At 42.4% G+C, this 121,896-nt stretch overlaps 1 protein-coding gene, 1 long non-coding RNA gene and 1 pseudogene across 8 annotated transcripts; 1 reads left to right on the forward strand and 2 right to left on the reverse strand.

The window, feature by feature from the left end:
- Positions 1-18,524: 18,524 nt before the first annotated feature.
- On the reverse strand, positions 18,525-20,078 carry LOC148041277 (uncharacterized). Of its 4 annotated transcripts, none has more exons than XR_015690984.1 (5): positions 19,949-20,078; positions 19,298-19,698; positions 19,116-19,179; positions 18,909-19,010; positions 18,525-18,798 (listed from the first exon to the last, which is right to left on the reverse strand). It is a non-coding gene; the product is annotated as an uncharacterized LOC148041277 (long non-coding RNA). The 4 variants fall into 4 exon arrangements; XR_015690983.1 differs by having other exon boundaries at positions 18,527-19,010; positions 19,298-19,365; positions 19,482-19,698; XR_015690982.1 differs by having other exon boundaries at positions 18,527-19,010; positions 19,298-19,368; positions 19,482-19,698.
- A 417-nt stretch (positions 20,079-20,495) lies between these two features.
- Positions 20,496-117,272, forward strand: LOC148041278 (acyl-acyl carrier protein thioesterase TE3, chloroplastic-like). Of its 4 annotated transcripts, none has more exons than XM_087678816.1 (5): positions 20,496-20,869; positions 52,514-52,614; positions 52,763-52,872; positions 58,850-59,054; positions 68,436-68,531. In XM_087678816.1, exons 1-5 carry the CDS (start codon positions 20,667-20,669, stop codon positions 68,441-68,443), a joined length of 627 nt encoding a protein of 208 aa, XP_087534942.1. In that variant the 5' UTR covers positions 20,496-20,666; the 3' UTR covers positions 68,444-68,531. The 4 variants fall into 4 exon arrangements, with proteins under 4 accessions (XP_087534942.1, XP_087534947.1, XP_087534946.1 ...); XM_087678821.1 differs by lacking the exon at positions 58,850-59,054 and adding an exon at positions 117,238-117,272 and having other exon boundaries at positions 20,505-20,869; XM_087678820.1 differs by lacking the exon at positions 58,850-59,054 and adding an exon at positions 98,266-98,638 and having other exon boundaries at positions 20,505-20,869.
- On the reverse strand, positions 53,205-53,917 carry LOC148041279 (uncharacterized; annotated as a pseudogene).
- Positions 117,273-121,896: the final 4,624 nt, after the last annotated feature.

Here is a 121,896-nt window from a genome sequence, read left to right on the forward strand (position 1 = left end):
TCATTTGTTCAGAAGGAGGACACTGGTTCACTAGCATAGCACGATGCCCGCTCTAGCTATATGTAGTAAATTTTAGATATATGCACACTTGAGAGAGCACCTTCATTGAGCATGCGTTGTTTCTTGCATGCACAGCAATTGGGATATTTATCATTGAGTTAGGAACCTTTGGATGAGTGTGAAAGGTGGTTGGGTGAGTTTGAGGGTTGTGAAGGACGCCCGAGAGTGTTGTGAGATAGATTTTGGGTGGGAGGAGCAAAGTACAATAATTATCTTACTGAGTGATGAGAGGTAAAGTTAAGGATTGTAATCAAGGAATTGTGTTTGTATTTTGCACGATGCACGGGCGCCTATGCCTAGTGGACTAGATCAATCCACAAAGGGGAATAAGCCCAAAGCTTTGTAGAGGGCTTCAAACTTCTCATGATGGCAAAGCCTTTGTGAAAAAATCTATAAGGTCATCTCATGTTGGCACAGAGTCTCTCCGTTAATAATCATAGTGCATCTTAATGTAGCTTAGTATATGCATGGGATGTTGGATTCCATGGTATAGCTAATGCACTGCGATTGCTAGTAAGGATGGTAGTGGCAAATGATTGTCTGACACCCAAATCATCCAAGAGGTGTCTGAGCCAAATACACTCAATCTTAGCTATGAAATATGCTCTTTGCTTAGCTTCACAAGTAGAAGTGGCCATAGTGGACCTCTTCTCGCTGAATCATGATATGCATGAGAGCTACCAAGCATAAAGCAAAAACCACTTATGGATGCATGAGTACCGTAACAATGGCCCAGTTAGAATCTTAAAAAGCATGTAAATTTGGTGATATAGACCCCCCACCCCCTTAAAATACCCAAGGTTTAAAGTATCACTTAAGTAGCAAAAGATCTACTTTCCTACTTGCAAATGCTTAGCCTTAAACTCAACAATGTCAGTCTCATTAGCACCAATGAAAGGAGCATGTCATCGACATAAACCACAATGATCAAAGGCATATCACCCTCATGTCTCACATATAAGGTACTTTTAGTTTGATAATCTTGAAAATCATGTCCAGCCAAGTATGCACGTATCTTCTCATACTAAGCCTAATAGGTGCTTGCTTCAGACCATATAAAGTCTTTTTCAATTTGCACACTTTGTTTTCTTGCCCCTTCTACACAAAACCACGAGGCTAAAAAGCATACGCTTCCTTATGAAAATCACAATTTAGAAATGCAACTTTAATGTCCAACTAATGTACATTCCAACCATTATGAGCTACTAATGTACATATAATACAAAGAGCTATCATACAATAAGTGGAAGCAAAGGTTTCATCAAAATTAATGCTCTTCCACTAAGCATAAGCCCTTGCAACAAATCTAGCTTTGTAGCAATCAACACTACCGTGTGGCTTGCTTGCTAGGAGGCAAACCACATAAGGACCAAGTACCATTTTAACAATAGCATCATACTCAAATTGCATAGTAGCCATCCATTTTTCTAAATTTATCTCTTCAAAAGATATCGTCCTCTTCACATTGACTAGAAACAACTAATGAATAATAATCTAATGCATAGGAGGCACAATAAGAGCCCAAACAAGTACAACTAGCCAATGTGCATCGAACTTATTGTCATGCAATGTTTACACCAACAATTTTGGTACGAGACCACTCAATCTCTAGTCTCTCATTAAGAAGTACATAATTCAAATGTGCATTAGAAATAGAATGATTTGCATTATCATGAGAAATTTATATAGGATGAGAAATTGCCTCATTTAGCATTGCACGTGATTACACATCATTGAAAAGAGGCAATGAAGTATCACAGATATCCTATGAGTATATATCTATCTCTTTTATACATGAAAGTAAAGGCTAAACATCATCTTTCACAAATAAAATATCATGGTGGCTAACTAAGATACATTTACTTTGTGGATGGTATAAGTTATAACATTTTCTTTCATTACTATATCCAACAAAAATGCATTTTAAAGCCTTTCCATCTAGCTTATTGTATTGTTGCACTAGTAGCAAAGCATAAACCAAGCAATCAAAAACATGCAAGTGAGTAACAAATGGCTTTTAACCATGCCAAGTCTCATACACAGAGTGGTGGATTGCAAGGCCTTAGGACACCTATGAAGTACATATGCTACATATAAAATACCCTTAAGCTAAAAACTATGTGACAAAGATTGACTCTTAATTATGCATTGTGCCATCTCCATGAGGGATCTATTTTTTCTTTCAGCTATACCATTTTGCTATGGCGTATACAACTTTATACATTGGTGTTTTATCCTACATTTGGCTAGATATGCATTAAATGCTCCAAACATATATGCTCCAAACATATACTTCCTTGCTCAATTTGAATGAAGAGTGTCCACTTTATGTTTTGATAACTTTTCAGCCATGCTAGCAAATTGCTTGAAGCACAAAAATACTTTAGACTTAGCTTTTAAGCCATATAACCATGCATGCTTGGAGTAATCATCAATGAAAGTCACAAAGTATAGGTAGTTTTACCAAAAGAAGATGTTTGCATTGGACCATAAACATTGCTATGTACAAGTTGTAGTTTGTGAACAACTCTCATTGACCTATCTTTTAGAGATGAAGTGCACTACATTTTACCCAATATGTAACATTCACAAATGTGTTTTCCAAATGCTTCAATAGTAGGTAATAAAGACACAATATTAGATTTCTAAAGGTGCAACAAACTAGCAAAGTTTAGAGTGACCAAACCATGTATGCCAAAGTTTTGCATATGCAGTTGCCTATAAATCTGTATCTGCACATGCCATGTCTTCCACACATTTTTAAAAGTTATTGAGCTTACATAGCCCATGGCATAGTGAGCTATATTCAATAATCACATCACCACATGAGAGATAATGAATTGTACATTTGTGGTAAAAAAAATCTCAGAATCAAGCTAATCTTAGTAAGTGTTAAAACTGAGAGCAAATTATTTTTTACCTTTGGTATATATGAAGCATTCATAAGTGTGAAAGTGCTGCCATTAATAGCAACAATTAGCATAAAAATTTCAACTCCTTTGACATGATAAGAGGAGTTAGCATTGCATGCCATGGTATTGTTCTTAAGAGCATATTTATGAGACACGAACAAATTGGGTAGAGAAGGAATATGCTTCATGGCACCATTGTCAAAGTACCATACATCTGACATGCAAGAATCATGAAAAGAAGGGTTAACTATATTGTACACTAAATGCCCATTTCTTTATTTTGCTCAATATTTGTAGGTTATGACTTAGAAGGAGAGGTATCTGCAAAGTCTCTTTCTTCTTAGCCTCTTTCATAACCAATTTAGGACAATCCTTAATGACATGATCTTTTGCCTTACAATACTTACAAAACATCTGACTATATTTTTTTCCTCATCCTTATTAGTCTTCTTTGTTTGAGCAACATTTGTGATTTTTTATTTGTTAGCAAAAAATGAAGCTTTTCCTTTATCTTTTTGTCTAGCCACAAAAGCTTGGCATGCAACACACATAATGAACCTATTTTGAAAAAATATAGCCGATCTACTATTTCATGACCATCACCTAGGTTTGCATCCAACTAAACATGGCAAGCCCCCCATACATCACCCTTTTTTCCCCTTGATCATTGAGCAATCAATTTCTTAAAAGGTTGCATTTAAAATGCAATGGAAGGTAGAGATGAAGTTTACATAGGGTTTCACGGTCCACTTCCAATGATCTCCCTTTGTATAGTAAAGACCATCCATCTTCCTTATAATAACTACCACTAGTCATTTTGTGCCTAGATTCTCTTAGTGCTTCGAGCCAGTGTTCTCTCAGTGCTTCATATTGGGATTTGAAGGCATGTTAGATGTGGCAAGAGGGTTCATGGGAGGTTGATAGAAGGAGCATAATCCAAACTTCAAAAGCATTTGCAACTTAGACTAATACAATGTTGAATGCACAAAAATGTAATAAATAATGATGTGGCACTCACTAATATATAGGGAGTGGAAGACCAACATTAACATGATCAAGGCTAAGCTATACCTTGAAAGAACCCTTATGAACATTTCTCAAAGTTTCTCATGGTGATTTCTATTCATATTGGACCTATCATAGTATGTATATTATCCTCACACATTGAGCATACAATATTACATAAATTTACCAACCCATACACTATATTGAGAATTACTTTTTCTTCTTCCTCTCTCTAATATATATCCAAATTATTAGATCATTATATATATTAATTATCATACGTATATTGAAGTGCATTAAAGTATTAACGATTGTAATGTTTATATTACATTTATCATTAATACAAATGATACATAAGGGATAAATATACATTATATATATATATATATATATATATATATATATATATATATATATATATATATATATATATATATATATATATCAACATATAAATTTTTATTAAAAATTAATTTATATATTAATAATTAGTGGTTCAAAAGTAAACAATTATGTTAATGTACTAATAACTATAATCAATATGTATATTAATGAAATAATATACATTTATATCATATGTAATGTTATTTTTATTTATTATAATACATATTAAAGATAGTAATAATATATATAATTATAATTATATAAGTTAATTATTATATACTTAAATTTATATATTATATATTATATATTATTATAAATAATAATTATATATATGATCAAACAAATTATTAATTAATTAATTAATACAATAATATATAAATATCAACTATAAATATACATATTTTTTATATAGGAAGTGGCATCTTATAGCCATAAAAGGTCTCAAAAGGAAAAATATCAATGTTGAAATGGACAAAAATATTATAGGTAAACTCAACAAAGTGGAGCCATGAGTCCCACACAAAATGCATGTCATGATAGAGATATCTAAGATACTTGTTTTGAGCAGCTTATTAACTCTTTTTGTCTAGCCATTAGTTTGAAGTTGGTATGCTATAGATGGTGGCTCCCATTGAGTTAAAAATCTCGTATCAAAATTTGCTCATAAATTTGGTGTCCCTGTTATGAACAATGACATGTGATAATCTACACAATTTAAATATGTGCTCCACAAATTGATTGGAAACTTGTGATGCAATAAACTAAGTCTTGGTGGGAATGAAATAGACTCCCTTAATGAGTCTATCCACCACCATATATATACTCTATCCCTTCTTGATTGTAGGTAAGCCAATAACGAGATCCATAGTTATGTGCCTCGATTTGCCTTCAAGGATAGGTAATGGATGCAACAGATTATATGGCTTATGAGTGTTGTCCTTATTCTATTGACATGGCACATATCTAGAAATGCAATCCTTTACATCCTTTCATAATCCCTTTTGGTGAAAGCTCTTGGAAATCTTGTCATAGGTCTTGAAAACACCTAAGTATCTAGTTATAGATGAAGAGTGCATCTCCTTCATAATCTTTTGCTTGAAATAGGAGATATAAGGAATAAAAATCCTATCATTTAACCAAATGAGACGATCTCTAAAGTGAAAATGAGGGTTTTTCTCCACGATTACTTGCTGCAATTTTTGACATGGTTGAGTTCTTCATCCAATAGATAGGCTTCTTGCAGCTCTTCAGTTCAGTCATCATGAAGCTCAATAATGGTTGAAACTTTGCATGTACACATTCTAGAGAAACAATTAACCACAATATTATCTTTATCCCACATATGAGTAGTATCAAAATCATAGTTTTCTAGTGTAGCCGTCTATCTACGTTGCTTAGAAGTAAGATTTGACCGGAGAGGAAGTGCTTTGAGTACCTTGTGATCACTTTTAAATCTAAATTGGTTTCTATACAAATAGTAGTGCCATTTCTTTATTGCATGGAGAATAGACAACATTTCTAGATCATAAACATTCATTGCCATCTCCTTTTTTGTAAGCTTGTGACTTTTAAATGCAATAATTCCATGCTTCTGTAACAATACTGTACCAATGCCCCATCCATTAACATCACATTGAATGGTAAACTCCTTAGAGAAGTCTAGACAAACCAAAGTAAGAGAAAAAATAAGCAAGTTCTTCAACTGATTGAAGCGTTAACCAACAGTGATATCCCAAAAGAAAGGTTCTTTTTTAAGTCTATTAGCTAAAGGCACTGGTTGTATGATGCTGAATGAATCTAAGATAGAATGAAAATAAACCTATAAATCTAGGAAGGAAAGTAGAATTTGTAGGGTTGGCCAATCTCTCATACATCGCACCTTTTTAGGATTAGCCTTAATTCCCTTCTTACTAATAACATGTCCCAAGTATTCTACCTCTGTCTACATGAATGAATATTTGGTCTCCTTAGCAAAGAGCCTATGATACCTCAATTCCTCAGATATAAGAGATGTTTCTCTAATGTTTTTCTATAAATTACGATGACATTGAAGAATACCAAGGCAAGCTTGAAAAGGAATGGCTGCAATATCTTATCCATGAGGCTATTAAAATTGACTAGGGTGTTAGTTAGCTCAAATGGCATAATCAATAAATATTAGAGCCATCGGTCAATCTTGAATCTATCTTTATTTCATCACCCTCTCTCGTAAAAATCTAGTGATAGCTTGATCTCAAATGTATTTGAAAGGTGAGAAGGATCGAAGCTTGCTTGGAAGTGAGCTATGGCGGAGAGCAAGAGCAAGAAGAGAGAGAGACATATGGGAACTCCAACAATCACAATGTGTGACCGGACCTTCCTTTATTCAAACTGTCACTAAAAGAATAAAGAGTAAAGTGATGGTGACGGGCACCCGCCATATGCAGTGTGCAATGGCGGGTACTATCAGTGTAGTAATACACATGCGACTAGGCGGAGGCGCCTTTACACCCAACAACCTCCCACTTAAAGGTGAATCTGCCCCAGTGAGGAGTGAAAAGAAAAAGAAAAGACAGTACAATGTACACATGTACAACAAGATGAGGAAAAAACGTCATCTCATTCAACGCTCATCAATCTCTTGAAGAAGGCAAAGCCCTCAGTAGTGAGGCTTTTCGTGAGTAGATCTACAAGATTTTCATCAGTGGAGATCTTGATAAGGTCAACAGACTTGTCCTCCATGACCCCACGTATAAAGTGATACCTCACCTCAATGTGTTTCGTCTTCGTATGGAAGATCGGATTCTTGGCTAGCTGAATAGCACTCATAGAATCCGAATGTAGTGTAGGTATACTATCAATCCCAAGGTCATGAACCAAACGGCCCAACCATATGGTCTCCTTGCAAGCCTTAGTGGCCGCAACATACTCGGCCTCAGTGGTAGGGAGAGCCGTACACTCCTGAACCTTGGACATCCAAGAAACAACACCTCTAGCATAGGTAAAGACATAGCCGAAAGTGGACTTTCTATTATCTGCATGTCCTACATAATCAGAGTCTATGTAGCCCACAACTCTTATCCTGGCTGCCATAGCAAATACACATATCTGCTGTGCCCTTCAAGTATCTCGTGATACCCTTTACGACATCCCAATGCTTTTTACCAAGTGTATCCATATAGCATGCCACAACACCACAACTGCAAAGGAAATATCTGGACGAGTGGCGATCATGGCATACATCAAACTACCCATGGCTGATGCATAAGGGATCTTGGTCATCTCGGCCCTCTGCTCATTTGTCTGTGGACAATCGACCTGTGAAACCTTCACATAAGAAGGTAATGGACAGTCAATAGGCTTTACAACCTACATGCGGAAACACTCAAGGACTTTATGAATGTACTCCCTCTGTGAGAGGTAGAGGTGTCCATGATGCCTGTCGCGCTTAATGTGCATACCAAGAATGTGAGAGGCATGCCCCAAATCCTTCATCTCAAAGCTCTTCTTTAGCTGAGATTTAAGAGCATCCATCTCATCATGAGCTTTCCTTGCTATCAGTATATCATCCACATAAAGTACCAAAATAAGCAAGGAGCCATCACGGGCTTTCTTCGTGGAAAGACACGGATCCATAGCACTGCTGTTGTAGCCCTGTGACTGCATAAAGGCATCAAACTTATGATACCACTCCCTAGGTGTCTGCTTCAAGCCATAAAGACTTTTCTTCAACTTGTACACTAGGTGCTCCCTGCCAAGTTTTACAAAGCCCTTAGGCTGCTCCATGTATATCTCATCATGCAAATTCCCATGCAAGAATGCAGTCTTGACATCCATTTGGTACAAGTCCAAGTCAAGCTACGCGACTAAGACCAAAACCAAGCATAGGGTGGTCATCTTGACCATAGAAGAAAAGAATTCATCAAAGTCAATTCCATGCTCCTGTTTAAAATCCTTAGCAACAAGTCTTGTGTTATAAGCCGGCTTGGGGTACTTTTCAGCTTGTACATCCATTTGCATGGCAAAGCCTTCTTGCCTTGGGGTAGTGCAACCAAATCCCAAGTCATATTCTTGTACAGGGAGTCTATCTCAGACTGTATAGCCCTCTCCCAAGAGTGATTGCCACCCCTGTGCATAGCCTCATCATATGTGAGAGGCTCTCCTGCATCTGTAACCAAGACATAATGCATCGATGGCTCAAATCTATCAGGTGGACGTCTATCTCTAGTAGACCATCTCATGGCAGGCTCTGGCCAGTCCAACACCTTAGCCATGTGTACCAATTGCTGCTCCAGGCTGTCCAACTGGATGTGCAGGAGCACGTGGCTCTTCGTGGAATATAACCCTGCGTATCTCTACCACCTTCTCAGGCTGCCTATGCATATTGTCTTCATGGAAGACTATATCATGGCTGCGGATGACTTTCCGTGCTTGCGGATCCTAGAGGTAGTAACCCATCTTGCATACATCCCCAAAGCCAAGGAAAATGCATTTGACACTCTTAGGATCCAACTTAGTATACTTGTCTTTGGGCACATGGCAGAATGCCTCACATCTAAAGACACGTAGATGCGCATAAGATGGAGGTTTACCAGTCCATACCTCCTCTACAACTTGGAAATCCAAACCACTAGAAGGTGATTTATTTATGGCATGCACAACTATACTAACTGCCTCAACCCAAAAGCTCTATGGTAAGCCTGCATGGCTAAGCATACTACGTACACACTCTTGGATGGTTCTATTCATCCGCTCAGCCAAACCATTTTGGGGTGGGATATAGCGGCAGTCAATCGACACTTAATACCCCTCTCGTCACATAGTTGCTCAAAAGCACGTGATACATATTCTCCCTCATTGTTAGTTCTAAGGCATTTTAGCATATGCTCAGTTTGGTTTTCAACAAATGCAAGCCATCTCTGAAATACAGCCAAGACATCGGGCTTAAGGTTAATGGAGTAAGCCTAGACTTTACGTGAAAAATCATCAATGAACATCACAAAATACTTTGCACCACCCATAGACTGCATGGACCCACAGACATCCGAATGTAATAATGTTAGGGGCTCACTCATGCATGTCCTACCAGGCTTCTTATGTGTACTCTTAGTATGTCTGCCATAAAGACAATGCTCACATGAATCAAAACATGCGTAGTCAAGGGGCGGTAAGTACTGCAAGCCAGAAAGCATTTTCATTCCCTTCAAGGACATATGGCCTAAACGGGCATGCCAAAGAGATACATGTGAGATGGAACCCACTAATAAAACATGGTCAATAGAGGACCCATCAACTACAAGAGGATAGAGGCTACCAGCTTTGACACCTCTAGCAAGCACAAGTCTGCCATGGGTGATCTTGACAAAATCCCCAAATTAAACATGAAACCTAGCATCATCAAGCTTCCCTGTAGACATAAGACTGCGTGTAAGCACATGTACATGACATACATCCTATAACAAAAAAGTACTGCCAGTAGAGAACTGCGGCCGTACATCCCCAATGCCAACAATAGCAAGTGACTTGTCATCACCCAAGCGGACTAAACTAGAGACAATGCAGTAGGAGTGGAACCACTTATGGTATGGTGTAACATGAAATGAAGCACCAAAATCCAAAAGCCAGCATTGCACATACATAGAGTGAATATCGGTCAACGACGTAGCATCACAAGAACTAGCTGCAAGTATGTACTCCTCATTGGAGCCATCAGTCTGCATAACATTTATCTCCTCAATTTTCACACTGGATTTTGAAGGCTTAATGTTGCGATTAGAGGACTTTTCCTGTACTTTTTCTTTTCCCTTCTCTTTGCGCTTCTCACTGCACAACTCATGACATTGTGGGTGTATATGACCCTTTTTGCCGCAATGATGACATGTCACATTAGCATTTCTCCCACAAGACTTGCTGTGCGACTTACCATGCGATTTAGACCTAGACTTCTGTGAGTCGTGCCACGACCATTCCCACGGTCATTCTTGCCATTACCATCTCTACCTCTAACAGTCAAAGCATGCAACACACGAGAGGCATCCAAGTTCTTACGGTTAATCTCTTCCTGTAGAAGAGCACTCTCTACATCAGACAAGTTCAAAATAGTAGCAGGAGCACATAAGGCAGTGCGGAATACATCCCATGACTCACTTAGAGTCCTAAGCAAAAACAATGGAGTAACCTCATCATTAAAGGTAATACCCTGCGAAGTCAAGTTCTTGAGAATAGCATGGAACTGGCTCAAATGAGCAGACATTGTCATATTCTCCTTCATGCGTAGGTCCATAAGCTGCTTTAGCCAATACATTTGACTTGCTGGACTTTTCTTGTCATAGAGGTTCTTAATTTTATCCCAAAGCTGCCAAGCACTCTGTGCTTCCTCAACCACATTGTAATGCACCTGTTCAGTGAGAGACAAGATGAGGGTGGACTTGCATAACTCATCAATCTCATCCCATTCGTCATCAGTCATAGTTTCAGGCTGCTTGTTATGCATCCTTAGTGGCTTTATTTGCGATTTCTGCACCAATGCTTGCCAAACTTGGCTCTTCCAATAGGCATAATTCGTACCATCAAGCTTAGTGATGTTGAAGATAGCACTGTCAGTGGAAGAAGAACCCATAATGCAGTCCAAAACAGTCTAGACAGTTTAAAATTGCTTGCTTTTTTTTGTTGTAAATAGCAAAAAATACCACCAAAACCAAGGCAAAATGACCACGAACTGATAGCTAATGATGCTGCCCACCAAGTACCATCAAAAGTACATAAAATCAGAATGATTCAACATGAAAAACATCAGTCCATACATAACTACTTGTTGTAATAAATTACAACCACGTACAATGAGAGCAAACTGTAGGCAAAATCAATACACCAAGTCAACCACTGACTGTCAAAGCATAACTAGCATAAAGCGGGCATAAATCAGCATATGACAATCATACGGACATTAAGCAAACACCCAAGCATGTCAAACGAATCCGTCAGTAAGTCGGCACACCCCCTGTGTAATAGGGCAAAGTGTACACAACACTGGCAAGACAACCTGACACAAAGAGGTGTATACTTAGGGAGTGTGAAGCCTAAATTAGCCCAAGTACATGTATGCGGACCACGGCATATCAACCATGCAACATCCAAGTGAAGAAGATTCCAGTCTCAGAAGACTCAAAGCTCAATAGCATAAACCACCTGCTCAATGTCTGTTAAATATCCAACAATGCTCCCACTAGCACAAAAGCCATATGGATCAAGCCAAGAAGCTCAAGAAGGGCATATGAGAGCACCAATGATGAAAGATCCAAGACCAGACATCAATAAGACATCATGAGCATATAGGCTTTGTAGCCTCCAATTAGAGCATCCATAGACATCAATTGTATCCCAAATACAACTCTGGCAAGCCAAGAAATATCCCAAGTAAGTTCCTGGAAGCTAGATGCAAGCCAAGACAAGGCACTAGTAGCAATCGGCTCTAAACAATGTAAGTAGTATGTAGTAGTGGTATAGGCCAAGCATGTCAAGATTGGTCAGACATAGGTAACATACATGCCATATGTACATCTAAGACGGAGCATCAAATGCATTCCAAAGTTGAGCTCAAGCTCAAATGAAGATCCGGAACCAAAGACAAGCTCGATGTCGTATCCCGAAGGTCAATACTTAATTGCATATCCCAAAGGCATAGTCACTGGTTTTAAGTGAGGCCCCAAGTTGAGAGGGCGATCAATTTCTCTCTTATGCGAAGGGCTATAGGCACCTAGAATAGGTCTTTGTACTCCTCTAGAAGAGCTTTTTATTGATTCCTTGGATTGATCTATGACCTCTTTATTTAGATGCAAAACAAAGATTTGTACCTTAGCAAGACAAACTCCATATAAAGCTATGAAAAATCCATAGCAATTATTTTCAAGTGCACCATCCAATCACAACCCAATACCATATCTATAGGGCCCATTTCCAAAGCAATCAAGTTCAACTACGTACCATAGTCTCTACTACTATCTACCAAAATAAAGACATTTCTCCCATGGATGTTAACCTGAATTTGAAGTGTGTTTAGGCTCCTAGAACTTATGCATGTATCCATAGAGATAGAACAAAGTGAAGCAGCATCATATGACTTAATCCCACCTAGATCAGAAGGTGTATGCCCACACGGTTCAAAAGAAAAGCCATCCATAGGATCACGAAATTGTTCTTGATCATAATCATCATCATAATTCTCATTTTCAACATGCATCATATTATTTGGACCTTCAGCCTCATCTTATAAATTGTCAAGAAAAATCATGTTGTAATTATTTGCATTTGCATTCCTTTAGACACATTTTAAAGCATGATTAAGTAAATATTTTCCCTACATTTAAAGCATAACTCTTTTTCCTTATGCTCTTCAAAGAAGTCTATGGGGATAACTTTTTGTGCATCTTGGATTGAAGTGTTGTTTGATTTGTTTTCAACTTGTTTAGTTTTCACTTTAGAGCTACTTTCTGTCTAGAAATTGCCTTCTTATCTTAATGCATTGAATGATGGGTAAGTGGGCACTCTAAGGCTGCTATTTGATACATTACTGTCACCATAAGTCCCTCCGAATTGCCCTTGCCTCATGATAACTTGGCTATCCAAAAGATGGCTGAATTTATGGCCCTCTCCAATACTTCCTAAAATACCTCTCGGATAGCTCAATAGCCTTGAATAGGTTTTAAAGAGATTGCACCATTACATTAGTGGACAAGTTTGGATCTAACCCATACATGTATAACTTGGCATCATCACTAATACTCGCCATATACATGGTAAGGTTAAGAAATTAGTGAGTGTACTCCCTTACAGTAAATCCATGTTCCTCTAAGATGTACCATCTTGGAGAAAGCCTTTCTTTTTCAATCGAGGAGACAAAAACTTGTGCAAAGAGTTCCTTAAACTCATCCCAAGTGTTTACAAGCTGATTTTTCTTTTATAAAACACCACCAAGTATGTGCAAACCCTTTCGAGTGTAGAGTAGAAAATTGTATCTTTTGATCATTTGTCCTCAAGACAATGTCAAAGTAAGCCTTTGCTTTGGAAATCCATTCTTCAAGTTCACATGGGAATGAAGATTGACCATTGTATTTTAGCAACACTATCTTGTCTATTAGTTCATGTTTATTGTAGGTAGGTTGTCCATATAGATATGATCAATATGAGTTTCCATAGGGCCACTATTACTTGAATAATTTCTGACATAATAGGGCTAAGGTCTTATTGTGGGAACTAATGGCCTTGGAGTATGAAAGTTTACCAAAATGGCATTACCAATATGGTCCTCATTCCTATGAGAATAATCTCTCACCTCATAGGTGCTATTAGAAATCCATGTTTTTCCATGAATGCTCATGAATTAACATTCATTGATTGAAATAGCACTCTTTTCGTATGTGATTGTGATTTTTCTTTTATTTTCCTTTTTCTTCATTTGATTTTTTTTTCTTCATTTGGAATTGTATCCATTTTTCAATTTGCTTCACAAGTCTATCAACATAAATACCTTGACGAGTGTTGCGTTTCATACTCACATAAGTTAGCATCATGAAGTGCATACTTTTGTTTACCCTTATGCACTATCATCATGGTGCAATCTTGCAACACCTATTGTCACTAAATATGCTATAACTAAAAAAAAAAACCTTTAATTGACAAAATTATTGATTCAAATCAAAGATTACTATTTTTGCTCAAAGAAAGCACTTAACCTTGCACTTCGAGTTGCTAAAAATTGGTTAATGGATTGTATCTTGGACTTGTCCTGATTTGAATAGACATGTAGTTGATCTATATGCTTATTTGTGGATGTTTTAGAGTATATACACATTGCATACGCATGTTCAACAATTAAAATATCATATCATTTCATATGTGTAATTAAAAAAGAAATCCATATCTTTTTCTATATGAGAGAGAGAGAGAGAGAGAGAGAGAGAGAGAGAGAGAGAGAGAGTGTGTGTGTGTGTCTCCAATTAAAAGAGAGTATGTGTATGCACCTAGGTTCGGAGAGAGAGAGAGAGAGAGCACATTTTTTCTTTAATTTTGTAGAATAAACTCTTCTTTATTGAAAAGTAAGATATCACACATTTCAAGGCTAAATAGACCACTTAGCTGAAGTTAATTCTAGGTAAATTTTTTGGGGCCTATACCACCTTGTCATCGCACACTTGTGCAAGCATATGTCCTAAAGGGAAATGCTAATAAGTTTAACCCTACTCATCCTTTAGGAAAAAACCCATTTTATTTCTTGAATACCAAACTTCTCCTTATGCTATACATGCTTGGGACTTGGGAGCCTTGTGGTTAGTTATGGATCCCTAAGGGGAAGTTGTAAATAATATATAGAATAGACTTAATGACCTTGGTTTAAGAAAAGACATATCCGTGTGTTATACAAATATCATATCTCCTTTTCCCAACCATCGATCCTGAGTTCCACGAAAAGCATCGACATCCTCTCTCTTACCCAGCTACGACCTGGAACAAATATCACCAAGATCCCACCTTTACTGCAATTATTCATAACTTCGCACCTTCTCTAATTTGAATTCAAAAATTTGAGCTTTTGACGCCATATGGAAACAGAGCTGCCCAATTCCCCTCCTTTCCCATATATATGTTAGCCATTCGTATCATTCCCTGTTGTCCTACAAGTACTTCCTACTACTTTGCACACGTACTTGTACTGCATACAAACCTGCTGCTGCTTTTCTCTCTCAGTGTGTACTTGTAGACAAACCTCCTAACCTACTAATGCAACTCATTATCCACATCTACTTTTTTGTTTATCTACATTAGTTGCTTCTGTGTTTGTCCACATCGCTCTACTATTGCAAATCAATTGCATGCATCTATTTGAAGGTTTTCCCTCTTGTGTGTGTTAATGCCACTTGCAAAGTGTGCTTCCCAATCAATATTGTCCTGCCATGTCAACTATATGTGAGTGTAAGGCATGTCTTGCTGCTAGACATCCATTTGTCTCCCATATCTTGTGCTCAAATTTGCTATTGAACAAGCAAGGGGGTAGAATCTATCAGTGTGGAGGAATCCACATAACATCTCCTACCTTTTGCCTTGTTAAGAAGCAATTGGTACCTGCAATTCATCCCCCAAACAATCATCAATTCCCAAACTACAAATTGCCCTTCCACCACCCAAAACTAGGCTCCCCAAGCTACCAAAAGCAAAAAGTGTTGAAGTTCCAAAACCTCAAGTCAAGGAACAACCAAAGAAGAAAGTTCGTTGTCTTGATTATGTATTTTTGCTTGATTGAGGTATTCAATATATAATGTACTCTTTAGTACATTTATTCACATCATTGATTCAACTTCTAATATTGTGTTTTTTTGCGAAAGTTAGTTGTCATGATTATGTATTTTTGCTTGATTGAGGTATTCAATATATAATGTACTCTTGAGAACATTTATTCACATCATTGATTCAACTTCTAATATTGTGTTTTTTGCATGTTTATTACAATTTGTAGTAACTCTCCTTTGATTGCTTTCCTAAAAAGAGCTCTACACAATTGTAAACCTCTCATTTGTGTTTGTTAACACAATTTGCATTTTACTCCTCCCACGATGCCTAGCAAGAGGACAAACGCACGAAGGCAATCAGGAAAGGTTGTAAACACACCTCAAAATTGGTCAATTGTTCTCCCTTCCAAAACTACTCGTTTGCACTACTAGAGGGCCCGTCCTATTAGACCCACTAATAAGCATGCTCATATTCAACCTCAACCTTGTGAATGACCTCTTTTGCCTCAACCAACCCAATCAAGTGCGGGACCTTCTTTGCCTCTACCCAATCCTTTGCCTCATCCAACTGAGCCTTGATCTCAGCATAGTGCCAAGAAGGGACACTAGCCAATATGGACCGAAGAAGCTTTGATGAAGGCAAAAGTTGCCCATGAAGAAGGCATGCCCATTAGAGAATGTAGTAGGTAGTTTGGAATGAGCTCAACATCATTGACAAACTGGATTGATGGTAGAACAAAGAAAAGGATGAAGGGCCCGCCTATTGTGCTAAATGTTGAAGAAGAGAAGGCCCTTGTTGAATGGACCTTTAGCATGCAAACAGTTGGTTGTGGGGTTTCTATAAATTGCTTAAAGTTGAATGCAACAAAGATAGTTCAATCGCACGCCAACCCTTTCACTAATGGGATCTTGGGGAAGAGTGGTGGGATGGATTCCGTATACCAAGAGCTCACATTTTGTGTGTGTGTGTGTGTGTGTGTGTGTGTGTGTGTGTGTGTGTGTGTGTGTTGATAGGTCTTGAGCTATTAGTGTACGATCGGAGGTGGTGAAGACCTTCCATGATAACTTGGCCACATTGTACAATTTGCATAATTACCCTTCTCAACATATTTGGAATAATGTAGGTGATACTAGAGTGCAAGGAAGCAAGGATAGGGGTATGCATGTCTTGGCTAGGAAAGGGTCCAAAAATGTATATGACATGATGACCGATGTAGGGAGTGGTTGACTATCCTATGTTATGTCAATGCTACTGGATATGCTTTGCTAGGGTACTACATCTTCAAAGGCACGAAAGCCATGCAAAATTATTTCTTGGAGTGTGAAGAAGGGGATGCAATGTCTATAAAAAACAAAGCATGGATGACAGGGCAGCTGTTTGAAGCGTGGTAGGAGCATTTCCAGTAAGCTGTCCTAACCCTGCCATCTCCCTCATCTCATCATTTGTTCATTGTGGATGGAGATGGCAGCCATACAAAGCTTAAAGTTGTTCAAAAGGCAAAAGGTGTTGGCATAGATATTGTCACTCTTCCGGCTCACACGTATCACAAGCTTCAATCTTTAGACGTTTTAGTTTTCAAACCCTTCAAATTCTATTTCACCAAAGAGAGAAATTTGTGGCAGTTGCGAACGTACTCCACTCAAGCGTCAAAAGGGAGAGCTTGCTGGTGTTGTGTCAAGGGCACTCACAATTGCATGCACGAAGTCCAACATAAAAGTTGGATTTCATGCTATTGGATATATGGCCTTTAAATCATGACATATTGCAATATGAGGAAATGTCATGCAACATGATCGATGTGCATGAGATGGTTGTAGATTTGGAGACACAAGATGCTGGGGAGAATATAACAACCCAAAATCCTCTTGATTGTAGTCAAGTGCCTGGCACACCTATGCTTGAGGATTTGGATGGAGGTGCAGCTGAGCTACTTTCAAGCATGGTTGCAACCAACCATGATCTATTAAATATTGCTCCATTGCCATCAAATACAATGCAAAATCTTGCCACAACTACAACAGCCAATTTACTCGAGCTTCTATGAGTGCCAAGGGAGGATGTCACTATCAATCAGATCAACGGGGATGCTTTTGTGGACTACTCCCGCTCACTTTATACTCACATCCGACCAATACATTGAATCCATGAAGGCCAAAAATGCCAAAAAGCTAGAACTGGAGAGGCAAAAGGAGGAAAGACCAATTGAATGGCAATTAAAAAAGCAAGCAAAGATGGCTGTTGCTGAAGCTAGGAGCAGGCAACAAGAAAATGAAAGGCAAGCAAAGGAAGAGAGGAATTGATGGGAAGCACAGCACATCAAATCGAAGAGGCACTTGAGGGCAGTCCTTTGGGAGGGGTTGACTGAGGACACTGGATCCTTGCTAGCCCTACATGTTCCTACTGAGGAATCGTGGCTGAGGAGGGCAGCATGGCTCCATGGAATGAGACAAAAGAGGCAAAGTGCAGCAATGTAAAAGAATGCCTACAAATTTTGTTTTGTAGAAGGGTTAGACTACTCCTTAGGCAGCACAGTTTTGCATACATGTTTTTGCTGACATAGTGGAATAGTAGTTTGGTTGGATGCTATTGATGCAAGCCTGGTTAAATGGTATCCTAGCTCCCTTGTAATTTTCCCCCTTCCAATGTACTGCCTCGAGTGTAAGGTGGCTACTAGCCACCTAGTAGCCACCTACTCAGACAAGGATGTGTACAATGATTATCGTATAATACATTTTGATTGTTGTTCCAGTTCTACTAGCAACAGCTCAACATCTACCGTCTAAATCTGTTCAAGCAGAGATGAAATGGTTTCTAATCATACAAGTTCATGTTGAGATTTCAACATCACAAGCGCATAGCTAGGAGCCTCAAGAATTTGAAACATAAATATGTAGTATGCTGACAGATTAGACCCTGCAGTTTTGCTCAATCTAACAAGATCACATCCTCATTCTCTGCAGTCCTCAGAATTGCATCATATTTCATAGTTTAGTCATTTTAGATAACACGCTCAAACTATATTGGATAATTACAAAAGAGAGATCTTAGTTTACATATCTAATGCAGTTAGTTGTTCACTGAAAGAGCAGTGAGCTTGCTACTCTAAATCATGGCCATCATCATGAAAAGACTTGCCTGCTAATTGGCCATGGCTGTTGCTTGAAGTCAAGCCTTTCTGTCAAAATATGATTAGTCATTTAGGCTTCAGTTCAATAAAGAGTCTTACCATGCGACATCATGAGAGCTTCAAAAGAGAGTGTAAGCATCAGTTTGGAACTCTTCGACCTCATGATAAATGCCATGTCCTGTCTTCTCATAAAATGGTCATCTCTAGATAAGTCGATGTGTGTAATGACACCAATGCTCCAAATATCATAATGGACTTTCCTGTGCGTTGGAAGAGAGAATGCATTTAAAGCCAAAGATTCACCATAAATAGTCATTTATGCCACATCCAGGCTTACATGCATCAGACGTAATTTGGTACTTTACCTGGACTTATGAAATCTGACAATCGAAAATCAATAATTTTCAATACAGAATCTTCATGCTCAAACTGAAACAAGAAGGTTTGGTACATATGCATAAACACACATATCCAAAATAGTTAGGCATCAATATGCAAAACATTGTTACACAATGAATAGATCACTTGATGAAAAATTATAACCTACTTGATGCTTTAGATCACGATGGACACAGTATGTTAAAGGATTGCAGGCCAGTGATGCATAGGTTGGGACTGCTGCATGCACATGTACATTTGCATTATCAATCGGTTTGCTAGATCAAGTATGGAAAAGAAGATGTTTGAATTAATGGCTTATCTCTGCAGGAAATGTAAGGTCTAGTAAGCACCAATTCATGTCAGGGCACGGCGGATAGAATCTTATTGTTCTCGTGCATTTGCGAACTACCTTTTGCAGTCAATGCCATGCTGAATGCACCCATCATTGTACCCATACTGAAGGTATCCTGAAACACCCACGAATCTAACAAGCTGCCAGGAATCGAACCAGCAATACCAGAAACCACACACAGGAAGCAACAAACTGCTGTCGACACTTCCCTTCAGCTGTGAAGACAATTGTAATAATACACATGCTACGTGATACACTGATGCAGACATGTTTTGCATTAAAACCCTCAAAGACCAGTCGATAAACAAACATTCTCACTCTAATTCAATTGGACCAATGTATAATGTCGAATATGTCAACAACATAATTAATGACCTTGATACCACAATGTCACAGCCATGAACAACAAAGACTGCACCCAATGAAGGGTGAAATTGCATAGAAACAAGTCAACGAGGAACAGACCCCAGCCCATGCACCAGGGCATAAGCGAAGCACAGTTGATGCAGTGATGCTGAAGACAAAGAAAAGACCTCGCATGCCCGTTTATCAATTAACTTTCGCATGTTCGAACCCCTGGAGGTATCTATCAAAGCCTTCATGTCATCCTGCAGGAATGACTCCGATTGGTCGATTCATCTTGTGCAGTACCTCCGTCGTCTTGTCCACGAAGAATGCATACGGCCATGGACGCTGGGGAGAGAGGCGACATGAGAGACGCAGAGTAGAGGGGTGACAGAGGAGGGGACGAGGACGACGATCGCCCGGTCTGGTGCATGCAATGCTTCCCCTTTGGACTACCACTCAACTTGGCATTGGTCCACTCGGCCTCCCATGCCCCACAGCAAACTAGACGATGCCACGCGGTCTCTCCACATGGGCCTCTTTCTATGCAAATTGTATTTTTAAATATTAATCATATCCCATCTTTTTTCTCCACACGGCCCAAGTGTGTGCCCACCCCCTTGGCCCCTTGACCCTCGATAAAAGGTGGAAATGACAGTATGGATTGGAACTTAGCCGATACGATTTCAAAAATACAGAAAAAAACCTGCATGCATACTCACTGCACAAAGCGAGCCGGTACGACCGAGGGAGCTCATCCTCGAACTTCCTCTGCTGCCTCACCCTGAATTCCAGCCATAGATCGCACAAGATCTCTTGAAAACCCTAACTTTACCGCATGGCAACTGTCAAGCTCGTTCTCGCCAATCCACATCTCGCCCGTGGCGGTGTGGACGCTCAATTATCCCTTGGATCGTCCATGCGGGGGGCCTATCCGCGCGCCTTGCAGCCAGTGCCTTCAATTCGGTCTGCTGGAAAGCGTCTTTGTGTGGCCCCAGCCTTGGCTTGCAACCAGACTATGAGCTTCTTCGATGTTGACAGGTGCCATGTGCTTCGTTTAACATCAGTAAAGGCACAATGGCAGCAGACATATATGTCAGAGTTTGGAATTTCGCTCATGTTAGATAATTCTAGTCCCAGTTTATTGTGCATATCTTTAAAGTCTGTCACCTAGAATTCATGTTTGAAGACAAGTTATCCCCTCAATGTGTACCTAGAAAGTGTGTAGGACTACGCTAATCCTGCTATGTTTGCAAACAGAATAGAATATTAGAACATCGAAGTTCAAATTGGAAAGTAGTTTTACATGTGGGGACAAGACAATTGCATGTGAAGCATCATGCCTTGTGGGGCCTCCTCCTCCAAGATCACAGGGACCATTCTTCCCATGTCATGGTGTCCCCCTTACATTGTGGTAAGAAGGCTAATGTAGAAGACATCGTACTTGGGTGAGGGGAGATGTGACAAAAGGGTCACAACCACATCCTACGATGAAACAATCTTCCTAACATACACCAATTCATCATGTATCTCCTGCATCTTGTTGATGTAATCCTTCAATGTAATCCTTCATGGTAGGGGAATCCTAGAGAGAGTTGTCTCCACTGCATCTCTAGGCATCTCTAGGCTCATTTGGTAGGTGAGGGTTTGCACTTGATAAAGCTTTGATAACTGGATCCAAATCTCAAATGCATTTTGGATGTGTTGTATTCCATACGAGAAGAAAACACAAACAAAAATAGAGAACTCTAAAGCGAATGAGTCAATGCTGTAAATGAATGAGAAAATGTATAGAATGCTTAAGTTGTCCAATAGCTGGTGGCTCTCGTGGGATTGGGCTGAGAGAGGTGTTTGTTGAGCTAAAATATGCATTACTTACCGATTAGCCTCTTAAATAGCCCAAAAACACAACTAAAAATGCTCTTTTAGAGTAAAACCCTAAAATGGGGAGCAGTTCGAGAGAGTTTAGTGGAAACCCTAATTTTTGGGGTGCCCTTCTAAATCTATAAATAGACAAGCTGCCCCCATTCAGCCAATCATCCTTATTTGTAGGTTACACCAGCCCACACACCCTCTGCTGCTGTTGGCGCCTAGTTTCCAACCTGCAGCCCGTCTCCATCTGCTGTCCAACCATCATCGACTGCAGCCACATTATCTTCAACCTGTCCATTGCTGTAGGCGATAGCTCTCAGCTGCTGGTGACTGCCCTAGACTGTCCCAGACTGTTGTTCAGCCTGCTGTCCATCATCTCCAAGGTCAGCCAGCTTGCGTTTTCAGCATTGCAGGCCCTGACACTCTTAGACACTGTTTCAGTCTGCTGTTTACAGCAGACTATGCACAGTTTCCAGCCTTCGATCGGTGGTACACTGCTGCGTTTACTAGTTTCCAGCCTCCAGACTGTTGTGTTTTGGTGACCAACCTGTTGCCATTCACTATTCAGCACTCCTACACTTCGACTGGTGGTCACAGACTTGGGATCCGTCTTCGGTGGATGTCACACTCCGACATTGCTCTGCCCTTGAGCACACTGTATACTCTTACATTCATTTACATCATTCATTCACTTCAGAGTTGTGTTTTCTCTCTCCCTTCTTGTGTTTGTGTTTGAGTTTTGAGTTTTGCGTTTAGGGTTTGAGTTTTTGAGTTTTGCGTTTAGGGTTTGAGTTTTGCCCTTTGTGTCTGTGTGTGTCTCTTTGTGTTTTTGTCGTGGTTGTACACTGTGTGTTCTCAATGCAAACCCTAGCAGTTTCCTTCACAGTGTTGATGTATGTTGTCTATTGGAGATGGATCCCGAGTGTAGTAACTACTAGTTGGAGAAGAGGCTGATGAAGAAAAGTGCTGAATACATAAAAATGATTTCTATAGATGTAAATGCAAATCAAGCCGATGAGAAAATGATGGCAGTTGATCATCGGCAATAGTAGTGGGAGGTTGGGTGATAGCTATGGACCATATAGTAGCAATGGGCTGGATAGCTAGTGGAAGAGGGTTGATGGCTGAAACTTGTAGGACAAGGATGGATTGAATAGTGGGTAGCTTGTTTATTTATAGATGTAGAAGGATCCTCCCAAATTAGGGTTTGCTTATGGGATATAGAAAGCCTCTATGACAGTGTACTGTTTAATGAAACTTTTGGTGATTTACATGTTTTGGGGTTGTTTTAAAGAGCTAATTAGTTTTTAATGCATTTTTAGCTCAATATCCTCTCTTCAGTCCGATATTGGAGCCAAGAAGGCATTGGAAGAAAAGCTTAAGTCCAATTTTACCCCAAGTTGTCCCGCCCCAAAGCATTCAAGGCATCGGACAAAGGGTGCACATTAATTGCCCAATAGACTACCAAGTCTATAGAGGCGATGCTTATCTTACCAAGGGAGCCCAAGTGATATCCCAAAGAGGCTAAGGTATCAGACAAAGGATGCTTGTCGGCTGCCTAGTAGCCTATCAAGACTTGCAAAGGTGGATAGAACCACATTGAACTTTCTTCCCCTTTTTTTTTGGATGGTTTGTTGGGGAAGAAGATATGGTTTGTGGCCTGTCAAGTAACTATGGCTGGGGGGAAGAATGAAAAGGAGTGGTTAGATCCAACACATCATAAAACAGACAAGATATCTCGACTACTTGAGAGTGTCGATGATGAGGAAAAATTGAGAAGAAGTATGTAGGTTTGGTGGTAAGGTGGTGAAAGAACCGTCGGTGGAAATAGCTTAGGATGGTGCTTTGCACAATGAGATACATAGACTAATGCTACATGATGAGAATGCATATGCTATAGGTGCCACTTGGACAATGTCTCTCATAGGGAAATTATTCACTTGTTGAAGCACCCTTTTACAAAGATGATAATGATTATACAGTGCAAAGGGAATGTACAACAGGGAAGGGAGGCTGATGTGGAAGATAAATACCGAAACTTGTAGATATCAGAAGGGTAGGAACCCCCTCTCAACCATTGATGTCAATGTTAAAGGAGGAAGAGGAACCTAATGTTGGTCTTTTTGTGGTGCCGAGAACCATGAAAAATTTGATGATGAAGGTAGAATTGATACCTCTTAGCTAGAATAGCCAAAGGAGAATTAGCCATATGGATATGCAGAACATGCCCATACTCGATTTGGGAGAGGGCTCCAATGCTAATCAAGTGGTGTAGGCCACTCCGAATCTCAATTTTGGAATAGAGCTCCATGCTAGTCAAGCAGTACCATAATAGTTGTCCACCATGCAAATGGATCTAATGGATGAAGGAGGAAGACATGACTCTCTTCAATTGGAAGAGTGGGGAAAAGTCAGCCACCAAGGTAGTTAGGATGGGTTTGATGCTAGCCAAGAGTACAAAGGTATAACCACCAAAGTAGTAGTCTATCTATCATGAAAAGTAAACTAAAACTGTAGATAGTGATGGTTAAATGATAAAAACACCTCAATTTGAAAGGAAAGAAAAACGGATGCCAAGAGAAGAAGGATGCCAAATAGCCCAAGTAGGATTTGCAATCTTAGTACTAATTGAAATACAAAACCTAGTATGAAAAGATCTAGAAAAAAACTTACATACTAGATGTTTCTATTGAAATGCTTTAATTATTGTGAGAGTGAGATGCAACGGAAGTGAATGAAAGAAGGAAGTGTGTAGTGGAAGACTTGAAGAAATATGGCCAAGCCTAAAGGAAACTAGCCTAAGGTTTCTAAAAATAACCTAGGACTCTTAAGGGACTAGCTAGGGAAGGTAAGGACCAAACTAGTTAGAGATATTGCAAGACACTGACTGAGGGGAAGATTCAGGATCCACTGTACTAGTGTCGAGCTACCCATTGATGAACACAAATACTAGGAAGACCCCCTCTCAACCCCCTTGGAGTAGCACTATCATTACAAGAAAGGGTTGAGGTTGGTTGAGGAATGGGGATTGGATTTAACTTTGGTATGGGTAAAAGACCCTTAGCTGGGGATGAGGTGGTTTTGGGTGTGGGTCTAAGACTCTTGGCCTTCGAGCGACAATTGTCATTTGCATAGCCTCGTTTTTGACAAAATGTACAAAGCCTATTCTTTTTAGGCAAGAAGTGCCAAGAGGGTCTTTCTGAGGGTATGAGTGTATTACTCTCTTTTTTCTTCAAAGGAGACTGGCCATTGGTGTTGGAATGTGGTTTGTGTTTAGGGTCAATTGGGGAAGGTGAAATTGGGCCTAAATGTGGAGGTGATTTCTTTCCACTCCTTGTTTCCTTCAAAGGAGACAATTCATTAGCACAAGATAGGGATTCATGTGTTTGAGCAATCAATAAGGGCAGTACAATGTGCATGAGGGGGATTCTCCACAAAACAGGACCAAAGGACAAAGAGTAACATACTTATGGGTGTGTGTAAGGCACAGTGTTAAAGGGTGGCATTCTTGCTAACAATATACTAGGATGTAGAGTGGTATACTTCTAAGGGTCTAGGGATGGCCTAAAACCTTAATGTGCATCAAAGACAATGTGTGCTAAGACTGGATAATCTTGTGAGAGTGCGCAACGGAAGAGGAAATACGAACACGGAGGGAGAGAGAGAGAGAAAGCAGAAAATAAGGAAGAGAAATCTGCACTGACTGAAATGAATGCTGAATACACTGAAATGGACTGATCAGTCCCTGCACGCAGCCCACAGCGTCAGTGAGGGCACCAGATCAGGCTGATGATGATGGCAGCACCACCACGGGGGAGAAGGAGTGTCGGAATCTGCAAGAAGACAACTGACCAAGTGGGGAGGGGGGCTGCCAATAAATAGGCAATGGACAAACCCTAACCCTAACCCTAAAATGGGCGCAAACCCTAAAATGGGCGCAAACCCTAAAAGTGCCCTAAAATGGGCGCCCCACAACAATGACCAAAAAAGTGGCCGGGCAGCCAGTGGCTGCCCACTAAAAGCGGCCAAAAAGAAATACACAACCTAAGACAGCCAATCAAGAGTGACTAGCCTCCCCCATCATAACACATGACAGACATGTCAGAGCTCCTAATGTCCTCGTCTGACTCAGACTGAGGCTCACAGGCAGGAGATGACAAGGCATGACAAACATGATTGCTAACAAATCTATGGTTAGTCTAAAGTAAGGGTCTAGATTGAAAGAAGAGGAATCTAAATGTGAAGCTAATGTGGGAGGGAAGGGCGGAAAATGTGAAGGTGAACGGGAAGCACCAAACTCATACTCAAGTGAAATAGAGGATGAATGATTACCTTGTGGAACATCTCTAAACATAGAGTTTTCTTCAAAATCCTACTGATACCAATGTGGGTCTTTATGGTGACTTGCAATCAGTTCCTATATAATAATTGGAGTAGTATAGTCAAAATCAAACTCACACAAGAATCGATTGTATGAATCTGCCACTGAGCTTGATTGTGAAGAGTTTGAACTTCTGGCTGTGTCTTGAGTGGATAGTCTTTCCTCAAGTGAAAGGTGATTAGTCTTGTCAATAGAGTGCTCCAATTGAGATGCACCTTGTGAAGGAGTATGAGAGGAAGAAGAGTTGAGCCTCGGTGAGTGATCCCTATAAGAAAGGTTAATAGGAGTGTTGTCCTCCAAATCAAGACCATAATGTCTCCTTAGGATCTCCATTGAAGTAGTTGGAGAAAGCCTCAAAGGACTTGAAGAAGGAGTCATTTGAGCCATCGTGAATTAGTTACGCAACGTTCGTATATCTTGCACAAAATCAAGCTCTCCATGATAACCACATGATACTCTTTAAAAGAGCACTGACTTTGATACCATGTGAAGATTTGATAGAGTTTATGTAGAGAAAACATAGAATATATGAACACTGTTGAAACACAATAACTCATATAATAACGCAATAAATGCAAACCCTAAATGCAAAACGCAAAAACCATAAGTATAAATAGAAAAGAAAGAGAACTCTAAAGTGAATGAATCAATGCTGTAAATGAATAAGAGAATGTACAGAATGCTTGAGCTGTCCAACAGTTGGTGGCTGTTGTGGGAGCAGTTTGAGGGAGATATCGATGTGTCATCCATCGAAGATGGATTCTGATAATGTACGAATACCGTTGAAACACAATAATTTATATAATAACGCAACAAATTCAACCCTAAACGCAAAACACAAAAACCACAAATATAAACGGAGAAGAAAGGGAACTCTAAAGTGAATGAATCAATGCTGTAAATGAATGAGAGAATGTACAGAATGCTTAATGGTAGATTTGTCCAATAGTTGGTCGCTCTTGTGGGAGCAGGTTGAGGGAGATATCGATGTGTATCATCCATCAGAGATGGATTCTGAGTGCAGTAACCACTAGTTCGAGCAGAGGCTAATGAAGAAAAGTGTTGAAAATATAAAAACGACTTGCTGTAGATGCAAATGCAAATCAGGCCGATGTTGGAAATGGAAGAGCAACAGGCTTGAAGCTAGAATGCAACAATCTCTACGGCTGGATGGTGGTAGTTGATCACCGGTAGTAGTGGGAGACTTGGTGATAGTTGTAGACCATGTAGTAGCAGTCGTTGGGGGTTATAGCTAGTGGAAGAGGGTTGATGGCAGAAAGGTGTAAGACAAGGATGGATTGAATGGTGGGCAGCTTGTCTATTTATAGATGAAAAGGATTATTCTAAATTAGGGATTTGCTTATGTGACATAGATCTCTTGAGTCATATGGTGTGTGAAGGTATGATATTCCAACAGAGTCTACATTTTCATTGCAGAGTAGATTCTGCGAATATACGCAAGGATTGATTCTTGGCAACTCATAAAGAGAAAGGAACAAGCTTGAGAATTGAGCCTATCCTAAAGGGTTGTGTGATCAATAGTTGATCCAATATGAGAGTCCACCACTAGATGATGGATGGGGGTGGTGACAAATTCCCATAGGTCAAATACATCCAAGGTGTACTCTACTTTGCAGGACCAAAGGGAGTAGTTGGAATCATCAAAATGCTCTTTTTCAAGGAGTGTAGGAAGCACGGGCATATGCACATAGGGTGCTATGATTGCCAAATGAGGTCCCTCAGGAGGGGCTCTTGTAGAAATGGAGGGAGATGATGGAACATGCTATGATCTTCGATATGTGTTAGATCTCAAATCTCTGTTTGATTGATGGTTGGATGTACAATCTCTGTCATCTTCATGATGATCATCCTTGACTTTCTTGTTGGTCTTCTTGATCATGATTTAGGCTTCATTAGTCCTCATGGTTGATTAAAAGTGTCTTGTAATTGTACTGGTTTGCCATTTGTCCTTTAGAAATATTTGTAAAAGATGCAAGCATACGTAAGAAGATGTTGCATTTTGATGTCTAGTTGCTCCGAATGGTAAAGGTGTCAGTTGCAAGGTTGGATTTTGCAATCGATGGCCTATAGATGCTCTGTCTACACTGAAACAATTGAAGTTTATGTGTGAAAAATTGTGTTTTGTGGTCGCCCAGTTGTTGCTAGCTATAGGAGCTGAGAAGGCAATGTTGCCGCACAAGAACATAATAAGAAAGGTATGGTCTCCTCTTTCGGGTGACTGTGAGCTCTCTCGTTTGGCAATGATTGCTGGGGTGTTAAAGGTTGCCTGTGACTAGCTGCCTATATTTACCTTATACTCAGTGCCCACATACCTGTATACTGTAGGTGGCGGCTGCCCATCATTGTCATATTTATTCTTTATTCTTAAATATGATAGAAGAATAAAGGGAAGGCAGGTTACACATTGTGACTGTTGGAGTTTTCACATACCGGTGTCATACCGCTACGCGCACACCGTGTGAAAAACTCTAGAGTGCAGCTTTCTTATTGATCTAGAGAGCCAATGCCATTTAGACATTAGTGTTAGTGTCCGTAGTATGGATGGTTAAAAGATATTAGATTTTTGGATAAGTTTAGTCAATTATTGATATTTTAGATATTATCTCTTGTAAAAATCCATAAAACTGTAGATAACTTCTAGATTAGGATGACATGAAAAAGAAAGTAGGTAGCTTTCAGCCATTTTGAGAGGATTTTATGTAAAAAGAAAGATTGGCGAAATGGCGCAAAGCGCGGTCGCTGTTTTCACGCAGTGAACAGCCCTTCAAAGTGGGAGATAAAAGACGTCAGCTTAAAGAAACTGAAACGGATTGTTTCGTAACTCCATTATCGCATAGTACGATGCAGGACGTGCGCGGCAAGTACGAAGTCATATGGTCTTGTGATTGAATCACAAGAAGAAAGGCTAAATTCTTGCAACAAGGATGGCAGATCCTTACGCAAGCTATCTTGCAAGAGGATGTATACTTTGATATTGGCCTTCTGATAAAGTTAGTAAAAAATTACTTTAGTGTTATTTACATGGTGTATAAGTATTCATATGAGAATTGGCTCCATCTCTTCTCAAAGGGACACATGGCCAAGTCTCCATTCATACCACGATGCTTGCAAGCAAGCTCATTTATCTCCTTGGTAGAATTCTGGTCAAGTGTCTTGGTATTTTACCCCCCTTTCGGAGCCAATGGAGGCATCAGATTGGCAATCTGAGCAGCATAGAGGAAGGTATTATTTTATGTACGTTTTTGTCTACGAGAGATTTGTCTTCTCATAATGCAGAAATAAATTGACTGCTTTAACTCTGTGAGTATTCTTCTATGTCTCTGCATCTCAAGAGAAGAAACAAGAATGGAAGAAAAGGGACAAGCAGCCCGGTTACATGTTACAATCGGATCTTGAGACTGCCACAAACCTTAAAAAAGTCTTGGAAGATCGTATACTTGGTAGTAGAGTGGACTTCACACTTGGCGAAGTTCTTGGAATCGCAAAGCGTGAATTTCATGATGCAATCATCGATATGCTGAAACGAAAAAGACAGTTTGATGGTGAAGTTTTACAAGCATTGATGTAGGTTGACAAAGATATAGAGAAACATCTTCAGAGGATATATAATGATGCATGTCATGATATTTTGGAATAGGCTGATGCTGAAAATGGGCTCAATGGGAGTATAGATAGCAAGCTTGTAGCTGAAAATGGTATTATGGCCAGCATTAAGCATAGAGAGGAGGCTATGTATAATGGAAATGTTCATCAACAAGCACATGAAGAAGAAGATGCTCATTTTATTCCTAGCAGTCATTATTCATGAACGCATTGGGCTGGTGCTACAACAAAGACAATTGTTAAAGTGGGAGAAAGAGAGACACCTTGCACAACTCTTTCGGATTATGGTTCTGATATCAATGTTATGGCACACAGCTTGTATGAGAATGGAGATTGGCCGATTGATGTAGATCCGGGATGGCGTATGCGAGTAGCAAACAATTCATCAGGGGATCTTTATGTGGCTTGTCCGAATGTACCCGTGACTATTGGAGATATTAGGGATGAATATCATTTTTTTGTACATGATTCATGTAGTTATCCGGTGATTTTGGAGCAGCCTTATATTTCGGAATCAAGGCTGGAAACAAAAGCCTTGGATGGTTCTTCATATGCTCGGGTTCAGAGTAAAGACAATACAACGGCGATACAGTTTCTCATTGTTTATGTGAATCATCCCCGCAATCGGGATAATCCTATGCCACCTAATGCACTAGAGTTTAAGGGTTTTTAGATAGCACTGTTGTAAGTGGAGGCTATGGTAGCGCCTCTAGGAAGATAATTATGCCTCCAAGAAAGGGGAAAACTGTGTTTGTGTCTAGATTGTAGGAATGGACATCATGTAATCTTGGCAGTTTAAAGAATATTTCAGCCATGTGTAGGGCTGAAAAGAAATATGTAGGATGGGTTGAAAAAGAGCTGAAGACATATGGTTTAATGGCTGCAAATGAAGGTATTTCAGGGCTGGTTGATGTTGATATAGTGGCTAAAATTTCTGCAACAATTAGTGCTGAAAACAGGGTAGGAAAAGAGGTTATTTATGTCGACACTTTAGAGATATATGAAGTCATTCAAGAGTTTGCCGAGCATGAATGTTATGGGCTGCAAAATAGGGCTAAAGCAAGAGTGGATACAAAGTACAAAACAGTTGTAAAGAAGGTTAAGCTTGTGGCTTTTCCTTTACCACCTGAAAGTGATGGGTTGGCTGAAAAAGTGACTCAACAGCCTAGTTTATGGGATCCACATGGAGTAGGACATAAATTTATACCTGAAACTTTACAAAATCTGAAAATCGGTGATACAAGCTTTCTTTTGCTTACAAAAAGAGCTTGTTTCTTGCAGATGTTGGCATAGCATGGGAAAGCCTTTGCGTTTCAGCCAGATGAAATTGGATGTATTGATTTGACCATAGTTGCACCTATGGTGATCTTTACAGTACCTCATGTGCCATGGAATTTAAAGCCTATTCCAGTACCTCGAGCATATTTTCCTAAGCTACTAGAGCGTTTGAACGAGAAGATTAGAATGCGGATTTTGGAGTCCTCTTTAGCTCCATATTCGAATCGGTGGTTCACTGTCCCAAAGAAGAATGGTTCTTTGAGGTTTATAAAGGATTTGCAACTAGTTAATAAAGTCACCATAAGGAATGTTGGATCAAGCCTGATAGTGGATGAATTTGCAGAAGCATTTGCAAGCAAGGCAATTTACTCTATGGGTGATTTATATTCAGGATATGATCAGTTTCAGTTTGCATTGGAAAGCCAAGATATCACTACCATGAAGACACCGCTTGGATTGGTTAGGATGTGTACGCTTTAAAGGAGCAACCAATTCAATGGTGCATATGATGAATGCTATGCATAAAGTTTTGAGGGAGTATATTCCTCTACCCTTTCTTGATGATGTGCCGATAAAAGGATGTGGTATCCATGAGAAAAATGAAGAGCTGAATAAGCAGGGATGTAGAAGATTTGTGGCTGATCATATTGTTGATTGTGACAGGATTTTGAGCCGTCTTGAAGAAGTGCATTTGACTTTGTCAGGAGAAAAGTCGGTTTTTGGAGTGGAGGAAGTATTAGTTGCTGGGCACATGTGTGGACCATATGGGAGAAAGCCCTCACCAAGAAAGATTGATGCCATAAGCAGGATGTGGAGACATGTTCAAATGTATTCGAGATGAGAAGATTTTTGGGTGCATGTGTCTTTTACTTGATATGGATTCCGCATTTTGCTCATGTGGCTGAAAGTTTATATTAGCTCTTGAGAAAAGGGCAAAAGTTTTGGTGGGGAAAACAACATACGAAGGCAATTCAAAAGCTAAAGATCTTATTGATTTCAGCCCTAACACTAAAGAGAGCAAATTATGAGAATGGGCAGCCTATTATTCTCACTGTGAATACAAGCCCAATTGGTATCCATTGAGGCATTGGGTCAAGATGATGCTGATGGAAATAGGTATGCCATTCGGTTTGGAGCAAAGGTCCTCAATGAACGGCAACGACAGTATTCTCAAGTCAAAAGAGAGCTTTAGGGTGTAGTGATAGCCCTTAAGTGTGATAATGAGTATGTTATGGGAGCTCATGTAGTGGTAGAGACTGATTATCTACCTCTATTGAGCGTGATAGTGAATTGCTCAACTCCTAATATTGCCATGTTATGGTGGATTGCATATATAAAGTCACTTAACCGTGATTTTCAGTATATTGTAGGTAGAGAAAACCCTTTGGTTGACATACTCTCACGAGCAAGGTTTGAAGATGAAGAGGAGATGATGGAAGATGAAGATGATGATGTGATAGGTGCTAAAAATGACTTTATGACAGTAGGGAATGAGTATGCAGCTATTGTGAGTGTAGGTACAATTGTTGTAACAGGGATTTCAGCAATAAGAAAAGAGCTTACAGCCATGGAGAAGAGATGGGCAGTAGAGAGAAAGCATCATCAGTGTTATGCTTTAGTGAGAACACAAATTTTGGAAGAGTTGTATGAGGATGATTAGCTGAAAATAGGCCAATATCTCAGTCTCATGACAAAGAAGACTGAGTGGTTTGAAGCTGAATTCAAAAGGATTAAAAGAAAAGCTTATGGGTTTTTCTTGAAAGATGGATATTTATGGAAGCATGCAAAGAAAAAGAGAGGAGCTCCGGTACGTGTATTGGGAAATAGAGCTTCTCAACTTGGTGATGCAGGAGTTTCATGAAAGCTTATGGACTGGACATAGAGGAGTTTGGGACACATTTGCCAAGATCAAAGAGAAGTATTGGTGGAAAAACATGTATAAAGATGTGGAGCATTATGTGGAACTATGTAGCGTTTTTCAGATGTATTCCATGGTAAAGCATAGAGATGGGTTGCAACTGACCTATCCATTGTCTATGCATTACAAATGGGTAGTTGATATGGTTACCATGCCTACATGTTTATGGAATATGAGATATCTTGTGCTTGCATGAGAAGACTTGACAAATTAAGTGGAAGGTTGAGCTCTTAGTACAAAGACTACTCAAGCAATTTGTAGGTTCTTATTAGAAGAAGTTTTTTATAGGTATGGTTGTGTTGGTAAAGTGGTTGCTGATAGAGGAGAATTGGATGTGGATGAGGCTCGTGACTTCTTTTCACCAAGCTGGCTTTAACTTCAACCTATAATCCTTAAGCAAATGGCAAAAGTGAAAGAGGTCATCAGTCTATCATTAAGGCATTAGCAAAGTCATGCAAAGGTAGGATGAAAGAGTGGCCAAAAATGTTACCCTTTGCTTTGTGGACTGATAGACCACTCATAGTGCAGTTACAGGGTATATGTATGCTGAATTAATGTATGGAAAACATCTAATCATGCCTATTGAGGAAACTATTGCTACTTGGAGTATTCTACCATTCGGAAGATGGCAAAATGGTGGTTTAGTCCATATGTGGTAAGGTTTGTTTTTGATAATGCTATCTATGCATTAAATGAGATGGATGGGACAGCTCTAAGGATTCCAGTGGCTGGAAAACGTATCAAGCCGTTTAAACGTAGGGAGTCTTCAGCATATGAGTTGAAGGAGTTGGATACTGAGCATGAACATGAGAATATAGAAGAAGAAGAGGTAGAAGATGAAGGCATTGACATGGCAGAAGATACTTCTTCTGATACTACAAATTCGTAAGACTTTGGCACATGCCAGAGGATGTGCACGTTAGGAGGGGGTGGATGTCGTGCTACTATACGCACACCGTGTGAAAAACTCTAGAGTGCGGCTTTTTTATCAATCTAGAGAGCCAATGCCATTTTAGACTTTTAGTGTCCATAGTGTGGATGGTTCAAAAATGTTAGATTATTGGACAAGTTTAGTCAATTTTTGATATTTTAGATATTATCTCTTGTAAAAATTCATAAAACTGTAGACAACTTCTAGATTAGGATGACATGTAAAAGAAAGTAGGTAGCTTTTAGCCATTTTGAGAGGATTTTATGTAAAAAGAAAGATTAGTGAAATCGTATGACGTGCGACTGCTGTTTTCAGGCAGTAAACAACACTTTGAAGTAGGAGATGGAGTGATCTGGCAGAATTCTGGCCAACTGTCCTGGTATTTTATCCCCCTTTTGGAGCCAATGGAGGCATCAGATTGGCGATCTGAGTAGCATAGAGGAAGGTATTATTTTATGTACGTTTTTGTCTACAGGAGATTTGTCTTCTCATAATGCAGAAATAAACTGACAGGCTTCAACTCTGAGTATTCTTCTATGTCTCCTATTTCTTATAATCCCTTCTCTTCTGTCTACTCCTCTCTCCGAATCTCCCTTCACCTTGCTGTCTCTTACCCCTGCGGTAGACTTTCGACCCCAAACGCTCCAACACCGGCTGTGCTCTCTTGAGTTCAAACCTCCATAGCCATAGCTCTTGCTTCCACTTATGCTCTTTTCTCTCTCACTCTTGCTCATCCTTTCAACTAGTATTAGCGTGGACATTCAAGCAGCTTCAACCATTCCACTTCAACTTAGAAAAGAGAGCTTCAACCCTAGCAGCCATGTCTTTATCCATTTGAGTTAACAATGAGCTCCCCCACGTTTTTGGCTTTTTTCTCAGCTTCCAAGAGACCTTTGCTTAGCTAGACTACCCAAAAACATCAACCACAGAGTAGGAGGAGCACTAGGAGCAACTCCTGCAATTTTCGGTGCATTTTCAAGGGGTTTCTTTGTTGCTCCTGCCTTTGGTATCTACCTCAGCCATCTTCTCCAATGCTTTGCCTAGCTATCAAGGACTTCTTGCACATTGGACTTTGTCTTGGGTATCATTTTGAGAAGAAATCATCAGTCACATTGATTGACATTTGTGGATTACTGTTCATAGTTTGGGGCAGCAAGAATTTGAATATTTATGCTTCTTTGATGCTTATTCACTGAGGTTTTAATGCTCGATGATGTATTGATGCTTGGGGATGCTCTACGGATCGATTAGAGCTCATTTTGCTCAACCATGGGAATGTCTTTTGCTGTCATAAACAGTGGACAGTAAGCATATGTCCTAAAGATTAGCGAAATCCATGCTTTTATACTACTTGGGAATGCTCTTGGATCATATGTATACTTGGTGATGCTGGCTATATTGGATATGCTTTTCTTAGAGCTTTGAGCTTTGATCTTAAGCTCTTTTACATTTATATGTGGCAAAGGTTGCACTGGTTAGTGATCTACTATTTATATGCTTGGATGCTTATGCCATTTATATGCTCCCGAATATATCACTTATTATCTTTGGGCTTTCGGAATCCGAATGTTGTGACCTATATGTATTGAGCTTGGTTTGCTCTTAGATACTCTGGTTTGCTTCCGGTGGGAGCACTTTTAGATTTTATTGCGGAGATTGGCATCTTGGAGACCATGGAATCTCTCTATATGCTCATTAGTTTATGTAGACATTGTCCTTGTAGTTATTAATCAGTGTGGGTTGATCTTTATTTGATATTTGGTTATGTCGTACTTTCTCCTATCAGACGGGTTGTCAGTCATGGATACATGCTTTGTTATGTACCAAGCTTCGTTGTTCATGATTAGCGAGTTGGTTGTAGCTTGGTGGATATCACGTTGCTTAGCGATCTCTTATTGTTAACCGCAAGCCGAGAAGGTAGAAGAATGAATGAAAAAGCGGGGAGAAGACAGAAAATGAGCAAAGACATGCAAGCGGCCTCTAAAGCTAAGCCGGGGCCAAAAGCGTAATTTTAAATGAAAGGTGCCTCAAAAACTCAAAGAAGAGGGAATTAGAAAAAGAGACCTTGCCACAATGGCCGGTTATGTAAAAAGAGATGGGCGTCCATGGGATTTTAGGATTTGTATATATAAAGTTAAAAAAGTGAATGGAAGCTCATTCTTTGGTGTGTGGCTAACAAGAGCTTCTCTTCTTCTCTTCTTCTCTTCTTGCTTGTGTGTGCTCTTGAGAGGGAGTGTGAGAGCGTGAGGGAGTGAGTGTGTGAGAGTGAGGGATCAAGAGGGTGAAGCTCTTCACCATCTCCTCTTTTCTTATTCTTTTCTCTTCTCTTCCCTTCTCTTACGCGTGTGGCTTTGGTGGATGGAGCTTGGAGATGGAGGAGGCTTCAGGATGCTTGAGCTAGCATCTAGGATCGTGGAGCTACCGGTGTGTGTGAGAGAGAAGGCAACTCATATCGACATCAAGGTAAGCTCATTACACTCGTAGGATCCGACGGCGCGTTGGCTATGTAAGAGGTAGCCATTAGAGCTCCTTGGAACGCTTGAAACAATAAGCGGTCCGTGGGTCTTGGCAGTTGAGTGAAAGCTCCTACATTTTGGTTTCGTTGCTGGGACCAATGGATTCAAGCTTGAGCGCCCTATATCGAGCATCGAAGTAAGGGATTCATCCCCGAAATGGAGCTTGAGATAGGTAGGAAGGTTGGGTGTTTTGATCTTCGAAACAAGTAAGTATTTTAGGTTAGTTAGTTTGTTTGAAGATTGGAAAACCGGGAGGAATCATTTCAGTTTGTTGCTTTCGATTCTTGTTGCATTTAGTGTAGGATAGGATTAGGAAATCGAACCGGGAAAGGATAGGGTTTACTGTTGCAAAACAGGGCAAAACAGGGTATAAATCATGCAAAATCTGGCAAAAAGCTTGCTTGGGATGCTTAATGTCGGCAAGTGAATGATTGGGAGCGTCAAAGTCTTACCCGGGAGGGGGTTTAAGAGCCAAGAGACCAAGGGAGAGCTCATTTGCAACCATTGCAGTGTGTGAGAGAGAGAGAGAGAGAGAGAGAGAGAGAGAGAGAGAGAGAGAGAGAGAGAGAGAGAGAGAGAGAGAGAGAGAGAGAGCCCCCGCAAAGATTCGATTCGATCTCGTCTCGAAGAGCCTACCGCTCACCCCAGGTATACCAATCACTTTCCTTGGTGACTTAGTTGGGATCTGGAAGTTTGTGCTTGGAGTGATTTCCTGACTCGTGAGATTTGGTTGAACTCGTCGTTGCGCGGCATTCGTTGCGCCACGTTCGGCCCGTCTGAGCGGCCTTTGTTAGACCGAGTCCCAGACTCGGTCCTCGGACCCTGCCATTCTGACCTTGACCCTGAAACCCTAATCAGCCCTCGGCCCTTTGTCCACTCGGCGCGTCCGAGTGACGACACTCGGCTCTTTGATCAACTCGACACTCGGCCCGAAGTCCACTTGGTCCCATTTACCAGTTCGGCCCTCGCCCCAGGATCCGACTCGGCCCTCGGCCCAACACTTGACTCGGCCCTAGGCCCAACACTTGACTTGGCTCGTCCGAGTGACGCCACTCGGACCTTGGCCCGCGAAAAATTTTTGTACTCGAACCAGTGCAATTTGGCCCGTCTGAGTCACCCACTCGGCCCCTGCAATTCGGACTAGTTGGGCCGAGTGCATATTTGCCTCAACTTTTCAGAAATTTGACCTGACCCAGCTGGAGCTCAGCAGCACAAACTGTCGTAGGCACTCTTGATGCTTCGAACTTGATTCTGGCGGCGCGGAATGGACAAAATCGTAAGGAGTAGCCGCTTAGCAGTTTGAGTGGGCTGTTGCGATGCCTAGAAACGTAGAGACCTAGAGGCAACCCGCTGAGCCACAAAACCCTGATTGGACCCAAAAACGGTAAGGCAACGTAACCGAAAAGCCCTAAATCCCGTCTAGACGACCAGAGAATTGATCGACAAAGCCTATCAGGCCCAAAACAAAGCGAGGGTGCGTAAGACGCTTAGAGGCTATTTGCCGCACTCACCTTGAATTTTCTCACTTGAAGTGCACTTAAGGAAAACTAAAAGCCTGATTGAGCATAAGTGCACTAGAAAGAACACACGCACTGAGTGGAGATAAATTGAGGTCTGTATTTAATAAGTCAAGGAACTCACTCAGATAAGCCACTCAAGGAACCCACGAATAGGAGAGAACCCACAGACAGAGACAAATCATCAATACGCGAAGTAGGACCAAGCAAGCGGCACAAACGAAGTGGATTTGACAAACCTACTCAACCTGATCGATAGCTTGGCGGAGCACCAAAACTCGACTATGGCAGAGGAAAGCTCAGACCGCAGGTCTAACGAGGAACTCGACTTAGGTGTCTTCCCAAAGGCTATTTAACAACTGGTCAGCAGCTACGATGCGCACGCCTGGTATGAGCACTACGGTCAGACAGCAGATGCTATCATTGCAGACTTAGAAAAAGAGAAAAAGCTAGCTCACAAGGCGTTGCAAAGCATAGCCGCATACAATAGAGACTAACAGGCCAAGAGTCAAAGGCAAAGTACGGAGTTACGTGAGGTGCAGCGAGTGCTGAACTTAGCCGGCACGGATCACGAGAGAGCCCTAGAAGGAGACTTAACGCTGAGCGAGCTTCTTATGAAGCGATTGTTAGACAACACCGCAACGTTGCAAAGTGCTGCAGCATTGGCGACCTCACTGCTGGCAGGGTTAGGAGCAACCCAAGGCTCTAAGAGCCAGTCTAAAATCCCAATAGTTACAAAGCAGCTCGACAAGTACCAACCCCACGACGATCCATTTAGCTTTGTAGAGCAGTTCGAGCAAGTCTGCGAAGCCAACGGCCTCAGCGACCTGACTCAACGCTCTCAAGCGTTTGGGCTCTGCTTAGGTGACAAGGGTAGAACTTGGTATACAAGCTTAGATGCCACAGAGTGAGCAAATTTCAATAGTCTCAAGAATCTCTTCATTAAGAGATTTGCCGAGTCTGGATACTCTGACAATCTGCTAGTACGACTGATGAATGTCAAGCAGAAAGAGGAGGACATTCGGAATTACGTAACCCATATGAGGAGCATCTTCAAGAGAATCCCTACAGGTGAACGACCGACTGAAAGAGCAGTTTCAACTGTGTTCATTAACGGAATTCGAAACGAGGAACTGTATAAGGCTTTGGTAGCCAACTCGAGCTTGCAATGAGACGCGCTAGCTAGGGTTTTTGAGGAAGCTATCAGAGTTGATGATCAGCTGAAAGAGAGGAGCTCCAAGAGCTCCAACTCAGAAGAAGCCATCTCGCGAAGTTCAGAAAGAGCATCAGCCTCTAGTGAACGACCAGCCCCATCATCCCAAGATAAGGGGAAGGCCACCGAGACGAACCAAGACTTGGCTGATGTCAAGATGGAGATAGTCAAGCTGCAAGACCTGTGGAGACGACCAATGCGGCCACACATCCAATGTGTGTATTGTGGCGGAAACCATTTGCTGGCCGAGTGTCAAGACCCTCAGTCGAGACCTTGCGCTAATTGCGGCAGGTTCGGTCACGACATTGTGCATTACAGATTGCCCTGGAGACTTCCGTACTCCCAACCATACGGTCAGCCTTACCTAGCGAGCAGGCCGCAGCCACTCTTCGGAAGGGGAGCCCCATTGGCCCTTCTTGCGCCTAACGACATTAAGCTGGCTGTCTCTAGGGTGGACATAAACCCTACGGGTATATCTAGACCACGTGGTCCTTATGTGACCCATCCACCGAGTGACGCTCCAGTCCACTACGTGGAAGAGCCAAATGAGGAAGAGACTTACTTATACCCTTATGTCTCTCACGACGATGAGGGCAACGCAGTCCTTATGGACTATCGACCAGTACCAATGATGGCGTTGGGGAGAGGACGAGGTAGAGGCCTCAGAGGGCAGATGCAGGATCCAAGGACTTGTGGTCACCCGGGTCATGTCTCATCACGTTGCCCCGAGAGGGAGCAACAGAATAGAGACAAAGCTGACCTAAGATGCGTTGAGTGCGGAATCACCCATCTCTTTGTCGATTGCTCAAAGCGGAAACCTTCCACAAGTTCAGTCAACGTACCATCTGTTCCATTGGGGCTGTTTGGTATCGAGAACCTTGATGGAGAGGCCATACCTATCCCATTGCGGGTCATGACCCGTGCCCAGACGAAGCAGGCCGGCATATCACTACTGGGACCCAACAACCTTGATGCAGCCTCGATAGGGAAGAAGAGTCGCAGGCGAAGGAAGAAGAGGTCGGAGGCTAAGATCGCACTGAAAACTGAGAGTGCTACAACTCTACTTGTTGAAAAGAAGGTCACGGACGCAGAGGCAGAAAATTCGGCCCCCAAGATGGCCGAAAAGGGAAGTGCCAAAGTAGGGGAGTACTCGCATCCGAAGCGCCAACTCGAGGCCATAGAGAAAGTGAAGGACTGGGTGAAAGAGGCCCAAGAGCACTTAAGGGATGCTGAGCCCATCCTAGAGGGCGAGATCGATGATCTCACTAGCATGAACACGACGGTCTCATCCCCTCGAGCAAAGTCAGGAGATGCAACCACACCGCAGGCAGCACCCCTTAGGCCAAGCCTTGATGCCGTAGGCCCACAAATCAGTCATGGCCTGTCAGACGTCTCTGAAGAAGACCATCAAGCCAGAGGAAAAGCCGTCGAAATAAATGAGCACGAGATATCCTCTCATCTCCCAGCCTTGCCTAGTTTTATTGCTGGCCAGACCATCGTGATCCGATTGCCAACCGTCAAACCTTGGTGAGTCCTACTATTCTTGGACTCTCTTTGGTTCTAGGCTCCCCTAAACCCCGTTCGGGCGTCCAAGACCCCGGACGGTCATCCTCGTGCATGTTTCCCTTGATTTACCTTAATGTCATATTTAATGTCACATTTCCTTCCCCTTAAGAATCGGTTTCGTCCTCGAAAACGATACTTGGAAGGTCTAACTGTAAATTGGGAAACCTTTTCTTTAAAGTACTTACTCGCTTCCATATTGAGCTTTCTTCTGAACAATCTTTCCACTTAACCAAACATTCTTGATAAATAGTATTCCTTGTTCGTCTATTACAAACATTTAATATTCTTTCTGGTTCATGTGGATTAGATTGGTCATTTAATAGCTCCTCAATGTCATCATTTAAGATTAGATAATCCAAATCACCCAGCTTCTTCCTTAATTTACTTACATGAAAAACTAGATGTATTTTACTACCAGCAAGTAGTTGGAGCTTCTAAGCCAATTCTCCCACCTTTTTAAGTATTATGAAAGGATCACAATACTTCGGTGAAAGCTTTGGACATTGTCCCTTTTTCATAGTTTTAGTTTGTTCAGGCACCTTAAGATAGACCAATTCTCCTTCTTTAAAGGAGATGTCCCTTCGGTGAGGATCTGCATATGCTCTAGCTCGATTTTGAGCTTTTTTAATATTTTCTTGAGCAAATTTTAACATACTATTCATATCCTCCAAAAAATCTTTGGCTGCCTGAACCTTTTCCTTATGCAGTAGGACTGCATAAGGAGCTCTGGGCTGAAATCCATACATTAACATAAATGGACTATATCCAGTGGAAGAGTGCTTGGCACTATTATATGCAAACTCTGCTATCGGTAGATACTCTTCCCAATTAGTTTGCCTTTTACTTACATATGCCCTAAGCATATCTTCAAGGATTTGGTTAACCCTTTCAGTTTGCCCATCAGTTTGCGGGTGATCCGCCGTGCTCATGCTAAGTTTAGTATCCAACTTCCTAAATACCGCACGCCAAAATTGACTATCAAATTTTCTATCCCGATCAGAAACTATATTTGCCGGAAGGCCATACAATCGGTATATGTTCTCTACAAACAATCTAGCCAATTCTGGTGTTTTAACATCAGTTGAAGTTGGAATAAACCTAGCCATTTTGGTTAACCTATCCACAATCACCCACACAGAGTCGTGCCCCCTCTATGTTCTGGGTAAAGCAACAATAAAGTCTATGGAGATACTCTCCCATTTTCCCGAAGGAATCTCTAGTGGATGGAGAAGTCCTCCCATTTTCAATCTTTCAGCTTTATTAACCTGGCATTTATTACATTTGACCACATAGTCAAGGACGTCCTTATTCATTCCAGGCCAATAGAATTGCCTTTTAATAAGACTATAAGTCTTATTAACTCCTGGATGTCCCGCGCTAGGGGTATCATGACACTCAAAGAGTATCTGGTGCCTTATTTCTATATCTTTCGGGACACATACCCTACCCTTGTAGAGTAAATAACCATTATCAATGGTAAAATTTTTCCACTTGAATCCAGTTTGAGCAACCCCTGATGCTCCATTTCCTTGTTGAACATCCTCAGATATTCCTTCCTCAGTAGAAGTACTTTCATTTGGATCCCCATTTTTTATTGCTTCCCATATGTTGGAATATGCCGGATCAACCTGGCATTTCCCTTTTAAAGATTCAAGCAAGTTGGAAGTGAACTGAGTAAAACTCAATTCATTAATGATGGGCATTCTGCTGAGTGCATCAAGTACTATATTATACTTTCCTTTTCTATATCTTATCTCATAGTCGAACTCTTGGAGGAGTTCGGCCCATCTGGCTTTACGCCCGTGTAAATCCGGTTGATCATTAAGCCACTTAATGCTTTCATGATCCGATAAAATCAAAAGTTTGGCACCGTACAGATAGTGCCTCCATTTCTTCATTGCATGTACTATTGCATATAGCTCCCTCTCATAAACAGAATAATTCTGTTTTGCACGGTCTAATTTCTTGCTTTCAAAAGCAAGTGGTCGACCTTCTTGTAATAAGACCGTGCCTATTGCCTTATCACTGGCATTAGCTTCAACCATAAATGGTTTATTGGGATCCACTATTAATAATACTGGAGCTGTAGCAATAGCTACCTTAGGTTTTTGAAAACTTTCATTTTGGTCCGTTCCCCAATTAAAGCTCTTTCCTTTCCCTTTAAGTTGGTCTGTCATTGGAACAACTATTTTGGCATAATCTCGAATGAATCTACGATAAAATCCAGATAAACCTAGGAAGATCTGCAGCTCTTCCAGGTTCCTTGGAGATGGCCATTCAATAATTGCCCTTACTTTTTCTGGATCCATGTTGATTCCCTCTTTTGAGATAATATGCCCCAAATATTTGACCTCTTGTGCAAAGAATTCACATTTAGTTTTCTTCGCATAAAGGGAATTGTTGCTTTATATTACAGAAAGTGAAAGTGTTCTGTACAGGAAGAGACCATAACATATATACCTCACAAACTTTTTTCTTTATCAGCTTCTGAACTTTAGTAGAACACATCAAAGGATTATCAGATACTTCATGTTCACCTTGAATGACAAAAGTCTTACCATCCCTTTCAAATTCCAGTGTATTATGATGGTAACTACGTTTTAAGGATGGTTCCAATCCCCATAGCCACTCCCTCCCTAGAGCAATATCAGCTCTTTCCATGTTCATAATTTGAAAATCAAGTTTATCTTTATATCCTTGAATCTCAATTTCCAAATTGGATACCATTGTATCCCATATTTTATTGTCTTGGCCTTGCATCATACGAACAACATATTGATGCCCACTCTTTTGTTGGGGAAGTTTCAATTTTTTGACAAGTATATAATTTATAAAATTATGTGTAGCAGAGTCATCAATCATGACTCTAACTCTCTTTCCAGTTATTAATCCATGCACTCTAACTAAATCATGTGGCCCAAAAGTAGGCTGCCACATAGAAGTTGACATACAACACTTGTGTTGTACATCCATGTGCAAGACCTCTAAAGATTTGTACCTTTCATGCCCCTTTAATTCTAAGGTCTGCACTACATGGATTTGTTTTTCTTTTCCCTTGCCCTTGTCCTTATCCTTTTCTTTGTCTTCCCCCTTTTTCTTTTGAGGGCAATTCCAAGCAGCATGGTTAGGGGATAGGCAATTGAAACACAACTTTTCTTTTTTGGCCTTATCAAAGTCATCAGGACTTAACTTTGGCCTCACATATTGTTTCTTTTCAAAAGGTTGTTTTTTACCCTTAGAAAATGGCATTTTTCTTTTAAATTTGTCCACAAATTTTGAGGTTTCCAATTCCTTAGACTTGGGCTCCGTATCAGTGAGACTAGTGAGTGTACCTGGACGCATACTATCTTCATTGATTAATGCAAATTTAATTGCCTCTTCCAGCGTCTAAGGTGAACTCCTTTTTACTTCCTTTTTACAGGCTTTATCTAGTCCCCTAATGAATCCTCTTGTTTTTTGAAATTCATCTATTCCTTCCAATTTGAGGATTATCTCACGATATTCCTCCAGATATGTCAGTAGGGGTCTTTCCTTTTGTCTGACATAATCCCAATCTTCCCAATTTCTTTCCATTTCATTTTCAGGAAGGAATTCTTTTAAAAAGACGGATTCAAATTGAGCCCAAGTTTCAGGTATTTTATTTGCCTCCTTTAAAGTTCGCCACCACTTATATGCTTTAGGCCCCAAAGTTAAACTAGCCTCCAGTGCTTGGAGATGTGGTGGAGTATTTTTAAGTTTATGTAAATCTTCCCATTTTTGGAGGAAATTAAAGATTGCATCTTTATTTCTATCTTTTTCCTCCCCGTGAAACTGAGGGGGTTTCATATCTTTTAGAACTGGATTATCCCTCAACTTGTGGTGGGGTTCCTTAGGATCTCGCATAGACACATCTAAATCTTTCGATGAAGATGGGACATCCGAGGTTTCTATCTTATTTTTATCTCTTTCTAATAATAAAGTTAATTGAGATTTTATTTCAGTGAGTGTTTGAGTTAAAAATTCCATTTGAACCCCCTGAGCCTGCACACGAGCAGTAAGGTCATCAAATTGTTCTCGTGTAGCAAAAAATTCTTTCCACTGTTCTTCTTGCATCTCTGGTTCATGGGGATCTACCATAGGGTGGTCCCCAGAACTAGAACCTTCCATTACTCTCTCTTTTTCTTTTTCTGTCATTAATACACTGGAATTGGAAAGCAAAGATAAGAAATTTGCATGCAAAATAAAGTACTTCCCTGGTTTTAATGGCAGGCTACTGTTGCTGGTTTTGTAAATAAGCCCGAAGAGTAAGGAACAAATTTTGCCTTCCCGGACTAAAGCAGTGAAGCAGTCATGCTGGAAATGAAGTTTCCTGACTTCAATCGTGTATCATCTGATGTTTTTTTTTTCGTCTGTCCCATGACGTTTTTCCGTCCGTCCCACAACAGTCACCTCACGCACAGAAATCGTCTCACGTTTCTGGCGCACAGCAGTCGCCTCACATTTCTAACACCTTTTTCACGTTTCGCCTCAGTTGACCACCGTCGGATGCTCCGCCTTACGCCTTTCCTCTGCCCGCAACGTGTCACACTTACGTGACGTGGCACGTCTCACGCCTTTTACTTTCCTTCACGGCCCGTCACGCTTTCACCGCGTCTCCTTCCTGCGACGTCTCACTTTTCGGCCAATAATGACATATGACGGGTAACGTATCTGTCAATGTCAGACGTCTCTGAAGAAGACTATCAAGCTAGAGGAAAAGCCGTCGAAATAAATGAGCACGAGATATCCTCTCACCTCCCAGCCTTGCCTAGTTTTATTGCTGGCCAGACCATTGTGATCCGATTGCCAGTCGTCAAACCTTGGTGAGTCCTACTATTCTTGGACTCTCTTTGGTTCTAGGCTCCCCGAAACCCCGTTCGGGCGCCCAAGACCCCGGACGGTCATCCTCGTGCATGTTTCCCTTGATTTACCTTAATGTTACTTTTAATGTCACATTAATGTCACACGGCCGTTGGCCAGGATAATCCAGTTTAGGAGAGGGACGAGCAACCCACAGCCTCCTTACTACGCTAGTGACCATCCTTGTGACGTTAAGCCTGGGAGACCTGCTTAAGCAGCATCCAAATGGCAAGACCTCAAGCAGTGGGTTGAGGGGTCACGAGAACAAGCTGTAGATCTGCATGATCGTGATGCAGAAATACAAATACCAAGTCTAACGCTGCACTCTGTGCCAAAATCCTTGCACGTTAATGCTTTTTGGAAAGGCACCGAGATGGTTTAGTCGCTTGATATTTATTTTATTTACATCGTTGAGTTATCGTTACATGCGTTCGAACAAATACATGTTGTGCACGAATTCGATAAAGCACTGTGTATTAAATTTAGGGTACGAATCGTGTTACGTATAAATTCGACAAATAAACGTAACATTCAAGTAAAAAACAACAGTAAATGACACGTATCACAAACTACATTGCACGCGAATCCAACAAACATCGGTTTTCATTACTTGAAGAAGCCTTCATCCTTCACCTTTCCCCTATCATTCCGGGTTAAAATCCCTAAAACCTTGACTATTCCGTGTCCTAAAACCTCTCTAAAAAATCCCCCTTCCTATACCTTTTACCCCAAACCCAAAGTTCTTCCAAGGTTCATATGGTTGTGAAGCCATACTCACCCATAACCTTTTTGCCGTATATATATACCCTATAGGGCCTTCTTAGGCTTTATAAACCTTTCCCTTTCCGAAGAAGCTAAGACCTTAAAGGTCTTATTACCCTTCTCGTGGTTAATCCTTTGAACGGATCCTTGCCTCGAAAGAGAGACGGTGGAAATCCGAAAAGGAGAGTAAAAGCTGCCTTCACATTCGAAGGATTACAACTGCGATGCCGCCTAAGAAAGTCCAAGGAGTAGCTGCGGGAGGGTCATCTCCCGGTATCCATGTGGATATCTCACCCCAAAACTAGGTTTTTCCTTCTTGGTTTTATATCGGTTTTAATTTAATCATGCAAGATGAATTGTTTGGGATAAGATATATTTTGTCCTAGTTATTTACGATGGAGGAGTTTAGTTTAATTGAACATGCAAAAATGATAATATAATAAACATAGTTTCCTTCAAATAGCATCATGCTTTGAAACAAATTACGAGCAAGATTATCTACCTATTATATTAGTATATTTCGGTTAAATCTTGAAGGTATAAAAACTGCATCTTGCACCATTAACCCCTATTCTTTTTTGCAACAAATCATCATAGAAGGTGAAATTCATGAAAGGTTTCTTACGTTGCTTGAACTCTAGGAAGTTATCATTGCTAACTGCATATCTTAGCAAGGAAAAGATTGTTATTTGGCATGAGTTTCGTTTGCAAGGAAAAAGGAAGATTAATTGAATTTACCTAACCTCAAAGCAATAAAGTTTAGGACTGAAAAATCAATTGTCACAAGGATAACAAATCGTGCCGAGGTGATCTCAATATTACCTTCTAAAAGTTAACCGAATTAATGTAAACCTAGAAATACCTATGCTGTGAAATATGTCTTGGGGAATGATTTAAAAACCAAGAAACGTTTATATCTTAAACACTTGACTACCTTCCCTGATTGTAGGGTCAATAAATCGTAAATAAATAAAGAACTAGGGTTTGTCCCTGAGGTTCTTAAAAAGAGATCCTAGGTCTGACAAACGTCAGCTTAAAGAAACTAAAATGGATAGTTTCATCGTATATTACGATGCAGGACTTGCGCAGCAAGTACGAAGTCATATGGTCTTGTGATTGATTCACAAGAAGGAAGGTTAAATACCCTCAGCAAGGATGGCAGGTCCTTTATCTTGCAAAAGGATGTATTCTTTGATATCCTTCTAAATAAGGAAGATTAAAAACCGGAAACTAAAGTACCCAATGAACTTTAGGGTTGACCAAGTTGAGTTAATAGGGTACGCCCTAACCCAGAATATAAGGGATCTTGCCAAGTTGCAAGACTCCCTGGAACGAGTGCTGATGCATTCGAAAGGAAAGAATCATTCCTTAGCAATTTGCGAACAACAAGATCGGTTAATGGAAATGTTTGTGCTTGCTAGAGATTTTAGAGCACTGTTTGATTTATGAATTACAAGTTAAATAAATATCTATACTTCAGTTTGAAGGCCTGAAGGGAGAGGCAGCTTTAGTTACCCCCGACTGCCTGCCTGACCCTAACCAAGGGGGTTGTTGACCGCGCCGGGAACGTGGACTGAACCCGCCACGAGAGGTCTCTCCGTTGAGCTCTACTTGGAGCAGGAGGACGCTTGGGTGCCAGGGGGAGGGGGCTCTAGCCATAAATCCCTCGCCTTTCGGGTCGTGCACAAGAGGCTAACGTGACTCGGGATTGGATCTCGAGGCCCGCATACTAGTTTACGGGCGGAAGCTTGGAATAGTGATCCCTATGGATTACTGGATAGCCTTCGGGCGGATTATGGACAAGCCTACGGGCGGAACTCCTTGTATTTCAAAGATAAATATGATGATATGTTAATAAAGAACTTGTCTGATATTGTTTTTCTATGTCACGTGATAAGATTACGTGAAGGAACCAGTGCTTAACGGATTAATTAAAGAAGCTGATTGTTACATGTCAAATTAATGTGTTAGATAATTACATAACTAAAATAAACCGAGGAAAGTACGGAGGATGGGCCATGGGTCCGTCCTACGGTTGGGTGGTCCCGGTTAGCCGGGAACTTTTCTCAAAGAACAACGGGATGATCGTCAAAGGACACGAACAACAAAAGCGTTGACCTAGAGTGATGTCTTAACCGATTTACGCTGTTTTAGGGGAACGGAATGGGACTATGCCTTATGGCAGAGAGGTTGAGCTTTGCATCCCTCTTGTTTCCCATTCTCCTTGAACCAAGTGCAGTGTGAATCCGCCTCGGGCCTGGCGTTTCTGCGTAAAGTAGTTCGCTTGGGTCTGACGCTAGTTGCTGTTAGATAATGACCAATCAGGAAAACCTTAAGTCCGGTCGATCCTAAGTGGGAATGGCCAGAATACTTCCGCTACGTGGCAGACGCGGAAAGCCCTATATCGCAAATCCCGTAACATTCCATGGGAGTGCCGGACGGAGCTTTCTAGACATCCTTCCCGACGGACTGCTAAGACGTGTCTTGGATGATGCTAGTGGACACGTTACACTAAATGATTCCATGACGCGTTTTCTCGTGGACTTCTCTTTATGCCCCAATCCAGCCTTTATAACTACCTGTAATTATCTTAGGTTACTTAAGTTACTACTCAAGCAGGACCCGATCCGACAAGAGCATGGCCTGCCTCCCCTCTTTTTTGACCCTAACTCCATTGACAGTTGTGCCATGGCGCGTTTAATGATGAGAGCTAGCCTTCTCCCTTCCTTTTGCCTATTCCTCCTAGAGGATATGGACGACAACCAGTTCGCTAGGTACAACCATCCCTTCCTCTCCATCATCTCCCTCCACGTCCAGGATACATGCAAAGCCATCAATTTTTTAGCAAATCCATCCGACCCCCTTCTCCGCCTAAATCAGACGAGGAAGATTAGGTACGGATTGTCATTCTACTAGTGTCATACTAGTTTTTTTTAAAAAAAAAAGAAAAAAAAGAAAAAAAGAAAAAAAAGAAAAAAAAAAGAGCATCCAAGGAAGAGCAAGCGGAACATTACGCATGGAATGGACAAAACAACTCACTTACAGAAGCACTTAGTACCACATAAAGCACGATCACTGCACCTTGGGGTCCTCAAGTTAGGCGTGCCCAGTGGCTTCGGTCGGCTGGCTCCGCTCCTAACCCCCTAGCCCTTTTTGCTCCCCCACTTCATGCTTAGGGCCCATCAAGGGCAGGACATGCCTAGGGAGGTAACACTCGCCTATGGTTAGACATGTCACCCTAAGCTACTTGCACTGCACCTCCCTTTGCACGAATGGGGTCCCCAAGCGTGGGATATCACCCAGGCTAGCAGGCTAGCCTGTGGCTAGACCCCACTCCCCATTCCACCAGCACGGGCACAATGCACTACACAATAAGGTAGACACCTCCCCTTAGGTAGAGCACCGCACCCTCTCCTTTCAAGCATTACAAAGGCGACTAACCACCGACTTCAACTTCGAAGGCCCCCGTCAACTACTTGCTATCCGTTTGACTTCTCCAACAAACCTTATTACCAAGCTTCAATGAGCACCTGAGTTTACATGTGGCCCTGCCCTTATACGACTACTTCGCCAATTGCCTCTTAAACACCAACAGTCGACAAGAGTGCCATGGGACTGGCACCCGTCTCGGAGGGGGGTAATGTTAACCCCAAGCCGAGAAGGCGGAAGAATGAATGAAAAAGTGGGAAGAAGACGGAAAATGAGCAAAGACACGCAGGCGGCCTCTAAAGCTAAGCCGGGGCCAAAAGCGTAATTTTAAATGAAAGGCGCCTCAAAAACTCTAAAAACTCTTGTAGAAGAGCGCCAGGCTCCCTCTTGTGCCACTTGTAAAAGAATAAACGGGTATAGGCTTAGGGCATGAAGCAAGAAGAGGGAATTAGAAAAAGGGACTTTGCCACAATGGCCGGTCATGTAAAAAGGGATGGGCACCCATGGGGTTTTAGGGTTTGTATATATAAAGTTCAAAAAGTAAATGAAAGCTCATTCTTTGGTGTGTGGCTAACAAGAGCTCTTCTCTTCTTCTCTTCTTGCTTGTGTGTGCTCTTGAGAGAGGGAGTGTGAGAGCGTGAGGGAGTGAGTGTGTGAGAGTGAGGGATCAAGAGGGTGAAGCTCTTTTCCATCTCCTTTTCTCTTCTTCTCTTCTCTTCTCTTCCCTTCTCTTGCACATGCGGCTATGGTGGATGGAGCTTGGAGATGGAGGAGGCTTGAGGATGCTTGAGCTAGCATCTAGGATCGTGGAGCTACCGGTGTGTGCGAGAGAGAAGGCAACTCATATCGGCATCAAGGTAAGCTCATTACACTCGTAGGATCGATGGCGCGTCGGCTATGTGAGAGATAGCCATTAGAGCTCGCTTGGAACTCTTGAAACAATAAGCGGTCCGTGGGTCTTGGCAGTTGAGCGAAAGCTCCTACACTTATGCACAGTTAGCTTATGTACTTGGTTACCCCTTTGTTCAGGATACATCTATGTTTTTGGTACTTTTGGATTCTGTGACAATATTTGGTACTTGGAGTTGCATGCGTTTTATTGGTCACTGCTAGTTGCATTATAAGTCTTGTTGCTATTTGGATTTCCTTGTCAGTGGAAGTATTTATTTTGGACATTTGTCTACAGTTGACTTCTCATTTATTGCGATTTTATGGACAGCACTACTATAATTTATCTTTAAGTAATTATATTGAGAGCAGACACTTGTTTCAGATGCTCTAGTGCTTCTACTTTGTGGACAACAATACATTGATTTGTACTCTTGTTGCATACACTTTTGGCTCAGTTTTGGGGCTATTTTACTAAAATTATAGTAGTCCATACTCTCATTACTTTGCAGTTATCATGGCAAGTACTTCTAGTACTTCTTAAAGGGGGGTGAGAGTGCCCAGGTGGTGTGCGCAGAGAGAATGAGGTGTGTTCAGCAATAGAGAGTGCAGAGACTGGAGACTTGAGTTGGATGTGTACTAGTGTGGTGTACACAAAGAATAAAAGAATGAATTTATACTTAGGATACGGTACATTCACAACTGCAAGGGTGCGGTCACATGTACAAGTAAACATATAACAAGAAGTGTAGCAAAGGGCCTTTACACCCAACAACCTCCTACTTAAAGGTATTGAGCGAACCTTTGACCAACTCCCACTAGTCGAATGCAGTGCTCATGTTGAGCCTTTGCAAGACTCTTAGTGAGAACATCTGCAGGGTTATCTTATGTTTTGATCTTAGTCAGTGTGACTAGACCATCATCCAGAACTTGTTTGATAAATTGATATTGCACATGAATATATTTGGTATGTGTATGAAACATGGCACTCTTAGCCAAGCATATAGCACTTTGGCTATCACATCCAAGTATAGGTGTTTTGGTGGGCAGCCCAAAATCCTTGACCAAATGACCAAGCCAAACAGCTTCTTTTGCAGTTTTAGTGGCTGAAATATATTCAGTCTTAGTGGTAGAAAGTGTTATTATCTTTTGCAATCTAGAGCACCAAGAAACTACCCCACTAGTTAAGGTAAATACGTACCCGCTAGTAGACTTGCAAGTATCCAAGTCACCTGCCATGTTTGCATCACAATATCCATGTAGATCTAATGTACCATTTCCAGAGCAATTTCATTTTCTTTGTGCCCTGAAGGTACCGGAAGATACATGGGAAAACTGTTGGGCTGCTGCTTTGAAGGCAAAGGCAACGGGGGAGAACTACTTTGGGCAGTGAAATCAAGTAAAAGTCAATGGTTGCTGTTCCAACACAGAAATGCTACAGAGCAGGTCTAATCTCTAACATTGTTTGGGACCAATGCAGCACTAGGATGTCTGCTGCCATTTGTACAACTACAGTCTTTCTTGGACTGAAAATCTGTAAGTACAAATAGACATCATTCCCTACTCATTGATGTTCTCTCCATATTTCATGTGACTTCGTCTTGCTCGCAAGGGAATCAGAAAAGTTGTAGTTCTGGTGCCTTCTACATATAGTCCCTAGCCATGGCTGCACACGTGTTACGGTGAGTTAGTTAGTTCATATTTATGAAATTTTAAACTAATTGAGAGTTACTATTGCAAGGTTTCACCCCCTCACGGTCTTGTGTTTGGTTTTACGAGGGTCCAAAGCAAAAATGTATTTGTTATAGTTGAAATTAATGTTTATATCAATGTGAACCAAGATTTCAAACTAGTCTTTGCCTACCTTCATGATGCATGTATATAATTCTAATGAAAATTCTCTTGTATACAGCATGAAAGAGTCATTTGAAGTTGAGCTTAAGGTTCGTGACTATGAGCTGGATCAATACGGTGTAGTCAATAATGCTATATATGCAAGCTATTGTCAACATGGTAATTCTAGTGACATCATATTTAGTGATTTTAAAGTGCTAGTCTTTTAAATATCATTATGTTTATGATTCTTGTTTGAGTATTTGCAAGGACATGTGATGTGGCAAATAATTATCCTTGGCCATTGATAGTTTTCTCTGTTGAACAGCACGACATGAACTACTAGAAGTAATGGGAATAAAGCCAGATGTAATTGCTCGAAATGGGGAAGCTTTGGCCTTATCAGAGTTGTCACTCAAGTTTCTTGCACCTTTAAGAGTAGGTTTATATAATCATCATGTTTTTTTCCTCAGAGAGAGAGAGAGAGAGAGAGAGAGAGAGAGAGAGAGAGAGAGAGAGAGATTTACGAAAAAAAGAAAAAAAAAGAGAGAGAAATAAAATGAAATGATATATTAACATCTACAAAACGCCAAAATGACCTATGAGACTATGAGTTACAATCATGTGTATGATGGTACAACTATCTGCGCAAAATATGTAGCACAAAGCAAAATAAGAAAGGAAACTAACTATGGCTATGTGTAAAACATAGAGCTCTATCTAGTAACAATGAGCTCCAAATGGTACAATCTCATGTGGGTATGGAGGGCCTAGCTTTAGCCCGAGCAATAATCCCTTGTATCCACCTATGAAGGTGTCGTTGGTGTCTGTGTCGAGGCCTAGGACGTTTGGATCGGCTAAGCTGAACGACTCGATCAATCAATACTCCTTGTCTGTATATGGATTGTGGCGGTGAGAGAGGCTCTCTTGTGGACTATGGCTGTAACTGTATTGAAGTCTTCTGAGTCTCCTTTGCAAAGAAGTCTGTGAGCTGCCTCTGTGAAGGGCCTAGATGTCTTGGAGCAGCTGTACTCCTGAGGCGCATGTCACGAAGCCGTCATATCTCAAGAAAAAAGAGGCCAAGGCATCGCTAATGTGTAAAATCCATGACTCTGGATAGTGGTCCAAATCCGTCTCTAAAGAGACAGTGGAAATGACCACGGACCTCATAATACGCTGGGCAGTGGCAAATATAATACTCCTCTGTCTCTGGCTCTAATTGGCATATTTGGCATATGCGCTCCTCTGGTGGGATGGATCTATATCTGCCGGTCTCAATCTCTAGTTGATGTGAGGAGATGCGCAACTGGCCAATAGTACATCTAATCCCATGGGAAAGTTGGGTGTCCATGTATCTTGGGCGAACAATAAATCCATCATCTGTAGTATGAAGGAAATGCTCGCGGTAGAAATCCATCTTTGTCCCTAGCTCCTGCCCTGGCATCAACCATGTCCGCCTGATATCCAACTGGGTAAGATCCATCCTGATGATCTTGTGGATCTCTAGAAGAAGAAGAAGAAGAAGAAGAAATGATTACTTATTTGCAAAATGTCAAAAATGACCTATGAGACCTTGAGTTACAAAAATTTGTAGTGCAATACAAGAGTTGGGGAAATAAATAGTAAACAAAAGCTAAAAGCTAAACGAAAATCCTAGTTGAAACTCTCATGGGTGATGTGTTGAGCTAAAAATAACCAATTAGATCTTTAAAGCAGCCCCAAAACATGTAAATGACCAAAAGTTTCATTAAATAGTGTGTAGTCCTAGAGAGCTTATGTGTTCCATAAGCAAAACCCTAATTTGGGAGGATCCTTCTGTATCCATACATAGACAGGCTGCCCACCATTCAGCCTATCCTTGTTTTGCAGGCTACATCAGTCTTCACCCTCTCTGCTGCTGCTGTTGGCACCCTGTTTCTAGCCTCCAAGCCATCTCCGTCTGATGTCTAGCCATCATTGACTGCAGCCCCTCCACTTGGTGCCTGTCCACTGCTGTTGGTGGCAGTTTCTAGTTCTTGGCGACTGCATTTACTGCCCCAGAACTGCTGTGTTTGCTTTGTCCTAGCTGACTGCCCTGCTGATCACCTTCATTGTTTGCTTCAGCCAGCTTGCGTTTATGATAGTGCAGGCCCATGCATCCTTCAACTGACCCTTCTCAGCTGGTGCCTTGCTGTTTACAGCCTGATGATCAGTTTCCAAGCTTGTTCAGGCAGTCCTCTGATGCATTTACCAAATTTCAGCCTGCAGACTATTGCGTTTTGGTGACAGCTTGCTGCCCTTCCACTTTCAGCACTCTCTCAACTTCGACTAGTGATTATAGCACTCAAGATTTGTCTCGCACACACTTTGAGTACATTGACTACCCTGCCTTTGAGCATTTTGAACATTCTTTCTTTCATTCATAGCATTGAATCATTAACTTTGGAGTTTCTTTCTTCCTTGATTTGTTTTTGCGTTTTACATTCATGGTTTTTGCATTATTGTTCGAGTTATTGTGTTTTAGTCATGTTTGTACATTTTGTGTTTTCTCGGTGCAAACCCCAACTTATCTTCACATGATGAAGGTATTGTAGATACCAAGAGGTTGGGGTACGAAACATGACATTGGTATCCATAGGACGTAAACATGGCATTGTTACATAGACCAAGTATGAATGGGTAAGGACAAGGGATACTAGGAAGATATATATCATCCTAAGAAAGCCATAATTGGGCATTGTCGTATAGCCTCAATCTTGTCCCATGTGAAGAAGAATTTTGGGGGGGGGGGACGGGTGGGGACTTGAGCAACAATCTCTTGTATCCTTCTATACATGTGTGGCTGCTACATGGGTTGGGATATAGGGTGTTTCGACTGGCCAAGTTGGATTGCTTGATGAAGCTAGATCCCTCATGTAGAGGCAGATCGGGTTATGTTGGGGCCTCCTTAGTACTCCTCCTAGATGTAGATTGAGATTTCTTTGAAGTTTCTTGGGCATTCCTTGTGAAAAAGTGTATAAGCTGCTTTTGGATAGGCCTCCATGTACTAGTGCTTTGCTCATCTGGAGGGTCTCTCTAAGCTATCGTATCTCAAAGAGAGAGGTCCAAGACATTGTTGATCATTGTATCTCAAAGAGAGAGAGCCTAAGACATTGTTGATCATTGTAATCCATGACTCCCGATAGTGCCCCAAACTAGTCTCTAAAAAGAATGAGAGTGCCCCCAAATCTCATAATAGGTTGGACAACGGCAAATATAATGGTCCTTTGTCTATCCCTCTGATTGGTGAGTTTGACATATTTTTTCCTTGGACGATATGGATCTATATTTGTTAGTCTTAATGTTTGGCTGATGTAAAGACGTGGAGAATTGGTCAATAGCACATTTGACATAGAGAGGGGGATGTTCATGTATCTTGGACAAACAATAAAGCCATCATCTATAGTGCGTAGAAGATGCTCCCAATAGGAAGCCATCTTCATTCCCAACTCGTATACTAGTATTAGCCATGTCAATTGAACAATATATTGTTTGATGATCTTACCAATCTTTGAGTGGCTTAGAGTGAGGGAAGGTGCATCAAGGGAACACTAAAAGGGTGGTAGTTTGTCCATGCTAAAGGCATGTAACTCAAACTAGGATGAGATTTGAGCATATCGACATGAAGTATCTTCCTCACTGGCCAATTGTTGTGAGGACTCAAGTGCCAATTGCGCATATCTACATTTGGGTAACTCACACAAGCTATATATGAATGATATTGATTTGCATCGACCTCTAATGAGCTCATGTGGGATTGAAGCCTTACATTTGATCACCTTGGAAATCTGGTGTCCTTTGCATTGATCTCCATCCATCATATGTGCCACTAGGTCAACTATGGTGGTAATGCTAGGCCCCATACTTGTAATCCATATAATAATGCAGACATGACCAATGTATCAAATAGCTGAAACTTATTACAGGGATTTTGGAATTGCGGGCACATCCTCTTTAGACCACCCAAAATTTGTGCATCCTCATGTCAATCTAGTCTCTACTGCCTCTCTCATAGAGAGATTAGGCCTTATGAATAAGACTCCTAGCTATGTATAAGAATCCACATACTCCATCTTGTTCTACCCCTACTTGTACTCCATATGTGCCACTAGGTTAACTACGGTGGTAAGGCTAGGCCCCATACTTGTACTCCATATAATAATGCAGACGTGACCAATGTATCAAATAGCTGAAACTTATTACAGGGATTTTGGAATTGCAGGCACATCCTCTCTAGACTACCCAAAATTTTTGTATCCTCACGTCAATCTAGTCTCTATTGCCTCTCCTTCCACCCATACTTGTACTCCATATGTGCCACTAGGTTAACAATGGTGGTAAGGCTAGGCCACATACCTGTACTTCATATAATAATGCTGACGTGACCAATGTACCAAATAGCTGAAACTTATTAAAGGGATTTTGGAATTGCGGGCACATCCTCTCTAAACCACCCAAAATTTGTGTATCCTCATGTCAATCTAGTCTCTACTGCCTCTCTCATAGAGAGATTGGGCCTTATGAATAAGACTCCTAGCTATGTATAAGAATCCACATACTCCATCTTGTCCTACCCATGAGTAAACTGAAGTGTCCACCTCCTGACCCATTGTGATGTAGTATTGAACATCATCCTTGGCTTTACCAAGGTTCATTGAAATCCCACCATTTGCGCATGTGAATGCAATGCATCGAAATGTCTGTTTTGTGAAAACAATATATGCAAGCGGAAGCAACAGAACCAACTGCTGAACATTGAATGAGATGAACAAGAAAAGCAAGATCATATGAACTTAATGAATGGAGAAACAGGCCATGGAATCCATTACCAAAGCATGAGAAGATGAGTTCAGATCACATGGGCTGTGGCTGACCACTAGAGTGCCTTGAGTCTTCCTCTCTCCATAGGATGTCCCATAAGCAAAAACTTTGATTGGTGCCATCTCTATAAATAAAGAGTGCGCTAGGCCACTTACATCCCCATCTGTTTTGCCATCCATTCTGCCCATCATTACCAGCTGCTGTCATGACCATGTGAAGGCTGTGCACATTACCTTCTGGTTTTGCTATCACTCCAGCCCTCTTTTTAACTGCTGCAGCTGCTATTCAAGTGTTCCTAGATGTTGTTCTGATCGTCACAACCTGTGGACTTGCATTTTCATCCCTACACGCTGCCCTTCTGCTGTTCATCATCTGGGGATGATATACACAGCTGCTTTTCATCAGATCAGGCCACCCAGCCTACTATCCTCCGCTGCTGTGTTTCACCGGCACCTTTTCAGCTTCGCTCAGTTTCTGCTCTGCTCTGGTGACTGTTGATCAGGCTGTTCTGATTGCCACATCATCATACTTGCTCCAGCTGCTGTTTTCGAGTTTTCTGCATCAGCTTGATCAGTGTCTTCATCTAGAGGCCATTTTTACATTTTCAGCACTTTGCTACACCATCCTTTGCTTCAATTGGTGGTTACTGTCAGAGTGCAGCATTGTGAAACCAATGGATGGGCTGAGTCTGAGAGAGAGAGAGAGATTGCATGGCAGCACGTGGCTACTCCTAAAAGGATGGCTACATATTTTGCCCAGACAGTTGTACCATCATACACATATTTCATGGCGCATTCGGGAAAGAAAAAAGAAGTGGTAGGACAGATTCATCCAGCTCTGGAAATCTAAGGTTCCGTATCAGGGAAAAGTGTTTATGTGGAGGCTACTTATTGGGGCTCTTCCTATTGGGAATGTGCTACGTGCTTGTAAGATCTCTGGACGATGCATATTTTGTACTACATGTGATGAGACAGGGCTTCATCTTTTTCTCTTGCCCTGTTGCAAAACAGATTTGGAGTTTTGTTTTCTGTGTTTGGTCCTCGTTGACTCGTCACCAGATTTCAGCTCGTTCGTGGATTTTGGGAAAGATGACCTCCATGACCTCTTTGAGTTCAGATTATTCCTGCCTTTTCCATTTCCTCATATGGACAGTCTTGTGGCATATTTAGCATACTCGGAATGCCTTCATTTTTGATTCAGTATCTGGGATTCATGGTCATGTGGCCCGAATCCGAGGTTTAGTGTTGTGGCAAATCACCTCTATGGTGTCTACTGACCTAGTTCTTCCTGATATTGCTACTCCCTGGCTTGACACTGTTTGCTCCACACCAGTTGTGCTTTCAGGGTGATATTTTTGTGTTAGAGTTAGTGTAGATTTTCCTTTGTGACTATTATTTTCCGCTTTTCTCTAAGTCGACTTTATGGTCTGATGTAAAATATTTACTACTTAATTAAATTATCTTCACGAAAAGAGAGAGAGAGAGAGAGAGAGAGAGAGAGAGAGAGAGAGAGAGAGAGAGAGAGATGATTTATTTCTTGCCCGCTCGCTAAGAATATCTGGTCGCTTTTGTCACAGGTTTGGCGTGCTGTGGTGGGGTTCTCACTAACCCCTTTCGATTGGGTTTTTGTGTGCCCAAAATACCCCACCCCGCCACAGTTGCATATGAAGATCTTATTCCACTTTTTTAGACACTGGGAATGTTGGCACAATTGGACCACTCGGAATGCCTTTCTTTTTGATTCGGCCTCTAATGTACCGGGACACATTGCCAGGCTTAAAGGTATCTTGCATTGGCAGATAGATCTCATTCGGCACTCGGACTTGCTCCCTCAGGAGGACTTACTTCCCTGGCATATGGCAATTTCCTCTGCGTCTTTGCTATGACTTGTGTAACTCTTTCGTGGCTTTGTACTGGGATTTTACACACATTGGCCTAGAGCCCTCGTGTATCTTGTAATCATGTAAACTTGTACCCTTTTTTTCGTAATTAATACAATTACCTTTTACGAAAAAAAGAGAGAGAGAGAGAGAGAGAGAGAGAGAGAGAGAGAGAGAGTATATTAACGTCTCTAAAAGGCCAATGTGGCCTATGAGACCAAAGCAATACATACAATGATGGTGTGTTTCTCATCTGGAACGAGAAAAAGATGAAAAACATGCCTATAAGACTGAAAAAGAATGAAATAGTCTCCTATAAAAGGAAAACATGTCAGTGATCTGAAAGTGAGAGCAGAGAAAGGAAAACTCTCCATCAATGATATGTCTGTTCTCTAAGGAGGTGTATCTCTGCATGGCTGAGGCGTCTCGGCATCTGTCTCCTGTGGCGCTCAATGATGGCTTTAATTTGTCTGTGGTGTGGATGTTTAGGCCTTCATCCGGGTGGACGTGGGCGCCTAGACCGGCTAAGTGCCACTGCTCTATCCAAAGGGACACCTACAGAAGATGAGGTCCAATGATGATGTACTCCTGTAGGCTGTGTGGCAGTAGTAGTGGTATCTGCCATACTCTGTCGTGTATCAGTGAAAAAGTCAGTGACTGCTCTCTGTCTATGTGAGCTGAGCTGTGGGGGCTTCCTACTCTGTAGAATTGTTGCTTTGCGCCTCTGGAGCTCCAAGAGGAAGAATCCCAAGCATCTCTGATCCTCAAACTGCATGATCCGTCTCAGGGGTCCAAAACCCTCTCGAAACAGACAGTGGTATCTACCTCGTATGTCATAATGTACAGTGCATCAGCAGATGTAGTGTTCCTCTGTCTCTGGCTCTCTGTCGCATAGTGGGCATATGCGTTCTTCTGTTTGTATACCCTCCCATCTGCTGTCTCAATCCTCAGGTGGTGGGATGAGGTGCGGATCTGACCAATAACTATGCGTAGTCCACGAGGCAGCTGTGTGTCCATGTAATTGGGCCGGGTGATGAAACCATCCTCAGATACCTGAAGGAAGTGGGTCTGGTAGTTTGCCATCCTCGTGCCATGGGGGGAAGGGGGGTCGGATCCAGGTCTTCTCCGTATCTAACTTCAGTATGTCTGCTCTGATCACATGGTTTAGCTTTGATCGGCTTAAGTCAAGTGTAGGGCAATCCAGGCTATAGTCAAAGGGGGGTAGTCTGTCAATCTGCAGCCCACGTAGACTCATCCATGTGCTTATCTGAGCATACCAACAGTGTCTGTCACCGTCTGCTGCTAGTTGTCTAGAAGAGGCCAGGGCTAGCCGTGGGTATCTATCTTGGGGGAGCTTCCATAGTCTATGTATGAAAGTCATTGCCTGGACCAAGGCCTTAGCCACCATGGGTGATGCTCCCAACTCAGCTCTGATAATCTCATGTGGGGTCGAGCTCTTCGCTCGTATCATATGTGAGATCATCATGACCAGTGGTCTTTCCATATGCTCCCATCTGTCATAGTATTTCTTCTCTGGTCCATCCTGGTCTCCCAAAGGTTGTCTCGTGTGAAAGAGACTCGGACCCCAAATAGTTGCCCCATATAGGAGTGTGGGTGTAACCAGGGTGTCAAAAAGCCACAGTTTGGTGCGCGGCTCATGAAATTGTATGTGAGCACATTGCCTCTCCAATGCACCTAAGGCTGCATATGCTTTTGCCAAATGAGCCTCTGATGTCTCTCTCCAAGAGAATTGTGGTCCCTTCAATGTGACCCCCAAATAGACATACTGCCTAACCATCTCCACTGGCTCTCCATCAAAAGTAAACTGGTGCTCAGCTCTTGTCACCCAAGCAGCTGAAGTGTTAAATACCATAACTTTAGTTTTCCCAAGGTTCACCTTAAGATCTCTATCTCTGCAAAAAGCTGATAATGCATCCAAGTGTCTATTTAGTCCCTCAGGTGAGTCAGATATAAGTACAATATCATCGGCATAAAGCAGTAATGGTATCAGCACTCCAGCTAGGCTGGCTCTGGCCCCACCAGTCCTATCCACATATTCTGAAATTTCATCTATATACAGCCCAAATAGTGTCGATGAAAGTGGACAGTCTTGTTTCACCCCACAATGGTGCTATTGACTGTATCTGAGATGCCCTTAGGTGTTCGTACTCTGCCCGTCACTGTCTCATACAAGGCATAGATACTCCACTGTATCTCTACAGGCATATCAATGTTTTGCATTCTTCTCATGAGTCTAGCAGGTGGCACTGTGTCAAAGGCCTTGCGAAAGTCCACAAAACAGCAATAGATCTTTTTCTTGAATGCCTTGCCTTCTTCGATGGTTGCCCTCAATGTAAAGATATGGTCTAGAGTTGTATATGGTCGAGAGAGAGAGAGAGAGAGAGAGAGAGAGTTATTTCATCTTTTGTAAAGGGAGGTTATGCACAATGGCCTACAGCTATCCTGTGTCTTGTAATCATGTAATCTTGTACTTTTTTTGTAATTAATACACTTACCTATTACGAAAGAGAGAAATGAAATGAAAAGATATATTAACGTCTGCAAAAGGCCAAAATGACCTATGAGATCATGAGTTACAATCATGTGTATGATGGTACAACTGTTTGGGCAAAATATGTAGCACAAAGAAAAATAAGAAAGGAAACTAACTATGGCTATGTGTAAAACATAGAGCTCTATCTAGTAACAAGGAGTTCCAAATGATACGAGAGAGAGAGAGAGAGGGGGGGGGGGGGGGGCGAGGAGGGGATTTTTATGGTTAGCTAGAAGGCCTAATGTAAATACTTTTACTTATTTAATTTAAGCTTCTTCATGAAAAGAGAGAGAAAGAAATAAGAAGAAAGAAAGAAAGTTATATTAATGTCTACAAAAGGCCAAATCAACCTATGAGACCAAAATGCTACATCTGAAAAGTGAGGGAATTTTCCAAGAAAGATATATTAACATCTTCTGAGGCCAAAATCAGCCTATGAGACAAAACCATGTACAATGCTAATCGTTACTAGAGATCAAAGTGTAGCATGCTAAAAGATGGTCAGTGATATATTGTAAAAGAAGCTAGTGGTGTACAAGACAAAATAGTGTTCATATAGGGACACAATGTGAGGATAAGGTAGTACGTGTTTGATTGTGTGATTGAATGATACTCGTATATGTAGTTCCACCCAGTCAGGATGGGTGGGTAGAGTATGTCATACATCTCGGATGAAATAGTATAAGGGTAGCATCTGGGTGGTCCCTCAAACTCTGTTAGCTGCTTCTCATGTCGCTGGTGTATCTCCCTCATCTCTCTCTAATGTAGTATATGTGTTTGGTATCCTTGTATCCGTGGGTGGCGTGTTGCTCTAATCTCCTCAGCTCTCTAGGCTATCACCCCTCTATGTGTAGGTGTTATATGTGTGGTCACTATCTAGAAGAAATCGTTAAGCTATGTGATTGACATCCCCTCTCTATGTAGTGTTAGCTTGTAGTAGTGATGTGTGAAGCCTCTGAAACTCAACTAGGAATTGGTCCAAGTGGTGCTTGTGTGGGGACTCCATGACTAGTTTGAGGGAGGTGTCTCATCCAAATAGCATGGGGTATCTAGCTTAGACTATGCTATAGGCTCAGCATTTGCAGATGTAGTGCTCCTTGCTCTCCACCACCTCTTGATATAATTTGTAGATCCGCTCAGCTCTGGGGAGTGGGCTGCTCTCTTGGTCTCAATCTCAAGCTGGTGAGAGGATGCCCTAAGTTGGCCAATGGCTAGTGGCCTCTCATGTGGCATGTATATATCTAGGTATCCACATCTCTCAATGAAACCATCGGTTGTAGTCTTTATGAAGTAGTCTCTTTAGTATGACATCTTTGAGGGAAGGGACTGTCTAGATGAAATCCATATATATTGTATATACAATTGATAAAGGTCCTACTGCATGACCAAGTTTCTCTTTGTGTGGGATTGGTGTATGAAGTGGGAGTTAAGGTCATACTGAAAAAGGGGGGAGATGTTCCATGTCGATTCCATATCCTATAAGCCACTACTCATTTCTTGTCTTTCCTGAGATGGGTGTGTAGAGGCCTTAAAGGCTCTCCTAGGTAGTCTTTCTAGGTGCATATTATGTACTCTATGTATGAAGTTGATGGTCTGAAAAAGGGCCTTCATCATCATGGGGGGTGCAACAAACTCCGCTCTAATAATCTCATATGGAACTGATGATTTGTTGTGAATCATCCGTGTGAGTATGATGATTTGTAGTCTCTCGATCTTTGTCCATAGATATGTAGCCAAGCCAGGGGTCCAAATAATAGGTGCACCATACAGCATGGTTGGTGTGACTAGTTTTGAGGTAGCCAAGGGTAGGAGAAGACGAATCAACAGTAGGTGACAGCATCTACAGGCTATTGAGATAGGGCAGCAACAGTAAATGACTGATTTTCTTCAGTTCTTTGTATCTACAAGCTGTTGAGATAGGGCAACAGCAGTAAATGATAGATTTTCTTCAATTCTTCGTGAAGGAAGTCTAAATTTTCTCTCTCCTTAGCATTCTCTCTCATCTTCGAGCCTTTCTATAGCCTTTCTTTGATGTTTACAACATTGAGATCACCATAGGCCGAGAAATTTTATATTTCTCTGTTGCAAACCCTAATCTGTAGCAGCAAAAATGAGGGTTTAGCAATAGCCTCGGAAAGCATGCCAGAAATTGGAAGCTCCAAGACTTGGATTCAACAGGGCTGAAGCTGTTTTCAATCAAATTCAAGTGGAGGAATGAGCAAATCAATGAAATTTGGGGCATTTTCCATCTTCATCAAAGCAGGTGAAGGCCAATTGACTGTTCAAATCAAGGGAAAAATCATATTGAAGACTTGCTGGTGATTTTGGATAGCAAGGGGAGTTTGAATACCGAAAGGGATTGGGAAAATCCCATTGTACATCAACTTCTTATTCAATTAAGTTAAATAAATACCGAAAGGGGCACTAATTTTGGGGCCAACAGGGTGTCCATTGTCTAGGATTGTAAGTTAATTTGCATTTCTTAGTTTTGTAATAAATGTTACTGTTGTAACTAAGTTGTAATTAGGGAATTACCACCCATCCATGGAAGGAAGGTTGGTTTTATGATTCCATCGCCGGGATTACCACTCAATCCCTTGATTTAGTGGGCCCGAGACACCTGATTGCAAGCTAAAGCTTTGTGCTAGTGCTGATTTTTACTCTCATTTGAGAAATTACAGCAATATATCTTCATACAATGAGATGGACTCAAGTAGTGATGATGCCTCTTAGTATGAACGTTCACATGAGAATGAAGGAAATGCAATGTCTGACCTTGGGTATGGGAGGGAGTTGAGAAGTGTGGTTTACTTGCTCAAATGAAATAGATGGTAGAGATATACTTAATGAAGGGTATCTCCTTTGAGAGCCTTCTTTATTAAAGTTAACATAATCTATTAAAGTCAACATACTGAAAACCATCAGGATCTTGCACGCCAAAAGGAGAAATAGAAGAGGGTTTTGGCTCATATGACTCAAAAGGGTTATATGAACTTGACATAGGGCTTGGTTGAGATAAAAGAGATGGATTGCCAGATGTACCAAATGTCGTGGTCCCTTCAAGATCAAGGAAATGGCTTGTCTCACCAATCAGTCTAGACAGAGTAGTAGCACTCATTGGAAGAGTATAAACTAAACTATACGTAATGGACAAGTAGTCTTTAAATTCTTCCTATGTTAGATAACCAAAATTTGAAGAAGAAGATGCTAAAGGTGAAGGTGTGTCTATCTTCTTTTCCCTGACACTATAGTGTCTTCTCAAAGACTCCAAAGATCGAGAAGCCTAATAGGACATCATAGGATCCCTAGAAAAATGTGCTTGAGACATTATGATTCAGAATCGAGTCACGTGGAGTCTCGCGCAAAGACTAGCCTTCACAATCACTGCAAGATACTCTTTAGAAGAGCACCGGCTTTGATACCACATGAAGATATGCTAGGGTTTGCACTATGGAAACCATAGTTGCATTCGTACTACGTACGGACTAGTTCGTTCCGTACGGTACGGTACATATCTGTACCATTTCGTACCAAAAAACAGGCTATTTTTGGCCTCTGAAGACTAGACCATACAATATCTTCCAACTCCTAATCCTTATATGTTTATTATCATAATTCCAAGTCTCTCACATATACACACACACACATACTCTCTCTCTCTCTCTTCCAACTTCCAAGATGAGTATGCAATTCCAAGAGCATCCCTCCCCCCCTTTCTCTCTCTCTCTCTCTCTCTCTCTCTCTCTCTCCAAACTGCCAAGCCTCTCTCTCTCTCTCTCTCTCTCGTCTCACACACACACACACACACACACACACACACACACACACACACATACACACACACAAAAGAATGAAGAGCTTGTAACGCGTTAGTCCATCCACCCTAAACTTTGCTTTGTTCTTTGATATATTACATATACACTCCCATTTGTCTTCTAGTAGGGCATTGCGCATGAGGTTTTTCCTTGTTATCCTCATATATTCGTCCTATTAACTCAAGTGACATTGCTATTTTAGCTCTAAACATGTGTTCTATTATCTATAATCCAAAATAACCAAGTTTTTTTTTTCGTACTAATATCGTACCGTACCTTATAAAATCATGACGTACCAATTAGTACCGTATTTTATAGTACCGTACCATATCGTACTTTCGTACTTGACAACCCTGATGGAAACACAACATGTATGACCAAGATTGAAATGCAAAGAGTCAGATAATGACAAGCAAAACTCCAACCCTAAATGCAAAACTCACTGCAAAGCTCAAAACTCAAACATAGAGACATATATAGAGAGAAGAAACTCTGAAGTGAATGAATGTTGTAAATGAATGTAAGAGTGTACAAAATGACCAAGGGCAGAGCAATGAAGTGTTGGAAAGTGATATCTACCAATGGAGATGGATCCCAAGTGTTGTGACCACCAGTTAGAGTGATGGAGTGAGGGAAATACGAAATGTTGATCACCAAAGTGCGAAGAGATATAGGTGATTGCAAGGATGATGCCCGAGGAGGGTGGTGACACTAGGAAGTTGCAAACGCAGCAATGGAGGAACTGCTAGGAGGAAGAGGATGAATGTCGGTTACCACCAAGTGTGGGGAAGACCAAACACAAACAACAAAAGGTCGCTAGGAGCTAAGGAAGGGTGCTGCCAATTGTTGCTTGGTTGATAAGGATCAAATGCAAGCAGTAGGAGGCAGTTTGATGGGTAGAGATGGGTGATGGGACCAAACGCAGCAAGAGGGAGGGCACTAGACAGTGGGCAATAGTCGAGGAAGAAGGCACTAGGCAATGGAGGAGTTGTGGAAGGTGTGGCAGCCATTGTAAAGGTCAAACCACCATGTGTATGAAGGTTGTTGGCTGAAATCTGCACAAGAGGAGTGAGAACTGCACAAAAAGGGATGTTGCTGAATGGTGGGCAGCTTTTCTATCTATAGATATTGAAGGGTGTCCCAAAAATTAGGGTTTTGGGGGATCACTGAGACTCTCTTGAATTGCACACCAGTTTTGGATTTTTCATTAATTAAGCATTTTTTGGGGCCAATCATCTGTAAAGTGTGGTTTGGCTCAAAAGACTCTTCCTTGGTCACTTTCTCACGCAATGTGTATTGTTCATCACCCTTATATCTTTATTTTTTGTTTCTTTTTGGAGGATGGGGGTCTCCTACATGGTAATACAAGCATATAGGGCTTGTGGTGGCACATCCTTAACATTGATGTCCATTTTTTGACAGCCTCCTCTTTTTTGGTGACTCAAGGTGTAATGCATCCAATAGAGGTTCGCTTGGTGGCTAACTCCTTTTAGATGGAATTGTTGGCCATGTCAAGGCTGCTCTCTTGGGATCGTAAATAGGAGGACCGGCCAAAATTTAATCATATGGCACATTTGGGTTGGTCTTTTGTTGTTGTTGATGCCACTCTAGTGAGCCACAACTTGCCGATTTCTTTTTGCACATCCTAGACGCTTTTTCAGATCCTTTGTGGATATTGCGACTTACGGGTAATATTGAGAGTGTGTTGCAGCCTATGCAGCCCTTTCCCACCCTTGATTCTGATCGTCCTTGTGGCAGGATTGGGATATCCCAGGCTGACTCAATCTTGAAAGGCTTCGGCTAATTAGGTGTGTCATCTCATTATTGAGGACCATCATTGGCTGGTCACCAAAGCCAATTCCGTTTGGGGTTTGCATAAATCTAAGGCTTGGCGGCAAAGGACTGTGATGGAAGGTTGGCTAACAAGACCTTGAGGCTTGTTCAAATTGAGTTCTTTCTTTAAAGAGTGCTCATTGGCAGTCTTCCCCTTGCCTTCGCTCTTTCAATTCAAAGCACTGAATCTTGAATGACAATTGCTTTTTTTGCACTATAAATGTGGAATCCTCTCATCACAGATTTATCTCATGCTCTTTAGCCAGGAATATCGAGACCCTCCTGTTTGATATTTGGAGAGTTGTGGTTGGTCCCTTGATGTGCCCTCTAATAGGGTCTTTGCTAAGGCAAACTATCCCACTTTGGCATAGCCACATATGAAGATTTTGTTCCACTTTCTCAGATTTTGGGGCTGTTGGCATAAGTGGGTTACCTGGAATGTATTTGTCTTTGACTCCGCCACTAGTGTCTAGGGACATACTGCTAGGCTCAAGGGTCTTCCACATTGGCAGTTAGATCTCATTCAGCATGTTGACCTTCTCCGTTGGGAGCATTTGGCTCCTTTGCATTTGGCAATTTCTTATGTTCCTTTGCCGTGACTTTAATATTACTTTTGTGATTTAACTTTTGTATTTCTTCTGTGATTTGACATAACATAACTACTTATGATGAAAACAGAGAGAGAGCAAAAGCAGCCATCTCTCTCACTATCACGATGGAAAGAATCTTGCAGTGCTGCTCAGCACTGCACCTCCACCACCACTTTTTGGATTTGTTATCTACTCTGTCTTTGGCCTCTTAACCTAGGAACAGAGCTCCAACTGTTGTACACCTAGCAAAGCTCTTCTGTGTGGGCATGAAATTGAGACCTACCTTTGCAAGTTGGCTATCCCCATAGCTCTCAAGACCCTATTGAGATGGTATTTCAAAAATTTCCTCTCTATTTAATGTGAACATGCTGCAAAATAGGGCAACGTCTGTCTAAAATAATAATCAGAGACTAGGTTGCTATGTGAGGCTAATGTATTTTTCCTCACTCTGTTTTTGTATCTTCTCATCCTGCTTGTGTTTGTGTAATCAGAGTGGTGATAGGTTTGTAGTCACTGCCCGGATCAGTGGAAGCTCATTTGCTCGTCTCTACTTTCAACAGGCTATCCACAAGCTCCCGAACAGAGAGGTAATATAAGGGTACCTTGATTTTCCTTAAAGCTAAACTGCTAGAGCAGCCATTATATTATGACATTTTTGAATTTGTCATGTGGTAGTTTTGATGCATAAATTGCTATTGTTATGATCTGTGAAGAATTTTCATAACAGTATATGCTGGAAAGTGAACATCAAACTTGCCTGTTCAATGACTGCATTTCTATAGTGAGAATTGAGGTGGCAGCTTTGTGTGTAGCTTCCATGTGAGATAGTGAGGTCATATTAGCTAAGTACAGATGGATGTTTTGTGGCAAGCGATGCCATGGGATTACTTTGTAGGTAATTGGAATGGCCATGGAAGAACGAGGAATTTAAAGTACCACACTCATACACAATCCCAAGAGCAATGAGAGAAAAGTAACTTTTCTTGATTATAAAAGTGGGATGTTTTAATATATGTTTTGTTTATAGGAAGTCAGACATGCCACAGCATGGCACCTTATAGACCACATGTTGCATGTGGTTGCATGTCTCACAAGAATTTGTTCCATGGTGATCCTAATGCTTAGGAACAAAAGGGTGTTTGGCAAATACATTTACTAGTCCTCTAGGTAAGGTGTAGAATTGGAGGTATGTCATATGCCCATCAGCTTCACAGCAAAGCGATGACATGGTCCTATAGGCCAAGTTGGAGTTACTAGGGGCAGTGTGGCCCTTGAGGCAGTTAGGATGGCTAACTCTAGGCAATGTCCAATGCTTGTGTGGCTCAAGGTAGACCCTAATGTGCAAGTGGAGGTGATGAGATCAGAGAGCATGGCAACTTGAGGAAGGAGCCACCTGCCACTTGAGGTAGGGTAGGCTCCTTTTCAGCTGTAGGAATGGTTGGAATGCCAAATTCTTGCCATTCCTGCTCCTGTTTCTTGTTCCCACATAGTGCAGATAATGACAGGGCATGGCCATTATTGAACTTCCCCATTCCTGTTCCTTGTTCCCTGTTCACAATAAGACAAAACAATGCCTTCTTGCGTTTGCACTAGAAGTCCAAATGACATTGCTTTGCTGTTTGAGGTGAGCTGTTTCCACTTAATTCTTCACTTGATCATCATGGATTGCACAAGCTTTCTATACGCCCTTTGATGCACAAAGGCTTTTTGAAGGGAATTGGTTAGTGTTTACCCTACATCCTCTCAACACAATGTGGTGCTCTTCTTGATGCCCAAGAAGGCCCTACCTAGAATTATTGACAACCTCATACATTTGCAAACCTCTTGGACAAAGAGACATAAACGATCAGAAGAACTACAATACATTGATCTTGACTACAGTCATGTCACGAGGGCATGAAATTTCATTGCTTTGCTTAGCATTTGAGTAAAAGTTAATCAGATGTGCAAACGTGACTTGCACATGTGAGGTGCAAGTCAATTATTTCACAATGTGGGACCTAGGACCTTGAGACATTAGTTGGTGCCAGAGGCAAAAGTTGTAGTAAGTTATGCTTGATAGGTACTAAATGGTACCCGATTTAGTATTTTGAAAACTAATTTAATATTCTGAAAACTAAATTAATAAGCTGGATAATGCTGAAAAATGGGATTAGAAAGCTAACACTACGCAAAACTTGCCCATGCAAGTGGGAGAAACATTTTTGGGGGTTGATGCAAGTCTATTCCAACCATTGTGAGAAAGGAGGCGGCTGGTAGAGAGCAAAGAGTTGTTGCAGATATGATTTGCAGCCACTAGGGACTAGTCCTATAGTAAGCAACAGTTTGGAGCCCTCCAGGTGCAGGTGATAGCAGCCCAAGGTCCTCCTGGTGTAGATGACAACATACATATTTTTTTGTAAATAAAGTGTGGCTAATTATATTACTTCAGAAAAAACCTGAATACAAAGAAGTGCTCATGCTCAATAGACTAGCTGGAGTTGATGATAAGTCACAGATATATCAAGTATATAATCCTCTCAAGGCGATCTAGGGGGGATGGGGGCAAGAAGCCATGGAGAGGGGATGCATCGCTATCTGGGGCTGCCTGCTTACATCATGAAGAACAGGTCCTAGCTGCCCCAAGTGTGCATGAAGTGAAAACGGAGCTCCTAATGAGCTCGAGACTTGCCCTGCACCTAGTCCCATCGTCCACGGAGGGAGTGGATGATGGAGATCGAGAGCTCTGCCAAAGTCGTCTATAGTAAAAGTCTCTCCCCGCCCAAAACCTCTTGACACTGCACCTTTTAGATGTGCCATCTATTAAGACTCCCTACGATCTCCCATACCTCAGAGCGGTCTGCTGTGGGCTCTAATACTTGGCGGATGGGTAGAGTCTCCAAGCCAACCACTACGTACGACCCAGCCTCAATGATGAAGATCGTGTCCTGCATCCCAGCATCATACAAAAGGTGACGGCCCTAGCTGACTGCCTCTGCCAGTAGAAAGCTTCCCATGAGATACATCCAAGGTTGGGTGCTATACGGCGGAGAATGCAGCATGCTCCTCTCCACACGAGCTGTGCCATCTCATGCGACCAAAGGTAGTGCTTTGGAGTTTCCAAAGACTGCTGTGGGCATCGTTTACAATTTCCATTCTTTTGCATATGGGCTAACCAACTTCCCATCGCCAGGCCTCCATGTGTCAACAGCCATAAGAAATACGATACCCTCCTCGGCCTCGGGCTATCCCATAGGCGGCACCGAAAAATCTACCAGAAAGCATTCATGATGCTGTGCTTTGCCCAATACCTCCTACGTGAAGGCGCCTACTCCATATTCTTCTACATCAGTACGTGTTTGCCAATCCAGACTGTGTACTCCAGGAACCTTGGTGGCTTCTTGGCGACCGCAGTGGCTGGCCATAGCCACTCTCCAAGGTCCCACTCCAGCTCATTAAGTGGCCTGCTCTCCCATATCCAAAGGCGCCACTCTTGGAACTCCTCCCAAAGCACATAAGGGTCCAGATGCCATGTCTTTCCTTGAAGGCCAACCACCCGAATCCTCCTCCACAGAAGGACAATTATCCCCTCATCCTGCTGCCCTCTGTCAAGAACCAAACGCCCCGTCTCTTGCACGGTGAAGAAAGTCCCATGTGGGGCACCACCCACTCTACCTGCCACCTGTAGGGCGATACCTGTTGGTGAAAACCTAGCGGCCCCTACCTCACCAGGCTCTACCGGTCCTCGTATCGGGGGTCTAGCCACTCCTGAGGTATCGCAGTGTCAATATCCCTTCTCCTCAACTCAACTCCTCTCTGGCAACCTAATGCCCGCTGCAACACCTCCTGGTCGGCCATCCTGTACACCTCCCGCCATGTCCTAATGGTACGAGCCAGGCCGGCCTCCCAACCAGCCCACTGGATGTGGGGGCACTCACCAATCTGTACCCCCTTCCGATCTCTAACGTGGGGGTTCTAGATCACTGTTTGGCGGTCTATCTCCTCCTGGCAACTTGGGGGGCTCTGAATAAGGACCTTATCGAGGCCCTACCACACACGAGTTGGCAACTTGACAAGGTGACGTTCAGCCTGATAATGTGTAGACTCTGGCTTGTCAAAGGGCCCCATGTGCTAGCAGTTTCCCTTATTAGTAGTGTTGACATAGTTTATTGCCATCATCCATGCCTTTCTCCCCACCCTTCCATGTGCTGCTCACCAAGTTTCTCATTATTACACATGCACTTGAGATATGCGACATAACACGATCACATGGGTGTGGTGTGTGCTCATACGCTAGGCAATAGATGCTAATGCATGTGGGTAGGCCATACTCACACACATGGGGAGGTCCAAGGCTCACTCTAGCATGATAACACTAGGGTGCATACAACTTATTCTAGTACACTCGATCACCACCGATAAGGGGCTCATCACACCACTCTCTTAGGACTTGTGCACTAGCATAGACACCCTAGTATGCTTGCTCATTCACGCATTTGACTATGCTAGACCCCTACACTCCCATGTTGACCATCGAGACCACATGCATCAAGTGTGGGAAAGCTAGGTACATTAGGGCTGAATTCAAATCCAAAGAAAGACAACTATATGTTGGGGTGTAAAGGCCCTTTTATTCACCTCTGTCATGTATTATTTAGTTCTACATGTGAATACACCCTTACGTGCCCTAAATGCAAATACATTTTATTTTTTGTGTACCAACACATTGTTTGTACACCCAAAATCATATTGTACTCTCTCTCTCTCTCTCTGTCACTCTCACTCACATGCTCACTCCTCCAGCTACTGCTCATCCTCAACAACTGGTATCAGAGCCTATGGTACAAAACCAACAGGTCGTGCAAGTGCTCGCAACTGGTTGTAGGGGATGGAGGAACCAGTGCGACAGTCCACGAGTGACTTGGCAAGAGGCATGCAAACGGTTGGAGTTTGTGTCCAGCAGGGAGTTAGGGCGATCACGTTGCTGATCAGCGAGACGAGCAGGTGTGAGACAGGCGACGGGGACTAGGTGATGCGTGCGGGACGGCGACCAGCGCAACGGTCGACAAGATAGAGAAGGCATGACAAATGTCAATCACACGACGTGGCAGGTCAGCGGATCCCCCTCACACCTCCCAATCAGTTTTTAAAAAAAAAGAAATCGGAAATTCCTTTAATTTCTCAATTATCCCCTTGTCTTGACGGGGGTTCACGCGTGGAAGCATCGGTTCCAAATTTGAGCAAATCTGACTCGGAAATTTGGGGCTTTTCCTAGATTTGATCCTGTTTGTGCTTGGCAGTGACATTCGTGTCAGAAATTGCAGACATTGTGCGTGTTGACCTCAATTAAATTGGGGATTTTGCCAAATTTATTGGAATTTCGCTCATTTGAGTAAAATTTCCCAACATTGGACTCGGAAAAATTGGGACTTTTCATGTTTTGCTGAAGTTATACTCAGCTGGGTCAGATTGGCTGACATTTATACACTGTTGGACCTGGGATTTCGGCATTTTGTGCTGAATTTGGTAAATTTCTGCAGTATTTGCCCGTGTGGTGGCTGGTTTATGTAAAACAATAGAGATTTATTTCCTAGTTGGGCAAGAACAACAGTGTATTTGCTGGTTCAGCTTGTGCTCTTGCAATTCAGTGCATTTACTCTTATGTTTGTGATAAAAATGGCTGCAACTTCTTCTAGTTCTGACATTAAGAGTTTGATGGAAATCAAACGGTTTGATGGTTAGGGATTTGACCTTTGGAAAGACCGTATGCAGGGCATATTGTTCTTAAAGGATTGTGAGGATGCCTTGTAGGAAGATAAACCGGCACAAATGTCTGATGCAGATTGGGCCAAAGTTGACAAAAAGGCTGTGGCTTATATAAAGATGGGTGTCACTGATGACATTTTGACAGACATTAAGGGCTTAGATACTAGTTATGCAATATGAGAGAAGTTGAAGACTACTTATGAGATCACCACACCTGTTAATCAAGTGCATTTAATGCGCAAGTTGGTGAATATGCGACTGGATGAGTCCAAGTCTTTAGCTGAGCACTTGAGTGCTTTTACTGGTATTTTAAATCAACTCAAGGATGCTAATTTGGATTTTGATGATAAGTTGAGGGCGATTTTTCTGATCATGACACTACCTGATTCTTGGGAGACCTTGGTGGTTTCTCTCAGTAATAACCCCAATCTCTCATATGATGGTGTGAGGGGTTCAATCTTCAATGAAGAAATTAGATGTAAGTTTAGTGGAGAAGGCAGCAACTCGGCTTATAATGTTAGAGGCAGGGCTGAAAAGAAAAATGCAAATGCTGGACAGAGCAAAGGAAAAGAAAAGAGTGATGTTACTTGTTATCAGTGTGGTCGGAAGGGCCACAAGAAGCCTGATTGTAGGTACTACAATAAGGAACAAGAGAGAAAGAAGAATGCAAGAGATAAAAAGAAGAAAGAGGATAAGACAGATGCATCTGAGGCAGCCAAAGGCAAGGAAAAGGCCAATGTGGCCTCTAGTGTAGTCATAGAGAAGCTCTTGGATACAAAGGCTGATGTATTATGTGTAGTTAATTATGATGCCCTTGTATGTCACATGCAGGATATGCAAATTACCAAGGTTGATGTGATTGATGCACTTTTATCAGTTGATGATGGTGTCACTCAGACTTGGATTGTAGACTTTGGTGCCTCTTTCCATATAACTCCTTGCTTGGAGTGTTTCGCTATGTTCAATGCGGATAGTTATGGAAAATTATACCTTGAAAATAACCATGCTTGTAGCATTGATGGGATTGGCACTGTACACTTGTCTTTAGATAATGGACAAGAGCTTGTGTTGAAAGATGTCGGATATGTGCTTGGCATAAAAAAGAGTTTACTATCTGTTGGTCAGCTTGACTTGCATGGTTACACTACATTTTTTGGTGGTGGTTTGTGGAAATTGAAAAAGAGTTCCATGCTGATTGCAAAAGGAACCAAGAAGGATACTTTGTATTGTTTGCACTATAAAGCTTTGAATGGCAAGTTTCTTGTAGTTGCTAAAATTGGTTGTCATTTGGAGTTGTGGCATAAGAGATTAGGCCATATGAGCTAGAAAGGACTTGATGTCCTTACCTCTTTGAAGAGGGTTAATGAAAAAGGCTCTAAACTTGACTTTTGTAATAGTGACTATCAGTTTGGAAAGCAAATGAAAATTTCATTTTACTCTGATGTCTCTCGTAAGTCCAATGTCTTGGACTTAGTGCATTCTGATGTATGTAGTATGCTCGTGAAATCGCTGGGTGGTGTTGTATTGTTACAGGAAGATTTGAGTTTATCTATTGAAAAAGAAAAGTGAAGTGTTTGTTGTTTTTAAAACTTTTCATGCATTTGTGACCACTTAGACAGGTAGAAAGCTGAAATGCTTGAGAACTGATAATGGGGGTGAGTTCACATCTACTGAGTTTAAGTCATTTTGTGACTTGCATGGAATTAAGAGGGAGCATACAGCTCCTTACAACCCTTCTTTAAATGGGGTGGCTAAAAGATATAATAAGACTTTATGTGAAAAGAGTGTGGTGTATGCTGTCCATTGCTAATCTCTCTCATGAATTTTGGGGAGAGGTACTTAAAACCACGGTTCCCATTTGCAATCGCTCTCCAAACAAGTCCTTAAATAATGGCATCCCTTAGGAGGTTTGATCTAGCAAATCGGCCTCATATGACCATTTACGGATATTTGGTAGTGTTGCTTTTGTGCATGTTAGAGATAAACTTGACCCAAAATCCACCAAAGGCATTTTCATGGGCTATGGTGATGAGGGTGAATTTGGCTATAGTGTGGTTACCACAGTCCAAGAAAATTATTCGCAACTGTAATGTTGTGTTTAATGAGGTGAAACTGCTGAAAGGTACTTTAGCCTCTAATGAAGACATGAAAAAGGTCAAGTTTCAGAATTTGCATCCACCTATTACTTCAAATGATGAGCCTCATGATGTTGTATCACAGGCTGAAACTGATGACAGATGATGCAAATAGAAGCACAAGGAGGTCATGAGCAGCAAGATAGACTTGTTGATTATGAAAATACAGGTGCTGTACAGCATGAACAGCATGCTGAAAATGGCTTACAGTAGCCAATAAATGCTGAAAATAACATACCTCCAGATGTAGACCCAATTCCTGAAAATGTAAATCATTGGGTATGCAGGTCTACACGCTTAAGAAGGCAGCCACATAAGTATGGCCCCTCTTTGCATCATGTGATGCTTACAAATGAGGGTGAGCCTCTTAAATATAAAGAGGCCAAGTCATGTAAATTCAGTAGTAAGTGGGAGCTAGCTATGCAGGAAGAGATTAAATCTCTTGGGATCTTGTGTCATTGCCCAAAGGAAGGAAGCCTCTTCCAAACAAATGGGTTTACAAAGTAAAGACAGTTGATGGGAAACCCAAGTACAAGGAAAGACTGGTTGCCAAAGGGTATGCATAGAAGGAAGGGATTGACTTTCAAGAGGTCTTCTCACCTATTGTGAAGATGACCACTCTACGTGTGCTTTTTGCTCTCATTGTTGTATTGGACTTAGAGCTGTTCCAAATGGATGTGAAAACATCTTTCTTGCATGGTGACATTGATAAGGAAATCTACATGAAATAGCTCGAGGGCTTTGTAGTTCCTGGAAAAGAGCAGTTGGTGTGTAAACTAAAATGCAACTTGTATGGGCTGAAGGAAGCACCGCGGCAGTGGTACAAAAATTTTGACACTTTTATGCTCTCTCATGGGTTTACACACAATGTAGATCATTGTTTGCACATGAAAAAGGATACAGATGGCAGTCCCATCATACTTGTTTTGTATGTGGATGATATGTTGATAGCTGGGAAAAGAAAGACTAGCTTGGATGCTCTCAAAGATCAGCTGAAATCAGATTTCCCTATGAAAGATTTGGGGAATGCAAAGCATATATTGGGCATGAGGATTCACAGGGATAGAACGCAGAAATTGTTATTTTTATCTTAAGAAAAGTACATTGAAAAGGTACTGGACAAATTTAACATGGCTGAAGCTAAGCCTTTTGGGGTGCCCTTACCTCCATACCTTAAGCTTATGACGTGGAAGCCAATGCTATGAAGGGAGTCCCTTATGTATCAGCTTGTGGCTCTCTTATGTATGCTATGGTTGCTATTCATGCAGTGGGAGTTGTCAGCAAGTTTATGTCAAATCTTCGCAAACCACATTGGGAAGCTGTCAAGTGTATTCTTCGATACCTAAAGGGTACACAAAGAAAGTGCATTTGCTATGGGCAGGGTGCACTTAGTTTGCAGGGTTATTGTGATGCAGATATGGCAAGTAACTTGGACACTCGTAGGTCCACTAGCGGGTATGTTTTTATAGTTGCTGGTGGGGCCGTTACTTGGTGCTCTAGGTCGCAGAACATTGTAGCACTGAGTACTACTGAAGCTGAATACATATCAGCTACTGAAGCTTCTAAGGAAGCTATATGGTTGAGCAGACTTGTAGAGGATCTCGGCATGTCTATGAGTACTCTAGTATTGGGATATGATAGCTAGAGTGCTATGTATTTGGCTAAGAATGCCATGTATCATTCACACATAAAGCATATAGATGTGTGATATCACTTTATCATACAGATTCTGGAAGATGGTCTAATCACATTGACCAAGATCAAGACACATGACAACCCTGTAGATGTTCTCACTAAAAGTCTAAGCAAGGCGCAACATGAGCATTGCATACGACTAGTGGGGGTTGGTTAGAGGTTCACTTTGGACCTTTAAGTGGGAGGTTGTTGGGGTGTAAAGGCCCTTTTATTCACCTCCGTCATGTATTATTTAGTTGTACATGTGAATGCACCCTTACGTACCCTAAATATAAATACATTTTATTCTTTGTATACCAACATATTGTTCGTACACCCAAAATTGTATTGTACTCTCTCTCTCTCTCTCTCTCTCTCTCTCTCTCACACACACCTACTCACTCCAACTGCTGCTCATCCTCAACACTATAGACTAATTGAGAGACTTTCCTTAGGAAAACTCTACTTGGCTTTAAAATATAACTTCAAGCAATATGCTTAGTGCACATTGACCCAGCCTAGTCAAAGAGACCGATTGGAGAGCCAACCAAGGAAAGTTGAGTCCTACAAGGTTTCAAGCATGAAATGTTTGAGCTAATAAGGTTGAGAACCCTAAGGGCCTTGGACCATCGAAAGTAAAGATTTGTGAAGATTAATCATCCAAGCACAAGCACAAGCACAATAGAGGGCCAATAACATTAGCATATAGCACATGACCACAAGAGAAGACTTGGGAAGAGGACTAGAGAGAGATTTTTTGAGAGACGACAGTTGTCAGGTGCATTGCTAAGCCTATAGCATCAAGGTTCGAGGAGCACACACGGTGCTCTTCAAGAGCCTAGCATAAACATTGACACGAGCCTGTGAGAATTGCTAAGCTTACCTATGTACTTGAGGTATAACATGATCCAATGAATCCCCTTAGAAGCTTATTAATTGCTTTGCCTCCTCTAAGCCAAACTCAAGCGCCTCTACTCACTTGATTGAGTGATGTGAATCTTAGTATTGAGATGATCAAGTTTTAGTGTGTTCTCTTGGCACTTATGGTTTGCAAATCTCTTCAATTGCTTGATGCCACCTTGTAAGGAGATCTACACACGTGCACACACGCACATGGCTATGTTAACATTCTTTTATATGTGTCAAAGACATATAGGCCAAAGAGACATACATCAAGGTTCTAGTTACAAGCTGGTGTCTTATTGGCACAAAAAGAAACTTCATGGCACCATTGGCACAAAAATAAAAGCAACTACTAAAACCATAAAAATTATTGAATACATAATGGCCCAAATTTTAACTTAGTGAAAGTCTTTGGGTACATCTCATTGTTAGGGTAAAAGTTGAGGTCTAACTGTCACCTCTTCTCTCGAGTCTCTCCACTGCCCTCACACTCCTTCAGGACATTATGGTTCATGGTTCGTGGCTGTCTTCATCATCTTCCTTGTGCTACGACACCCTTGTTCCCTTATATCACATTCACTCCACGATTCAGATCTTCATCATTCCATTCAACAGAGTTTCTTCTCTCTTCTCAGTGTTTATAGAGTTCACTCTGTGTTCCTCCTTGCAAACCCTACTGTTTCGCTGGTACGTCATCTTTTGACATGGTATCAGAGCTGGATCTGCTCAAACAGTGGCAAATATCCTCCACACCAATGAAGGCAAAGGCCGGTGGCGGGTTCGGCATCCACTTCTCTTCTTCTTCCACTGCATCAACACCCTAGTTGGCGGTTTCTCCCTCCTGCATTTGCTGTTTTTCAGCTTGCGTTTAGGGCTGTTGTTGGCGCCTCCACTTCCCCTTTGTTGTGTTTACCTGCTGGCAGCTCTTCTGCTGCACCTAGCGGTATTCCAGCACACGTTCTCTGCTATTGGCGGCTGTTCTCTACTACTGGTGGCTGGGCCAAATTGTTGGCAGCTCCTCCCTGCTACTAGCAGCTCAGCCAGTCTGATGACGGCTATTCTCTACGACCTGATAGCTCCACCATACTATTGTACTGTGTGTGTTTCTACTGGTTGCAACCTCTTACTGTTGGTTGCATCCTCCTCCTACTGGCACCTCACTTGCAGCCCTTCCACTACCCTCCTAGCCCTTGAGGTGGACATTGCAGTTCATGGTTTGTGGCGCCTGACCTCTTCCTTCTTTAGCAAGGCACATTGGTACCCATGGCTTCTTTACCGACAGATGACCAGACTACTAGGTACTCCTACTGTGGCATCACGGACTTTGCTCCCCCCCCCCCCCCGGGAATATATGCGTCTTCCACCAAGCACTCCTTGTGCCACCTCTCCTTTCTGGGCCACAGAGGTCGTTTTGCATCGGCTATCAAAGTACTATACTCAAGGCAATAAGACACATCCCATGCACACTAAGTCCTTTCGAGCACATGGACGATCGATTGGCACTACCACCTCCTAGAGATCGTCACAATGCCAGCGGTAGTCTTCTCCCACCTATTTTTGGGTACAGTGGCTACCACAGCGCGTGGTTCTGCAGTCTGCTCCATCAAGAGACAATGATTGTTTGATAGCGTCTCCTCGTCAATCCACTCCTTCAAGAGACAATGGTTGCTCGACTCCTTCCTCTTCTTCGGCTTCCCGGTCTGATCCATTGAGAAGCAGCGATTGTTGCCTACTCATCAGTCTGAGTCTCACCCTTCACCCTTGCTTACTCAAGTTTGAGAGGCCATCTCTAGGAGTTCTTCACAAACCCAAATACCTTCTTTGGCACGACCGGCAACACTTCCTTCATCCTCAGACATTTTGGAGTCCATGATCCATGAGTTTTTGAATTACCTCAGAGGGGGATTCAAAGGGGGATGATCTTTCTTTGCCCTCCGAGGGGGCATCTTCATCTATTGTGACTTCAAAGGGGGCTCCTATTCCTCCAGTTTCAAAGGGGATCCCTACCCACCGCTCAATCCTTCGCACACCTTGGCGGAGGCCTTTTACCTTCTTCTTCTTCTACCCTTGGATGGGGTGGCTTCCTTCCAGTGGTCATCTCACCTATTGATAGCCAGGATCTCGAGGATCTACCTAGATCGGGGCCTTGGAGATTCAGCCACGACTTGGTGACAAGGCCTTCGTATTCCTTCTTGCATGGATGCACGAAGCTAGTGGCTTCTCTCCCGAGGTTGAGTTTCAGGTTCTCCAATTCACTTTGTCTACTGTTCTTTATTGCAGGTCTTGGTCAGCATGGAGCCGGCTCTTGAGATGGAGTACGGGTATATCCTTATGGTTCTCGGTACCACACAAAGTCCGACATTCCTCTTATGCATTGCATGTTTTCATCATCTTTGTACTAAGGCGTTTAGGCAAGTGAACAATTTCCCCACGAGGGACAGTGTCTAAGTGGCACCTGTTGCATGAGCATTCTTCAGTATGTAGCATTCCATCTCCACCTCACTCTTCTTTTCTTTCCCTTTTTGGACTTGAGAGGGGGTGTTGAGAAACCCTTCACATGCAGTTTGCGTTCTGTGTTTTGCGTTTAGGGTTGCATAGTGGACAGCCCCAAAAAGGAACTGGGCACCCACAGTATGGCGCCACCCTAGACAATTGACGCCCTCCCTTCGAGCGCCACCTAGACAGTCTCTTGCCTATTTATAGGCTACCTCTGTGTTGAGAAACCCTTGATATGCAGTTTGCGTTTTGCGTTTTAGGGTTTCGCATTCTGTGTTTTACGTTTAGGGTTTCATAATGGACAGCCTCAAAAAGGGACTGGACGTCCACAGTGTGGCGCCACCCTAGACAGCTAACGCCCTCCCTCCGAGCACGACCCTAGACAATCTCTTGCCTATTTATAGGTTGCCTCTGTCACTCATTCAACACGGCTGATTTATTCAGTCTGTCACCTCTTCTCTCTAGCCTCTTCACTGCCCTCACATCCCTTCAGGAGGACATTGTGGTTTATGGTTCATGGCTGTCTTCATCATCTTTCTTGTGCTACGGCACCCTTGTTCCCTTGTATCACATTCACTTCACGATTCAGATCTTCATTATTCCATTCATTCGAGTTTCTTCTCTCTTCTCAATGTTTACCAAGTTCACTCCATGTTTCTCCCTACAAACCCTAGTGTCTCCCTAGTACGTCATCTTTTGACATAGATCACCTAACTGTTGAGCTAAAATATGCGCATTACTTTGCTGATTAGGCTCTTAAACAGCCCCAAAACACACTAAAAATGCTCTTTTAAAGTAAAACCCTAAAATGGGGAATGGTTTGAGAGAGTTCAGTGGAAACCCTAAAACGGGGAGCAGTTCGAGAGAGTTTAGTGGAAACCCTAATTTTTGGGGCGCCCTTCCATATCTATAAATGGACAGGCTGCCCCTATTCAGCCATTATCCTTGTTTGCAAGTTACACCAGCCCACACACCCTCTACTGCTGTTGGTGTCCGCCTCCATTTGATGTCTAGCCATCATCGACTGTAGCCACATTATCTTCAGCCTGTCCATTGCTGTAGGCGACAGTTCTCAGTTGCTAGCAACTGCTCCAAACTGTCCCAGACTGTTGTTCAGCCTGCTGTCCATCATCTCGAGGGTCAGCCAGCCTGCGTTTTCAGCATTGCAGGCCCTGACACTCTCAGACATTGTTTCAGCCTGCTGTTTACAGCAGACTGTGCACAATTTCCAGCCTTCGATTGGTGGTACACTACTGCGTTTACCAGTTTCCAGCCTCTAGACTGCTGCGTTTTGGTGACCAGCTTGCTGTCATTCACTATTCAACACTTCGACTGGTGGTCACAGACTTGGGATCCGTCTTTGGTGGACGTCACACTCTGACATTGCTCTACCCTTGAGTACACTGTACACTCTTACATTCATTTACAGCATTCATTCACTTCAGAGTTGTGTTCTCTCTCTCCCTTCTTCCGTTTGTGTTTGAGTTTTTGTGTTTGAGTTTTGAGTTTTGTATTTAGGGTTTGAGTTTTTGAGTTTTGCATTTAGGGTTTGAGTTTTTCCCTCTATGTCTGTGTCTGTCTCTTTGTGTTTCTGTCGTGGTCGTACACTCTGTGTCCTCAGTGCAAACCCTAGCAGTTTCCTTTACACTAGGATCACATTGTACACTAGTACCTAGGCACGGATGCACAAGTCATCTATGTTGAGGGAAAAACAATCAACTATGAGTTTTTTTTTTTGCAAGTAAAATGTGGCTAATTATATTACTCAAAAATTTTGATTACAACGGAGTGCTCATGCTCAACAGACTAGCTGGAGCTTATGCAAAGTCACAAATACATAATGTATACAAGCCTCTCAAGGCGGTCTAGGGGGGGATGGGGACAAGAAGCCATGGAGGGGGGGTGTATTGTCATTTGGGGCTGCCTGCTTGCATCATGAAGAATAGGTCCTGGCTGCCCCAAGTGCGCAGGAAGTGAAAACAGAGCTCTTGACGAGCTCGAGACTCACCATGCGCCTGGTCCCACCAGCCGCGGAGGGAGTGGATGATGGAGGTCTAGAGCTCTACCGAAGTCACCTGTACTAAAAGGCTCTCCCCACCAAATACCTCCTGGCAGTAGTGCGCCTTCCAGATGTGCCATCCAGTAAGACTCCCTATTATCTCCCATACCTTAGAGCGGTATGTTGTGGGCTTTAGTATCTGGCGGCTTGATAAAGCCTCCAAGCCAACCACTACGCAAGATCAAGCCTCAATGATGAAAATCGTGTCCTACATCCTGGCCTCATACAAAAGGTGACGGCCTTGGCTGATTGCCTGCCAACACAAAGCTCCCCACGAGATACATCCAAGGCTGGGTGCTAGACGGCGGAGAATGCGGCATGCTCCTCTCCACACGAGATGTGCCGCCACGCATGATCAAAGGCAGTGCTTTGGAGTTTCCGGAAGCTGCTGTGTGCAGCGTTTACACCCTCTCCATCCTGCTGCATCTGGGCTAGCCAGCTCCCCACCACTAGACCTCTATGTGCCAAAAGCAATAAGAAATATGATACCCTCCTCGGCCTCCAGCTGTCCCATAGGTGGTGCCAGAAAGTCCAACGGAAGGCACCCGTGATGCTATGTTCCGCTCAGTATCTGCTACGCGATGGCACCCACTCCATGTCCTTTTGCATCAGTACATGTCTACCAATCCTAGTTGTGTACTCCAAGAACCTCAGTGGCTTCTTGGCAACCGCAGTAGCCAGCCATAGCCACTCTCCAAGGTCCCATTCCAGCTCATCAAGTGGCCTACTCTCCCATATCTAGAGGCGCCACTCCCGGAACTCCTTCCAAAACACAGAAGGGTCCACACGCCAGGTCTTTCCTTGAAGACCAACCACACGAATCCTCCTCCACAGAAGAACAACAATCTCCTCATCCTACTGCCCTCTGTCAAGGACCAAACGCCCCCCTTCCTGCACGGTGAAGAAAGTCCCACAAGGGGCACCGCCCACTCTACTTGTCACCTGTAGGGGAATACCTGTTGGTGAAAATCTAGCGGCCCATACCTTGCTAAGCTCTACTGACTCTCGTATCGGGGGGTCTAACCACTCCTGAGGTATTGCTACTTCAATCTCCCTTCTCCTCAGCTCAACTCCTCTCTAACAACCTGATGCCTGCTACAACATTTCTTGGTCCACCATCCTGTACAGCTCCTGCAAAGTCCTGATGGTACGAGGTAGGGCCGGCCTCCCAACCAGCCCACTGGATGTGGAGGCACTCGCCAATCTGTATCTTGTCTTGATCTTTGACCTAGGGGTTCCAGATCGTCGACTGACAGTCTATCTCCTTCTGGCAACCTAGGGGGCTCAAAATTAGGGCCTTACAGAGGCCTTGCCACACACAAAGTAGGCTGCGGAGGAAGAAAGATTTAGGGGCGTGATCTGGGCCGTTGTGAAGATCCATCTCAAGGACAGCCTCCAGTCACCACCAAGCCTCGGTCTGCACTCTTGGAGACCCTCTTGTAGTAGGACCTTCCAGGTCTGCCCTCCTAGTGTGAGCCTGTGGACTACTAGCTTGTCCAAAAGGGCCAGGCTTTGGAAATTTGGGTCTATAATCCTAAGCCCTCCCTCAGACCGATGCCGAATGATGGTCACCCACGTCACCTCGGCGTGAGAATTCCTGGAACCGTCTGACCTAGCTCAGAGAAAATTCCACACTAGGCAGCGAAGCTGAACTATACAAGATGAGGAAAAGCACCAACACGAGGCGATGTACCAAGCCATCGCTAGGAGGACCTAGTTGACCACCAGGGCTTGGCCCGCTAAGGAAAGGCAGGCAATACTCTAGTAGGTCAGCTTCCACCTGATAGAGTTGAGGACTGGAAGAAACTGCTGGGCAGGAGTGATGTCGAGTCCCACCTGGAACCCTAGGTATCGGACGTCTCTGCCCTTCGCACACCCATCTGAATCCCAAGTGGATGCCTCACTCTGTGCTAGAGTTCGGGTTTGTAAGGAAACTAACCGACTTTCGCTAGTTGATTTTCGCTCCCCTTGCAATGCAAAACACCTCCAGAGCTAGTCTCACTCTCTCAAGCATCAGCTCATCGTCCTCTATATAAAGTGTGGTATCATCTACATACTCTGAATCTAACAACTTTGTCTCCTCTCTCACCGAAAGTTGAAGGCCACATAGCCTGCTCACACGTGACTTGAGGAAGTAAGACATCACCTCTACAAAGAGTAGAAATAGATATGGGGCCAGAGGACACCCCTGCTGGACCGATCTCTCCAGCCGAAACTCCTCCCCCGTCCTACTACCTATGAGAACCCTATTGGTAGCCGATCTGTAAAGTGTAGAGACCCCGCGGATCCATGCCTAGGGGAAGCCCAACCTCACCATGGTGCCCTCTAAGAAGTCCCAGTCAACCCTATCATAGGCTTACTCGAAGTCTAGGAGAAGTACGGCCAATCCCTGACCACTGTGCTAGGCCTACTCAGTCGCCTCAAAGAAGGTGAAGACATTGTCTAGGATGCTCCTATACTCGACAAAACCTATCTGTGTGTCATGAATGATGTTTGGAAGCACGGGGCGGAGTCACCTACCGATCATCTTGGCCAGTGCCTTATAGGCCATAGACAACAAGGTGATTGGTCTCCATTGGGATGGCTCCAACCGGTCTCCCCCTTTGGGGAGGAGACTGATAAGACCTACCGATAGACTCCTTGGTATCCGTCCACCACTTCCTAGTAGGTAGTGAAGAAGGCCTTAGAAAGACCGGCATTTCTGCCATCCTGTGCATGGAAAGCCTCCTCTAATCCCTTCTCTGTGAAGGGGTCTAGGAGGGAGCGTCCTGTCTCCTTTGTGACGAGGGACAGGATGTGGTCCCATACCTGTTGTCTCTACAGCATTGTCCTCTGGTTGAGACTGTCTCCTATCAGAAAAGGTGTCTATAGTAGTCCGTGGCAATCTGGGCTAGAGTGAATCCTTCCATACTGATCCCGGAGGCTGCGTATCTGCTCTCCTGAGCTATGAGACTGATGCACTTGGAAAAACTCCCTGCACATCGTGTCCCCCTTCTGCGCCCAAAATGCTGTTGAGGTGCGAAAGCAAAACTTTGAGCGCCTGTCCTCGAGGCCGACGAGGGCTGCCCATGCGCACACCTGTGCGTGGGATCCCTTGGTGCCTCCTAGAGTAGTCTCTATGTGGCTGCTAGGTCTTGCCGGAGTGCTCTCTCCTCCTCCCAGCTCTACTGCCTGACCTATAGGGCTGTGGCAGATCCTGCTCGACTCGGCTAGGATCTTTGCAACCTTCTCTGTGATCCGGTCCCTCCTGTTCCACTCCCTAGTCCAAAGCTACTCAATTTTTCTCTTCACCTTCTCCCTCCTGTAGACTGAGTCAAGGATCGCACAGGATCGTGTGTCCAAGGCTGAAGCTAGGGCATCAAGTGTCAAAACTAGGCAGTGATCAGACAAAGTGGTGCTGGTCAACTGCCCTACCTGGCCTCCGCGAGAGCATCCCCACTCTCCCACATAAAACCTGTCCAGCCACTCCTGCAAAACTCTACCTAGCCGCCTGTATCCCCAAGAGAAGTCCAGCGACCTCTCCCTCCGATGGAGAGTTGGTCTCTCCAAGCATCACGTGCTCCTACTATAAGGAGGAAGACCTCCCATGCCTCTTACTCCTCCCCAGCCATACCCTAGTAGTTTCTGCCTCTGTCTCTGCCTTGCTGGTCCTCTAAGGCCTACAGGTTGTTGAAGTCTCCTCTAACAATCCAGGAGTCTACCTCTGGGAGTCGTGCTGCGATCTCCATCCAAAACCTACTACGTGCCCTAACCTCAGTAGGGGCATAGACATTGAGGACTCCAAGGCACGAGTCCCGAATATCCAATCTGATTCATAGAACCCTCCCTACCACAATCGTCCCATGGTCACGTACACAGTCGGTGAGGCTCGGGCAAAGAGGTGCATACGGCTCCACTCCTCCCGTGGGCACCGATGGCGTACTCCTAGTAAGTGTGTGAACTGCCTGGGAGTACCTTCCCTACCCAATGGGCCTGGACAGGGGTGAGCTTATACTCCTGCAAAAGTAAGATGTCGATCTGTCCGGTGGTGAGGGCAGGCTACAACTACTACGGAACAATCAACTTCCTGGAACCACGTGCCCAACTGTAGTGGAGGCTATTCACATTCCAAGATGCAAGATGTACACTCATAGGGAAACCTGTGATTGACCAAACATGCATCTGTTCGGTGCTGAAGCTGCCGATGAAGAAGAAGAGCTATGGGGCATGCGAATACACTTTGCTGCAGGCCTGGACGGTGAAATCCATTCCCCCATGATGGCCCTCGGACCGGACCATGGGGGTGATAGATGCTCCAGGTGATACCACCAGGGCATCTATTAGCCAAGCTGAGAGGCGTGACTCTGTACACTGGTAGAAATGGGCCACCTGTGCCAGGGGCCACTCGATCACATCCATCAGTTCTCTCCACTATAGAGGGACTCGAAAGATAATGCTCAGATCAGGGACCTCGGCACCAGCTCACTAGTTAATGTCCATCATGCAACCTTGCCACTACTGGGCAAAGAGTGCTAGTCCTCCACTAGAAGATGTGGTTTGCCACGTGACTCTTCACCTCCTCCTCTATCTGTGTCATCGTCCAGTCTCCTGTGTGAGAGATCTAAAGGAAGAAAGTATAGTTTGGTCCATTCGATGGTGCTAGTAAATGGACCTTGCTGCTCCTTGACTTGCATACCAGGAAGATCCCCACCTCCAGAGGTAGTGGGAACTCTCTGCGCTCCGCAACTCTCTGATAGAACCACGAACCACCATGAAAGAACTCCTGTGGTAGCAGCTACGCCTCTCTCAGGAAAGTGTGACGGGTGGTAGGGATAGATGAGCTGGTGGTTGTGTGGGAAGGGGAGGATGTCGGCGTATGGGGCTTCTCACCTCCTATGGGAAGAGGAGGGATGGGTGGGGGGGTGGGCCACCTGTACTAGGTGGGGATCAAGGGGATTGATCGGCGGGGGGAGATGGTAGGGAGGAGGAAGATCGAGGGATGGTGGGGTGGTCCAAGGTACAAGGCGGGTGGGGGAGTGGGGCTGGTGGCTCTGGAGAGGGGGGTTTGTGGGCTAGGGTCGGGGGGGTTGGGTGGGTGTGGGGGCTATGGGATCTTGGGTGAGATAGCCTGTGACACCTCCATAGGTGGTGGATGTGGATGCCTGTGGTCTTGCCAGGTGGGGCAAGCGGGGGGGGGGGGACTGTGGGGTGCTCTGCCTAGGGGCCGACGCTTGCCCTCCTACTCCTTGTTGCCATGGTTGTGTCTGAGGGGCTAACTGCGACCCCCCCTGTCGTCTCCCTCTCTATCATCTCTAGATTTGTGTGAAACTGTCAGCGTCCACTTGTGGGCCTGTCGGCGGAGCCGCCTTGGCTCCGAAGCGCGTGCAATCTGCTGGCCTGATGCCCAAAGTCATGGCAACGTAGGCATTGCCCTGGCTGCCCAGTCACAATAACCTGCTGCTTTAAAGAGTGTCCGTCTACCTCAATCTCCAAAAACTTTGGTATATTCTTTGTATCTTTCACAGCCACCCATACCTTTGGGACTCCTACGGCTGTCACTGCATTGGCGAAGGAGGCGGGAAGAACTATGCTGAAGAGCCATCCAAAGTCCTTCACTAACTGGCAATACTCTACCGCCAGTCCGAGGAAGAGTAAGGTGACCGGATGTCTAAGAAACCTACTAGGGAGCGCGAATGCCTCCACTATGAAGCCACTATACCAGGGAACCATGTAAATGACCCCCTTCGTGGAAGCATAGGGTGAGCTATCCACTAGCTCAGGGGCTGCATCTGCAGAGGTGAGTCGAACCATGAAGATCCCTTTACCCATTGTGTAGCATGGAGTGAAGCCAATCCCAGAGTTGGGCCCTAGATGGGGAGTGTCCTATGACTTGACCAAAGATCGTTGTTTCTTTTAGATCAAGCTCTGTGGCATGGATGGCTAAGAGTTGTTCCTTCTCAAAGAGGACGATGAGCAAGGTATTTGACTGGGGGACACTTGCAGAATGCACCGACATCTGACCAGAGGTTTCCATTGCGCGTCCCTGCTAAGAACCTACCAATCACGCTGCTGTGCTGCCGGGGGGGAGAAGTTACTGCAGAGGGAGGGAGCAACTAGAGGGGAGGAGAGGGGGAGTGATGGCGAGGAGGGGGGAAATGTTGTTTCTGACGGTGGGGGACGTGCTGGACATCGTTGAATGCGGCTCACAACAGGCACAATGCGGGTGGTGGGTCTGTTAGACGGGGCCGGGGCCGCAGGGCAGAAGAGGTGGAGGACTAGGGCAGAGGAAGCGGGGGATCAAGGCGGAGGTGGCGGCGGATCAAGGCAGGGGGAGAACTAGCGCAGGGACAGTAGGCGGGGGATCAATGCAGGGGGGATCAGGCAGGGGAGAGCTAATGGGGGTGGGTGAGGCGGGGGCAGCGCGGGGGTTGGGGGGAGGGGGGCAGTGCTAGGAAGCAACGCTCCATGGGGGGGTAGGCGCGCCACAAGGGGGGGGGGGGAAGCTAGGCGGGGGAACAACATGCCATGGGGTAGTAGGCGGGGGCGGGGCAGCAACGCGACGCGACGGCAGGAGCTGAAAAAATTTTGTTGCTCAATGAATCCAATAATTTTTTGTCTTAAGAACAAAACTACTAAAATTGGTCCCTTCAACTATGAGTTGAGGGCCATGGATTGAATTCAAATCATTTCTAAACACAATCGAGAGTGCATGGAGACTAGGGGCTTGCAAGACGAGCTGCCATTCAGGCCAACAAACGGATTCTAGCCTGATTGAGCAAGCACTAAGAGCGATGGTTAATTTGGCCAACTTGCTTACCTAAGCTCAAGTGAGTTTTACTCACTTCATTGACAAGGATTACTACATGACTTGCCCTAAAGGTGCTAAACGAGCAAAATCAAACGCTAGGAAGCCCCAACAGAACACATGAGAAGGCCTAGAGTATATAATCACAAACGACGAAAAGAGCTAGCATAAAGTAACATGGTTCCCTAAGAGCTAGCCTAAGGGTACTATGTAGGGAACTAGTAGTGTTGCTAAGCCAACGGACTTAAGTCTCCAAAAGCCAAGGCTCATCTATCGGAAGAAGATCCCTGAGTATACAAATACCAAGAGTTATGACCTGAAATAGTCATTGACTTGAAGGAAAAGACATCACAAGAGACTAAACCACCACTAAGTTCCCTCAGTGTTGCTCAATTTGAAGATACAAGATCTAAGGAGATGGTAGGGAGATTTTGTGAAAATATGCTAGGATTTGCACTCACAAAACATAGAAAGTACGACCACAATTGAAACACAAAGACTCAAACAGTGACGTGCAAAAATCAAACCCCAAATGCAAAACACAAACAAAGAAGAGAGAGAACTCTGAAGTGAAGAATTAAATGTTGTAAATGAAGGAAAAAATGTGCAAGATGCTGAAGGGCAAAGCTGTCCAACAACCAGTGGCTCTTGTGGGAGTGGACTGAGGGAGGTGTTGATGATGCATACTGCCCATTGGAGTCGGATCCCAAGTGCAATAACCGCCAATTGGAGCAAAGTTTGATGAAGAAAAGTGCTGAAAACAAAAAACAACCTGTTGTAGATGATGGAAGCTGATCATTGGCAGCAGTGGGAGGCTAGGCGACAATTGTAGACCATGTAGTAGTAGTCGTTGGGGGCTAGACAGCTAGTGGAAGAGGGTTGATGGTGGCCGAAACTTGCAAGGCAAGGATAAGATTGAATGGTAGGAAGCTTCTCTATTTATAGACGTGAAAGGATCCTCTCAAAATAGTGTTTTGCATATGGGATGTAAAAACTCTCTAGAACCACTCTCGTTTAATGAAACAGTTGGTAATTTACTGTTTTGGGGCTATTTTAAAGAGCTAATCAATATGATTTTTTAGCTCAACACCCCTCTCAAGCCCAAAATTGGAATAAAAAAGGGGCTGAAAGAAAAACTCAAGCCCATTTTTACCCCAAGGTGACCCATCCTAAAGCAACCATGGCATCAAACAAAGGGTGCATATTGACTGCCTAATGTGCTACCAAGACTACGGAGACAATGATTGTCTTAACAAGGGAGTCCAAGTGATTACCCCAAAGGCCAAGGCATCAGAAAAAGGGTGCTCATTAGTTGCCCAATGGCCTACCAGGACATGCAAAGGCAGATTGACCACATTTAACCTTTTTTTTGTGTATGGACAAAATAGAGATGGTTTACAACATGCCAAGTAATTGTGCTCCATGGGGATAATGAAAAAGGGATAGTTCGATCCAACACATCACAAAACAACTAGCCCAACCACTCAAGGGTGCCGATGACAAGGTAAAGGGTGATAAAGTATGGCAAGGTAGTGAAGAACCATTTGTAGAGAGAGCTCAAAATCCGCCCAAGTGTGCTCTACACAATGAGATGCATATTGTAATGCTACATGATGAAAATGGACGTGTAGTAGGTGCCACTTAGTCAGTTTCCCTCGTGAGGAAATTGTTCACTTACCCAAGCATCCTTGTACAAATATGATGATGATCATGCAATGCAAAACCTATAAAATACTAAGGGTAGAAACCCCTCTCAACCCTAGATGTCGAGGCCGAAAGAGGAAGATGAGTCTGATGTCGGTCTTTGTGTGGTGCCGAGAACCATGGTGATAGATGAAGAGGTGGATGGAGCACCTCGAAGAGCAAGGTAGAAGTCATTGCCATGATAGCATCAAAAGAGATGCTACACAATCTACCTCGAGAGGAGAAGCCTCTATGCTGGCAGAAGAGCAAATCTCCCTGGAAGACAAAACCACAAAAGGAATGGTGTGCATGTGAAGATATGCTAGGGTTTGCAATGAGGAAACATAGCATATACAACCAAGATTGAAACACAATGACTCAAACAGAGACAAGCAAAACTCAAAGCCCAAACACAAAATGCAAAACGCAAAAACTCAAAACTCAAACACAGAGACAAACACAAAGAGAAGATACTCGGAAGTGAATGAATGCTGTAAATGAATATAAGAGTGTATAGAATGTCCAAGGGCAGAGCAATGCAGTATTGGAGAGTGACGTCCACCAAAGACAAATCCCAAGTGCAGTAACCATCACACCGAGATCAGTGCAAAGGTAGAGAATTGTCAGGTGACAACAGGAGAGGTGTTTGCTGATGTAGACGGTCTACTAGACAACAAAAACACAAGTATTGCAGCAATCTTTGGTGGGAGGGATGGCAGCAGCCTGTCGCTTGGCACTAGATGCTGAAAACGCAGGCTAATTAGGTGCTATGGTGATGCAGCAGATGGAGACCTCCAAATAGTAGGGCACTGGCTGAAAACAGGCCACCTAGGACTGCATACTAATGGGCTGAAAACAGGACGCCTACGGCTGGATACTAATGGACTGTAGTTGGTGATGATTGGACAGCAGATGGTAGGTGGTTGATGGCTGGAATTTCTACGGTAGAGTGAGAAACTTGCACAAAAGGATGAGGTTGAGTCATTCCTAGCATTCCTAGTTGGCAATAACAAGGGAAATGTAGCATGAACACATTTGCATAGAATACCCAATGATCATAAATGAATGTTTATGGATCATCTCTAACCACATAGCTGAGCATCTTTGGTTTATCCCATCCTTCCATACCAAGCTTTGTCATAAGAGTTTTGATAAGGTAGAAGAGCATAAACACAAAATGGAGGACAAAGTGCATTTGAATTGGAATGGTACTCCATCCGCGCTTCTATTGCAAAAATTGGCTGTTAGAATATGAGCACTATGGAGGAAAGAAGAGCCATTACAACCTTTAGTTGCCATCCAACACATGTAAGTCTCATTTCCCTTTGGGTGCTTGCAATGGTGTGAGGAGTACCATTCAAAATGGAATGGTACTCCATTTGTGCTTTCATTGCAAAAATTGGGTGTTAGAAAATGAGCAGTGTGGAGCAAAGAAGACCCATTACAACCTCCAATTGAGACACAACACATGTCAATCTCGCTTCCCTTTGGGTGCTTGCAATTGTGTGAGGTGTCGAACTAACAGAACCGATCCAACACCTCCTTTTGGATAAACTTCATACAGAGGAAGAGTTGCATGTTGGTAGAAAAATGTTGGTAGTAGAATGGGTCAAATGTCTAACATTACTAACTCATGATGCCACAATTTCTCGATGCCTGTGTTGCACTCTAATATCATCTGATTCTACAATGGCTTATTACTAAGACGAGCAACATTGTACTATAGCTATCCATTTGTACATAAATAAACAATTCGTTGCAATCGTTCCATGTAGATAACTCTCAAAAAAGAAAATCCATGCACACTACAAGAATCCTATCCTTGCAACACTCGGAAGCATTGCACATTTATTGTGTAGAGGGGAGCAAGGAATAGATGAGGTGTTATGGTGTCGGTAAGCGGTAAAAATCTGAAATTACCATTTTGACTTTTTAGGTGAGAGTCAACTGCATGTACTCCCAAGTTTTATTAAGTGAATGCAAGACAAAACAAGTGACAAGCAAAGCTTGAGCCCAAAGAAGATGTCAAGAAGTAACAAGCAAACAATTCCTTAGAAGAGCCCAAGATTACAAGGGCATGTAGAAGCCTAAACTAACCTTAAGGTATACCAAAGACCATCAAAATTGAGACCCCAACTCAAGAGCCCTCTACTTCCTCAAAAGGACATGTGAACTAATCCAAGAACTCCAATCATCGCTAGTAGCTAACGTTCTTCAACAACAACATTTGCTCTCGTATTGAGGCTTGCACTTCAACTGGCTTGGCTCATTATTCACTTAATTTGCATCAATGCATGAACATTGCAAAGAACTGAAATCACCACCAAGATCAACATTCTAATTCTAACGTCTCCCATTCATGTTGTAAGGATGGAAGCCTCGTTGTATGGCACTTATATATTTATTCAAGAAAAGAGAAGAAAAAGAAAAAGAAATATGCATCCACAGACATTGCATTGCACCTAGGGATCCTTAAGTTAGGAACACATGATGGCCCTGGCTCCATCCCTAACCCCCCAGCCCTCAATTCCTCCGCATTACTCATGGCCTATCAAGGACATGACATATTTAGAGAGCTCAACTTGCTTATGGTTAGACTTGTCTCCCTAAGTCACATGCACCTTTTTTCTCGTTGCCATCAGCTCAACAATGGAAGCAAGGTGGATAAAGCACTTGGAGTAGATAGAAAGGCCCATAGCCATGAGAGGTTGTGGCACTAATCTTCTAGTCACTTTTGATGGGATTTCCCTAACATAAGATATATGCATGTATTTAAAGGGACTAGTCAAAAGCCTAAAAGTGGGAAGGGCGACCAACCTATAGAGGGAACTCTAAATCCCAAACCCATATATGAAAGCTAAAAAGTGAATAGAAGTTCTCATTCTTGTGTATGAAAATTTGAGAGCTTCCTTTCTTCTTGCCTCCAACCTATCTTATTGTGCATCATGTTGAGAGTGAAGCTTTTCTCTTGCCTTGCATTCTTCTCCCCTTCCCCTTCTTCTCCCGTATCTTGGAGGGTGAGAGATGGAGTTGAGGTTGAGACCACCATATCTCCTTGTTCTCTATGTTTCTTCTCTTTGTTGGAGCACTGGAGGGGTGGATTAGTTTGCGACGGAGTAGTAGATTGGATCAAGGAGCCACGATTATATCATGAGGCCTTTGTCAAGTCTTCAAAGGCATTTCGACTACAATGTGTTGAAGGCAAGAAGGTGAGTCTACTACGAACTCTTGGTTGTTTGCTTTCTTTCTTGCTTTGGATAGTGAGGGGAGAGTAGATGGTTGTGAGATCGGAGTGTGAGTTGACCATGTGAGAGATGCTTTGAGTACAAGGGCATTGAAGCTCTTGAAATAATAGGAGTTCCATCCAATGTTCTGAATGTCGTGTACATAGCAGCTTGACACATGCCAAGGATTTGCAAGTACATGAATGAATGAATCACTATGGCTACACTCCCTCCTTTTATAAACAAAAATAAAGATGTCCTCCCACAAAATAGGTTGGCCGACTATCAGTAAAAAAAAATAAAGGAGTCACTCATAAATAAGGGCATGGACTCTTGTTAACCTATGATATAACCACTTCTAACGTCCTCTCTCAAAGCACATGTAAATAAATAAAGAACAAAGAAAAAGAATACCTAGGATGCACCATGGATTATAGTAATATGGGATGGGTTTTGGGGAGGGGAATGGGAATGGGAATGGGGATGAGGACAAGAATTGCCATTTCTTGTTACCATGAGAGGGGGCTTTAACATGGGGATGGAATTGGGACGGTACAAGAATGGCATGGGATTGGAACAGGAAGCTAGAAATGGTTGTCCCATGTTACTATGCCATGGATCGTCCAGCTGCATGCACTCCAATGGATGCACCTTGATAATAAATGCATTGAAGAAGAAATCCCAATGCCATCATCCCTCTTTGAAAGCAAAATAGTCGAGCTAACCACCTTGCACTTCTTTTAACCACACAAGCTCTATGGATAGCTTGTTATGACATCAAGATTGCTGGGAGATTCCTCCACTAAAGCATGTGCATGCCCTTCGGATCCCCTCATATGAGACTGCATGAACACATCATGTCACATGTCCCATCATAAACTTGGCAGTAGATACACAAGTCCAAGGTTTAGAGTCGTAAAAACATGTGCTTTTGATGACACACAACAAATCCACAAGAATGACCGGCATTAGCGTGCCCTCTCTTCATCGTTGCACTAGCCCCTTCTAGTTAGGAGTATGCAAGGGTGTGTAGCATCACTGGAAGACTACTTTGTGAGTCACCTGAGCTGGAGTAGCCCTTGATGAATCAGAGTCAAAGTTGGAATATGAGCTGCCACTCTTCTTGCCCTTTTTGGTAACATTCTTCGAACACCCCTTGCAGAGATAGCCCTCCTTACCACAAGAAGCAATGAAGTGGGTGCTGTTTAGTCTTTCAAGATATTGCCAATCTTGTCTTGATCACCATAAAGCTTTTGAAAATCATCCTTGTTCTTTTTTGTTCACGTGGAGGATTTGATGGATGCTCTACGTTATGATATGTCATTGATTTGATGCTGATTTTGGCCCTGTTTATGCTCAGTTTGACAATGAATTTACTACTGTAATAGAGCAGGGCTGAAGCTATTTAACTCAGGTTATTTTATGCCTATTGGTCTCGAGTGCTTCCTGGATGCTTATTATGACTATTTGGATGCAAATGGAGGTTGGCAATGTCTTGGATGGCTCCGGAATGTATTTTGAACCTCGTTTGAGCTCCATATTGGTTGGCACTTACTTGACATTGGTTTACACCAGCATGCTTTGTGACAAAGGCTATACCTATGGTCTATCCATATCTCGTTGGTGCATGCTTTGAAGCATATGTCAGTGATGCATGCTACCTACATTGTTTGAGCTTCTTTGCCACTTGGAGCTTCAATTGGGCTTGTACTTGGATACTTTGGAACCTCTTTTGGATGTTTCTTGGCTTGTCAGAGATTGACTTGGGTTTGTACATGATGTACTTGGATGCTATTAGATGCTCGACCATTTACATGCTCTTGGTGCTCTCATGATGTACGGTCTTGGCTATGAGATATCTTATGCATTTACATGCTATCTTTGAGCTTGGTTGCTCATTTTCCATCAACTTTTGTGCCAGTGGGAGCTTTATGCTTATGGTCTTGGATTTACCCAAAGCTTGCGGGTTATGCATTTGAGCTATTACTTGGAATTTGAGACTGGGATCTCTTAAATCCAAGAGCTTGAGGGTTATGCATTTGAGCTATTACTTGAGATTTGAGACTGGGATCTCTTACACGTCCTTGACTATGATATTTGCTTGGTAGATACTTCCATGTCTACTCTTGGATGCTTATGAGCTAATTTGATCCGTCTTCATTGAGTATACACCGACCTTGTCAAGTCTTGCTAGTGGTGTGTACATCTTGCTTATTACTCAAGGGATGTATCGGTTGTACTGACAGACTCTCTTGACACATTTGGGTGTTTGGCTTATGTTCATTGGCTGTCATAGTGTCTTTGTTATGCCCGCTTAATGCAGGATTGGACTTGGGAGTCACTGTTGTCATTGGATCTCTATTAGCTCACTGTTTGCTCTCATTTACTCATTGCTATAATTTATTACAGCAAACTGTTTTATGCAGACTATTATGTATTTATTGGGCTGAATCATGTCATTTTGATGTACTATTGATAGTACTTGGTGGGAAGCATCATTGATCACTTGTACTTCACCATTTTGTCTTGGTTTGCTCGTGGTTTTGGGCTGTTTACAGCAGTATACAACAAGCTGTTTTGACTGTCTGCACTGTTTCCAGCTTGCATTATGGCTAATTCTTTCAATGATAATGCTATATTCAACATCACTAAGTTGGACGGTACGAACTATGGCTATTGGAAAAACCAAATATGGCAAGTGTTGGTGCAGAAATCGCAGGTTACACCACTGAGATTGAGTGGGCAACAGCTCGTAGCAACGATGCCTAATGATCAATGGCTTGAGCTTGATGAATTGTGCAAGTCCACTATCATATTGTCTCTCACAAAACGAGTACACTACAATGTAGTTGAGGAATCACAAAGTGCACAAGATCTTTGGAAGAAAATTAAGAACTTGTATGACAAGAAAAGTCCTACTTTCCAGATGTACTGGTTAAAACAGCTTATGGATCTCCGCATGAAGGAGAATGTGACTATGTCTGCTCATTTGAGCCAGTTCCATGCTATCCTGAAACATTTGGTTTCACAGGGCATTGATTTTAAGGAGGATGTGACTCCCTTGTTCTTGCTTGGCACTCTTAATGACTCTTGGGATATCTTTCGTACTGCTTTGTGTGCCTCTGCTACTACACTTAAGCTATCTAATGTTGAGAGTGCTCTTCTTCAAGAAGAGATAAATAGAAAGAATTTGGATGCCTCACGTGTCTCTTATGCATTGACAGTTAGAGGCAGGAATAATGGAAATGAAAAGTGGCAGTGACTGTGGACGGGATTCTTAGAGATCCCGCTCCAAGTCTCGTGGGAAATCACGCAACAGATCCCATGGCAAGAATGCAAATGTTACATGCCATCATTGTGGGAAAAAGGGCCACATTAGGCCACAATGTCATAAACTGTGCAATGAATGGTGCAAGGAAAAGGGGAAAGAGAAAGTATAGGAGAAGTCCTCTGATCATAGTATTGTACTTGCAAAGTCCAATGTTAAGATTGAGGAAATTAATGTTATATAGCCTAAGGACTCTGATGGAGATTATATTCTTGCAGCTTCTTCATGTGATGCCTCACAAATGACTGACACTCACTCTATGTATGCCTAATGTTGGCTTTTGGATTCAGGTGCATCCTTTCATGTGACACCCTGGGGCCTGCAGAGACTGGTTTCATACATACCGCACTATTTTTGGTTCTATGTATCTGGTGATGACAAGTCTCTCTATATTGTGGGTATAGGTGATGTTGTGCTGCAGTTTTCCTTTGGTAGCACTTTTCTTATGCATGATTTACGCCATGTACTTACATTGACCCGCAATCTTATGTCAGTTGGTTGGACAGCTTGATAATGCAAGATATCATGTATCTTTTGGAAAGTCTACATGAAAAATTACTCCTAGTGGGCTTGTACTTGTAAGAGGTGCCAAGTCTGGCAACCTCTACCCCTTGGTTGTATCTGGTTTTACTATTCATCATGTTTTGGAAGTGAGTTCTATCCCGCATGTATCTCTTTGACATAATCGTTTGGGGCATATGTCTCTTAAAGGAATGAAAATGCTTCGTGTTTTACAATATATCTCGCCTTTTGACTCTTTTGACTTTGTGTCATGTGATCACTGTTTGTATGGCAGGCAAACTAGAAACTCGCATAAGAAGTTTGGTATGTCACACATGGGTGAGCCATTGGCTCTTGTGCATTCTGATGTTTATGGACCCATGCCCTATCAGTCACTAGGGGATGCGAAGTACTTCGTTACATTTATTGATAACTTTTTTTACGTAAGGTTTGGGTTTATCCCTTAAAGCATAAGTTTGATGTCTTGGCAGTATTTCAACATTGGCTTGCTTTAGCCAAGAACCAATCTGGGCAGAGGTTGAAATGCCTAAGGACAAATAATGGGGGTGAGTATGTCTCACGTGCTTTTGAGCAATTTTGTAATGAGTGGGGTATTAAATATCAGTTGATCGCCCCTTACACCCCTCCCCAGAATGGTATGGCTGAGCGCATGAATAGGACTATTCAGGAGAGGGTACGCAGTATACTTAGCCATGTAAGTTTACTACAACATTTCTGGGTTGAGGCAGTTACGACTGCAGTGCGTATCATTAATAGATCGCCTTGCTATGGCATTGACTTCCAGGTTGCAGAGGAGGTATGGATACGAATGCCTCCCTCTTATACTCATTTGCGTATCTTTGGATATGAGGCATTTTTCCATTTGTCCAAGAACAAGCACAATAAGCTACATCCTAAAAGTGTGAAATGCATATTTCTTGGCTACGGAGATGGAGTATCGTCTCGAGGATCCGCAGACACGGAAAGTCATGCGCAGCCATGATGTTGTGTTCCATGAGGACAAAATACATAGGTAGCCTAAGAAGGTAGTGGAGACACACAAGATTATCTTTCAGAAGAAGCTACCTGCTCCCGTACAACCAGCTGGATAGCTTCTAGCAACAGTTGGTACTCATGGCCAGGATGTTAGACATAATGTTGGATAGACAGCACAGCCTACAATGATGTGTTCTACTAGAGATAGACACCCTTCTAACCGCTTTGAGTCTTCTATGCACTATGTCTTGGTTACAGATGCAGAAGAGCCTCTCACCTATGATGAGGTTATGCGCACGAGTGACAACCACTCATGGAAGAGGGCTATGCAGTCTAAAATAAACTCATTACATAAGAATCATACTTGGGATTTGGTTTCCTTGCCTAGTGGCAAGAAGTCTCTTTTATGCAAGTGAATGTACAAGTTGAAAAGTACCCCTGGACACCCCAAGCCAGCATACAAGGCCAGATTGGTAGCAAAGGGTTTTAAATAGGAACATGGTGTTGACTTTGATGAGGTTTTCTCTCCTATGGTTAAGATGACCACCCTGTGCTTGGTTTTGGCTTTGGTTGCATAGCTTGACTTGAACTTGTATCAGATGGATGTCAAGACGGCATTCTTACATGGAGACTTACATGATGAGATTGACATTGAGTAGCTTAAGGACTTTGGAGAGCCTGGCAGGGAACACCTAGTGTACAGATTGAGGAAAAGTCTTTATGGCTTAAAGCAGACACTTAGGGAATGGTATCATAATTTCGATGTATTTATGCAATCACAGGGCTACACCCGTAGTGCTATGGATCCGTGCTTGTACATGAAGAAAGCCCGTGATGGATCTTTATTGATTTTAGTACTCTATGTGGATGACATGCTTTTGGCAAGGAAAGCTCATGATGAGCTAGATGCTCTTAAGGCTCAACTCAAGAAGAGTTTTGAGATGAAACATCTAGAGCAGGCCTCTCATATTCTTGGTATACGCATTACGCATGATAGGCATGAAGGACTACTCTATCTATCACAGAGAGAGTATATTCATAAAGTCCTTGAGTGCTTCCGTATGCAAGATGTAAAGCCTATTGGTTGTCCATTGCCTTCTCATATAAGGATATCACAAGCCGATTGTCTGCAAACAGATGAGCAGAGAGCCAAGATGGCTAAGATTCCCTATACATCCGCAGTGGGCAATCTTATGTATGCCATGATAGCCACCCGTCCAAATATTGCTTTTACAGTTGGTATTATGGCACATTATATGGCTACACCTGGCAAGAGACATTGGGATGTCATGAAGGGTATCATGAGGTACCTAAAGAGCACTGTTGATATATGCATGTGTTATGGCAGTCAGGATACAGGAGTCGTGGGATACACTGGCTCTGGCTATGCAAGAGATGGAGATACAAGAGGCACCAGGGGATCCCACTCTCCATGCACAGGAAGTGCGTAGGCGAGCAGCCATTGTTAGCTTAGAAGATAGGCGCTCTAAGTTCTCTTTCTGTACCTCAGCAACTTTCTAAGCACGGAAGGGGGACACGATGTGCAGGGAGTTTTTCCTGGTGCACCAGCCTCGCACCTCGGGAGAGCAGATACGCAGCCTCTGAGACCAGTATGGGAGGACCCATCCTAGTCCAGACGAGGTGATGGAGATTGCCACCGACTACTATAGTCGCCTCTTTCAGCAGGAGACAACCTCAACTAGAGGGCAGCGATGTAGATAGCAGGTCTGGGATAACATCATGTCCCTCGTCACAGAGAAGATGGGAAACTCCCTCCTAGTCCCCCTTCATAGAGAAGGAACTAGAGAAGGCTTTCCATATATAGGACGGGCAGAAATACCGGGGAGAGGATGGTCTCTTTAAGGCTTTTTTCACTACCTTCTAGGAAGTGGTGAAGGACCCCCTATTGATGGCCTTCCAGGAGATTTTCACTTCAAGACAGATACCAGGGAGTCTATCGGCAGGCCTTATCAGTCTTCTCCCCAAAGGGAGAGACCGGTTGGAGCTTTCCCAGTGGAGACCGATCACCTTATTGTCAGTGGCCTATAAGGCACTGGCAAAGATGATTGGTAGGCGACTACGCCCCTTGCTTCGAGACATCATCCATGATACACAGACAAGCTTTGTCTAGGATAGGAGCATCCTGGACAATGTATTTACCTTCTTTCAGGCGACAGAGTGGGCCCAGTACAGTGGGCAAAGACTGGTCATACTATTGGATTTTGAGAAAGCCTATGACAGGGTGGACTGGGATTCCCTAGAGGGCACCATGGTGAGGTTGGGTTTCCCCTAGGCTTGGTTTTCCGGGGTCTCCGTACTTTACAGGTCGGCCACCAGTAGGGTTCTCATAGGAGGGAGGCGAGCGGAGGAGTTTCGGCTGGAGAGATCAATCCGACAGAGCTGCCCCCTAGCCCCGTACCTGTTCCTTCTCTTTGCAGAGGTGATGTCTCACTTCCTCAGGTCACGTATGAGCGGATTACGTGGCCTCCAACTTCGAGTAAGAGAGGAGACTGAGTTGTTAAACTCAGAGTATGCAGATGATACAATGCTCTACATAGAGGACGATGAGTTGATGCTGGAGAGAGTGAGGTTGGCTCTTGAGGTGTTCTGTTCTGCAACGGGAGTAAAAATCAATTGGCAAAAGTTGGTTGGTTTCCGCACAGACCCGAACTCTAGTAGGGAGGAGTGGGATGTCCACCTAGGATTTAGATGGTGAGCAGAGGACAGACTGTCCGGTACCTAGGGTTCCAAGCGGGACTCGACATCACTCCCGCCCAGCAGTTTCTTCCCTTCCTCGATTCTATTCGGAGAAAGCTGACCTACTGGAGCACAGCTCGCCTCTCACTAGCCGGCCGAGCCCTGGTAGTTAACTAGGTCCTCCTAGTGACGGCCTGGTACATCGCCTCGTGTTGGTGCTTCTCCTCCTCCTGCGTAATGCAGCTTCACCGCCTAGTGCGGAATTTCCTTTGGTCCGGGTCAGACGGTTCCAAGGATTCCAGGGCCAAGGTGGCATGGGCGACCATTATACGACATCGGTCAGAGGGAGGGCTTGGGATCATAGACCCAAAGTATCAGAGTATGGCCCTCCTAGGCAAGCTAGTTGTCCGCGGCCTCACACCGAGAGGGCAGACCTAGAAGGTCCTATTGCAGGAGGGTCTTCAAGATTGTAGACCGAGGCTTGGCGATGAGTGGAGGCTGTCCCCGAAATGGATCTTCACATCAGCCCAGATCACCCTTCCTACACAGCTTGCTCCATGTGTGGCAGGGCCTCCGTAAGGCCCTAATCTAGAGCCCCCCAGGCTGCTAGGAGGAGATAGACCGTCAGCCAGTGATTTGGAACCCCTAGGTCAGGGACCGGGAAGGGGCACAAATTGGCGAGCGCCCCCACATCCAGTGGGCTGGTTGGGAGGCTGTCCCGACTCGTACCATCAGGACATAGCGGGAGGTGTACAGGATGGTGGACGAGGAGGTGCTGTAGCAAGTATCAGGCTGCCAGCGAGGAGTGGAGCTGAGGAGAAGGGAGATAGACGCAGCGATACCTCAGGAGTGGCTTGCTCCCCCGATCCAAGAGCCGATAGAGTCCAGGGAGGTATGGGCCACTAGGTTTTCACCAGCAGGCATCCCCCTACAGGTGGCAAGGAGAGTGGGTGGCGCTCCACCTGGGACCTTTTTCACAGTGCAAGAGGGGGGACGTCTGGCTCTTGACAAAGGACAGCAGGATGAGGGGATAGCTGTTCTTTCATGGAAGAGGATCCGGGTGGTTGGCCTTTAGGGGAAGACATGGCGGCTGGATCCTTTGGTCTCTAGATCTAGGAAGGAAGGCCACTTGATGAGCTGAAGTGGGATCCAGGAGAGTGGCTTTGGCTGGTCACTGTAGTCACCAAGAAGCCACCGAGGTTCTTGGAGTACACCGCCAGGATTAGCAGACACATACTGATACAGGACGATATGAATTGGGTGTCGTCACGTAGCAGACACTGGGCGGAGCACAGCATCACGGAGCCGTTCCGACGAACCTTCTGGCGCCACCTATGGGACAACTGGAGGCCGAGGAGGGTATCGTATTTTTTATGGCTAGTGGCACATGGAGGCTTGGTGGTGGGAAGCTGGCGTGCCCAGATGCAGAAGGAGGGAGTTTATAAGTATTGCACACAGCAATCTATGGAAAACCCAAAGCACTGCCTTTGGTCGTATGAGGCAGCACAGCTCGTGTGGAGAGGAGTATGCCGCATCCTTCGCCACATAGCACCCAGCCTTGGATGTATCTCTTGGGGTGCTTTCTGCTGACAGACGGTCAGCTAGGGCCGTCACCTTTTGTATGAGGCCGGGATGCAGGATACGATATTCATTATCGAGGCAGAGTTGTGCGCAATGATGGGTGTAGAGGCTCTACCCATCCGCCAGGTACTGGAGCCCACAACAGACCGCTCTGAGGTATGGGAAATCATAGGGAGTCTTACTAGTTGGAATATCTGGAAGGCACGGTGTCAGGTGGCTTTCGGCGGAGAGATACTTTCAATACATGCGACCTTAGCAGAGCTCTGGACCTCCATCATCCACTCCCTTCGAGGCTGATGGGATCAGGTGCAGAATGAGTCTAGGGCTCGTCAAGAGCTCCAAGGTCATTTCATGCGCAATTGGGGTGGCCAGGACCTGTTCTTCGTGATGCAGGCAGGCAGCCCCGGATGGTGATACACCCCCTCTCCATGGCTTCTTGCCCCTACCTCCCCCAGACCGCCTTGAGAGGCTTGTATATATGATGTATCTGTGACTTTCACCAGCTCCAGCTTGGTCTGTTGAGCATGAGCACTTCTTTGTATTTAGGGTTTTTTTTTCTGAAGTAATATAATTAGCTACACTTATTTGCAAAAAAAAAGACATGCAGATAGTAGGAAGTCCACCTCTGGCTATGTGTTCCTTTTGCTGGAGGTGTTGTTTCATGGATATCCAGGTGCAGAAATGCACTGCCCTTTCTACTACAGAGGCTGAGTATGTTGTAGCCACTGAGGCTTGCAAGGAGGCCATTTGGTTGGATCGTTTGGTTGTTGACCTTGGTATTGTAGTTGCTATCCCTACACTGCATTCGCATTCTATGAGTACTATCTAGTTATCCAAGAATCTGGTCTTCCATGAGAAGACAAAACGCATTAAGGTGAGGTATCACTTCATTCATGGGGTCGTTGAAAACAAGTATGTTGATCTTGTCAAAATCTCAACTGACCAGAATCTTGCAGTCTTCCTCATGGAAAGCCTTTCTACAGAGCACTTTGCCTTCCTTAGGAAGTTAATGGGCGTTGGATGAGATGGCGTCTTTCCTCATCCTCTTGTATCTATGTACATGTTGTACTATCCTTTTTTCTTCTCACTCCTCACCAAGGCAAATTCGCCTTTAAATAGGAGGTTGTTGGGGGTAAAGGTGCCTCCACCTAGCGACAGGTGTATTACTACACTGACAGTACCTGCACCTACACACTGCAGGTGGCAGACGCCCATCACTGTCACTTCATTCTTTATTCTTTCAATGACATTTGAATAAAAGGAAGGCTGGTCACACATTGTGACTGTTGGAGTTCCCACCTTTGGAGTCTCTCTTTCTTGCTCTTGCTCCATCCGCCATATCTCTCACCTTCGTGCTCTCTTGCTCGATCCTTCTCACCTTTCACAAAGTTGCTGAAAAATGCTACACATGGTGACCTTGATAAGAAAAATGTCAAATTTCAGCATGAATAGCCAGCCATTCAGCAACCATTAGCTGAAGATTCTATCCCTTTTGATGCTGAAAATGATCAGCAACCTATTGTGCTATAGCTAGAAGATATTGGACAGCAAATTGATACACATGATGGAATAGGAGAGCAACAAGAACATGTTGAAAATAGGTTACAGCAACAAGAAAATCCTGAAAACTAGCCACCAAGTGACCTATCAACACAAATCATTGGGTAAGAAGGTCTACACGTGTTAGAAGGCAACCACAGAGGTTTCAGCCATCTTTAGATTGCATTTTATTGACTGATGAAGGTAAGCCTTTGACATTTAAAGAGGCACAGTCATGTGAAAATAAGAGAAAGTGGAAGCTTGCTATGCAAGAAGAGATGAAGTCTCTGTATGTGAATAACATATGGGAGCTTGTACCTTTGCCCCAAGGATAGGAAAGCTATTCCTAATAAATGGGTTTATAAGGTGAAATGTATTGATGGGAAACCCAAATACAACGCATGTTTGGTTGCTAAGGGCCTATACATAGAAGGAAGGCATAGACTTGTAGGAGGTTTTTCCACCAATGGTAAAGATGACTATGCTCCGTGCTTTGCTTGCTCTCACTGCGTCCTTGGATTTAGAGTTGGACCAGATGGATGTGAAGACTGCTTTTCTTCATGGTGACCTAGATAAAAAGTTGTATATGAAACAACCCGAAGGTTTTGCTATTCCAGGGAAAGAGCATTTAGTTTGTAAGCTGAAACGTAGCTTATTTGGGCTGAAACAGGTCCCTAGACAATAAAAGTTTAATACTTTTATGCTCAACCATGGATTCAAACTCAGCCATGCAGATCATTGCTTATATACTAAGAAGGCTGATGATAGAAGCCTTATTGTGTTGGTTTTATATGTGGATGACATGCTAGTTGCAGGAAAGCATAAGAGTACTTTATATATTCTTAAAAGACAACTGAGTTCAGCCTTCTCAATGAAAGATTTGGGAGCAACTGAACACATTTTGGGCATGCGCATTAAAAGAGATAGAGGACAGCACTTGTTGTTTCTCTCACAAGACAAGTACATCAACAAAGTACTTGATAGATTTAATATGGCTGATGCTAAGCCTCTTGGTGTGCCTTTACTACCATATACAAAGCTTAGCAAAGTTGATTGTCCAAAAGATGATTCAGTTGCTACTGCAATGAAAGGCATACCTTATGCATCAGCTTGTGATTCTTTGATGTATGCCATGGTTGCAACTCGTCTAGACATTGCTCATGCAGTGGGAGGAGTTAGTAAATTCATGTTTAACCCTGGTAAACCACATTGGGAAGCAGTGAAATGTATCTTTAGATACTTAAAAGATACACAATACAAGTGTATATGCTATGGAAAGGATACATTACAACTGCAGGGATTTTGTGATTTGGACATGGCAGGAGATCTTGACACTAGCAAGTCTACCAATGGGTATGTCTTTACTTTGGTTGGTGGAGCTATTTCTTGGTGTTCAAGATTGTAGAAAATTGTAGCACTGAGTACTTCAGAGGCTGAATATATTTCAGTCACAGAATCTTCTAAAGAAGCTATTTGGCTTAATCGTTTGATCAAGGATTTTGGTCTTTCTTTACGTATTCCAGTGCTTGGTTGTGATAGCCAAAGTGTAGTATATCTGGCTAAAAATGCCATGTTTCATGCATTTACCAAACACATAGATATTCGGTATCATTTCATTTGACAGGTCTTGGATGATGGCCTTGTCACACTGACCAAGGTTAAAACCTAAGATAACCCTGCAAATGTTCTCACTAAAAGCCTTGCAAAGGCTCAGTATTCGGGATCATTTCATTTGATAGGTCTTGGATGATGGCCTTGTCACACTGACCAAGGTCAAAACCTAAGATAACCCTACAGATGTTCTCACTAAAAGCCTTGCAAAGGCTCAGCATGATCATTGCAGTTGGATAGTTTAAAGGCACCACTTCGGGCCTTTAAGTAGGAGATTGTTGGGTGTAAAGCCCCTTTGGTTGTAAACTCCCATTTATCCTGTGTAGTATAAACTTATGGGTGTGAACACACCCTTTACTTGTACCCTAACATATAAATATATTTTCATTCTAGTCTCGCATTCAGTCAACACTCCACCTCAACACGGTAACATTAGAGACAATACATTAATTAATTAATTAATGCTAGTCTAAAGGCTAATAACCACTCAGAAATACTTGGAAGAAAATTGGCTTAGCCAATTTGATTATTGGCTAGTGGAATTATTTTTTTGGACACTAGAATAATTATTAAATAAATTTTCGAAATTAGTATTTGAAAAATTAATTTAATAAGCTAAATAATGTTGAAAAATGGAATTAGAAGGTTGCCACTTAGTAAAACTTGCCTATGTAATTGGAAAAAACGTTTTTGGGGATTGGTAAAAGTCCTATTCCAGCCATTATGACAAAGAAAGAGGCTGCTAGAGAGTAAGGAGATACTAGTATTTACAGTCATTAGGGACCATTCCTACAAGTGATAGTAGTTTGGAGCCCTCCAAGAGCAAGTGATAGCAGCCCAAGGTCCTTTTGGTGCATATGACAAATAGGAGAGGGCAACAATCTTTCTGGTGGTCCTAAGCTGTAGATAACAGCTTTCATAGTTGTTTGAGTAGGATAGCATTGGTTTTTCACCCTTTCTCACGAGAAAACTTTGCGATTTCTCACTCTAAAGTATTCTCTCTTGTCCCTCAACCATCTATTAAGTTATCTCAACAAAATCTAGCCATTTGAGTAATCAAAGATGGAGATATTGAAAGATCTTTGTTGTAAACCCTAATTTACAGCAAAAATCAATTTTGGGACTAATTTGTCTTTCAGGGAGCAGGATGAGAGGCAATCCTCGAGCAAACTAAGAGGCAAATTGGTTTGGAGGCATGCTAGTTAGTTTTGATATCAAGAGGTGCTTGGATTAGCAGAGGAGATTAAAAGATCTCAATAGTACTCCTTCCATTTGCTATATAAGTTAAAGAAATACCACAAGGAGCGCCAATTTTGGGGCCAACAGGCTGTCCAATGTCCAAGATTAAAATGGTAACATTTGCATTTGCAATTTATGTGAATTTTGTGCTTGCAGTAATCCTTGTTAATTTAGGTCATCACCACTCTCTCCAAGGAGAAAGGCTAGTTGCAAGGTTCCATTGCTGAGATACCATCAACTCCCTTGAATTGGTAGGCCTAAGGTACTTGATTGAAGGCCAAAAGTATTGCTCTAGTGCTGAAATTGTATTCAACTAAGCAACTACAGCAAGAATCTATTCAAGCAGTGAGATGGGATCAAGTAATGACGATGCATTTGTGTGAAAATGCACATGATGAAGGAAAAAACATGCAATGCCTAATCTTGGAATAGGCTTATAGCATGGACAACAAGCTGATTATGTTGGTTTAGACCAAAATGTGGGTCCTTCTAGCCTTTAGAAGCTGATGGCTTGCAAGAGGCAGAGAAATTTGATGATTAGTTTAAAAAAACTGTTGAGGACAGCATCTGAAATGTTTGTGCAATTGGCAAATGATTCTTAATCATGCGCTTTTTGAACCCCTTAAGGGAGGGCAACGAAGGCAAGAAGAGGAAATTGTCTTCAAAGAGCTTCAAGATAGTAAGATGCACTAAAGGAAGAGTCAATATAGAAGCATGATATTCCAAATGTGGATGGTCAACATAAGCAAATGATGCCAGTGGGGCAAGTGATACATATGCAAGGCCAACTTGGAAGTGCCGATCCAATGTTTTTTTGGACGGTAGGTCATGCATAGAATTATGGGGCAGCCATGATACTTTGGTGATGGCAGTAGTTTCCATGCTATGGTGGGTCAGAGACCACATACAAAGATGTATGGCATAGCTCCTTATGGTATGCAACAACCAATGCATGGTATACAAGGCCCAATGTATCTGAGTATGATTGGTAGTATGAATCAAATGTGCTAAGGAGACTTGCTCAGGTGAGGTGCAAGTTAATTATTTCATGATGTGGGACCTAGAACCTCGAAATATCAGCTGATACCAAAGGCAAGAAGAAGAATTGGCAAATGATTCTTAATCATATGCTTTTTGAACCCCTTAAGGGAGGGCAACGAAGGCAATAAGAGGAAATCGTCCTCAGAGCTTCAAGATAGTAAGATGCACTAAAGGAAGAGTCAATACAGGAGCATGTTATTCCAAATGTGGATAGTGAGCATAAGCAAATGATGCACTAAAGGAAGAGTCAATATAAGAGCATGATATTCCAAATGCAAGGCCAACTTGGAAGTGCCGATCCAATGCTTTTTTTGGACAGTAGGCCATGCATGCAATTATGGTATAGCCATGGTACTTTGGTGATGGCAGTAGTTTCCATGCAATGGTGGGTCAGGGACCACATATAGAGATGTATGGCATAGCTCCTTATGGTAGGCAACAACCAATGCATGGTATACAAGGCCCAATGTATCCAAGTATGGTTGGTAATATGAATCAAATGTGCTAATGAGACTTGCTCACGTAAGGTGCAAGTTAATTATTTCACGATGTGGGACCTAGGACCTAGAAATATCACCTGATACCAAAGGCAAAAGTTGTAATAAGTTATGTTTGACAGATGCTAGGTGGTATCCAATGTCAAATTTGGATCTAGGCCAATTTATTAGCCACTAATATTAGTGGTAACATTAAAGACAAGGCATTAATTAATTAATTAATATGAATTTAAAGGCTAATAACTACTCAAGGATGCTTGGAAGACAAATTGGTCTAGCCAATTTAATTTTTGGTTGGTAAAATTATTTTTCTAGACACTAGAATAATCAATAAATTAAATTTGAAATGAGATTAGAAGATTGTCACTTGTGAAAACTTGCCCATGCAAATGGAAAAAATGTTTTTGGGGATTAGTGAAAGTCTATTCCACTCATTGTGAGAGAAAATGAGACTATTAGAGAGTAAGGAGATACTACTGATGTGATTTGCAGCCATTATGAACCATTCTTACAGCAAGTGATAGAAGTTTGGATCCCTCCAAGAGTGGCATTGTCTTATGCCAGAAGGGTTCTTCCAAGTTGGATCAACCAATATTTTATGCAAGCCGAAAGATCCTCGATAGAGAATGAAACTATATAGTGACAAAGCTTGAGTGCTTGGCAATGGTGTTTGCATTGGAGAAGTTCCGACATTATCTATTGTCAACGCATTTCAAATTCTACATGGACCATGAAGCCCTGCCCTTCCTGATGAACAAAGCAGATATTAAAGGATGAATGATGAGATGGTTGCTCCTATTCCAGGAGTTTGATTTTGAAGTGTCATTAAGCCTGGTCGTTCCCATGTCCTAGCCGATCATCTGTCATGGATCCCTCAAACTGTAGAAGAGGAGTAGGATGATCCGGACCTCCCTGATGCTTCCTTATTCTTGGTTGAGACTGTATCCCCCTGGCATCTCGAGCCATGAGAAGAAGAAGCTTCTATTGGAATCATCCCCCTACACCTTGTTAGGTAGCGCTCTGTACAAGAAAGGAAAGGATGAAGTCTTACGAAGATGTGTTGCAAGAGAAGAAATCGGCATAGTCTTGAAAGCATGCCATGACGAGCCATGTGGTAGACACTTTGTAAGAGAAGCAACAGCTAGAAAGGCCTTACTTGCAAGATATTGGTGGCCAACCCTCTATAAGGATGCTTGTGACTACTGCAAGAGATGCGATGCTTGTCAGTGAATGGGAAGGCCTACCAAATCCAGTGCCATGCCCTTGCACCCCACTCTTCCCCTAAAGCCGTTCGAGATGTGGGGGATTTATTTTGTGGGTCCCATTGATCTACCCACCAGAAGAAAGCAGAACATATACATCCTGGTATGTACGGATTATGTCACCAAGTGGTGTGAAGCTAAAGCTCTGAAGCGGGACGATGGAAATAACGTGGCATTGTTCCTGTATGAGAATATCATCACCCATTTTGGCAGTCCCCTAAAGCTCATAAGTGACCGAGGTACGCACTTCCTTAATAAGATTATGGAAGAGTTGACAAAAATGTATAAGATTCGCAATCGCAAGTCCACCCCTTATTACCCCAGAGCCAACGGCCAAGTTGAAGTCATTAATCGCATCCTCTGCTCGATCCTAACAATGACGATTGCCGCATATTGCTGTGATTGAGATGATCAACTTGCAAAGGCCCTCTGGGCATACATAATCTCCCATAAGACAGCTACAGGACAAAATCCTTTCTAGTTGGTGTATGGAACAGAAGCTGTCTTTCCTGTTGAACTTGAGCTACCCTCTTTGCACATGGCCATTATAGCCTAAGGTCCTTCAAGTGCAGGTGATATCATATAGTAGAGAGTAGTAGTCTTTCTAGTGGTCCTAAGTTGTAGGTGACGGCTTCCATGGTTGTTTGAGCAGGGTAGCAACAGTTTTTTAGCCTTCCTCGAGATGAAACTCCAAAATTTCTCACTCTATAGCATTCTCTCTTAGCCCCAATCATTTGTCAAAGTTATCTTAGTAAAATCTAGCCATTTGAGCCATCAAAGGTGGAGATATTAGAATATCTCTGCTGTAAACGCTAATCTACAATAAAAATTAGGGTTTAACAGCCACCTCGGGATATATGCTCAGAATTGAGGGCCTAGGACTTGAATTCAAACAGTTCAAATTGTGGAATTTCAAGGAGATTCAGGAGACCTGCCAACCAATATTGGTTTTGCGGCTAAATTTGTCTTTCAAGGAGCAAGGTGAAGGCCAATTCGTGAGCAAACCAAGGGGCAAATTGGTTTGGAGGCTTACTAATTAGTTTTGACAGTAAGAGACGCTTGGATTAGCGGAGCAAATCCAAGGATCTCGATTATACTCTTTCCATTTGCAATATAAGTTAAAGAAATACCACAAGAGGCATCAATTTTGGGACCAATAGACTATCCAATATCCAAGATTAAAATGGTAACATTTGCATTTTCAGTTTATGTGAATTTGGTGCTTGCTGTAATTACTGTTGAATCAGGTCACTACCACCCTCTCCAAGGAGGAAGGCTGGTTTTATTGCTACTCAATCAACAGCACAAAATCTTGTGTAAACAATTACCCTTTCCACAGCTTTAGTGTGGAGAAAGATACTGCCTTGAATAGTGGTAATTTTTCAAGGCGCCTCGACCATGTGGTCATTTGTATCCCCAATAGCGAGGTGTGAAACAAAACTTGTGTCATTTTCTTGTTAATAGCAGGTCTGCATACACTTGGACTTAAAGAGTGATCAAAATACATAGAAGTTGAAGCTTGGTGTTGCCTTTGCCAACAATCTTGCCATGCTGAACAATAGCCATGACTACACCACCTTGTGGCATCATAACCTAGCCATAACAATAGCTGTGCATCCACAGCTCATGGTATAACCTTTGGTCCAGAACTTACCAAATAACCTGCAGAGATTTTGGCAGACCTCTTGGACAGTTTGAGGCTGTAAGGTCACTTTGTTTGTCCTGTTCACAGCTAGACAGGTCTGCTAGTTGCCATTTGGCCCCTGATGGCCTCAACTGCTGTAGATGTCCCAACTGATTTGCTTACAGTCTACCTGAGAGGTCCTGTTTTCCCCCTCTTTTTGTAACTTGTATGGGGGGCAATTGTAACAGGAGAGGGCATCTACAAAATATCTGATGATTTTAACAGGCTAGGTACATCCAATTCTTGCTTTTTTTTTTGGGGGAGGGGGGGTTGGTTTAAAGAAGTGGTAAGTGGTAATTATGTTGCTCATAATATTTTACAATGAAGTACATGTGCTCAACGGTCTAGCTGGAGCTGTCTCAAAAATTACAAATCATCCTATATACAAACCTCTCAAGGTGGTCTTTCTGGGGAAGATGGGGCGCCGCAGGGTGTGTGTGTGTGGTGTTTTGGTATATGTATGGAGGAAAGAAGCCATGGAGGGGGAAGGTATTGCTGCTACCCAGCTGCCATCCCATTCTTGCATAGGCTTTACCTTTTCAAGGTTAGTGTGAATGCTACCTTGACTGATGGTATATCTCGAGTGATGCACAAAAGTGAGGCTTTTTCCGCTTGATAAACTACGCACAAAAGTGGAGCTTTTTCCTCTTGATAAACTATGGACATCTTGCTCATGCTGCTGCTCTAATTATGTTTAAAAGATCAAAATTCTAAACACAAAAACTTTAGGTGCCTTGCAAAATGCTTACTTTAGTTTGATTAATTCTCATACAGTGGGGTATTCTACGTTTATTGAAAGCTGAACAGGATCGTAGGTTCTGAGATCTTCTCTACCAGGATGGCTGATGACGTTTAATGCCTGTTGTGGTTATATGCAAATGACACTCTTTAAGATGCAAATATCAGTACTGTACAATCGGCTGGCATTGTTTACATGAGTACGAGGGCTCTCCTTAAGTGGTTTTTGTATAATTGTGCCTGGCCTTTTTTGGACAGCCTGTTTTGGAAGCAAAGGCCACTGCTGTCTGCCTTGACAAGAACTACAGGCCTGTACGTTTCCCGGCAGACTTCAAATCAAAGCTTGTGCTCTTTCTGAGAAAGGAGAGGGGAATGGAGAGCTCCTGACTAGTGAACCAACTCGTTTATGATTTAAAAGATGTAGAAACGAACACAGTTCGATTACATATGTTCCGGTGGGCAAGTCAGCAGGGAACCCACTACCTCGGAGCAGTCAGAGAATGATGACAAATCTTATAATGCCATGACTGCTTGTCTGCATTTGAAAGCTTACCGTTGGTGGTGGTTACAAGGCAACTCGAGAGACGAAAAACTCCAGAAGACATGATGTGCCCTACTATAGAAGTGCTGTCCACGGACCACTAGTCAAATCCTAATACTTGAAACGTGCATCAGAACGCTTACATGAATGGCGTAAGCACAGATCACGATTCACATCCTGTATCGCCTGGATGCTGGATTTTTCATTGCGTTGGTGCTCGCGACTCGCGAGTCGCAGCCTTTTATCGTGATTTCGCGGTGAACATCTTATTCATTACTTACCGTTACAAGCTACCGATGCCAAATTCCAATATATGGCATGGATTCATGAAATAAATGAGGTGCCCCCCCACGCCCAAAAACCCCACACACACACACACACTCACTCTCTCTCTCTCTCTCTCTCTCTCTCTCTCTCAAGTAACAAATCACTTATGTATGGGTTTTAAAAACTCTCTGAACCTTGAATTTATATGCTCGTGGCTGCATCATAGGGAGTATTTTCAAAATTTTTATGCTTGGGCTGCTAATATTTGGGCCCTACTACAATCTTTATTGCCATATGATTGAATTGATCAATTAACTACTGTTTTACAATTTGATTCGGCACCGGTGCACATGCGTGCATGCGAACGCACACATTTTTGCTTGGACTTTCTTAGCCGTGGTGGGCAATTTACTACCAAAAGCATAGGTTATCAACATGACTGATGTGACAATTGAATGTCAATCATATTGAACAACAATCTGAGTGTTAGTGTTAAGCCCCAATTTGATTTACTATTCACTTGAAGTACCCAATGGTGCTTGGTAGGCATTTGGTGGGTTTAGTTCCTCCAATGTCAAGAGAGGGCTACATCCCTCTTCAATGGGTATTAGTTTAATCACAGTCCAAGTTAGACTCACCAGTATCAATTTCTTGAGTTTACTTGGGATTTCCGATGTTAAAGAGCATGCTAAAGAGTGCCCACTTGGGAAAAGGTTTGAAATGGGAAAACATTTCTAAGTGATCAAATGTCACTTTAGAAAATCATTATTTTTGAAGGCCATGAGATTTCTTTCTTTGGGTCAAATTTTGGGCTTCGTGGATCCTTATACCATAGGTGTTATATTGGTGTTTTAGGTGTATTTTATATATATGTGCTTTTCACAAATTTTTGCCTTTTTTGAGTAGGCTTTGCTATGAAGTTTATTCTCTTTGTACATTTTATCTATTGATGATATTGAATAGTTTCACATGCGTGTGCGCACACATAAGTAGCTCATTCATCAACTTGAAGTGCATTCTCAATACCAAAAGCAGAGATTGATATCAACATGCCGGTTGTAGCAATTGAATGTTGAATGCTAATCTCAGACAATCTTTTGAATGTTGGGATGAAGTCTTAGTTTAATTGCATACTATACACTTGCAATGCATAATGGAAATCTACATTTTTTAATCATAGTTTAAGTTAGGCCACCACAAATTCTTGAGTTTGCTCAAACTTTGAAGACAACTACATGTAAAATAATGTCTAGTTGGGAAATGTTTGAAAGTAGAGTACACTCATAAGTGATCAATTGTCACATTAGACAATTTTGATCTTAGTGGAGTATACTTCTAAGGGATCAAATATGTAATATTGGTAAGTTAATTATGCAAAAATATGAGGCACAAATTTGTACTAGATGGTGCATTGTGTGTGTGCAAATCATAAAAAGTTGAGGCTCACAAATGACAACTTTGTAGATCTAATAACCAATGGAGAGTCATCCTCATTCACATTTGATTATTATTTGCAAATGCAATACATTGGAATACATTAAAAAAGTTAGAATATCTTCAAAAGCTTCCAATTTTGTCATGGTGGAGGCAAAGCTTGGCAAACTCCTCACTTAATCTGATGAATGATTTAGTGTTTGGTCTTATGTAGGTTGCTCATTAGAATACTACCTTGGTGAAATCTATTGCTTGATTGGTGAAACAAAATAACATAAAGGACAAAATACTAGCCTGACTCTCTACTTGGCTATATTCCTACCTTTCCTTGTCCCTTCAATTCCATGGTGGACTACCTAATACACAAATCGTTGTTTGCATGATTAGCAACAACATAGTATATGTAGTCAATATATGATGTGATAAGAGTGGTGTGCTTTAAGTGTTGAGCTTGGCAAGCACGCTAGCTACTGCACAAAACATTTGATAAGTCAAGCAATGCAACTATGAAAGAATGTACTTTTCAAGTGAGCCACCTTTTACAATTTGTTTTGTTTGTTGGGTAAAATGTGAAACAAACAAGTTCAAATCCCTTTGGCCATACTCTAATTTCTCTATTGTCTCATATTGTTGCATCCCTCTTATTTTATTTGGTGCTTCTTCTCTCTTTTCGAACTCTATGGGTTTCCTCTTCTCATCCTTGTCTCTTCCTTAAAGCTTGAAATTATTGACTTAACTTTGGAGCTCAAAGGAATCAAGTAGTGCAAGGAGAAGAGAGTGATATTGAGATTTTTATATATTTGAAGGAAAATTATGAATGGAGGTGATGGTATTCTTGCTATTGGGCATCAACCACAAACATTGGCAATGAAGTAGCATTTTTTCAAGCATAGGAGCTATATTATTATTTTTGTGGGTACAAGGCTTTTATTCTCTTAACTTCAAGTTATTATCTTGTTTCCTTTTCCTTTTGGTACTTTTACATATTCATATTCCTTCAAAAACCATTTTACTTAGGTCAATTTCTTAATCCACCTTGAGGGAGCTAAGGCAAGTCACTTGGAGAGTTTAAGCTTAATATCGGGACTTATAGTTGCTATTTGTATAATCATGTGTTACACTTGTGCTTGTAAACCATTTTTCTTAATCTCTTGGGAGTTGTACTTGCTATTTCTATAGTCATGTGTCACATTTGTGCTTATAACTTAGAAACGTTTTTTCAATTTGGGCAAATCACTTTGACTAGTGGAAACAAGAGTCATTGTGGCTATTAGCCATTGTGGGGATCACTTGCTGAATAGGTTAACCAACACAACATGATGACATGCTTGAAACTCCTTTGCTCTTTGATCCTTGTTGAATCCATTTGAAAGTAAAAATTATTTTAACATGTTTGTAAGTGATATACTTTTCGTTTTGGCGTAGACAACTCTATGATTGAGGTGCTTGAAAGAAGACAATAATATTGTCAAACCTTGCAAATTTGAGTATAATCATGTAATTATTGCAACCTTGTATACTTGAGTGTTTGTTTCCTTGATTAAGACATGGCCTCAAGCTAAACATTCCACCAGGATACTACCTTCTCTCTTGGACATTTTGTTTAAAAAAGCTTTTCTTATGATGCCATGTAGTGAGAAGTTCCTAAAAGCGATGACTTGGAAAACGTGTGAATTCACACTTCACACCACCAAACAACAAGCAAGCAAGTGGTCTGTGATGCCTTTGAGGGGTTGGTTGGGTGGGCCAAAAGCATCAGAACATCATTATGAAAAACTAGTGTATGAAATGAAGGAGAATGTAAATATCTTGTGTGAATTTCAACCATTCATGATATCCATATCTAGACGTACCTTAAATGGTGGTTTCCTTGAAGCCTTCGGGCCATGAGTACTTCTGGCTTTTCAATTCCTCTATGAAATTGTATGTGAAAAGCATACAATAAAAAACAATAAAGAAATCATGAATAGCCACTAAGTGGAAAAAAATCCTAGATTTGAGTGTTTTGAACACAAGTCCTATTTATCTTATTGTGAAGTCAAAGTTTTACACTATCCAACCACAAGCATGTAAGTGGAGATTATGTAGCCTTGCACAGGTCAATTGGCTTGCACTTGCCACAGCTTTAAGTAACTACCCCTAGCTTCCTTCCCATTAAAGTTTAAGACTAGCTTCAATCACACCTTTGTATTGACCATGTGTAGATATATCCAACCAACATTTTCACGTATTTGATTGATTTTGCGAATATGTTACTTTACTACTATATTATTTTGGTTATAGGTTCGGGAAGCCCTGAACCTCCAAAGAGCTTCCCGAATCTACCTCCTTTCCAAACCTCCCTTTTTAAAATTAAAAACCCCTCTCTCACACATGCAATCTCTCCCTTTTTCTTCCTCCTATTTTTAATTAAATCCTCATGCCCCTCTCACGTGTAGGGCTTGGCCTCTCTCTCTCTCTCTCTCTCTCTCTCTCTCTCTCTCTCTCTCTCTCTCTCTCTCTCTCTCTCTCTCTCTCTCTCTCTCTCTCTCTCTCTCTCTCTCTCTCTCTCTCTCTCTCTCTCTCTGTGTGTGTGTGTGTGTGTGTGTGTGTGTGTGTGTGTGTGTTAGATTAAACTTTTTAATTTACACCCTCTTTTTAATTAATTTTTTTAAATTTTTTTAAAATAATTTTTTTGACATAGTTTTTCACACACTTTGAGAGGGAGAGTGAAGAAGAAGACGGAGAGAGAGAGAGAGAGAGAGAGAAAAAGGAGAAAAAGAAGAAGAAGAAAAGAGAGAAAATTATAGAGTAGAATGATAAATTTTAAGAGAGAGAGAGAGAGAGAGAGAAGAAATTAAGGAAAAAAGAGGAGAGGGAGAGAGAAGGAAAAGAGAGGAGAGAGGGGGGCCACAGAGAGAGAGAGAGAGAAGAATAATAATAATAAATATAAAAAGAGGGAGAGAGGGGAGAAAAGAGGAAAGAGAATAGTATTATTGAAATTAAAACTTTTTTTATATAGTTTTTGACTTAGAGAGACACACACACAGAGAGATAGACATAGAGAGAGAGAGAGAGAGAGAGAGAGAGAGAGAGAGAGAGAGAGAATATAATTTGAGAGAGTGAGGAAATAGGGAAAGAGAGGGGGAAAGAGGAAAGAGAAAAATAGAGAGAGAAGAAAAAATAGAGAGAGAGAGAGAGAGAGAGAGAGAGAGAAAAGAGAGCGAGATAAAAAACTTGAAAGAGAAAGAGAGGAAAAGATAAATGAGAAGAGAGAGAGAGAAAGATAACAAAAATGAAGAGAAATATACAAAGAGAAGAAAAGAGAGAAGAGGAGAGGGAGAGTGAACATAGAGAGAGAATTATCAAGAGGAAAGATAAAATTTGAGAGAGAGAGAGAGAGGGAAAAGAGAAGAGAGAGAGAGAGAGAGAGAGAGAGAGAGAACTGGGAGAAAATAAAAGGGGAGAGAGAGAGAGAGAGAGAGAGAGAAGAAGAAGAAGAAAATAGAATATGAACACAAAGAGAGAATTTAGAGAGAGAGAGAGAGAGAGAAAGATAAATTTTAAAAGAGAGAGAAAAGAAAAAAATTATAGAGAGAATGAAAGAGAGAGAAGAAGAAGAAAAATTAAAAAATAAGAGAGGAAGAGAGAAGGAAAAGAGATGAGAGAGGGAGAGATAGAAAGAGAAGAAAAGTAGGGAGAAAGGTGAGAGAGAGAGAGAGAGAGAGAGGAAAGATAAAATATAAAAGAAAGAGAAAATAAAAAATTCAAAGAGAGAATGAAGAGAGAGAGAGAGGAGAAGAATAAGAATAAGAGTGAGAGAGAGAGAAAGGAAATATAAAAAGAGAGAGAGAGAGGGAGAGAAGAAAAAATAAAAAAGAAGAGAGAAGGGAGGAGAAAAAAGGGGGGAGGAAGAAATGGAATAAAAGGAGAGAGAGAGAATATGAACACAAAGAGAGAATTATAGAGAGGGGAAATATAAAATTTACATATTTTGACAGAGATTGAGTAATCTCTCCCTTTCTCTTCCTCCTCCTCATTTTAACTAAACCCCCCTCCCCCCACATGTAGGGCCTATGCTCTCTCTCTCTCTCTCTTCCCTTTTTAATTAAATCAAACTTATTTTTAAATCAAAATTCTCTCTCTCTCTCATAGTCAAGTTAAGCTTTTTAATTTAAGCTTTCCTTTTCATTAAATATTTTAAACATTTTTTTATTTAAAGTTTTTTTGACATAGTTTTTCAGACACTTTATGAGAGAGAGAGAGAGAGAGAGAGAAGAAAGAGAGAGGAGAAGAAAAGGGGTAAGAGAGAGAGAAGAAAAAGAAGAGAGAGAAAATTATAGAGCGAAATAAATTTTAAAAGAGAGACAAGAAATAAAAAAATTTAAAGAGGGAATGGAGAGAGAGAGAGAGAGAGAGAGAGAGAGAGAGAGAGAGAGAGAGAAATTGAGAGAGAGAGAGAGAGAGAGAGGAGGAAAAGAGAGGACACTCAGAGAGAGAGAGAGAGAGAGAGAGAGAGAGAGAGAGAGAGGAGTAGGAGAAGAAGAAGAAGAAATAGAAAAAGACAGAGAGAAAGGAGAAAAATGAGGAAAGAGAATAGTTTTTTAAAATTTAACCCATTTTTAACATAGCTTTTGACTTAGAGACTGAGAGAAAATATATAATACGAGGAGAGAGAGAAAATAGGGGGAGAGAGGGAAAAATAGAAAAATAGAGAGAGAGAATATATATAGAGAGAAAAGAGAGCGACAGAAAAAAATTAAAAGAAAAAGGGAGGAAAAGAAAAATGAGAACACACACACACAGAACAAAAATTGAGAGAAAGATACAAACAGAGAAGAAAAGAAAGAGGAGGAGAGAGAGGGGGAACAAAGAGAATTGTAGAGGAAAGATCAAATTTAAAAGAGAAAGAGAGAGAAGAAAAAAAAGAAAAAAGGAGGAGAGAGAGGAAAAAGAGATGAGAGAGAGGGGAGAAGCATTAGGGGAGTTTTGAGGTCTCGAAAATGCCTTTTAGGAGATAGAGAGAGAGTGCTCTAGGCCAGTAGGAGCAAAGCCTCCATAACAGAAGTTCTATTTTAAAAAATACAAAAAAATATTTTATAAAAAGAGATATATATAATATTACAACTTTGTATTATCAATATCTATTTTTAACCTCTTATATTCATGATTATGACAATCTTTGCATTAATAATATACAATCCTGGCCACTTTTATTTATTGATATGTCTGGATTAATGATAATGACATGTTTAATCTAAATTCAAATTAATAAAGAGCTTGATACTTATTTTTTTTCTTCCTTTCTTTTATCCCTCTTGTGTTTTTCCCTTCTTTGTGGTAGCTTAGTCCTCTCTCTCTCTCTCTCTCTCTCTCTCTCTCTCTCTCTCTCTCTCTCTCTCTGCACCATGGATACAGAAATTTGACCTCAATAAGGTGTCCAAGCTCCCAAATCACATCTATATCAGTGTTTAACTCATTCTAAACTCATTCCAAAAATATGGAAGATGGATTCCTACAATCATTAGCAAAGGCAGTTGGATGACCGTGCAATAGGCAAAACATGGGAAAAAGCAAAGATATGAGAGCTCGCTCATCTCTGCTTGGAAATGTAGAATCCAAGATTTCAAGCTTGGAGTAAATAAGAATAGCATAAAAGAGGTTCTGGTGCAACATGTGTTTATGCATAGAGAGCTATATTTGGAACTTGGAAGTTCAAATATTCCAATGTATAAACCAAATTGTAAGGATTTGATTCTTAAGGTCTTTCTTTTCTTGGACGGTTTAAGGTTTTCCATTATAACATTTGTTCATTTGTCTTGTAGATGTCTATCCCTCTAATCTTGAGGAATGGCAACCGGTCGAGTCTATTGTTGATGTGATTTATGTGATGCATGGCTTGATTGGAGAAGAGATGTACAAAGGTAGAAAGAAGACAGAGCTTGCAAAGAATGGAATAATCTTCTATGACCATTATTATATTGTCCCCATGCAACGTAGTCAATGGGGATCAATGTCCCCCCTTCCTTTGCCTAATTTTTCAAGCTTTGAGTGGCCTTTGCCAGCTAGTGAGGGCTATAGATGTAAAATATTTTCTGAGATACAAAAAGCATTAAAACCTAGTATCTCAAATAGGCTAAGCAAAGTTACTTTGTTCATGCCTATTAATATATTTTTTGACTTCTTTTCTAATGTGAAGATTAGAAGATAAAAGGCTATGCTTTCAGTGAAGAGACTAACATATGATCTTGTTATACAATTTGTTGATGAGGGATGGTACACTAAGACAGAAGGAAAAATTATATATAAGATAG

This window comes from Lygodium microphyllum, chromosome 1 (assembly GCF_053477565.2).
Source record: "Lygodium microphyllum isolate KBCC chromosome 1, Lygodium_microphyllum_v1.1.10, whole genome shotgun sequence".
NCBI classification, from domain to species: domain Eukaryota; kingdom Viridiplantae; phylum Streptophyta; class Polypodiopsida; order Schizaeales; family Lygodiaceae; genus Lygodium; species Lygodium microphyllum.

What these genes read in the sequence shown, in the direction of transcription:
- LOC148041278 (XM_087678814.1), top strand. Translation starts at nt 20,667, where the DNA reads ATGGCAACTGTCAAGCTCGTTCTCGCCAATCCACATCTCGCCCGTGGC. An exon ending in AGCTTCTTCGATGTTGACAG is followed by an intron (nt 20,870 to 52,513) that starts GTGCCATGTGCT and finishes TCTTGTATACAG; the next exon opens with CATGAAAGAGTCATTTGAAG. An exon ending in ACAAGCTCCCGAACAGAGAG is followed by an intron (nt 68,532 to 113,619) that starts GTAATATAAGGG and finishes TTTTTTGGACAG; the next exon opens with CCTGTTTTGGAAGCAAAGGC.